This window comes from Colletotrichum truncatum, assembly GCF_014235925.2.
Source record: "Colletotrichum truncatum strain CMES1059 chromosome Unknown Contig_0011, whole genome shotgun sequence".
NCBI lineage: Eukaryota > Fungi > Ascomycota > Sordariomycetes > Glomerellales > Glomerellaceae > Colletotrichum > Colletotrichum truncatum.
Window position 1 is genome coordinate 1,222,696 of NW_027222408.1, and position 135,813 is coordinate 1,358,508.

The 135,813-nt window shown below is 51.0% G+C and overlaps 36 protein-coding genes across 36 annotated transcripts; 21 read left to right on the plus strand and 15 right to left on the minus strand.

The window, feature by feature from the left end:
- Nucleotides 1-3,482: 3,482 nt before the first annotated feature.
- CTRU02_214702 (uncharacterized protein) lies at nt 3,483-3,788 on the minus strand (the record flags this gene model as incomplete). Its single annotated transcript, XM_036727887.1, has 1 exon — nt 3,483-3,788. The coding sequence occupies one exon, from the start codon at nt 3,786-3,788 to the stop codon at nt 3,483-3,485; it is 306 nt and encodes a 101-aa protein (XP_036580416.1).
- A 2,912-nt stretch (nt 3,789-6,700) lies between these two features.
- On the minus strand, nt 6,701-8,641 carry CTRU02_214703 (glucose-6-phosphate isomerase; the record flags this gene model as incomplete). Its single annotated transcript, XM_036727888.1, has 5 exons — nt 6,701-6,788; nt 6,841-7,273; nt 7,346-7,452; nt 7,512-8,045; nt 8,142-8,641. 5 exons carry the CDS (start codon nt 8,639-8,641, stop codon nt 6,701-6,703), a joined length of 1,662 nt encoding a protein of 553 aa, XP_036580417.1.
- A 2,350-nt stretch (nt 8,642-10,991) lies between these two features.
- Nucleotides 10,992-13,094, minus strand: CTRU02_214704 (serine threonine-protein kinase gad8; the record flags this gene model as incomplete). The annotated part of the gene is made up of 3 exons (XM_036727889.1): nt 10,992-11,195; nt 11,267-12,831; nt 12,935-13,094. 3 exons carry the CDS (start codon nt 13,092-13,094, stop codon nt 10,992-10,994), a joined length of 1,929 nt encoding a protein of 642 aa, XP_036580418.1.
- Nucleotides 13,095-20,405: 7,311 nt separating this feature from the next.
- CTRU02_214705 (Alcohol oxidase 1) lies at nt 20,406-23,005 on the plus strand (the record flags this gene model as incomplete). The annotated part of the gene is made up of 11 exons (XM_036727890.1): nt 20,406-20,482; nt 20,539-20,764; nt 20,819-20,937; nt 21,002-21,049; nt 21,117-21,243; nt 21,305-21,441; nt 21,497-21,615; nt 21,675-21,839; nt 21,893-22,115; nt 22,170-22,662; nt 22,730-23,005. The coding sequence occupies 11 exons, from the start codon at nt 20,406-20,408 to the stop codon at nt 23,003-23,005; spliced, it is 2,010 nt and encodes a 669-aa protein (XP_036580419.1).
- A 630-nt stretch (nt 23,006-23,635) lies between these two features.
- On the plus strand, nt 23,636-25,066 carry CTRU02_214706 (L-lactate dehydrogenase (FMN-dependent dehydrogenase); the record flags this gene model as incomplete). Its single annotated transcript, XM_036727891.1, has 3 exons — nt 23,636-23,750; nt 23,802-23,853; nt 23,911-25,066. The coding sequence occupies 3 exons, from the start codon at nt 23,636-23,638 to the stop codon at nt 25,064-25,066; spliced, it is 1,323 nt and encodes a 440-aa protein (XP_036580420.1).
- Nucleotides 25,067-26,930: 1,864 nt separating this feature from the next.
- Nucleotides 26,931-34,218, minus strand: CTRU02_214707 (non-ribosomal peptide synthetase; the record flags this gene model as incomplete). Its single annotated transcript, XM_070206291.1, has 2 exons — nt 26,931-33,716; nt 33,814-34,218. The coding sequence occupies 2 exons, from the start codon at nt 34,216-34,218 to the stop codon at nt 26,931-26,933; spliced, it is 7,191 nt and encodes a 2,396-aa protein (XP_070060065.1).
- Nucleotides 34,219-36,197: 1,979 nt separating this feature from the next.
- On the plus strand, nt 36,198-37,956 carry CTRU02_214708 (MFS transporter; the record flags this gene model as incomplete). The annotated part of the gene is made up of 2 exons (XM_036727894.1): nt 36,198-36,560; nt 36,616-37,956. The coding sequence occupies 2 exons, from the start codon at nt 36,198-36,200 to the stop codon at nt 37,954-37,956; spliced, it is 1,704 nt and encodes a 567-aa protein (XP_036580423.1).
- Nucleotides 37,957-38,132: 176 nt separating this feature from the next.
- On the minus strand, nt 38,133-39,866 carry CTRU02_214709 (peptidase m61 domain-containing protein; the record flags this gene model as incomplete). The annotated part of the gene is made up of 2 exons (XM_036727895.1): nt 38,133-38,866; nt 38,933-39,866. 2 exons carry the CDS (start codon nt 39,864-39,866, stop codon nt 38,133-38,135), a joined length of 1,668 nt encoding a protein of 555 aa, XP_036580424.1.
- Nucleotides 39,867-41,196: 1,330 nt separating this feature from the next.
- CTRU02_214710 (TPR domain protein (kinesin light chain)) lies at nt 41,197-43,982 on the plus strand (the record flags this gene model as incomplete). Its single annotated transcript, XM_036727896.1, has 2 exons — nt 41,197-41,447; nt 41,495-43,982. 2 exons carry the CDS (start codon nt 41,197-41,199, stop codon nt 43,980-43,982), a joined length of 2,739 nt encoding a protein of 912 aa, XP_036580425.1.
- Nucleotides 43,983-44,159: 177 nt separating this feature from the next.
- On the plus strand, nt 44,160-44,396 carry CTRU02_214711 (TPR domain protein (kinesin light chain); the record flags this gene model as incomplete). Its single annotated transcript, XM_036727897.1, has 1 exon — nt 44,160-44,396. One exon carries the CDS (start codon nt 44,160-44,162, stop codon nt 44,394-44,396), a length of 237 nt encoding a protein of 78 aa, XP_036580426.1.
- A 1,611-nt stretch (nt 44,397-46,007) lies between these two features.
- On the plus strand, nt 46,008-50,785 carry CTRU02_214712 (ABC drug exporter; the record flags this gene model as incomplete). Its single annotated transcript, XM_036727898.1, has 9 exons — nt 46,008-46,435; nt 46,508-47,837; nt 47,906-48,115; nt 48,172-48,775; nt 48,839-49,200; nt 49,251-49,364; nt 49,414-50,198; nt 50,252-50,591; nt 50,648-50,785. 9 exons carry the CDS (start codon nt 46,008-46,010, stop codon nt 50,783-50,785), a joined length of 4,311 nt encoding a protein of 1,436 aa, XP_036580427.1.
- Nucleotides 50,786-52,457: 1,672 nt separating this feature from the next.
- CTRU02_214713 (C6 finger domain-containing protein Acr-2) lies at nt 52,458-53,483 on the plus strand (the record flags this gene model as incomplete). The annotated part of the gene is made up of 3 exons (XM_070206292.1): nt 52,458-52,685; nt 52,745-52,811; nt 52,858-53,483. The coding sequence occupies 3 exons, from the start codon at nt 52,458-52,460 to the stop codon at nt 53,481-53,483; spliced, it is 921 nt and encodes a 306-aa protein (XP_070060066.1).
- A 642-nt stretch (nt 53,484-54,125) lies between these two features.
- CTRU02_214714 (adenylosuccinate lyase) lies at nt 54,126-56,275 on the plus strand (the record flags this gene model as incomplete). The annotated part of the gene is made up of 11 exons (XM_036727900.2): nt 54,126-54,377; nt 54,431-54,442; nt 54,496-54,552; nt 54,650-54,836; nt 54,889-55,006; nt 55,060-55,138; nt 55,193-55,209; nt 55,265-55,412; nt 55,474-55,605; nt 55,768-55,952; nt 56,002-56,275. The coding sequence occupies 11 exons, from the start codon at nt 54,126-54,128 to the stop codon at nt 56,273-56,275; spliced, it is 1,461 nt and encodes a 486-aa protein (XP_036580429.2).
- Nucleotides 56,276-57,318: 1,043 nt separating this feature from the next.
- Nucleotides 57,319-59,450, plus strand: CTRU02_214715 (metallo-beta-lactamase superfamily protein; the record flags this gene model as incomplete). Its single annotated transcript, XM_036727901.1, has 9 exons — nt 57,319-57,503; nt 57,554-57,699; nt 57,754-57,897; nt 57,958-58,019; nt 58,067-58,133; nt 58,201-58,784; nt 58,831-58,961; nt 59,025-59,270; nt 59,336-59,450. The coding sequence occupies 9 exons, from the start codon at nt 57,319-57,321 to the stop codon at nt 59,448-59,450; spliced, it is 1,680 nt and encodes a 559-aa protein (XP_036580430.1).
- A 721-nt stretch (nt 59,451-60,171) lies between these two features.
- CTRU02_214716 (methionine vitamin-b12) lies at nt 60,172-61,368 on the plus strand (the record flags this gene model as incomplete). Its single annotated transcript, XM_036727902.1, has 1 exon — nt 60,172-61,368. One exon carries the CDS (start codon nt 60,172-60,174, stop codon nt 61,366-61,368), a length of 1,197 nt encoding a protein of 398 aa, XP_036580431.1.
- A 1,039-nt stretch (nt 61,369-62,407) lies between these two features.
- Nucleotides 62,408-62,971, plus strand: CTRU02_214717 (CDC25-like phosphatase YCH1; the record flags this gene model as incomplete). Its single annotated transcript, XM_036727903.1, has 2 exons — nt 62,408-62,564; nt 62,625-62,971. 2 exons carry the CDS (start codon nt 62,408-62,410, stop codon nt 62,969-62,971), a joined length of 504 nt encoding a protein of 167 aa, XP_036580432.1.
- A 1,620-nt stretch (nt 62,972-64,591) lies between these two features.
- On the plus strand, nt 64,592-65,383 carry CTRU02_214718 (uncharacterized protein; the record flags this gene model as incomplete). Its single annotated transcript, XM_036727904.1, has 1 exon — nt 64,592-65,383. The coding sequence occupies one exon, from the start codon at nt 64,592-64,594 to the stop codon at nt 65,381-65,383; it is 792 nt and encodes a 263-aa protein (XP_036580433.1).
- Nucleotides 65,384-65,809: 426 nt separating this feature from the next.
- On the minus strand, nt 65,810-68,565 carry CTRU02_214719 (dihydroorotate oxidase; the record flags this gene model as incomplete). Its single annotated transcript, XM_070206293.1, has 3 exons — nt 65,810-67,263; nt 67,708-68,111; nt 68,174-68,565. The coding sequence occupies 3 exons, from the start codon at nt 68,563-68,565 to the stop codon at nt 65,810-65,812; spliced, it is 2,250 nt and encodes a 749-aa protein (XP_070060067.1).
- An 864-nt stretch (nt 68,566-69,429) lies between these two features.
- On the plus strand, nt 69,430-70,860 carry CTRU02_214720 (het domain protein; the record flags this gene model as incomplete). The annotated part of the gene is made up of 1 exon (XM_036727906.1): nt 69,430-70,860. The coding sequence occupies one exon, from the start codon at nt 69,430-69,432 to the stop codon at nt 70,858-70,860; it is 1,431 nt and encodes a 476-aa protein (XP_036580435.1).
- Nucleotides 70,861-72,264: 1,404 nt separating this feature from the next.
- Nucleotides 72,265-74,844, minus strand: CTRU02_214721 (uncharacterized protein; the record flags this gene model as incomplete). The annotated part of the gene is made up of 1 exon (XM_036727907.1): nt 72,265-74,844. One exon carries the CDS (start codon nt 74,842-74,844, stop codon nt 72,265-72,267), a length of 2,580 nt encoding a protein of 859 aa, XP_036580436.1.
- Nucleotides 74,845-77,051: 2,207 nt separating this feature from the next.
- CTRU02_214722 (uncharacterized protein) lies at nt 77,052-77,366 on the minus strand (the record flags this gene model as incomplete). The annotated part of the gene is made up of 1 exon (XM_036727908.1): nt 77,052-77,366. One exon carries the CDS (start codon nt 77,364-77,366, stop codon nt 77,052-77,054), a length of 315 nt encoding a protein of 104 aa, XP_036580437.1.
- Nucleotides 77,367-81,703: 4,337 nt separating this feature from the next.
- Nucleotides 81,704-83,146, plus strand: CTRU02_214723 (kinetochore protein nuf2; the record flags this gene model as incomplete). Its single annotated transcript, XM_036727909.1, has 2 exons — nt 81,704-82,978; nt 83,033-83,146. 2 exons carry the CDS (start codon nt 81,704-81,706, stop codon nt 83,144-83,146), a joined length of 1,389 nt encoding a protein of 462 aa, XP_036580438.1.
- Nucleotides 83,147-83,407: 261 nt separating this feature from the next.
- Nucleotides 83,408-84,094, minus strand: CTRU02_214724 (uncharacterized protein; the record flags this gene model as incomplete). The annotated part of the gene is made up of 1 exon (XM_036727910.1): nt 83,408-84,094. One exon carries the CDS (start codon nt 84,092-84,094, stop codon nt 83,408-83,410), a length of 687 nt encoding a protein of 228 aa, XP_036580439.1.
- A 554-nt stretch (nt 84,095-84,648) lies between these two features.
- CTRU02_214725 (ap-3 adaptor complex subunit beta) lies at nt 84,649-87,086 on the plus strand (the record flags this gene model as incomplete). The annotated part of the gene is made up of 3 exons (XM_036727911.1): nt 84,649-84,688; nt 84,751-84,893; nt 84,954-87,086. 3 exons carry the CDS (start codon nt 84,649-84,651, stop codon nt 87,084-87,086), a joined length of 2,316 nt encoding a protein of 771 aa, XP_036580440.1.
- A 1,907-nt stretch (nt 87,087-88,993) lies between these two features.
- On the plus strand, nt 88,994-90,972 carry CTRU02_214726 (RTA1 like protein; the record flags this gene model as incomplete). The annotated part of the gene is made up of 4 exons (XM_036727912.2): nt 88,994-89,150; nt 89,265-89,763; nt 89,837-90,064; nt 90,552-90,972. 4 exons carry the CDS (start codon nt 88,994-88,996, stop codon nt 90,970-90,972), a joined length of 1,305 nt encoding a protein of 434 aa, XP_036580441.2.
- Nucleotides 90,973-91,056: 84 nt separating this feature from the next.
- Nucleotides 91,057-92,315, minus strand: CTRU02_214727 (3-hydroxyisobutyrate dehydrogenase; the record flags this gene model as incomplete). The annotated part of the gene is made up of 3 exons (XM_036727914.1): nt 91,057-91,788; nt 91,958-92,131; nt 92,208-92,315. 3 exons carry the CDS (start codon nt 92,313-92,315, stop codon nt 91,057-91,059), a joined length of 1,014 nt encoding a protein of 337 aa, XP_036580443.1.
- A 1,223-nt stretch (nt 92,316-93,538) lies between these two features.
- On the minus strand, nt 93,539-94,863 carry CTRU02_214728 (apses transcription; the record flags this gene model as incomplete). The annotated part of the gene is made up of 2 exons (XM_036727915.1): nt 93,539-94,722; nt 94,782-94,863. The coding sequence occupies 2 exons, from the start codon at nt 94,861-94,863 to the stop codon at nt 93,539-93,541; spliced, it is 1,266 nt and encodes a 421-aa protein (XP_036580444.1).
- Nucleotides 94,864-98,211: 3,348 nt separating this feature from the next.
- Nucleotides 98,212-99,774, plus strand: CTRU02_214729 (rho protein gdp dissociation inhibitor containing protein; the record flags this gene model as incomplete). The annotated part of the gene is made up of 4 exons (XM_070206294.1): nt 98,212-98,308; nt 98,790-99,475; nt 99,536-99,584; nt 99,644-99,774. 4 exons carry the CDS (start codon nt 98,212-98,214, stop codon nt 99,772-99,774), a joined length of 963 nt encoding a protein of 320 aa, XP_070060068.1.
- A 914-nt stretch (nt 99,775-100,688) lies between these two features.
- Nucleotides 100,689-101,898, minus strand: CTRU02_214730 (serine threonine-protein phosphatase 4 catalytic subunit; the record flags this gene model as incomplete). Its single annotated transcript, XM_036727918.1, has 4 exons — nt 100,689-101,146; nt 101,237-101,491; nt 101,578-101,811; nt 101,883-101,898. 4 exons carry the CDS (start codon nt 101,896-101,898, stop codon nt 100,689-100,691), a joined length of 963 nt encoding a protein of 320 aa, XP_036580447.1.
- Nucleotides 101,899-104,857: 2,959 nt separating this feature from the next.
- Nucleotides 104,858-107,179, plus strand: CTRU02_214731 (zinc knuckle like protein; the record flags this gene model as incomplete). Its single annotated transcript, XM_036727919.1, has 3 exons — nt 104,858-104,973; nt 105,049-107,109; nt 107,167-107,179. 3 exons carry the CDS (start codon nt 104,858-104,860, stop codon nt 107,177-107,179), a joined length of 2,190 nt encoding a protein of 729 aa, XP_036580448.1.
- Nucleotides 107,180-108,365: 1,186 nt separating this feature from the next.
- Nucleotides 108,366-109,411, minus strand: CTRU02_214732 (cell surface protein; the record flags this gene model as incomplete). The annotated part of the gene is made up of 2 exons (XM_036727920.1): nt 108,366-109,144; nt 109,303-109,411. The coding sequence occupies 2 exons, from the start codon at nt 109,409-109,411 to the stop codon at nt 108,366-108,368; spliced, it is 888 nt and encodes a 295-aa protein (XP_036580449.1).
- Nucleotides 109,412-116,098: 6,687 nt separating this feature from the next.
- CTRU02_214733 (MFS multidrug transporter) lies at nt 116,099-117,907 on the minus strand (the record flags this gene model as incomplete). Its single annotated transcript, XM_036727921.1, has 1 exon — nt 116,099-117,907. One exon carries the CDS (start codon nt 117,905-117,907, stop codon nt 116,099-116,101), a length of 1,809 nt encoding a protein of 602 aa, XP_036580450.1.
- A 1,448-nt stretch (nt 117,908-119,355) lies between these two features.
- Nucleotides 119,356-121,016, plus strand: CTRU02_214734 (zn 2cys6 transcription factor; the record flags this gene model as incomplete). Its single annotated transcript, XM_036727922.2, has 4 exons — nt 119,356-119,663; nt 119,715-119,963; nt 120,019-120,305; nt 120,364-121,016. 4 exons carry the CDS (start codon nt 119,356-119,358, stop codon nt 121,014-121,016), a joined length of 1,497 nt encoding a protein of 498 aa, XP_036580451.2.
- Nucleotides 121,017-122,972: 1,956 nt separating this feature from the next.
- CTRU02_214735 (uncharacterized protein) lies at nt 122,973-123,299 on the minus strand (the record flags this gene model as incomplete). Its single annotated transcript, XM_036727923.1, has 1 exon — nt 122,973-123,299. The coding sequence occupies one exon, from the start codon at nt 123,297-123,299 to the stop codon at nt 122,973-122,975; it is 327 nt and encodes a 108-aa protein (XP_036580452.1).
- Nucleotides 123,300-127,339: 4,040 nt separating this feature from the next.
- Nucleotides 127,340-130,720, plus strand: CTRU02_214736 (reverse transcriptase domain protein; the record flags this gene model as incomplete). Its single annotated transcript, XM_036727924.1, has 1 exon — nt 127,340-130,720. The coding sequence occupies one exon, from the start codon at nt 127,340-127,342 to the stop codon at nt 130,718-130,720; it is 3,381 nt and encodes a 1,126-aa protein (XP_036580453.1).
- A 1,820-nt stretch (nt 130,721-132,540) lies between these two features.
- CTRU02_214737 (uncharacterized protein) lies at nt 132,541-132,910 on the plus strand (the record flags this gene model as incomplete). Its single annotated transcript, XM_036727925.1, has 3 exons — nt 132,541-132,652; nt 132,716-132,817; nt 132,873-132,910. The coding sequence occupies 3 exons, from the start codon at nt 132,541-132,543 to the stop codon at nt 132,908-132,910; spliced, it is 252 nt and encodes an 83-aa protein (XP_036580454.1).
- Nucleotides 132,911-135,813: the final 2,903 nt, after the last annotated feature.

Here is a 135,813-nt window from a genome sequence, read left to right on the forward strand (position 1 = left end):
CGGCTGCCACCCCGCCAATGTCGTTTCCACCCCCCGGGCCCCGTCATTAAACCATCACCATTGGGACGACAAATGCAAGTTTGAATAAACAAACATTTTGAGGCATAGAAGCACATCATCGTCATCCAACAAAGAGTTCAGGCCTACTTCGGGGTGTGGTCCGCCAATCAACGAGACCCCAACCACCACATAGCCAACATCACCGAGACGACTGGTCATAGAGTTCAGACTTCTGTCACAGATTGCGCCGGCCCCTGGCCTCTCCCGTCCGCTGGCCGTCGATGACATCGCTGCCGATCAGCGCCGTCATGCCCACGACAGGCAGGCCCCGCGCCGATCACTAGTCGGGGTCATTGCCTCAACTCGTACGAGATAGTCTAATCGGCCGCGGACACCATGGCATGCTTGACCGCTTGAAAAAGCATTCTGCGCTTTGGGCTGCATTCTGCATTACATCCTGTGCTGCATGGTTACTCGAGTCAAGACCTGAGAGTGCAGCAATATGCACCTTGCGCAACTATACCAACGGACGAAATGACGTCGACATAAATGCAGACAACAGTGCCGCTATACCCTAACTACACACGAGGGAGCTGATACGCTTTCTAGTTACGCCTGCCGGCCGTTAAGCGTGACACCCGTGGGCCCTCACGGCACACACCAACGAGATGCTCGATCCCGTCATTGTGTCCTACCTTAGCGGTGGAATAAGGCACGAGTCTGTACTTTTCCAACGAGACAAGGGCGTCCAATTTTGACTAACAACTGGTTCGACCGCCTACGTCTCCCAAGGTAATCAGATAGTGGCATAGTAGTCAACATTGCCCCTTCGGGCGCTTCGGGCGCCTCAACCCTGAATTACACTAGTACACGAACTAAAGCATTTCGACGCCAGTGGCTCATCGAGCGGCGAAAAGGACACATCCTGGCAATCTCACAATCTCATACAAAAGAGCTTCGTCCATGGACAGCCAATCGACGGCTGTTCCTGGCTCCGCAACGGGGTTCCCAAGAAGTGAGTCTCCACGAGAAAACGACACTCGCAGTTCTCACGCACTCTGAATGGCTACAGATCTAGGACGAGGACCCCGACGTACTCATACAGCACAGGCTTCAGCCTTTGTCCTCCGGTTATGGCTTGGCATGCGTCATCGCTGGCTCTTGTTATGCACCTACACCCACCGGACCCTGTCATGCCCCACGAACCCTTCCCGCAGAGGAAGAAACCATGCAATCTAACTGGTTGATCTAAATTCCTTCTGCGAGTACCAGGTGGTCCCAGGCACTAAGGGTCCTCTTCGTTGACCTCAGCCTCCACCAGTGTCACAGTACTTGCGGCATCCCACTCCTTGGGTGTGATTCTAGGAGAAGACCCTGGTCGTGGCTCCGCAAATGCGACTTGGTTTTCCCAAGCATGGTTCACAAGTTGAAGTTTGTTAGAAACCAAATGGATCCGTCTTGCCTCGATATCGCTCGGCTAAGGCAGATGGACCTTAACGATTTAGTCAAATCAATATTCGTACGAGGAGCACGTCATTAGCAACAAGCAAAGCGCTTAGCCATTGTGTGAATCTTGGGTTTCGAACGGCGCATCGGACCGGTTCAGAAGACTGACGACATCTCCCTGCAACGACTATCGAGAACCTGACCTGGTTGTAGTTGTTTACTGGCTTGTTTGCGTATAACACTTCTTACGGCTTTTCAGTCGTCTGATGGCTCCTGATAGCTGGTAGATCTTTCGAGCCCTAGAGAGATATTCAGGAGATACTGCCTCTCTTGAATCAGCCATCCATTGTTGGATCTACCCTTCACCAAGTCATGCTGTTCATCCACAAGATAGACTGTGGTCAAAGCATTGCTTGGTTGCTAATAACCCACCAGTGGGTAACCCCAGATGATCCCAAAGACGGTGATAGATCAACAGAAGGTCCTTGTGTGTTGTGGATTTCACCGCAGAGTCCGACTAAAAGATGCGGCACTTGTCATGACCCGTGAGCTGGCCCTTGTGTGGAATACGCGTTTACCGCGGTCATGGTGGCTGCCTCCATTGGCCGGCACATGCCTATCACCACACAAAGCTTTTCGTGTCATGTCCCCGTCATGGGCCAATAACATATTGTGCAACGACGGAACTATTTGTTGTTCGAAGGGAACCGGTTGCTTGGGTGCGTGATATTCAATCTGAGGCCTTCTCTCCATCCTGTTGGCATAATGCTTTCTCCGAGTTTTCCCAGCTCTATGGCGGACATGCCATAAGGTGAAAAAATTTCGGGCTTTTTGTTTTGCATTGCTTTGCCAAGAGACAAAAAAGTCCCAAGTCTGAAAGCCGCAGTGGCCTTGACGCGATGCTACCTACAAGAACAGGTTATTTGAACCAAGTGGCATTAAATTCAACTAGAACGGCCCGATATCATAAATATCTCTCTTCAGGTAGCGGAACGCTATCCGGCAAAGGGATTTCGATCTGCAAAGCACTAACCTCTCTCTATCGCGAATTGTTGGCGGCCTCACACTTGTCACTGTCACCAACAGAGGTCATGCTTATGGCTTACCGTCCAAGTACCCAAGACTGTCTCGATGATTCCTCATTACTACCTTGTGTACCTATGGACAGGGACCAGAAATATGTCGGTCGTTGCAGGTTGTTTGGCCCCTTACGGAGGAATATGTAGGCTCTCCATGGGGTGAGAATGCACAAGGACCAAAAGAGTCGCAATGGTTTGCCCTGTGCGTGCCATTCTGCGTCCTTCAAAGTGGGGCCGATTCCATCCGACTCACACAGTTGGAGAAGGGTGGCCATCCTCACTTGATCTCAGCAGCTGCCACCTAATTACAGCACGAGCGAGCCAGTCGACAATCAACAGTGACACGAGGATTTCCGTATGGCTGAGATCCCGTGAATGCGAAACAGCACCGCGTCGGGCCGAGGTTGAGGATCGACAAAGCCCGTGAGCGCCGAGTGATGTTCACAGCACAGCCTGACGACGAGAAAACATGAGCCAGAGAAGCGCTTTCTTCCGCGTCGAGATGTGAAATCCTCTACGAAATCTCCCGGAGATGCACAGAATTTCGCTGAGCCGTGTGTGTGCCTCCTCTTCCTCCTCCTTCAAAGCCCGAACCCTCGGCGGTGACTTGGCATTCGTAATGCCGCATAACGGAGGGGGACGAGACCGGCTCAAATGTCGGCCGTCGGCGTCGGGTACACGGCACAGTAAGATCCCCCTTGGCGATCACTGGCGGCAAACGGCTACCGCAGGCCAAAGTTGTGTGGGCATGATCACGGAGAGTGGCAGTCCGGGGCGTGCCCTTGCACGTGTATGTCAGCTGCAGATGCATTCTGAACATGCTGAGCTGTCTTCTTTGGCTCGCATATTGTGATAATTGACTGTTTCGTATTTTGCGGTACGGGCGGCGGTGTTTTGCGAGCGGGCACTTGTTATTTTCCCCCCCAATGTCGATCACCTTTGGCTGGCTAAAACTGATCAGAGACCCGTTGTGCTAAGCACTGTGTTAGCATATGCGGGCTTTTTGACTGTTGCGCGAGTCGTTTTGCTGAGCCGTTCCGATGTGCGCCGAGCTGCATGTTCGTACGCGCCGTGTTCGACCGGATCAGAGATACGAGGCACGTTGAGGTTGTAGCGGAAGACATTCTCCACCGGCGGCCGGCAACGGCGCTGCTCCCCCAGACCAACCAGCGGAGCAACAGTATTGGGGATCACAAACGTATCCACGAAGAACGTGCGCGGGAGAGTTGAATTCGCCGTGGGGAATAAGATGTGATGATCCATTTGAATCGTGTGAAGATATGCGGCTTCATGGAGTACTGATCAAGGAGTACTGAAACGTGGAGGGCTATCCTCTTGGATGCTTTTAGTCACATCCACCTCCGCATCAAAAAATGGGCCTTCTCGAAACCATCTGACTAAACCACAGATAGGAAAACCCCAGTGCTCGTAGGATCACGCCTTTTTGTGGAGGTTCAACATATTTCTAAAGGCTCCATGCCGTCTGTGTAAAAAAAAATGTCACGGCGGGGACCCGGCTGACCCGTTCTCCACGAAAGAGGACCCATGAACGGGGACCCATGAGAGGGAGAAACATCGATCTTTGGTCGATGAGCGTTCTAGAGTTTACGCAAAGGTTCGAGGTCATGCTCGTGGGGAAAAGAACGTGGGTTCTCATAACATCACCGCCGTGTCATTTGGAGATGGCTGTGCTCCTGGCTGTGCCCCTGACGATGGCCCCTGGCGATCGATCCGGGAGAATCGCACGAGGATGGTCTTTGCTCGTGACACGTTCTTGGGATAGCGTGTGAATATGGATTTGTGATGTTTTTCGCCATTTTTTGAAGACCTGGATTTTGTGATCGGTTTCGAGGGGGGGTTAGCGGACCGTTGCCGGTGCGGTGATTCAAGTTGATGTCAATATCTGGGTCGCCTACCAGGGCGCTGGGTTTCGTTCCGAGAGTCCGGCGTCCCCGCGATTTTTGCCCTGGAGTTCTTCGTCTGTTTTGGTTCGGGCCGGGGTGTCAAGTTGATTATTAGAGGTCGCTGGTGAGTATGTCGAGGTCTTGGTTGGCCTAGATGTTTTTCATTGCTGGTGGTTCTGAGCTTGCAATAATTTCCTGCCAGAGGGCCTGCTTGACTAGTTGACTGGGTACTGAAGACAGTTGAGCAGGTCGGAATGAAATTACTGCAGTTCTACGACCGCGCAGTATCCAAGTGGGGGTTCCAGAACCATAAACACCCCTCTGTCGTCCTTCATTTCTCGAGGCGGTATTCCCGGTCTCGCCCCAGTTCGTCTACCAAAGGTTACGAATTGCAATACGGTTAGGCGAGGCCTTTCAAAGATAACCGCCCGTCACAGCAAATCTGAAGTCTCCATGTTGGGAATACAATCTTATTCCCTCGAGATTGGTGCGATCGCAAGACTGGCATTAGGTTCGGACTGCATCATCAGGGCAGCACAGTGGGAACGACCACAGCACGTCTTCTCGACGTAGACGTATTGTATGTCGTTGTTCGTCACAGTGATCTTTGAACAGACGTGATTCGGATGTAAACGGCTCGCCTACGTTGGAAGTTCAATGTGAGGTGTATCGAATATCTGTCCCGGGCAGTCAACGGAGCCGACACCCCAGCGTACTTATCCTGATGTTCGATGTAGCGACGATGGTGATTCTAGCCCTTTGCCAAATGGCGATGCCCGCGTTGTACCCCCATGACATCGTTGTCGAGGATATAGCAAGCTGCCTCATGAGCATGTTCGATCAGAAAGCTGGGCCGTTTCTGGTGCGTGTACTTATGATTCGCCTTTGTCATTGACGCCGTCCGCAAGTTTCGTCACCTCCATATAGACCTTGAGGCCGTAATGCTCAAGAAGAACTTACTGCGGATGAGACTAAATACAAACTACGTATTGTATCTTCAGCAGTCGCCAGTTGACAGAGGACGTCACGGCAGGTACCTTTCTTGGGAACTTGGGTTGTAGAAACTGTCGTTGACTGTAGAACGCGATCACAATGTCTGACACAACACTTGCAAGTAGAGGAGCCAAGGGGAGCTTCTTTCTGGGAGTTCCTTGGTCTGATTATCGGCATCGTGTGATTTTGATTAATACACTCATGTTCGTGTAATTACCACCCCCTTGGATCTCACTCGCCTGTCTAAGCTTTATCCCGACTAATCATCCGACTCCAACCTCTTCGTCTTCACAAAAGAAAGGGGGACTCACGAATAAGACGCGGGGACCAACCTCCTCAACCCATGGTTTCGACTTGACGACTGCTAACACCAAACCAATCCCCAGACAAAGGAATGAAGTGTTTTGACAACAATAACTAACTCAAGCTACTCTAGCCTCCTGGTATAATGATGGCTTGTAGGAGAACACGTAAATACATGACAAAGTGCGCATTGGCTTCCCAGTAGAACTCGCAAGACCTCCTTGGCCACGTATCAACGATTCACCATGCTAGGTACTAGAGCGAGCCCCCGCCGCTGGCATATACTCTATTCACCTCGCACCAACACAATCCCCAACGAATACTCAAACTTGCTGATCCATTACGAAACAGATCACAGGCATTTCCAAATCGGATCTATAACGGGGGATGACAAACCACACCAAACATGGGCCACCACCCCTTGGTTCTTCTACATACAAGCCAGAATCTACAGATAAACCTCGACTTTCTAGTTACATCGCTCACATTTTTAGGATCTTCAAATCCCCACTTCACATGCCGAACTTCGGCATCGGCCATTTACGTACCAGGCACCAAAGGACCGCTGAAGACGAACCGCTTTCCATTCACTTTCCACCCAGGGATCAAGTCTCAATTCACGGTGGCTTTCCAAGGCAGGTGACTACTTGGACTGCTACGAGTATACATCAACTCACGACAGATTCGGGTGTTAGTTTGATGGACAGGCTGTCAGCTAATCAACTCCGCCGAGGCCTACAACTCAAGATACGGTGGCTTGAACCCGGCACCTACCATCGTATGATCTCACGTCCATTTCATTTCGGAGCACACGGATATGGCATGATCCACGTGCCGCGTCCTAATCGAGACAGACATCACAACATTCACGGATCCAGGCCGACATGTCTTCATTTGGCTTTATTGAAATATGAATTTGGCTCTACACCCTTTCCAATTTTTGAACTACCAAAACAACACCGCGGACATTAGTCATTACAGGTTAGAGTACTTCTTGAAGGCGCCAATCAGGCCACCGGTGGAAGCATCGTGGCCGTCGCCGTTGCCGGGCTCGTCGAGCTCCCTGCGAGGTGGTTAGCATGGATTCCAAAATACCAGGACGCAATGGTACGTACTTGAGAATCTTCTTGGCCAGGACCTTGCCCAGCTCGACACCCCACTGGTCGAAGGCGTTGATGTCCCAGACGGCGGCCTCGGTGAAGGTGAGGTGCTCGTAGTAGACGATAAGGGCACCCAGCTCGGCGGGGCCGATGTGGCCACCGACGAGAATGCTGGTGGTAGGGCGGTTGCCCAGGAAGATCTTGTGGGGAACGAGCTCCTCGGGGGCACCCTCAGCGCGGACCTGCTCGGCGGTCTTGCCAACCATCAGGGCCTCGGCCTGAGCGAAGTAGTTGGAGGCGAGCATCTTCTGGTGGACGTTGTCGCCGATGGGGTTGTGGCTCTTGGCGGCCAGGATGAAGTCGGCGGGGATCAGCTTAGTTCCCTGGTGAACGAGCTGGAAGAAAGAGTGCTGGGCGTTTGTGCAGGGCTCGCCGAAGAGGATAGGGCCTGCGATCAACCGAATTGTCAGCTCTGCTCTGAAAGGCTTCAAAGCGCGTGCGGATCAACGGGCCTGCTTACCAGTGGTGTACTTGGCGGGGGTGCCGTCAGAGGTGATGGTCTTGCCGTTGGACTCCATGGAGAGCTGCTGCAGGTAGGCGGGGAAGCGGTGCAGGTACTGGTCGAAGCTGTTTTTGTCGAATTAGCATTGATTTCTGTTTACCCGTCCATGTCGGTAGGCACTTACGGAGCAACCAGGTGAGTCTGGGCCTGGAAGAAGTCAGAGTACCACACGCTGAGAAGACCTCCCAGGACGGGAATGTTGTCCTTCAGGGGAGTCTCGCGGAAGTGCTTGTCCATGGCGTGGGCACCGGCGAGGAACTTGTGGAAGTTGTCGTAACCGACGTAGATGGCGACGCTAAGGCCGATGGCGCTCCAGACAGAGTAGCGGCCGCCGACCCAGCTCTCGAAGCCGAACATGTTCTTGGCGTCAATGCCGAACTTGGTGACCTCCTCCTCGTTGGTGGAGAGGGCAACGAAGTGCTTGGCAATCTCGCCCTTGTTGTCCGTCTTCTCGAGGAACCAGGTCTTGGCGGTGTTGGCGTTGGTGGTGGTCTCGGCGGTGGTGAAGGTCTTGGAGGCGATGAGGAAGAGGGTGGTCTCGGGGTCCGAGTCGGCAAGGGCCTCGGCCATGTGGGTGCCGTCAATGTTGGAGACAAAGTGGAGGGTCATGTCCCTGGCACCGTAGTGCTTGAGGGCCTCGGTGACCATGACGGGACCGCTTTACGGTGTAGTGTGGTTAGCGCGGGGAGCAGATCCAGACCGGGGCCGGGCGGGGGAGAGAGAGCCGCCGGAAGTATAGCAGGGGGGAACTTACAGATCGGAACCTCCGATACCGACGTTGATGATGGTGGTGAGCTTCTTGCCGGTGAAACCCTTCCACTCGCCGCTGCGGACCTGCTCGGAGAACTCCTTCATGTGGTTGAGAACGGAGTTGACACCACCCTCGTTGTTCATGACGTCGACACCGTCGACCTTCATGTCCCAGCCGCCAACGTTGCGGAGAGCGGCGTGGTAGACGGCACGCTTCTCGGTGAAGTTGATCTTCTCGCCGGCGAACATGGCGTCACGCTTCTTCTCGAGGCCGGCCTGCTCGGCCAACTTGACGAGGAGGTCGAGGGTCTCATCGGTCAGGAAGTTCTTGGAGAAGTCGAAGAGGATGTCGGTGCCGGAGGCGTTGTTCTGGAAGGTACGGCTGTACTTGGCGAAACGATCCGGGTCAGAAGCGAAGGCCTCCTTGAGGACGAAGTTCTTGCCGACATTGTCGCGGTGAGCCTGGAGCTCGGCCCAAGCAGGGAGGCTGGAAGCTTGAGGCATTTTGGCGGAAGGGGTATCAACAACAAGAAGGCGAACTGAACTGGTCAAGGGTCTTTTGGAGGGGGAAGAGGAAAGACGAGAACGTTAGTTAGGACGTCTCGTGAGGGGGGGGGGAGGGAGCAAGAGTGAAGGATGAGGTCAGGAGGGATATTGATAATGAATTGATAGAGCAGTTGACCCGGGGACGGTGGTGTAGAAGAGAGAAGAGACAAAAAGAAAGGTCGGCGTGTTGTCATGGACTGACTATGACAGTGGGTAGACGTGGGCATGAAATGCTGGGAGTGGTGCTAGAGAAGGTGGGAGGAGCTGGTGGTGGGAAGTGCGGCATGCAGAAGGCCCCTCACCAGCCAATAGTATGGACCCGTGGGTGGTGGCATGTCTGGCGTGGAGGGGTAATTGCGTAGGAAAAAACAGAGCTGCAACGCGGGGCACTGGGCACTGGGCACTGGAACGCTTGAAAGGTGGGAAAGTACTGACCTGGAACGGGCGCAGGATGACGCTGCGGGAGCTTAGCTGTGGTGCCCCTGGGGCCTAATAGTCCACAAGGTAGGTAGGTAGCGTGGTAGCTTAGGGGGGGAGAAAGGGTGGGTGCTCAGTAATGGCAGAGCTGTAGTGGGGATAAGATAGTGACGATGATGATGATGATGATGATGTGCTGGTGATGGGGGAGGACCAGTCAAAACCAATTGACAGGATGTATAACCAGAAGAGGAAAGAAAAGTCGAGCAGCAGAAATCACGGAAATTGATGAGGTGGGAGACGGCGCATCTTTAGAAAAACAAAAAAGAAGAGACCAACACAATTTACTGGGAGACACACACACCACACACCCTTTCTCCCAGCCCAAAGTTTCTCCGTCATTCTCGACCGCGACTCCCGTCGCCCCGGGTCAGGAACACCGAGAACCACCGGGGGGGTGGTGGTGGAGGTGGGCTTACCTAATACCATTTCATGGCGATAACGCAGTCCCGCACCTGACACCTCGCAAAATTAGCACCAGTTTCGACAATGACATCTCCTTCTTTCCCAGTCTCCCCTCCGCGGCCCCGCTCCGTGCATCGCTATATTTGTATCTTACCGCCGATTTTCCCAATCACGGAAACAATGGGAACATGAACCCACCCGCCCAAAAAAAACCACGTCCCAAATTGCCGTACAGGTGCCACTTGGCGCCCACGCCTCGCATGGATGCGCTTGTAAAGGCGGCTGTTTGTCTCTGGGTCTTTGGGGACACACAATCACTCAATGGGCTGGCTAATCGCCTATCGCCATACCATACTTAGCCGCCCACACAGCCGTGCCAATGTGATGCGCCCAGAGTCTATCTGCTATGTCCGAAAGACGGCAATGGACTGATGGAGCAAGACCCGATGGATGTTGAAGCTAACCCCCACCTAAGCATCGCGAGGACAGCTCGAGTTTTCATCCAGGTGGCTCCCCCTCCTAATCCCCCCGGCGCCGCTATCGCGAGCTTTTTGGTCGGGGTAATACTTTCCCGGGAACGCAGGGGGGGGAAGCAAACCTTCAAATGCCTCAAATACAATTCGTTCCGTCTTCTTTTTCCCCGTTGCATAAAGAATGGCCGGGGGTGGAACATTTTGTCGACTTCAGCCACTCGGTGAGTCAAACACCACTTGGTATCGTGGCCCCAACAGATTCAATGCCGAGCATCGTGAATCCGAGACCGGATAAAAAATTGGGGTTGGAGGGGTTGGAGAGAGGGAACCATGGGCGGACAGTCCGATGACTACGGATACTTTAGTTTTACGGATAATAAGCTGTTGGACACTTCGCTTACTAAAATCCCGCTTCAACCCGCCCCCGGTAGATCCGGCCTCCGACGTTTGACGCGTCCCGGCCCGAATCCGTTCCAATGCCATAGAGCGGGATCCAGTCATGCCTTGCATGTCTTGCATGCTGTACTAGTACACAGCAGCAACAATAAGCAGCACAAGCAGCGAAGCAGCCGCAGAATCCATAACCCGGGATGGATCCATCCATAGGTCGGTCATCACACCTTTCTTCATCACTTGGGTCGGTTGCCGTTCGTGTCACCGGACTGCCGTCAATGTTGCTGAGCGATTCATCTTTCTGTTCTGCTCATTGGTCTGTGCCTATCTACATTCCGTTTTCCCCTAGGCGTCATCATGCCCGTTCCAGAACGCCGTACAAAGACGAAGACGCAAGCTGTTGCGCGCGCGCGAATCGAGTCGTCGTGTCGAGTCGAGTCGCTTTGCCGTAAGCTGAGGTAACCCTAAACTGAATCACCAAGTCCACACCACACATCAATGCTATCTCTAATCGATCCTTTCTTTCCACCCTGGCTTTGGAAGAAAACAAAAAAAGACGCTTATCGGTCCTGGATGCTGCCCACAAATGACGGGTCCTTGACACTGCCACCCGCATCGCCCAGTCCTGCAATCGGTCGGTTGTAGCTGAAGCCCTGGAACTGGTTCTGCATCGTCTGCGAGAGCATCGGGCCCTCCACGTACGAGTCTTGAGGCGCTTCTGATGTGAATTCGGGATCAAAGTTGGCCGTGTCGAGAGCGTCCACCTGGAGGAAAGGTTGTTAGCATAGTTCTTCATCCATGACCGTAATCTCGCCGCCATGATGTCGCTACTTACCACATTCGGCTTGAAAGCCGGCTCGTACTTGCGCTGCAGTAGCTTGCGCCAGTCGATGGCGTGGAAGAAGGGGTGTGCCTTGATCTCGGCTGATCCGTTGGCACCGAGACGCTCCTTAGGGTCGCGGTTGAGCAGCTTGGTCAAGAGATCCTTGGCGGCGGGCGGTACCACGTCGTGGCCGGGGAAGTGGAGGGGCTCGGAGAGAATCTTGCGGTACATCTCGTTCGTGTTCTCGTCGTAGAAGGGTGGCAGACCCGTAAGCATCTCGTAGAGCAGGACACCCAGCGTCCACCAGTCCACCGTCTTGTTGTAGCCCTGTCCCATGAGCAGCTCGGGCGCCAGGTACTCGGGAGTACCGCAGAAAGTGTTAGTCCGGTCCTCGTCCTTCATGTCTAGCTTGCAGAGACCGAAATCGCAAAGGGCGATGTGGCCTTGGTAATCGAGCAGAATATTCTCGGGCTTGAGATCGCGGTAGATGACGTTGAAGCCGTGAAGACACTCAAGAGCACACAGCAGCTCGGCCGTGTAGAACCGCGAGCGGTTGACATCAAATCTTTGCTCCTTTTGCAAGTGGTGGAAAAGCTCGCCACCGTTGACAAATGCCAACACGAAGTAGAGCTTCTCAGGGGACTGGAAGGTGAACTTGAGGGGGACGATGAAGGGATTGTTGATCTGTGCCAACACTGAACGCTCGGCGAGGGTATGGGCGACCTCCGAACGGGAGATGATGTGTGCTTTACGAATCGTCTTGAGGGCGTAGATACGGTTCGTGTCCTTCTTGCGCACCTGCATGACCTTGCCGAAGCTGCCCTTGCCCACCACCTTCAGCAGCTCAAAGTCCTCAATCTTGAGCTTACCTGCGCGGTTCTCCACGTACTCGACGCCAATCTTGAGCTTTCCGGTTCCATACTGCACATCCACCCACTCGACGCCGCTATGGCCGAGGGAGCGTTCGCGGCTGGCAAACTCGGCAGCGGCCTTTTCACGGTCCTTCTTGTTCGCCTTGGGGTCCTCGACGAAAGTGTGCTTCTCCTCAAAGCGGGGGTTGATGCGGACAACACCGAGGAAGATGTCCTGACTACGGCCGGCACCGGGAGGGGCCATGGGGTTGCGCATGTAAAGGTGGATGACGAGCTCGGTGACACGGGACACATCGAACTTGTACTGGGTGTTTCCTCCAGCCCACAGAGGGCTCTCTGGTGTGCCCTCGACAGAGTTGACGAAGACCTGCATCTTGTCGAAATCGAGCAGGGCGTAAGGCATGTACTTGCCCGAGATTCTGCCATGGTTGGTGGGAATTCCGCTGAAGCCACCGCCAGATGTTTGTGGACGGCCAGAGCCGTTGATGAAGGAGCCAGCAACTCGCTGAGATGAGGACGGACGCACCGACCCAGCGACGCTGAGGGCACCGCCGGTCGATAGTGACCCTTGGGCATGTGAGGAAGCGAAGGCTTGTCTGTGTTGTTCGGGTAAGGAGAAACCCTGGCCCTCGTGCAGCGTCACGACAAGAATACCGGGCTTCGGGGGGTTAACGACTGGTGCTTGCGCCATAGCCTCGGAGGCAGCTAGAAAAGAGTCAGTCAGTAAGGAACGAAACAGCATCAGGCCGACACATGGGAGGAGGGTTTTTTATGAGCGAGGAGCGGACAAGTTGGCGGAAGAACGTACCGATAGTTCCTTCATTTGATGGCGTCGTGGCACCTGGTACTCCAGGCTGGGCCTTTTCGCTATTGTCGGTGATGGTGGATGTGGAAGGCGAACGGGAAAAGGTGTTGGCCAAAGGACCCAAATGGGTCTCTTTGAGCTTCTTCGTCAACTTCCACGACATTGTGAAATGGGGGGGATCGGCCGAATGCGCGGCGGGCGAATTGGCGGTTGTCTAAGGTCGGGGAGGATCAGGAGTTGGCGATGTGTATTTTTTTTGGTCGGATTTTTACTTTTTTTTTTTTTTTTTCTCTCTCTCCTCCTTCCAGCGAGGCAAGTTAGCGATGGCTGGCGTAGGTGAGGCGAGGCGAGGTGAGGTGAGGTAGATAATGCAAGAGAAGGAGTCGCTAGGGTCGTGATTTGTTGGTGGAGGTTCGAGGTTGCGTATGGAGACGCTCGTTCGCTCACTCGCTGGAGGAACCCCGCAAAAGACGCCCCCTCTCTTTGGTCTTGGGCTGAGTTGGTAGTGGACGGACTGGGGGGGTAGGGGGGGACGTGTGTGGTGAGACAAACTGGCGCCAACCTGTTTTTTGCTTGGCTATCGATAAAAGCAAGGTTACGACAACAGGATGGGATGAGAGAGAAGAGAAGATAACTGGGAGGCGAGGGTAAGAGGAAGGACAGGAGACACGAGTCTCGAAGGAATTGAATAAAACAAAAAAGATCGAAAAAGGAGGATGATTGAATATTGGGAGGAGGTGAAGGGATTCAGAAGAGTATCCGTATCTGGGAGGCCAACACCAGACAAGGACTCTGGGATTTGGGCTGGATTGGAGCCAACGGGAGACGGGATTCAGGGGGTTGAGGATCTTGACTTGATCCGTGGGCCGCCTCGCTTGCTGGGCCTGAAAGGAGTGTAAAAGAAGGTGGGCAACTACTAGTGGCGCCTCAATTAGGTACCTCCTTCCCCTATAGCGCAGTGTTAGTACTAGTAGTGCTATGTAGTACCAAAGGTCTTTACGGATACAGGGACGAGAGCCGGGGAGGCGGTGCACTCTGGCTGGTGCCGGTGGTCACTTTTACTGGCTGGTGGTGGCTAAGGGAGGGAGCGGAAAGGGGGGAAGAAGGGGGCCGCAGCACAGGATGGATTACAGAGCATAGCAGCAACATACAGTAATACTAGTACATTGGGAGAGGCAAGGGGAAGAAGGGGAGGGGGGGCAGAGAAGAAGGGGGCAATGATGAAATCACGCTGTCGGTGTCAGGTTTGTGTCCAGGTTCGCCTGGTATCAGACAATCGCACTGTACGGACAGAGCGAAACAAAGTATCTCTTGAACTCGTCTCTCCCGACAAGCCGGCGGGGGCGGCACAGCTGAGGAGTAGATCCTGGGACAATTACACAGCATTTAGGGTGCTGATAGGGAGACTTGGGGGCCTAGGGGGGCAAATAGTTGAGGGGGCAGTGGACACGAGCTGGCATAGGTACAAGCGGCCTACAGTGCTTTTCACGAGGTTAACACATGGAGAATGATCCAATATGTGCGCTTACGAAAGCAATCAAGTAACCCCCAGAACCCCTCATTTGCTCCCAAAATTGCCTCTCCCCTCCTATTCTCTCATTGTAGCCAGCCCGTCTCTCCTAGTTAGGGGTCAATCAACGCTACGGATATTTTCCCTTAGCTGAAAAGGTTGAACAATCATCTATCAATCCAGGTCAATATCATTAATAAGGCCTGCCAACTTGAAATTGGCACTTTCAATTGCAGGACCGGGGGCTGATATCCGATCTGCATGCACTATGTACGGATACTGTCATCCATCTGTTGCCGGTGACACTGCATGTCGTTGCCCCGTAGCCTTGTTGTTGTTCTTTGTCAACATTTGCTGGCTGATTACCTACACATTAGCAGCATCTGACCGATGTCACTACTGCTGCATCTGTCTGCCGTAATTACCAAACGTAGTACAGAGTATGCATTGGCTCCATCCAATTGGGCAATCTTCAGCAACTAGGCTGGACAAATTGTTTCCTCCTCAAACACCCAGGATCGAGTGAAGGAGGGAGGAAAAGGGGGAAAAATGAGGAAGTAAAAAAAAGAAAAGAAAAGAAAAGAAAGCCGCCTGCTTCATAATGCTGACAATGGGCGAAAGCACTTCCATTTGTGAATAAGACTCGGCGAATCTAGGTATCAAACCCCAATCCAGGCCTCCCCCGTCAGCCGGGCGGCTGATATTCAAGCGGTCCTGATCTGCCCCCTTCGGCAGCCCCGTAACAGCTACCCAGCAAAAACAATGCAATGAGGTGTTGGGTCGCTCCAGCTGCCCACCTCAGAGACGAGAGCCCTGTGCCGATCGCGTTACAGCGCGGCACGTGAGCAAGGGACCCCTATACTCAATGGAAGACCTGCTACAATGTGTCTGGGACGGCCATACATGAGAAAAAGGAGAATTCCCTCACGGGGCGCGATGGCCGGGGGGCAGCTGTCGTGAGTAGAGTGACTTGCTTATTCAACGAAGCTGCTGCACAGCCTAATGCACATTGCTTTTGCACTACTTGCACCTCTTCATTGAATGTCGGGATAGCCATCCTGATACACGTATACGATATGTGTGCACTGCTGTGCCGGCATCGTCTTAACACATTGCTCCAGCCAGCGCTAAGTAGGTCTTCTTTCAGCCCGCCAGGATAAGGTGGACGGGAACGAACGGGTCTGCTTTTCAGCCCAAAGACGGCGCACCTCGAGTCTGAGAAGACGGGGAAGCTAGCCGTTTCTCGCAAGCAGGGCCTTGCTTTCTCACGTGACATAAATATTATATAAGCAATTCTCACCCATCCCCAGTCACGTGCCTTCTCCCTATGACATAAGCAGCACTTTCCCGGAAACCGGAGTGGGTCTATCGGTCTCTCCTTCCGAGACCGCAGTGGCCGCCGGATTAGTTCGTAAGTCCTCTGGAAATAGCGCATCGTCCCGGGACTACTTTCCATCATGATCCCACATGGGCCAACGGACATCAGGTGAAGCTCGCCAAACATGAAGGCGAGAGATATTGACGCCTTCGGGTGTCGGATTAGAGGAATTCACCCATTTCGCCTCCAAATGAGCAACAAAGATATCGGCCGTGTCAAAACGAACCAACAGCAGGGGACCTTCCTACCCATCAAGCATTTTTTGCTTTTTGCCAATCAAGTATGTCACTGACAGCGGTGACGAACAAGATGGCCGTGACATAAATACGGCTTTAACCTTGCGCAAACGGGTACTGTTGCGTTCAACCACCAATGGCAACTCTTAAGGACGCGGCTAGTGCCTTCACTGGCACGTTAACAGAGTCTTCGACTGACATCTCGATATCCTATCTTGGTGCTCAAAGCCCGACTCAAAGGCCGTCCAGAGACCGTCCCAGAGACCGTCCCAGAGCCCGATGGATATATCTAATGCCACCTTGGTCGGTTTAGGTTGCTGGGGATTCCGAGCTCGCGCCCATGGCATGGAAACAACTTCGCAGACGGCTTTTAAACATTTGGCTTCTTATTTTCCCCCGTTTCCTTCATAAATCTATGAGTGACGGTTGCACACCACATCATATGGGCTCGACGCCTCAACTGAAATCGAATAACGTGTCCAACCGCACTTTACCCAGCTCGCTCTGTTTGTACCTGCGATGTTGGGTATTAGCAGAGTTTGCAAGGAGAAGACATCCATCGCCATTGACTTGACTTGTATAGCTTTGAGCACCAAGCAGACTTTCAAGTCTCACCTTTTGATTCCAGTGAACGATCAATGCTGCGCCTGCAAGAACCCAGTTTGAACCTTCCTTTCATATCTTTGACTGACATCAACATAGACATCTCGTCGTCATCATTTCAAGTCCAACGGTATCCTCGGTCGCAGGTCCATGGTGTTCCTAGCACAGCCCTACACACCACCTGTCTTCATCGTTCGCCGCGTGGTTACGGTCAGACTTCAGCCGATGACTCGAGCCGTCATCCATTCTTCGATTTAAGTCTTGTGGCAGCATTTTTTCGGGCGGCATTTCACTGAGATGCCAGCATGATCAACCAAAACTGCTCCATATCGAGAATTATAAGCAAAATAGTGCTCTCGTCTCATTTCAGTATCTGCCGGTGTCAGAATTGAAACCAATGCGCGAGGGAAGCAGCAATGACTTGCAAAGCGGAGATTAGCTTTCTTACTTTGTCACTTTTCCGTCTCGTTGCGCTTGGTCATTATGTTGCTGCATCAATCCAACTGACGTGTTTAAGCAACTGCTTTTCTCGCACTTTTCGTACCGACATGCTTTCCATCCAAGTGCATGGGGTACGGCAGCCAAGCATGCAGGATATCTTGTCCGAGGGTCTCCGGGCTCCAATGGAGCTAACCATCTCCCCTCTCGAGCTCCACGTCTTTCGCCTTCAGAACCGGGGAATCCGGGTCACGATATCCGTAGGTCAGCCTCGTCATCGGTCAACCGTCGTCACCAGCGGCTGTCCATTTTTGGCCTCCGCTGCATGTTGGTACGTCTTGCAGAAGTCGTCGTACCCACAAAGCCCGTATTCCGTCACAACCGATGATGGATTGGCAGTTTGTCTAGCTAATACAGGGATTCTCTCTTTCTCCAACTATGCTGCAGCTCCGAGGCGCAGCCTACGCGATGCCAAAGTCGTATTTGCCTTTTCACCGGGTTGCCGTTTACGACGCGCTTGGGCTTGGTTTATCGCCCCCAGCAGTTCCAACCTGTTGAACAATAGTCAATGGACCAAGCCCCTGTTAATGCGGGCGTTCACTTATTTCCTTGCCACATGAGCTCTCCACATGCAACTGCCCGCTCTGGTCATCTGGCGCTCAAGTGGGACGTCCCGCCTTTCTATTTCTTGCCATTTGGAGTTTCGACGCGAATTCTCCGTCGTGTTTCTCCTGTATGCTCCATTGCTCCGGATAGAACGACAGGCGTCCTAGACTCCGGGGTAAACTAATATGCTCACGCTGGACTATAGTACTGGGTCACTCATCGCTTAGAATGTCCCTCCTCGTTGACCGGGCGGACCTGGGTAAGCATTGCCTCATAGCTGCTATGCATCTAATGGACGAATGAACAAGGCTGTTTCAATGGATGCTGTGATACAGTCTGAGCATTGGGGTTTCCATTGGCTTGGCTGTGGGGGTCTAGGCATTGTTTCTCCGTCAAACAAATCGTCTCACCTTGGACTCAATAACTGATTCGTTCGCAGTGCAACCATTCAACATCAGTCTCGTTGCCTCGCTGCTGCATAGTAGCAATGCATGATACTTCTTGACATGCTACTAGCTTCTATTTCGAGCCAATTAGTCGAGACTTTGCCTCCTGCGTCGAACGCTGCCGTTTGATCCATCATCAGCGAAGGGTCACTAAAACATGCCTGCAGCTTTCGTTCAATGCTCTGCTACCGTCGTACTTCTCTCAATTGAATTGTGTGAAAACCAAAAACCTTAACAGGACTCGTGACTTGCCTACGTATCAATCGGATTCGACATTGTAAAGGATCAATCTCACTGCTTTCCAGAAAAAACGACATGAACCTCGGCCAAGCTATGGGACGGAGTAACCCATGGGAAGCTTCATTTGCCGTGAACACCCTCAAAATGGAAGGATTTGGGGAACGAAGTTTGGAACTCTCCGATAGCAGGGGACGAGACCAGATGCTTGGTGACCACCCACCATCATAGGAAGGGTCTTTAGACCATGCAGAGAATATGAACGGATGCCTGGGGGATCGATGCTACAATGGTCGGACCTTCGAAACACCCAGCCGTCACAAGCTCCTCCGGGGACCGCGCTCCGAGTGGTGGGACCCCCACCATCAACAGAATCCTACTTTGTTAACCTCGAGAAGCCACCATCACGCAGAGGGCGGTGGAGATTGTATGCAGCATCCTGCACCATGATGGGAAGTTGGCGACACAACTGCAGCGACGATTCGTTGTCCTGCAACACTCCGGCGCGTGAAGCTACTTTGATTGCTTCAAACTGTCTGACATGAAAACAAAAATAATGCCCGGAACGTGGAAGGGAGGTGGAGAAGCAACTGGGCATGTTGTAAAAGCCTCCAATCGAGAGCCGCGATCTAGCCAAGAGGCTGGCACAGCAAGCTTAGACTTCAACTCTGCGACCAACATCTCGGTGATAATTCGGTGAGTGAACTTGACGTCACTATCTCCTGACTCGCTATTCCCTTTCTGAACATACCCTTTTCTCCTCATTTACTGAAGCTGAGTGTAGGGACTTGGCTTGCAGGAAAGCGGCTGGAGGATTGGAGGAGATGCCATCTGGCTGCAACTGTAGTCCTTCTCCCCATGCTTCCCCAGACTTTGAATTGCGGGGTGCAGAACGCGGGGTGCGGCAGTCAGCTCATACCCGGATAATGTCCATGCGGCAACATCGGGTCCAGTTTGAGGCCGGCGCCTAGCCTGGTGAGGGGAAAAGGGACGGAGAAAAAGAGAGACTGGAAGACAAGCGGATTCGCATGGAGCGAGTGGAATGAACTCCGACTCGACTCGGGGCTAACCTATCGTTACCGAAGGTTCCTCTAAGCTTGGAGCTCGCAGCATGAGACAAAGCTGGAGCTTCCAAATATGGTCACACGGCGCCTTTTGGAGACAAGGTTTGCTGTGCGGCTCAACTTCCTAGGGGACTTTGGCTCACTCGGTTTTATCAGATTCTTGGCGACCGAGGAGCAACGTATCCGTATCTGCGAAGGCCTTGCATCTCCGATTTAATTGTTGTCAGCGGCAAGCATATCACATTGGTTCATCGAGGCAGTGTTGGACTAGAGCCACTCTCGGGCTTGCGGAAGTACCTGCACGTATGCAAGCTGGAAACACCGGCAGCTGGCCTTCTCCCTCTGTTGCTCGCCTCTCTCCCTCTCTCATTGCTGGTTAATATTTGCCAACAACGTATCGACATGCCGCATGAAAGCTGGTCGCCGTGCCGCTCAATTTCGTGCGGGGAAGCTAAGAAGCATGTTGATCGGGGGATATGGACATGCTGCCATGCATTGGCTTTGGGGGTGATACACTTCACAGACGCGCGTCGGTGATAGGTCACAGCCCAGCAACACCGGATGACACGGACTCTGCATACTCAGGATCAAATCAAACTGCAGGACCTTGCGACTAATGGAGGGATGCTCCATGGCTTCCCCTCACCTGCTCCCTTCCTGCCGGGTCTTGGTTTGAGATCCTGAAGGGTCTGGAGTAATGTCGGGGTCGGGAACGATGCTACCCAAGACAAACAGCGGGGTTGAAGAGAGCACAGATGATCCTATGTGCAAGCCTTCTCATCTATTTAACGACCGTCCCGACCATCAGGTTCGAAATCATCTAGAACTTTCAACTCCTGCAAGTGCTTTATCAGTGTTGCAGTTGACCTGGCACGGTGTTCATGCCGCTTTGACATTGCTCGATTTGAATCTCTTAAAAACCAAACAATTGCTTTGATATCGGGTCTATTGGCACCATGAGCGGAGCAATTCCCGACGAGTTTGATATTATTGTGTGTGGTGGTGGTAGTACAGGATGTGTTGTCGCAGGACGGTTAGTCTCTATATTCCAGACTTTGTGATGAATGAGAAAACGCTAACACTCGACAGTTTGGCCAATTTGGACCACAACCTCTCCGTCCTTCTCATCGAGGGCGGTGAGAACAACCTCAACAACCCATGGGTGTTCCGACCTGGCATCTACCCCCGGAATATGAAGCTGGACTCCAAGACTGCCACATTTTACGAGTCCAGGCCTTCAAAATGGCTTTCCGGCCGAAAGGCCATTGTGCCCTGCGCCAATATTCTGGGCGGAGGATCCTCAATCAACTTTATGGTACGTGAACTTTCCTACAAGATAATTTGAAAGTGGGCTAATATCGTGCAACAGATGTACACTCGTGCCTCAGCTTCCGACTACGATGACTTCCAGGCCAAGGGCTGGTCCACCAAGGAATTGCTGCCTCTTATGAAGAAGCACGAGACATATCAGCGCGCCTCCCACAACCGGTGAGCAAGCTTACGCGCCGAGTTGAAGAATCTCGGGAACTTTGCTTAACTAACCATGTGACAGGGACGTTCACGGATTCGAGGGGCCGATCAAAGTTTCGTTTGGAAACTAGTAAGTTTCCCGAATTAATGGATGCGGTTCTAGACACCTGAAGACCGAACCTAACCTCACTTGACAGTACCTACCCAATCAAGGACGACTTCCTCCGAGCTGCCGAATCTCAGGGTATCCCTGTCGTCGATGATCTGCAGGATCTGTCAACTGGCCACGGCGCTGAGCATTGGCTGAAGTGGATCAACCGAGACGTGAGCATAATCCCGAGGCCACCATGTTACAGAGGCGGGTGACTGACTCAATATACTACAGACGGGCCGTCGCAGTGACAGTGCACACGCCTACATTCATGCGACCCGTGCTGTGCACTCCAACTTGTACCTTGCCTGCAACACCAAGGTCGACAAGGTCATTATTGAGAATGGACGCGCTGTCGGAGTCCGTACGGTGTAAGTGAAGTTCTCTTATCAGTACAACCGACACAACTAACAAATCACTGCCTAGTCCGAGCAAGCCTCTTCACCCCAACCAGCTTAAGGGACGCACATTCAGAGCCCGCAAGCAGATCGTAGTCTCTGGCGGAACTCTGTCTTCGCCTCTCATCCTCCAGCGATCCGGTGTCGGTGAGCAAAGCCCGCCTTACTCACCCCTCACTCACTCTTACTGACCATGCCGTCCGCAGGTGACCCCGAGAAGCTCCGCAGAGCCGGTGTTGAGCCCATTGTCGACCTCCCCGGTGTCGGCTTGAACTTCCAGGACCACTACCTCACCTTCTCCGTCTTCCGCGCCAAGCCCGGCGTCGAGAGCTTCGATGACTTCGTCCGCGGTGACCCCGAGGTTCAGAAGCGTGAGTATAACCGCTGGTATTGAACATGATATTTGACGTTGACTTTTTTGTAGGCGTCTTTGATGAGTGGAACATCAAGGGCACCGGCCCGCTTGCCACCAACGGCATCGACGCCGGCGTCAAGATCCGCCCGACTGCCGAGGAGCTCAAGGAGTTTGAGAGGTGGCCTACTCCTCACTTCAAGGATGGCTGGAAGTCGTACTTTGAGAACAAGCCCGACAAGCCGGTGATGCACTACTCAGTCATTTCCGGTTGGTTCGGTGACCACATGGTCATGTAAGTCCCATTTCCGCTGCGGTCCAAGACTTTCCGACGCTGACAATATCTCAGGCCCCCCGGCAAGTTCTTCACCATGTTCCACTTCCTTGAGTACCCATTCTCTCGTGGATCTACCCACATCACCTCTCCCGACCCATACGATGTGCCCGACTTCGATGCCGGCTTCATGAACGATGAGCGCGACATGGTCCCCATGGTTTGGGGCTACATCAAGTCTCGCGAGACGGCCCGCCGCATGGACGCATACGCTGGAGAGGTCGCAAACATGCACCCCACCTTCGCCTACGACTCCGACGCCCGCGCCAGAGATCTGGACCTCCCAACCACGAATCAATACGCCCTGCCCGGCAACCTGACCGCCGGTATCCAGCACGGTAGCTGGACGCAGCCGCTTAACGAAGCGGAGAAGAAGTGCGACATCAAGAAGACCGTTTCTAGCAACCGTGTCGACGTCCGCGACGAGCTCAAGTACAGCTCAGAGGACATCAAGGCCGTTGAGGAATGGGTCAAGCGCCACGTGGAGACCACCTGGCACTCTCTCGGAGTAAGTAGAACTCTGTGCATTCACTAACGTCTGTGGGTTGAAGCGAAGCTAACCAACCGACTAATAGACCTGCTCCATGGCTCCCAAGGAGGGCAACAGCATCGTCAAGCACGGTGTCTTGGACGAGCGCCTGAACGTCCACGGCGTCAAGGGACTCAAGGTTGCCGACCTGAGTATCTGCCCCGACAACGTTGGATGCAACACGTACTCGACCGCCCTTCTCATCGGCGAGAAGGCCGCCATGCTCGTCGCCGAGGACCTCGGATACTCCGGCGCCGCTCTGGAGATGAAGGTACCCAACTACCACGCGCCCGGAGAGTTCGTGCTCAACTCTCGTCTCTAATCTGGATGCGGCATTGTCTTTTTTATTTCCTGTCACTATATGTACCTCCGAGTCCCATTGGATGGATGTATGTTAAGAGATCAGAATGCCCCTGAGTCAGGTGTATTGTTGGATGAAATATCTTTCTGTTATTAGCCGATATCGATTCATATGAATGATGATGCAATTATTGAAATTAAAAGATGAGAATTGTAGTGAGCGAAACTGCCGTGTGAATGCTTCGGTTACATTGGGCGATCATCTCCCTCGTCACCACAGCCCGGAGGGTTGGTTCACTTGAGCATGGGTTAGGTCACCACTTGCCAACAGGCCACCGAGGTATTGTAAGCTAAGTCATCAACTTATGGAAATGTCGTGAAAAATGATATTCCCCAGAGCCCGCGAAGCTTTAGACGCCCCGGCACAGACGGCCGGGTTCTGTGGAAACTATGGCGTAGTTCCCGTTCATGAGCTATCGGTTACGTCATGAGCTTGTTGATCTGTGACCACTGAGTTTGCCCACGGACGCGATCATATCAAAAGCGAGCTTCGAGTACACGGAGTTCTGGATTTCTTGGAAGAGGAAACACACTTGACTGCACTCACCAGGTCTCATCAAGATATACAGAAAGACATTGTGATCCTACGAAAATGGCAGACCCCAAATCCCCACACATCAAGAACCGCGACACCCCACCATGGGGCCTCTATCAGCGGGAGAACTTTTGGAAATTGAACGATGGCGAGGTTCCATTGTTCAATACTCGTAGGTTCAATAGTTATAGTATCCAATCTTCCAATGACTGACGAGAGTTAGATCCGGACGAACTTGAGAAGCTCGCAAAGAAGAAACTTACACAAAACGGCTGGTATAGCATCATCTACTCCAGGATTTACATGTAAGAAATACTCTAAACAAGCCCCAGGTACTACGCATCTTCAAACGCAGGACTTTCCCACACGCACCAGGCAAACCGCCAGGCCTTCTTCCGCCACAAGATCGTGCCCCGTCAGCTGGTAGACACCAACGAGCGCTCTACCCGCACCACCATCTTCGGCCACGAGGTCTCTGCACCGTTCGGCATCGCCCCGATCGGTATCAACAAGATCTACCACCCGCAAGGCGAGCTTCCCGTCGCAAAAGTGGCCGGAGAGCTGGGTATCCCTTACAGTCTGTCGACGGCAGGGTCGTACCCCATCGAGGACGTCGGCCGTGCCAACGACGCGGGTCGTGAGTCTACGAAGATCGACGCTCAGTCGGCGGACAAATCCAAGATCCCGCCCGGGCCGCGTTTCTTCCAGCTTTACATGCCCCACGACGACGAGCTTACGATCTCGCTGCTGAAGAGGGCCCACGACAGCGGGTTCACGGCGTGCATGCTCACCACGGACACGTGGCAGCTGGGCTGGCGACACGACGACGTCGCGACGTCGAATTACGCTTTTTACCGCGGCATCGGCGCGGACCTGGGGCTCACCGACCCCGTGTTCCAGAAACGTCTCGCCGAAAACGGGATCGACCCGCAGAGGCAGCCCGAGCAGGCCGCCGCGATGTGGATCGATAGCGTCTGGCATGGGCGCGCGTGGGACTGGGAGAAGGCTGCGTGGGCGCGGGAGAGGTGGCAGGAGATCAGCGGGGGCAAGCCGTTCCTGATCAAGGGTATCCAGCGGGTTGACGACGCGGAAAAGGCGGCGGATCTGGGGTTCGAGGGCATCGTTGTCAGCAACCATGCGGGACGGCAGGTGGACGGGGCCATCGGCAGTCTCGATGCGTTGGAGAAGATTGCGGAGAAGGTGGGCGACCGGATAGTGGTGACGTTCGACAGTGGAGTGAGGGGCGCGGCGGACATTGTCAAGGCGCTTGCTTTGGGGGCCAAGTTTGTCTTTGTTGGACGGCTTTGGATCTGGGGGCTGAGTATCATGGGCGAACATGGGGTCCGGCATGTGCTCCGGGGCTTGTTGGCTGACTTGGACATTCTTATGAATGTGGCGGGTATCCAAAAGGTTGGGGATATCAACAAGGACTTGTTAGAATCATTGCCCAAATCCTACACGCTCATCTCTGAGAAGAGTAAGCTGTAAAAGGGGCATGTTGTTGCATATGTATCAGGCACGAGAGATTTGTTTTTTAGAGTATGGAGACAGCATGTATATGGGATCAGAGTAAGAGCACAAGTAAAGTTTAGCCCATTGTTATGTACATTTACGTTAACGAAAATCTATGATACAACATGCCGTTGGATATTGTACAGAGAATGTAACTACATGCTTGACGAAATGAAGAACGGCCAGCGTGATCGCAGGCGACAGGCCGCTTAGGGGCAGAAGCAGGTGTTGTTGAAGCAGTCATAGGAACCGCCACCGCACTATCAACCCAAGAGTCAGTAAATGTTTACTGCTACATATCAAAGTGTAGTGGAGTTACGGCAAAGAAGCTATGGGCTTGACATACCTGCTTAATGCACTCGTTGACCTTTGCAATGCTGCAAGAGGTCTGAGGAACGGGGTTGGGGGCGGCCATAACAGCCGAGACGGCAGCAAGGACGACGAAGAAGTTGAGCTGCATGGTTGATGATTGATGTAGTGGCCGTGAATGGGATAATGAATGTTTAGATGCGTGTTAAGTGATGAATGTGTCAGTTTCTCGCCCTCTTGCGTGCTGTCGGACACCTTTTATACCCGCAGCCCAACGGACAACTGTTCTCAACCGGCAAGAGTCCCATTGATCACTATTCATCAAAGCCCCCTCGACGCATGTAGTCGTGGATTAAAACTCGGTACACGCTCTCAAGCGACTATACATCGTATGGGTTCCATGGTTCACCCGAGTAGCATCGACTCATCTTAATTATTAGACTCAACACTGAGGAGCTTCAACATCAAAAAGTATAATAAATTGTAGAGATTAGAGTGGGATCTTGACGGGCGATGTGGGTTTTATCATGTGGGGTGCGGTCTTTGGCACCACATGGTTTCACCTAAATTCTGCCCATCATAAGGATGTGCGTTAGGAACGACCATGCTTGGACGATCTCTGTAGCATGCTGACATCTCAACTTTTGGAAACCAGCGCCATGGTGCCGGTGTCAGCCTGTCAGCCTGATCAATACCTCTTTAGTCTTCTGGGTCTGGAGTCATGGCTATGAGGCTGACTGGTGGATCCAGATTGATATATATGACTCGGGGATCAGAGTGACCCCGTGGCCGAGAAGCGAAATAGGTTCGCTACAGAAAGAGATGGTTAATAATCAGGATCTCGAGCGGACAACAGTATCGACCGTTATTGTTCTATGCCAAGACACCGCTTCAAATTTGGATTACATATCAGATAATCCACTCCGCCAATGGAACCCAGGCTTGTTCCGCCACTGTTCAACGGGATGTGTCGGGATGCCGAAGCCAGCCAATTGCTCCACCCTTTCTCACCAGTAAACCAGAACATGGGCCCCTGGGCTAAGTCGCCCGAAAGTTAAATAGATTGCGAACTCGGCGAGACTTGGTAAGTTTGGCAACGTGCGCTTGTCTCAACCTCCAACTTAGGCAACTTCCAAACTTGGGTTGTAGGTGGTAGTATCTGGTCATATTGAGGCCCCAGCAATCTATGGCAGTACGATGTCTCCAGAACAAATCACACTCCATTGGAACTTAACTAAACACCAAGATTAATTTTTTTTTTGTACTGAAACACCAGATACCGCTGGGGGTTATAGTCTGTCTGATTTATGTATCACACAGCGGCGCGATTAGTCTCCCCAAGAGGAAGCACTTTCCACACAAATGAAGTACTGATCCACAACTCTAATTCCATCAATCGTCACTCAATTATATTCCCTAAAACGAAGATTATAAAACTGGAACTGAAGAAATGTGCCAAGATGGAAAATCGCGAGTCAAAGCTAGCCTTCAAGCGCTTCGCTCCTGCCATCATCCCACCAACAATTAAACCTCAATGCGCTCTCCTAGTTTCCGCCAAGGGACTCGGAGACCGCAGCGGTGTGATTGAGATTGACACAGCCGGTTTTAGGCCATCGCTGTCTCCTCCATATCCCAGACGCTTGGAGTCCGCTGCTTGGTCCCATACCGGTGTCGTCGGTGTTCGAGAAAAGACAACCGAACCAGGAACTAGAAGAGTGGGCTCACTTGTGCTGTCGCCGTCTTCGCTGCTCGCCCGACTCGAGTTTATGTATCCGATGGCGACTAAATACTGCAGACTTCTTCGCAGTGCCTTCTCTACCGCATCTTTGTGCTCAAGCTGGTCGTCCGAAGTCATTTGCCCGATGGGCTGACCGAGCTTACCACCCTTGTCCTCGAGGAAATGCATAACTGGCCACAAATAGTGACCAGATCCTTTACTCTCCACATCACCCCTCAATGTGCGTAACCAATCCTCGGTATTGGTAGGCCTAGTCATCTGTCTAGTCTCTTGGGCAACAATGTCCCAGTATTCTTCCATGGTTATACCATTTAATATCTTCTTGACGACCTGGTGCTTCCCATCCGCTGTTTTTCGGAAACAGTCGTCAAGAGTAATTTGGGCAACAAGATCAACTCCGGCTGCGGCAATCCATAGATCTTGTTGGTCGTTAGGACACACTCCAATATCCAACGCGCTGGCAGTCACGCGCCAAAGAAAGTCATCCGTGTTGGAAATGCCATCGGACGAGCTTCCCATGATCAAGCCAGGCTTCACAATCGTGACAAGAAACTCGCAGCCTGCTTGAGCAAGCCGGTTGGCATAGCGTTCCACAAGAACCTCGGCGACGAATTTTGTCTGGCTGTACGCAGGGTATGTTTTGAGCTCCTGAGCAATCTCATGGACGTTATCCGGTAAAGTCGAGAGATGGCCTCCTGATACATACGTGAAACGTATCGGTCGAGTTGCAGTAGCTTGCGAGACAGCTGTTAAGAGATTTACAGTTGAGAGGATGTTAGCCGACGTCAGGGCCGAATAATCCGCCATCCAGTTCACAACTGCCCCGTTGTGAACCACAGCCTCAACCAAGTCACCATCGGCGCTTGAACCATCAAGTCGTGACCATTGTGACCCCTTTAGGCCAAGCTTTGGCAGCGAAAGGTCACCGTGCCAAACTTCTAGCCGGCTTGCATAGGCCTCATTCCACCAACTGCTTCCACGAACGGAAGAAAAGAGTCTCTCGTTAGCGTGTGCGACATTCGTACCTCTGACCAGAGCGATGACCTTTCGTGTTTCTGGCCGCTTTAGGAGTTGAGCCAGGAGCGCATTTCCGAGAAATCCAGTCGCGCCTGTCAAAAAGATGATCTGTGGTGTTTTTGTGATCGGCGGATGAGTTAAGCTTTGTGGGTGGAGGGATGCGAGGCTCTCGTCGTAAATGTCAATCTCGCGAAGGAGATCTACTCCATCTTCATGTTGGGTGACATGACGATCCTCGGCGATCCACTTCGCAATATCTCTTATCGTCGCTGCACTGTTCATGTACTTTTGAACTGGCAGACTGACGTTGTAGGTTTTTCGAACAAATGTTGATAGAGAAATGACTTGGATGGAGTCCATGCCAGCATAAAAGGGGTTGAAATTGCGCCCACGCAATTTCTCCATTCGCCGAGCATCGCCTGGCCCGGATAGCAAATCAGTCAACTTGCTGCTGATAGCCAAGGCGATTTCTTCATCAGCTCTCAAGACGTTGGCGTCTTCAACGTCATTTTGTCTTTCATCTGCAGAGGCAGTCGTTGGTTCTTCCGAGGCATTCAGTGTCGAAGCATATGCTTCTAGTCGTCGTCGGTCAAGCTTCCCGGTTGGGCCAAACGGGATAGTATCAACAAAGAGAAAATGAGAAGGAACCATATAAGCCGGAAGCACAGATGAAAGCTGCAGTTTGAGGCGACTCGCCAAGCCATCTGTAGCCTCTTGACCCTGAAGCTGAATGAAAGCAACCAAAGACTTGGTATGGGATCCGGGAAGCAATAAAGCGTCAACAGCGGCGCTAGAGCCGTTAGGAAGACTGTTGATGATCTGATACTCAATTTCTCCAGGCTCAATTCTTTGTCCACGGAGTTTGATCTGGGTGTCCTTGCGTCCGAGGTAAGATATCGAGCCGTCAGAATTGAACCTCCCAAGGTCTCCGGTCTTGTACATCCTTCTATCGGTACCGTTGGTTTCGAAGTTAGCCATCCATGCTGGATTGGTGATGAATGCTTTGTTCGTTTTCTCCGCGTCACCAAGATAGCCACGTGCTATGTTCGGACCTTCAATCAGAATCTCGCCGATGCTGCCGATTGGGAGGAGCTTATCATGATTGTTGGGGTCGACAATCCAAACAAGACAGTTCAACCCTTGTCCAATGCTGTCCGCACTGAACTGCCCCTTGCTTAAATTAGCCACCGTACATACGCTGCCTTCGCAAGGGCCGTAGCTGTTGATCAGTTGTACATTGCCAGCCCATGTCTGGATATTATCCAAGGTCATGGCTTCGCCGCCCATACAGACGGTCTTTAAGCTAGGCAGCGTCGTGGGATCAAGTGTCCGTGCGAAAGAAGGAGTCAAGAAAGCCCAGTTGGCCTCCGACCTTGAGACGAAACCAGCAAGATCACTGGTCCGGTCTTCTTCTGAAGGTATGCAGATACAAGCTCCTAGAATGAGGGCATTGACGATCTCGATTACACTGACATCGAAAACATGAGCCGAAAATTGGAGGATTCTAGACCCCTTGAACATTTGCATGCCTTCGGAATGAGCTTTCGCTGCAGAACAAAGCGTCTTGTGTTCTTGAACAACGCCTTTAGGTGCTCCAGTACTTCCCGACGTAAAGAGCACTGTTGCTGCATTATGCGGCTGAACTCTTGTGCTTGAAAACAACATAGCTTGAGTTTCGTCAAGCTTAGAGAAAAGCGCTGAATTAACGACAACCACTGGAACATCCATGTTGTGAAAAAAGGCCGCGCTGGTAGTTGAAGCCAAAACAACGTCGGCATTGATGCTTCGAATGATAAAAGACTTACGCTCTGGTGGATGAGCGGGATCAAGTGGAACCATCGTGCCTCCGGCTTTGAGAATAGCGAGCATCGAAATGACAGTGTACATGGACTTTTCGAAGCAGTACGCCACCTTCTTTTCCAGGTCAACGCCCGACTCCACAAGAACTTGAGCTAGCTGTGAAGCCCTTCTATCCAGTTCTGAAAAGCTGAGGCAGCCGTCCCAAGCAAAAACGGCTTGTGCAGTGGGCCGAGTTGTGGCGTGTTCTTCGAACTGGTGGTGAACGCATGCCTCAACTGTTTCAGGAAGCAAATTGTTCCACTCTCGAAGCTGGATCAAGTCTTGAATAGTTGGCTGCCTTGTGAGCTCCTCGATGCAGTGAGCTTCGCTGGAAACTAAAAACGCTAGCGCATTTTCGAAGTAGTCCAAGAGTCGCTCCATCTGCAGAGAGTCCAGATACTCGATGTCATAGTTCACATTCAGGAGGACGGCATCCTTTTGAAGAGTGCACTCTACCATGATCGCGTACGAGTTGAACTTGTCAAGATCTTGTGGTCTGTCGAAAGCAGTGAATGGAGCGCCGTCTGTTGCCATATCCACTTCTGGCTGAACGATTATCATGCTCTGGAATTCGCAAGCTGCCTGACAGGTAGGACTTATGCGAGCAATGTTCTGCACTCCGATCTGCTCAAAGGGAATCATGTTGACCGAGTTCATCTGAAGGCTCTCAAGCAAGTCCTGGGCGAATTTTTTCTCGTCACAGTTGACTCTCAGGGGCACTGTCGCAATGGTTGGACCAGGAACAGCTTCAATGCCATCAAACGAGGCATTTCGCCCAGATGAAGTAACACCAAAAACTGCGTACTTTGACCCGCTGAAACGACTGACTACTAACGCCCAGGCAGCACGAAGAATGGTTGTTGTAGTTGCCCCCGTTTCAGATGATGGAACAGGAACCTTTCGGCGGACAAATGCTGACCCTTGATTCGAAGATGTGCGAGTAGTAGTGGGTGGTCTTTTTGGGAATGGTTCGCAGTCCACATCTTGAAAGATAGACTCCCAATACTTAGTGGCTGCTTCCATATCCATACTCTTGCAATATTGGATAAATGATGAAAAGGACGTTTCTGATGGCCTCAAAGCCCCTTGGAAGGCATCGCGGACTGCTCGAAGAGTGACGCCAACTGAATGACCGTCCGTTATGGCATGATGGACCGTCCAAACCATCCGCGAGGCATTACCACTTGCGTCGTAGACGATACCGAATCGATTGAGTGGAGCCCCGAAACTTGATGGCTGCTTTAGGTCCATCTCAAGATATTCGTCAAGGTTGAAGCTTTCATTCCAAGCCAGACGTTCTTGGACAACCACTTGCTGAATGCCGGCTGCTGACGTATCGACCAACCGAGTGCGTAGGATACCATACGCCTTTGCGACCGTCTCCCATGCCATTTTCAGCCTCGCCACGTCAGTGTTGACGGGAAGGTGAAGAATGTATTGGGCTAAAAAGGAATTTTCTGTGGTGGAAGACAGAGCCATGAGACCTTCTTGTAGTGAGGTGCAAGGGAATACATCCTCGATATCTTCAATAGAGATGGAACAATCTTCTGCTACCTCATTGAGAATCCTTGCGTTTTCGCCGAGGAGCGTCAATGGCCTCACAGAGGCAGCCTTTCTCTTGGCCTCCACTAGGGGAAGCTGGCAAAGGTCGTTGAGGATGGGATTGTTAAAGATTTGCGCATAGTCCAGGTGCAAGCCTTTTCTTCTCGCTGTTGCGGCTAAACCTATAGCAGCCAATGAGTCCCCTCCAAGGCGAAAAAAGTTGCTGTTTGTTGAAATTGTGTCTTTAGGGACTCCGAGGATTTCACCCCAAAGCCCTCTCATTAAACTCTGTCGTTCTGTCTCTACATTTTCTTGTCTTTGATTTCCGTCCACTGCAGGAGTTGTTATTTGAGTGTATGAGTAGAACTGCTCGGGAGTTAAGCCGCTGGCTTCTTGGCGTAGCCTCTTGACGTCCGCTTTGCCGTTTGGACTCAGGGGCAGACTGATCAAAGGGATATAGACCGAAGGCCACATCCAAGATGGAAGTCTCTTTGAAATTTCATTTTCCACCGTAGGGATCCTTTCTTGAAGCGCCGGAAGTTGGCGGGGCATTATGTAGTTTTCCCTGCTTTGGCAGTCTGAGATAGGCTTCTCCAAGCACACGAAAGCAACAAGAACTTTGGATTGCTGTTCCGATCCATGGTTTGGTCGCTTCAACACATCCACCACAATGTCGTTCGTACCAAAAGCCGCACGAAGGTGGTGTTCGACTTCAGCCGCTTCCAATCGCTGGCCAGATATCTTCAGTTGTGTATCTTTTCGGCCCTCGAAGTGGATGACACCATTTTCGTCGAAGCGGCACAAATCTCCGGTGCGGTAAAGCCTTGCCCGTCGACCATTCTTGGTAAGCCACGGAGGATCTCGAATGAAGGCTTTGTTAGGTCCTTCATTTTCCGCAAAGTTCAAGTAGCCCCTTGCCAGTTGGGGGCTTTCTAACAACAACTCTCCAATGGAGCCAAGCGGGGAGAGACGAGTGGGATCATCCGGATCGGCAATCCAGCATAAAGTTCCGAGACCACGTCCAATGATATTAGCCTTCTCAGTTGGAGAAGCTCTATACATGGTTGAGAATACGGTGTTCTCAGTAGGACCATATGCGATGACGAGGTTACGCCGTGGTGCCCACTTCTCGATGTTGTCCTGGCCGACGGCTTCTCCGCCAAGAACGACGGTTCTCAGCCCAGGTAACTCATATGGATCCAATAGTCGAATCAGTGAAGGCGTGAAGAATGCCCAGTTGACTTGTTTTCTTTGAATGATGGCGCTGATGTTGTTCATCCGTTCGTCTTCCGAAGGCACCACCACACAACCACCAAAGGCTAAAGTAGTAAGAATTTCGGCGATTGACGCGTCAAAAGTGTGGCGTGCATATTGAACAGCTCTCGTGTTCTTGTTGAAACCAGTTGCACGACCATGAGCGACAATGCTAGCCGAGCAGGCTGAATGCTCGATCATCACGCCTTTAGGCTCCCCTGTACTTCCGGATGTAAAGATAATGTAAGCCAGGTTCCAGGGTCTCACTGACGTGAGACTCCAGCCTAAAGGACTGGGCGTAGATTCGAGCCATGATTTGTCTAAACAGAGAACAACGTCTGAAAGTGCGATTAGCCTTTCCCTGTGAGTTTCTGAACTCAGAATGACATTTGCTTGAACTTGCTTCAAGATGTGTGAGATCCGGCTGTCAGGCTGTGAAGGATCAAGGGGCACAAATGCGCCACCAGCCTTCAAAACGCCAACAGTAGCTACAATGTTCCATATGCTCTTATCGAAGAACAGAGGGACTGTAGACTCGGGACCAACGCCCATTTGGACGAGGTGATGAGCAACCTTCGTTGAGGCATCGTCCAGCTCGGCGTACGAAAGCTTCCCGTCCCACGCATCAACGGCGGGGTTCAAAGGTGCTGCGTGAACATGCTCTGCAATCAATTCCTGAACAGGCTTTTCTACGTTCTGAGGAACGATTCGGTTCCAAGCATTGCATTCTTGGTAGTCTCTTTCGTTCATAAGCTCCAAGTCACTCAGGCGCGTGTGTGGTTGTGAGACGATGCATTCGAGGACTTGAAGAATTGTAGCCAGGATGCGTTTCACGTGCCAATTTGAATGTTTCGCTTCAGAGTATTCACATCGCAAAAGAATTCCCTGGGCAAAAGGATCCCACTTTGCTGTGAAAAGCAATTCCATCTATAAACTGGTTAGTCGACCATGACCATAGGAAAGATATAGCGGCACAAGTATTTAGAGAGTGACGTCACAAAATGTTGACATCATGTGAGCTCACCTCGGGAAAGACATCGTTCAAAATATGGAGGGAAGGAATATCTTCAAAGATGTGTAGGTCTTCTTCTAGTGCTAATGTTGATAGGGCGAATTGCTGGCATGATTCTGATTGCGGTTCGTTGGCTTTTGGGTTAACAGCCTCGGAATCCCGAAGAACGGATAAAACCCTGTCGCTTCGAAGCAACTGGGTATTGCAGCAGGACCATGTTCTATCTCGGCCTTGGCATGACAGAGTAAATAGATCGGTGGATGAGTATGCCCCTAAAGCTATGATGCAGGAGAGTCGAATAATCGAAGCGCCAGAGCATTGGGCTTGTTGCCGAAGGGCTTGAAACTGCTGATAATGGAAGAATAGGGTTTCAGCAGTTTTGGTACTACGGGCGAGGGTCTGATTGTAGTTTGACATGGCTCTTCCTGTGTTGCGTTTATTCGTCAAGCTGCTGGGAAACGTATAGATCTAACTCCAGCTGCAAGATTTGTTCCCAGGGACAAATTAAATACAGAGATTTGACTTATGTAGGCAATGCCCGTAGCTTGCGACATATTGGAGGCATCTTTGCAGCACAATCCTAAGCTTCGTAAGGTTAAGTTCGTTCTCGGCAAAGACCATGCTGGAATTTGGAGGCCGCGATTTTGCACCATGGTTTTGCCCCATGGGACGATTCCACTCACCCTCGTAGGATTCTGCCCTAGTTGAAGAAAACTTTTCATTCGATGATTGATGTGATCAAATCACTTCGCCACATCCCGGAGTGATGTGATTCTCGTAATGGTGGTGGTGATGAGCAAGGCATTTTCCCTGGTTCAAGGCCCAGGCACATGAAGACCGCCAAGGCTACAAGCTACTCTTGTGGTTATGTTCAAGGATTTGGCAGAACCAGGCAGCCATCATCAATCCGTGAGAAGGTTAGAGACAAGATACTTTGTCACGGCAATGTGCTAGTCTCGGGTCATCGTCAGCATCGGGGAAGCCCCGGGCGCATCGGCCTGGTATCAAGTGACCAGACTTTACCAAACGAAGGCGATACAAGACAAGAAAACCGACCGAAGGAATTCACGAATACAGGCACTACGTACAAGAGTTGCCAAAGGGGTAAAGCTATTACAATTCGTCAGGGGGAAGGTAAGGATAGCGATCCCTTTGAACAAACAAAGTTACAAATGTCAGGTGAGGCGACAAAATCAAGGTTAGCAGAATGATATTATGATAGCACTACTGATTATGTTTCAATTTTTCGCGATTATTCTTCAGGACGAGTAAGAAATTAATGATGTACTACTCCACGAGCTAGCCTACCGATGTCTCAAACGGGGCACATGTGCACGTTTTGGGATGATGTCAATGTCAAAATTGATGGGTTTGGAGAATATGCTAGAATAATGTACCACTGCCGCTAGTTCTGATGTGTATATGGGTTCAATGTCTTTGATTCCTAGATAAGCCCGCCCAGTCTTCTTCCTGCTTTCGAGGAGCCATAAGAAAACTGTAGTTAACCCTGTCCAATGATCCCAGATGACAAGAATGGAAGGATTGAGTGATTGTGTGACCTATAATTTACGCCTTTCCTTTCTCTGGAAGGTCCTAAGAATGTCACCCTCGCCTACCCCAGCGGTCCGATCCTACCAATCGCCTGGATGATGAACAAAGGTTCTGGCCGCTACAGAGTGAACTCGTAATCGCAAAGCTTGGCAAAAGATATGGGGCCGTCGAATTCCAGCTTCCTCTTTCGGCATCTTTCTTCCTGGGGTTGTGACTACTTTCAACAGGGCTATGGGGGATTCGCAGGGTTGATCCAGAGTTCTGGGCAGAAGGATCGCTGCCAAGAGCCTCATTGTCTCATGGCATTGGATCAGTCACATCAAGTGATATTTCTTCAAGGCTGCTGATGGTTCGTTCATGAGTTACACAAAGTGATGCGACGTTCTCGTTCTCGAAATGACCCCTGGAACAGATCCGCCCGGGCGTTACTCTTACTAGACTTGACCTTTCCGATTTCTGACTAGAGCGATGAACCAAATGCAGGGGCAATAGAGAATCTTGGGATTCTTGCCTTACGGTTCGCCTTGGCCGCATTTCCGACTTGGTTCATCATGCCGGTACACCAACTCGAAAAGGGCCGAGGTGCAAAATCCTATTTTCACCTGGTTGTTACCCCTTGCAATGATTTATCGCCACTTAGATAACAAGCTTACACTCTTCCCCGTCTAAATTCTTACAATACGGGAAGCTGACATCGCTTATGAATCTCAGGCACTCGGAAAATATGACGAGTTTGGTTACTTGGGGCTTACTGATATCACTTCGCGATCCGTATACATTTCTGCACAGAAATTCCGGTTGCCTTCGAAGAGCAGCACTTCGGAGACAATCTGGTAAATCTTATCATGGCTTCTTCTGAATTCTCAGCGGCGCCATCAGCCGACGATGGGAAGAACGTTCTCCGGTCATCCCCCAGAAGCTCTGATAGCACTCCTACAAGCGGTGAAGTGGTAGCTGACGAGAAAGCCGAGATCATTCTCAATAACGTCAAAGAGGTCAAAGAGGCCGAAGAAGCTGGAGATGCAGATGACCATAATGTTGAGTATCCGAAAGGAGTCCGGCTGGCTCTCATTATTCTGGGACTGGCCATGGCTGTGTTTCTGGTGTTTCTCGACATGACTCTTATTGCAACCGCCATTCCAGCAATCACGAATCAATTCAACTCATTGCAACATGTCGGTTGGTACGGTTCCGCATACATGTTGAGCGTAAGTCACTCTAGGTTCTTTGGATTTTGTGGAGCTGTCACTAATTTGGCCTCAGCTTTGCTCCTTTCAACTGGTGTATGGAAAATGCTATGAGCTCTTCTCCCTAAAGTGGACATTCATGGTAGCCATTACCTTCAGAGAAATTGGCCTCGCAGTTTGTGGAAGCGCTCCGAACTCCATTGCTTTTATCATCGGACGTGCCATCACCGGAATTGGCTGCAGCGGCATCATCATCGGTGCCTGGGTTGTCCTCGCTCATTCTGTGCCGATCCGTCAACGTGCAGTCTACACGGGATTTTTAGGCGCATTCTCTGGCGTCGGTGGCATCATCGGACCATTAATCTCAGGAGCTCTAACTGATAGTCATCTCTCATGGCGTTGGGCTTTCTACATCAGTATTCCAATCGGAATTGCAACTCTAGCTCTGATTCTCTTCTCCTTTAGGCCGCCGAATCAGTCAGACCAGGATGCCAATAAGACCTTGAAACAGAAGCTGAAAGAGTTCGATGTTCTTGGTCTGACCATCTTCTTTGCCTGCATGATTTGCCTACTCCTAGCATTGCAATGGGGTGGCTCAGAGTATGCATGGGGTAGCGGCCCTATGATTGCTCTCCTGGTGCTTTTCGCTGCTCTGTTGATCGCATTCATTGTCGTGCAGATATGGAAGGGTGACAAAGCCGCCCTTCCTCCTCGTCTGATGAAAATGCGAAATGTCGCATTTGCCTGTTTTTACGCTGCCTGCATCGATGCCGCCTACTACACGGCCGACATTTGGTTGCCAATTTGGTTTCAGGCGATCAAGAACAACTCGGCAAGGGAGTCTGGTGTCAAGCTTGTGCCCTATGTTGGCGGAGAGGTTGTCGCCGCCTTCTGTGCCGGTTACCTCGTAACATTCACCGGCTGGTACAACCCTTTCATGGTCATTGCTACAGTCGTGGCATCTATTGGTCTTGGACTTATGACAACATTCGAAATAAACACAGGCCCATCCAAATGGATCACTTATCCTATCATCGCTGGCATCGGGCTTGGTACCGGAACTCAGCAGCCAATGATGGGCGTCCAGTCAACACTCGCACTTCCAGACATACCTGCAGGTACCGCAGCTGTCACGTTGTTTCAAAATCTGGGGCCAGCCATACTTATGTCGGTTGCCAATTCAGTTTTTGCCAACGGCCTCACGAAACATCTACACGGCACAGGAGGTCTTGATGGGAAGACAGTTGCGGATATGGGTGCTACAAATCTGAAAGAGATGATTCCAGCAGATCTGCTTGATGCTGTTGTTGAGGCTTATAACAAAGCTCTCCAAGAAACGTTCCGCGTACCCATGGCAGTGGCGGTAATCTCGATCATCGGGGCAATAGGTATGAAATGGGAAAAGTTACCGGGCTAAGAACGATGATCTGGTTTTTCCCTTTGCCCCCAGCTCCAGTCCAAGCAAGAATTATCGGAGTATTTATAAACGTGTTCAATGGAATTCCTTAAATTAAATTTTGATTGAATAATTACACTTGATTAGATAACATCTATATCGGCATTCGTCTCTCAAACTTGCCCTGCCTTGTGCGGTTATTCCTCCAGCTGCCAAGCCCCAGCTGTCTGCTTCAGACGCGGGATATACTCTATAGTCCGCTCCTGGTCACCGTCTTGAACGACTAATTTGTACTTGTTACTCATGTCGTCCATACAAAGACTCGCTCTTGACGTGGAGATAATGTGTGCGCCATCCCATAAGCCAGCAGCAGCCGCTGGCGAGTTTTCTATTACACCTGTTACGATGCGCGTGGAAACGCTTCTTCGATCGAAGCCGTATTGAATGATTGGAAGCTGGCAGGCTTTGAGTGGTTTTGACGCTTGCTCGAGGAACAGCCCGCTGAAGTCCATGATAAGACGACCGCGAAGCATGTCCTCGTATTGCTTAGCGAGTTGAAATCCGTTTTCCCCGAAGTATTTTCGCAGGCTTTCAAGCCATTGCGCAGAGCGTACAGTCTCGCCCTGTCTGTATCTTTTCGACAAGTCGACTACTATTTCGTCGAGTGGTCCACTTTTTGAGATGTCGTGACGGCCGCAATGTTTCCGCAAGGAGAGATCGATGAAGAGTAGGTAGGCGAACCCGCGCTTGTACGATATCCATTCCGCGTACCAGTCAGTGAACATGATCTTTGCTGCATCCTGCACGTCGATAGTAATCCGCGGGCTAGTGTAGTATCCCTGAAGGTGGACATTGAGACTGTGGATGAGAAAGTCCTTTCCTCGGAATCCGAAGCGATATGGGAGAAAGGAGCTATAGTACTCTGCAATACCTATTCAAGTCATTGTGTCAGTCAAATTAGGTGAAACGTTTAGTATAAAATATGGGCAAGACAAACCTTCAATGAACCACTCATTCTCGTAACCGTCCTCTTCGGGACTTATGTTAGCAAAGCTGTGGACCATTTCATGGGTGAAGAGTAGGACGAGAGAATCTTCCGTCTCATTCTTGGTGGCGTTGTCATATTCCAAGACATAACTTGCATCAAAACCACTGCCGCCGAATCCCACTGGCGACTTGCGGATGAAGATGCGATATGATTCTCCCGGGGACTCGAAAAAGGTAGCGAGTTTTGGAAACAAGGCGGTGTTGTAACCTTTCAGTTGGTCGAGATTTTCCGGCAATTCCCCAAACCAGTAACAGGCTGCGAATCCCTCATCACTATCTGGAGGAACCTCGGGGTAGCATTGAACCGGCCCAACCATGTAGACAGTATTCCAGAGAGTCTCGGATGAGCCGATACGAACGATAGCTTTGGTGCCTTCTCCATAACTCCAAACACATCGTGTTGTCTCAGGCGCATCAACCGGTAACTTCCACCTGACCACGTTGGTGAAAACTTTGTCGGATATCAACAAAGGCAAAAACCACTGACCAACCCCGTGAACTCCGCCCTGATCTCGTCGTAGATCGATACGAGCGCCCAAAGGGGTCGTTACATCGACGTGGCGGGGAAACACTTCATAATGCAGAATAACATCGCCTTGTGTTTTTCTGTCGAAATACCAATGTTGCTGGGTATTGCGACCTTCGGAGGGCACCTCACGGAAGTGAATGGATAGAGACCCCGCATCGTCGGTAGCAGTGATGTCGCTCTCCCGGAACGGATGAGCTGGGACGTTGTCTTTGAAAGGGTAGAATGAGAAGATAGGCTGATCAGCTTCGGCAACAGGGTTCTGCACGCGAAATGATACGGCAAGACTCTTGACCTCTTCTGAATCGAAGCTGGGTGTGAGTTGGAGTGAAAGTATTGGATGTGGAGGAAGTTGCATTTTGGAGGAAAGTCTTCGGTGTTCTTTTCGTAAGACTGGTTTTAATGAAAGCCTTCAAAACCTGTCCTCTGTAAGTGAGGCACTCGAAGCTCAAGTAGTTGGAGTTTAGTCTGTTGTTGTCGTTAGCATTGACGTGGCCTACCCGAAAGAGGAAGTTGCAACGACAGCTAGTGGACCTTCAGGATAAATCGGCAAAATAGAGTTATTTGGGAGTGTGCTAGTGCCCTAATATCACCACTGGTAGCAAGCATCTCGGCCACTTGGTTTGTGCTTGAAGTGTGTCACAAAGGACCTGTCTCTGCTAAGCCCTTAGTCAGCTTGATACCCATGTCGTTACGAGAGATGAGTTATTTCTCTGTCCTGTGTTCTTTCACTTATCCTGGCCCGGATTACTAGTTGTAAAAATTATCCTCTCTAGCCTCTAAAGTCGCCCTCTTCTTACACTATTGCATAATTAACCGCTGTAATGCTCGTTGTTTTCTGGGCCTTATCGGAGATTCTATCTAGAACATGACGCAAGCTTTTGCTTGTGAATCCGAATAACGCATTATCGGACTATCGTGAGATCAGCTTAGAGCTTTCACAGCATTTGCAATATTAATACGACACTGAGAAGCCTTGCTACTTGAATTTTCTCTTCACAGATTCCCAAATAGTAGACGAGCTTGATCGCCAAGACTTATCAGCCATTACTTCATAGCAACTCTACCTGCTGATTGAGAATGCGACGGCACTGGGTCTATCGTCGCCATCGCCAGCCGAGTCAAGAACCTCTTCTCATTCAACGGTTTGGGTGTTGTGGCCAGCCTCGTAACCTCTCCAGAACCCGCCGGGCGAAATCAACCTTCTTAAAAACTCAGCTACGAGCCCATAGCCGGCTATCACAGGCGCAGAAGCTCTGTTTTTTTTTTTTTTTTTTTTCAGTCTCAGCATAGTTTAAAGACTTCACATCAATGACAATACGAATTTTGGTCTTTCTTGAAATCATCTCACACCTTCTGCAGATATGTATGTTCAAATAGTGAGTGAGAATACTACGTCACGCCAGTATCTCGCCAATGCAAAAATCGTCGGGCGGCAGGCCTGTCAAAAGGACGCATAGCCGCCGCCAAGTCCCGACGATGAGGCGGCGCGACACACACGAACCAACCACACGTGATTCAACGAAATGCAAGGGCACAGCCTGATGCAAGTAAGCCTCGCGTAGGTCTTAAGACCTCCCTTCCTGAATTGTTTTTCTTGGGACATCTGCGGAAATACTTATCGTTGACAACGCCTCCTACTGATTGACGCCATTCGCAACGATTACGACCGACCCTGCACTAGTGTCATGGCCGAAGCCACCTTCAATGCCGGGATCAGTGGCCGGAATGTTGTCGCTGCCCCGCATGCGTCGCACGGCGGGACGAACAACTTCTACTTTGCCAACGATGGCGCGTCGAAACCCTGCAAGCCGTTTTCTACCGTACCCTTCCGGCCGGACCCTGATTTTGTTGAACGGCCTAGCATCATGGCATGGCTACGTGATAAGTGCAGTCAACCAGCCAGCCGAGCTGCCCTCGTCGGACTGGGCGGCATTGGGTAGGCACCCCTCCTTACGTCCACGTCCTCTTTTCTGATAATCACAGGAAATCGCAGCTAGCTGTTCACTTCGCGCATGAGATCCGGCAAAGCTCACCGAACACGTACATCTTCTGGGTGCATACAAGCAACCAGGTGCGATTCGAAGAGGCATATCGGAGCATCGCAGAGAGGCTGCAGCTGCCGCGCCTCTCTGATCCCAATGTCAATGTGCTGCAGCTGGTATATGACTGGCTGTGCACTGAAGAGAACGGAAAATGGCTAATGGTTCTCGACAATGCCGATGATGCTGATGTCTTCTACCCGACACCCAACTCCGTCACCTCCACAGCACAACGGCCACTCGCGTCCTTTCTACCGCAGAGCAGCAACGGGATGATCCTCGTCACTTCGAGGAACCAGGATGTGGCTGAGAGACTAACTGGCAGTGGTCGGAGCGTCTTGTCAATAAAAGGAATGGACGAGCATCAGGCACAGCAGCTGCTCAGAAACAAACTCCAAGAGAGCTATGATGAAGCTGCCGCGCCCGACTTGCTTGAGGCTCTCGAGTATATGCCTCTAGCCATCACACAGGCGGCTGCTTATATTCTACAAAGAGGGCCTCGAATGTCAACGGCTGTATACCTAGACGAGTTTCGAAGGAGCGAGAAGAGAAAGGCGAGCCTTCTCAGTAGGAACATGGGCGACCTCCGACGCGACCCAAGTGCTTCTAACTCAATCGTTATAACATGGCAGATGACGTTTGACAAAATTCGTCAGGAGAGACAATCTGCAGCCGATTTGCTGGTATTCATGAGTTTCTTTGATCCGCAAGGAATTCCAGAATGGGTACTCAGAAGTTACCAGCACGAAAAAAAAAGTGAATGCAACGCAAACATTCAGAATAGCATCCAAGAAAACCAGGACGACAGCAGCGATGACAGCGAGAATGATAGCGAATATGACAACGAGGATGACGATTTTGATGACGATCTCGACATGCTCCGTCTGTCCTCATTAGTGGCAGTAACCACGCAGGAAGGCGTGCTTAAAATGCACGCGCTCGTACAGTTCTGTACGAGACTCTGGCTTTCCTCGTTTGACAAAACGCGTACATGGAAGCGGAAGTTCCTAAGGGTTTTGTCGAAAAATTATCCAATGGCTACGCCTGAAAACTGGGCGAAATGCCGGCAGCTAGACCCTCATGTCGAGATGGTCTGTGATAACAAGTCCAAGAATAAGGAAAATGCCGAGGATCTAGCACAACTACTCACAAATGCAGGAGTTTATCAATATCATACGGGGTCTTATGAAGTTGCAAGAAGAAGATTAACTTGGGCGGTTGAGATAAGGCAAAAGGCTCTAGGTGCTGCGCATTATGACACACTTACCAGTATCAACGATCTTGCCATGATACTGCAACAACAGGGAAAATACAAAGAGGCAGAAAAAATGCACCGACATGTACTAAACAGCAGGAAAAAGTTACTAGGAGAAAAGAATTCCGCTACGCTAATAAGCCTTACAAACCTAGCAATAACATTGAACTACCAGGCAAAGTATAAAGAAGCAGAACAACTGAGTCGACAGTCAGTTGATGGCTCTGAGACGGTCCTGGGCAAAGACCATCCTCTTACCCTCAAGTTGGGAAATAATCTTACTGTTGTACTTTGCGCCCAGAAAAAGTATAAAGAGGCAGAACAGCTAGATCGTCGGTTAACAATTAGCGGAGAAAGGCTACTAGGGGAAGAGCATCCCGATATGCTTTTCTTTATGGGTAATCTTACCGTCATATTACAATACCAGGGAAAGTATGAAGAAGCAGAGCGGATGGAGCGACAGGTGTTAGACAGCAAAAAGAAGGTATTCGGCGAAGAGCATCCAGAAACGCTTACAAGCATGGGTAATCTTGCTTTAGGCTTACAGATGCAGAGGAGGTACGACGAGGCAGAACAGATGCAGCGACAGACACTAGACATCAGGAAGAAGTCCTTAGGCGAAGAGCATCCGAGCACGCTTACCAGCATGGGTAATCTCGCCTTAGTCTTACAGATGCAGGGGAGATACGACGAGGCAGAACAGATGCAGCGACAGACACTAGACATCAGGAAGAAGTCCTTGGGCGAAGAGCATCCAGACACGCTCGCCAGCATGAGCAATCTTGCTGTAGTACTACGGAGCCGGGGAAGGTATGAAGATGCAGAGCAGATGGACCGACATACTCTAGACATCAGAAAGAAGGTGTTAGGCGAAGAGCACCCAGACACGCATATAGGCATGGGTAATCTCGCCGTAGTCTTACAGATGCAGGGAAGGTATGAGGAAGCAGAGCAGATGCAGCGACATACTCTAGATATCAGAAAGAAGGTATTAGGCGAAGAGCACCTAGACACGCTTTTAAGCATGGGTAATCTTGCCGTGGTATTACAAGACCAGGAAAAATTTGAAGAAGCAGAGCAGATGCAGCGACATACTCTAGATATCAGAAAGAAGGTATTAGGCGAAGAGCACCTAGACACGCTTTTAAGCATGGGTAATCTTGCCGTGGTATTATAAGACTAGGAAAAATTTGAAGAAGCAGAGTAGATAGAGCGAAAGACTCTAGACATCAGAAAGAAGGTGTTAGGCGAAGAGCACCTAGACACGCTTTTAAGCATGGGTAATCTTGCCGTGGTATTACAAGACTAGGAAAAATTTGAAGAAGCAGAGCAGATGGAGCGAAAGACTCTAGACATGAAAAAGAAGGCATTGGGCGAAGAGCACCCAGACACGCTTGTAAGCGTTTATAACCTGGCTTACCTCCTGCAGCAGCAAAGGCAGCTTGAAGAAGCTAATGAGCTATATGATTGGGCTTGGAGGGGCTATATAAAAGCCCTTGGGCCGGATCATCCAGACACGATATTATGCCGGGATGCCCGTTCTTTCTTAAGGAAAGAGTTGGGGTTGGAGGAACAGAGCGAGATTCTATAAAAGATCATTGACGTCCTTTCATCTGGGCCTCCAGATGCCGGCAGCCATTGTTCTAAGAGTCCAGTCTTTCCCGTCAACTTTCAAAAGTCCCATCAACCAGATGGGAAGCCTCTCAACAGCCGATCAATCACCCGGAAGCTTGTCACGAAGTCTCTGCTGAAGGTTCTCCAACAGTATATACAGCAATCACCCAGCCTCAATTAAGTACCAGGCCAGGAAAGTTGTGGTCAATGTCGCAAGTGACCTGATCAGAGGCCTATGCAACAGCCTGCTGCTGCCTGTTTGATAGCACATTTGGCAATCAATCAACCGATCATCAATCAGTAAATCAACTGAAACTCAACACGGCGTTTGTTCATTCCGGTCCAGTACCTTGCGTCTATAACTACCACGGACAGCGTTTCCCTGCATTACTATCATCGCGCGTCTCGCTCATAGATTATGACGCCAACTTTCCATGATGGCCGTTATGATGCCAAATTCCTCGGACGACACTACGGGCTAGCAGAGCAACCTGAAGAGCAACAGGCTAGCAAGGTCGTTGATGAATCAACTTGTATGCTTTTCTGCCGCCAGAAAATGCCGAGTGTTGGTGTGGGCTAGCAGTTGTACTATTGGCTGCGTGGGATCCACGAGAATATCGAGGGAGTTCACCGGCCTTTGTGACATCGTTTTTATTATGGCGTCAATCGCCCGGTCTACCTAGGTGGAGGAGCGGCTCTGGGATGAGATCGGACATTATAAGCATCTTCATGTGCTCTTTTCAACTGAATTTCTGATTGGGAAGATATCTGGGACGAAGGATTGATGAATTTCGAGCCAAGTAGTCCAAGAACAAGGGTATATTCAAAACATGACTCTGGCATATGATTGCATTTAACACCGTTTATTGTTACCACTTCCTTTCTATCATGACCTACGTAAGGGATTGCGGTCAGCGTGGGCAAGCTATTTCTCGCATCAGAATACCATTGTCCGTCAATATGCATGCAAGGATGACTTGGCAGACGATTATATAAGAGGATTGATTAGAGTCTGCAGGTCGCTTTTTCCAATGGACCAAGAATACATTACCTATTCAACGCTCAGAGAAACCAGCGCATGTCATGCTGCCTTGTGTCTCCATTAGGTTTAGCTGCGCAGCTTAGGCGAGGTCTTCTGAACGGTCCTTCTGTGGTCTCCGCATCATCTCGCTGTCCGCAGAATCCGTGAAATCGGATTTCTCAGCAGCAAGTTTAGTGCGGGTCTTGGGAGGTTCATGGGAACCCGAAAATCTTCTTGGCACCATCTCCAGCCAAAACATACTTTTACCAATTGCCAACCCTTACAATTACTCATGAGGCACTATGAGGCAAGGCAACTTTGCGGGGCTTGTGGGCGAAAGATTTTTACGGGTCCTTCATGACCACTAAACCATATTCCAATGCACCGGACCCACTTGCCAAAAATGGATAATAAACTACATCGGCCATCTTTAACCTCTGACTGTTAAATAGATCTCGTTCTGAACATGAAGCGCATTCGTTTTTGGTCCTTTTTCAGCTTCTTTTCAATGAACATTGTCACAAAAAAAGGGAATCTGGGTATTAAAACCAGTGTATAACAATCAACATGCCCCCTTTTCCACCCTTGCGGCCAACGAAATCCAATCATGATCACGGACGCCCACACGACACTGATTACGGCTCACACGTCGTTATCGACCAGGAGACAGAGGATATAATTGCCGGGCTGCACGGCACAATAACAAATGAGCCTGAAACGGAATTCCCTGAGCTAGGGAGGTATTTGAGGGATGACCAGCAGGCCAGAACCCAAGCCTTCCCACTCAGCGTTTGCCTCAAGTCGGTGTCAACATACGGCCGGCCTGGAGGCCTGGAGCCAGTACGGACTCTCAAAGATGCCATTTGGAGAACCTTAACTTTCCAAGACGTGTATGAGTGGACTTTGAAGAGGATGCTATCCTCCGACAAGATGGAAAACGGCCAAGCTCTGATCCGTGATTTCTCAGGCGTCGTTCGCAGCGGAGAGATGCTGTTGTAAGTTGTCATGTTATTTGCACACGATCCCTGAAGCCATCTTCAACCATGGCCACTAATCATAACATTTAGGGTACTGGGGAACCCCGGATCTGGATGCAGCACCTTCTTGCGTACTATCGGCAACGATCACTCCTCCTTCCTCGGCATCAAGGGGTCTATCGATTACTCGGGTCTTTCTCCTACCGATATTTTGAAACATTTCAGAGGCGCAGTCTCTTATGTTCCAGAAGACGATATCCATTTGCCCACTCTTACAGGCCGTCAGACGTTGGAGTTTGCCCTCCGCAACAAGACACCCAGGAAATGGTGTGATCAGATCCCAAGGTTTCTGGAAGAATTCGGGCGAGCGTTTGGCATGACTCAGGCTCTGGACACTCTTGTGGGCGATGAATACATAAGAGGCATGTCAGGCGGCGAGAGGAAGCGCATTTCCATCCTGGAATCGCTGGCATCGGACGCCTCCATTCAAGCATGGGATGGATCGACTCGTGGTCTTGATGCATCTTCTGCCCTGGACTACATCAAATCACTTCGTCTTATGACCGACTCATGCCAACGTGCAACTATCGTTTCGCTGTACCAGGCCTCGGACGTCATTTTCAACCTCATGGACAAGGTTGTTCTTATTGACCAAGGGAGAATGCTTTACCAAGGCCCTGCGAAGAGTGCGGAGGCTTACTTCAATGCTATGGGCTACCAGCGCCTCCCCCGGCAAACCATGAGCGACTTCCTCACAAGCATTACCTCGGCCAATGCCGACAACAACATCCGCGATAAGTCCGATTCTACCGTACCTCGGAATGCTGTGGATCTCGAACAAGCCTTTAAGGCCAGCCAAGCTTTCAAAGATGTTCAAGCTGAGATTGACCAATACGAAGCTGAGTTCAGTGTTCATGGGACCGATTCCCAGAACGGTGAGGGACGTTCTTTGCCAATGACAAAAGCTTTGAAGCAACATTCCGAAAAGCATAAATCAAAGTATGTTGCTTCTCGCTCTTCATACAACATATCGTTCTTTCGACAAGTGCTCCTATGCGTCAAGAGGGAGTTTTGGCAACTGAACGGACACCGCGCACCCCTGATTTCAAAGTTCCTTTGTGTCTTGGTTTGCGCATTCATTCTCTCATCAATGTTCTACAACATGCCAGTTGACACGGATGGCGTTTACTCCCGAGGAGGCTTTTGCTTCTACGCAGCCGGATTAGTCGCATGGTTCCAGCTAGGAGAACTTGATTCAGCTTTTTCAGGCAGATCGGTTATCAGCAGGCAGAAACGATACGCGATGGTGAGGCCCAGTGCTGTGGTTATTGGGAAAACAGTCATGGATATCCCCATCATTTTCTTCCAGAGTACCGTCTTTTCGCTGATAGCGTACTTCATCAGCGGGTTAAGGTCCGATGTGAGTGGTATTTCCAAGCTTCTGTTGCATTTCCACTTTGGAAATAATCCCACTGACCGTCGATTCAGGCCGGCGCTTTCTTTACATTTCTAAGTGCCATCTTCTTGTGCACTATGGCTTACACGGCATCTTACCGTGTCTTTGGTGCAGCTTCACCGCATCTGGAAGTAGCCTTAAGATACTGCGGAATCTTGTCACTTATCACTATGGCATGTGGTGGATACTTGAGACCGGTTTCGAGCTTGATGTCCGATGTGCCATGGGTAGGATGGCTCGGCGTGAGTGACCCAAAGTCTGCCAAAGTTATGGCGCTAAAAGAGTCTAACTTCAACAGTATTTGACACCGGTTCTCTACACATTCGAAATTCTAATGGCAGTCGAGTTCCGCAATCGCGAGTTTCCATGTGGCAGGGGTTCCATCATCCCATCTGGCACAGAATACAACGACGAGATGTTCCAAGCCTGTGCATCCAGGGGCGTACCTCCGAATCAACTAAGTTTGAATGGAGATAGCTACATCAACAGCGAATTCGGCTTCTCATTTAGTAACATTGGACGAAACTACGGCATCCTCCTGCTATTCTTAGTAGCACTGTGCCTTCTTAATGTCTGGTTAGTTGAGAAGGTGGACTGGGCTACTGGACAGAACAAAGGCCTCGAGAGCATCCGTAGCTTCAAGCATCAGGCTGCGTCGAGTAAATGCGATGAAGAGAGTACAGACGAAGTCAGAGTCGTCGAGAGGCCTAACGGAGAGGCGGATTCACGCAAAGTTAACAGCAATCTTGAGAGGTCCGGTGCGACTTTCTCCTGGCGGGATATTAACTATAGCGTCCAAGAGCATGGTCAGAAGAAGCAGCTTCTTCATGGTGTTTCTGGGTTCTGCACACCTGGAAGCCTCACAGCTCTCGTCGGCACCTCAGGAGCCGGTAAAAGCACATGTGAGTCGACACTAGAATCGCCCGTTTTTTATGAATGAGCAAATGCTGATGGTCATTTGAAAGTGATGACGGTTTTGTCGCAGCAGGGCACGGGAATAGTGACAGGCGAAATGAAGATTGGCAACCAGAATATCGGACCCTCTTTCAGCCGTCGGATTGGTTTCTGCCAGCAAATGGATATCCACGTCGAGACGAGTACAGTCCGAGAGGCTTTCGAGTTCTCTGCTCTCTTGAGGCAAAGTTCAGAAAAGAGCAAAGAAGATAAAATCGCAGACGTGGACAAAATCCTCGACATTCTAGAAATGTCCGACTTGCAAGACATGGTAATCAGGTCACTCTCATTAGAGCAAAAAAAGCGCACAACGATTGGTGTAGAGCTCTGCGCCAATCCAGACCTCCTACTGTTTCTTGACGAGCCTACAAGCGTAAGTATACGTAGACATGACCCAGATATTACCTGGCTAATAGAATGTAGGGACTGGATAGTCAGGGAGCGATGAGCATCATCAGGTTGCTTCGACGGCTAGCGGACGCTGGTCAGGCCATCCTGTGTACCATTCATCAGGCGAGCCAAGAACAATTTGAGCTCGTAAGTTGTGGCAATCCCTCCTTAGACACATTGATCACTAACAACGTAGTTCGACCGTGCTCTTGCGCTTCAACGAGGCGGCAGAGTTTATTACTTCGGAGATATCGGAGTCGAAGGGAGAACGATCATCGATTATTTCGCAAAATACGGCGTGCCTGCGGAGTCGGACAAGAATGTCGCAGACCTCTTGATAGAGGTCACTACCCAAGAACCAAAGAACTCTATGGGCAGCTGGTCAGATATTTGGGCACAGTCTGATGAGGCAGCTGCTATCCTGGAAAAGATCACAGCCATAACCACCAGCAGTACAGCAGCGGCAAACGAACACGACCCATCTTTTTCGAAACAGTACGCCTCTTCAACTTATCAACAAATCCTTCACTTGACAAAAAGAACTTCCCTACAGTACTGGAGGACTCCTGATTATATATACTCTCGACTTTATTGCTCTTTTTTTCATTCGGCTCTGAACGGCCTGATGTTCTTGCAGCTCGGCAATACCGAAGCAGACATGCAATATCGCATCTTCTCAAGCTTTCTGGTACTGATGATTATCCCCGAGTTCATCAACGCGTGTGCTATGATGTTCAACGACAACAGGAATGTGTGGCTCGGAAGGGAGTATCCGAGCCGCATATACGGCTGGACCGCCTTCAGCACAGCAAACGTCATCTCGGAGATACCCTACGCTATGGCTGGAGCTGTGCTTTTCTACGTCTTATTTTACTTCCTGGTCGGCTACCCACTTGGAACACCGGCAGGTTATACATTCCTCATGATACTGATGTTCCATCTTTTTTCAACGTCTTGGGGACAATGGATCGTGGCCCTCAGGTAAGCCCTTTTATCATTCAAAAACAACAGTTACATATGCTGACTATTATCAGCACCGATGCAAGCATGGCTGCGAACCTGATGCCCTTTTTTGTCGTCATGTGTGAATTCTTCAATGGCGTGCTACAGCCGAAAGAGCTCATGCCTGTTGTGTGGCGCTACACAATGTACTACATCGGACCTTTTACATACTGGATTTCAGGGATCGTGTCGATGGTCCTCAATGGAGTCTCCGTCAGATGTACTGATTCGGAGTTGATCCGCTTTAAAGCGCCTTCGAATACTACCTGTGGCGAATACGCCATGGACTGGCTGTCCGGCAGCAGAGGATATCTGGAAAACCCAGCCGCTTCCAGCGAATGCGGCTACTGTCAATATTCTTCCGGCGAAGATGTAAGGATACCCTTATTCCATGATCTGGCCCAATGCCAATACTAACGGCCTGGCAGTACTTGTCTTCCATCGGTTTAACTAGCGGCGATGCCTGGCCTTATCTGGGAATATTTGTGCTCTTCACATTCACCAACTACGCCATGGTCTACATCTTTGTCTATGTTAAATCGGTTAAAAATTGGTTGCCCTGGTGAATAGGAAGGACATGCAAGGCTGGCAATAGTAGTCTATGAGATAGGTGCTCATGACGGCGACACACTAATTGGCTTGACAAACGATCTGTCTACTTGCCAGTTAAACTGGGTAATTTACAATGTAAACTATGTGTTTTTTAATAAAAAAGATGTAAAAGTGCGCCAAGATATATTTTATGGAAGCCCATTTTGTGGTATTTCTTCCTCCAAATGCCAAGCTGAAGCCTGGCAGGCCAAGATAAAAAGGATATGAAAGTCATGTCGTTGTTACCACAACAGCAGGCCAGGGAAAAGAGTCCAAAGAGGAATCCTTGCGGACTGACAGCGATAAACTAATAACCAAGTTTGAAGATGATGAGAAGGCAAGCAACAGGGTCAACATTGTAAATAAGTGGATTGCTTGCACGAGCCCACAAAGTCTAGAGCTGCAAACCCCCCATGCAATAGTCAGAACCTAGGCAACAAAGGCCATAGCAGGATCGGAACAGATTGTGAAGGCACCGCCAGCCTGGTTGCCCTAGTCTTCCTGATTATCGCCCATACAGTTACCATTTAGTCAGTCACTATAGTTATAGTTACTTTGGCAATAGTGTCGCAACTACTTTTCATACTGACACTGTTGCTGGCAGTAGAACCAATGAAAGAATTCATCCTTACCAAAAAGCGGCCCGCCTAAAACTTTAAGAAAGCCCAACTAAGTTATGACTAGGCGAAAAGGGAAAACATTGACCAGTGGGTACTTCTTGGCCAATGCTCTCATGCATGACATGTATTTCAATCGCCCATTTTAGCTAGACTTGGTTTTCCTTTCTCCATAGTCCTTGGCGCGACCATCGGCCAGCCCCTCCGGAACTTTCTGGGTCGGCATTAACATTGGACCCGACAAGCAACGAAACAGTCAACTATCCAGCTACTTCCCACGCATCCCAGTAAACAGTAGTATCCCCAATATACTATCGCCGCATTCGCCAATGAATGCATGCTGGACCTGTCGCTGTCGACGTCACAAATGTGATGGAACCAGGCCTCACTGTAACAAATGTCAAGCCAACAAGGTGGAGTGCCTCGGCTATGGAAAAACCAAACCCTTGACTTGGGTCCGCGGTGTCGCCAACAGAGGTCCTCGGAAGAACTGTGAATTTCCCGACACAGGTCCGTCGCCTTTGGCTGAGAAAAAGTACTCTCGATCCGGAATTATCATCACTCGCTTCACTCCACCGCAAGATAAGCCGCCTTCAACTGATGATTTGAGTTTGACGTCGACATATCCACAATGCCACCGAGAGAATGTTTCTCCACAGGCAGGAAGCTTGCGTCTGGGACTGACAGACCCGACGTGCCAAAATCTTCTTCGTGACGTACGGTTCTTCATTGACCACTGTGGGTTTTGGTTGATCTGACATTATCCATCTACAACGGGCTAACCGCAAAACATTCAGTCGAGCGGCACGTCTGTCCGCTCTTAATTTTCAGCGAAAATGTATTCAACCCATACCAAGAGATAATTTCTCGCTCAAAATCATCGCCAGTAATCGAAAACGCCATCATTGCGCTGGCTGCTTGCCACTTTGCCAACAGTATTACAGGCATGCCGCTCTTCTCTGACACAGAATCCAAACACATGATTAACTCCTCCCACTCTGGTGTAAAACAAAACTATATCCGCCTCAAGATGGTCGCGTTGAGGTCCTTGTCAGAGGAGGTGGCAAACGCAAAAAGGCGCACGAACTTGAACATCTTTTACGCAGCATTTCTGTTCGTGTTGTTGGATCTCACCGAGAGTGGGGCCAACTGCTGGAAAGTCCATGTTGAAGGCGCAAAGAAAATGTTGGATTTTGAAGATCGCGAGGTGTCATCAAGCTGGTCAAGCGTTTTCGAACAAATCGCGGATGAAATATTTGTGTATTCCAGCTCTAATCCCCTTCTCTAAGAGAATAGTGCTGACTTGATCTTGGTCAGATTCGATACGATCGGATCGACCCTATTTCGGCCTGGTGGTGCGGTGTCCCAAGCACAAGACCATGGAGTGGGACGGGATGAGATAAATATTAAGGGAGATCTGACATGCTTAGGTTGCCCCTCCGAAATAATAACAGCGCTGCAGTCCATAGCTTCCCAAAGATGGGCAGGCTATGTTGCTGACACTCCCACCTCGAAGCCAATGCATACGCACAAGGAGCTTTCAGGAATACTAACCAGCTTACACCGAATCAGGGACTTTGATCCACACGTATGGGCCACATACATGAACGGTGTTGGTCATGTTGCCTCTTCGAGGTTTCATGACCTGCTCCTTCACAGCAGCAAGATTTGGAAACTGACCGCGGACATTTATGCAACACGAGTTTATCGCAGCCTCACAAAGGATATCAGTATCGCTGTTCCCTCAGTAGATGAGCTCATACAGGAATTCGCGTTCCTAGGCGCTCACGATAGGGTGGAAAAGGATTTGATATGGCCAACCTTCATCATTGGTGCCGAGTGCACCCGCGAAAATCAGAGAAATTGGGTTATAGCAATGATGGAGAAAATCTGGCAAATTACTTTCTCTGCCAATTGTAAGAATGCAGCGCATGTGTTGAAAGGGTTGTGGAAGAAACAGGATTTGTTTAGGAGCACGCAGGGAACTAGGGACCCCGATGGCTGGGATTGGATAACGGAGATTTCTTTACTGGACGACCATTGGATCTTATACTGATGTTTTAAGCTCTGTAACTATTGGCTGCAAGATGGCCCATCTTCCAGGGGCGTGGCTAGACACCGCTTGTTCGATAGGGAGAAGGATATGTCATCCTTTCTACAAAGCTAACCTGCTGGCCGTAGTGTATAAATACCCTTCATTGATTTATCAATGCCGAAGTCTCAGTTTTGTAACCAATCACCATCTCTTTTCAAGAATATTTCCAGTCGAGCTGCCGTCGTTTATGCTATGCATGTAGCTCATAAATGGAGGCGTTACAGTTACTTGGCTCCGACTGCTTCGTCGCAGGTCCCTGCCCTCGAATCACTTCAGTGTCATTGAAGTGCGTAAGTCTTCTTCTAATCATCTGCGACTGAATCGCAATGCAGGAGAAGTAAAGCTAGTTGCTTCGACTGAAGAAGAGGCTTTGATTTGATGAAGCTGTGACAACCTGAAAGTTAAACGTACGTTGTGTCTGCCTTATGTAATCCAATCGCCGGCCTCGGACAGGACGCAGAACTCAATTCAGCCACTTGTGGCTAGAAGCACGTGAATTAAGTGGACCTTCTTGACTCATCAGCACACACATTGCTGCATGGAAATTTTGCATTACTCAACTCATCAATATTGGATCTTCAATCGCATCACGATATTGTCAAAATGGCCTCGCAGTTCGATACCTACCAAACGCCCTTGACGGGCCGCTACTGCAGCCCGGAGATGTCCCATCTCTTCAGCCAGCGGTCTCGCCACTCGACCTGGCGGAAGCTGTGGCTGTATCTCGCCCAGAGCGAGAAGGAGCTGGGAATTAACACCATCACTGATGAGGCCCTGGAGCAGATGAAGGCAAACCTCACCGTTACGGACGCAGACTTTGAGACTGCCCGTGTCGAGGAGAAGATTCGCCGTCATGTAAGTGTCACTTAAAAGGTTCATTTAACACCGAAAGACTAACACATGTATAGGATGTCATGGCTGTAAGAAGTATCAGTTATAAGCTAAACTGCTTCGTATACTGATATAATTCCAGCACGTCCATGCTTTCGGCCAAGTTGCCCCCGCGGCGGCCGGCATTATCCACTATGGCGTAAGTTACAATTACTAAATCTCCCCACCCTGGTTCTTGCTAGTTTAGACATGTTTGACAAGAGAAGTGGTACTGACTGAATCCGACTTTGTAATAGGCAACCAGCTGCTACGTTACTGACAACACGGAACTCATTCTCATGAGAGATGCCCTTGACATCTTGATCCCCAAGCTTGCCAAGGTGCTCCACAACCTCCAGGGGTTCGCACTTGAGTGGAAGTCTGAGCCAACCCTGTCCTTCACCCATCTTCAGCCTGCCCAGATCAGCACTGTCGGCAAGCGAGGTTAGTTTTATCAATTACGTGTACTGTACGCATCATGCTAATTCAACTTCAGCGGCGGGATGGGCCCAGGACCTGATGCTGGATCTCGCCGAGCTTGAGCGTGTGCGAGCTGAGCTCCGCTTCCGCGGCGCGCAGGGTACTACCGGCACGCAAGCAAGCTTCCTCGAGATGTGAGTCTATCGTATCAAGAGAGCGGGTAAACGAACAATTCTAACTTTTGCAGCTTTGGCGGTGACCACGCCAAGTGTGATCAGCTCAATGAGCTCATCTGCCAGAAGGCTGGCTTTGAAGAGTGCTATGATGTGAGTATACATTGATCTTTATAACTGTTGTTACGCCATCTAACATTTCAATAGATCTCTACGCAGACCTAGTAAGTCTACAAGACGCATGTTTAATGTATGTGGCAAAGACTGACGCCATTGCAGCACGAGAAAGATTGACTGTCTCGTGGCCAACGCTGTTACTGGTCTGGGATCTACTGTCACCAAGATTGCCTCTGATTTGAGACATCTTGCCTACATGAAGGAAGTTGGAGAGCCTAGAGAGAAGGGTCAGATTGGAAGCAGTGCTATGGTTCGTCTTCTGTTTGAACTCCCACACTGTGCCCTATGTCAGAAGCACTAACACATTGTAGGCCTACAAGCAGAACCCTATGAGATCTGAGCGCATTGCCAGTCTCGCAAGGGTGCTTCAAGGCAAGGCAGCCAACTTCAACAACACCCATGCGGCCCAGTGGATGGAGAGATCTTTGGACGACTCCGCCAGCGTATGTACTTTTCTTCTTCTCCACGTGTTGTTTCATCCCGGAGCGGGAGCTCTATGCTCCATGCTCCCAATTTGCAGATACTGCGTCGCTTTTTCTTGCGGTCCCTTTACACCTTGAACACTTTCATTATCTCCTATGTTCAGGGGCTAATTTTCTGTGTAGCGAAGAGTTGATATCCCCGAGATGTTCCTTCTCGCGGACGCTATCACTATTACCCTGTCAAACGTGACTGGAGGCCTTGTGGTCTTCCCCCGTAAGATTCACTCCAACCTCTTGGCAGAGCTGCCCTTCATGATTACGGAAAACATCATCATGAGACTGGTCGCCCAGGGCGTTTCCAGACAGGAGTAAGTGATTTTTGTCCCAAAAAGACACAGACAATGCTAACTATTTCAGGGCCCATGAGCAGATTCGCGTCCTTTCGTTCCAGGCCTCGAACGAGGTGCAAAACGAGGGCCGTCCCAACGATCTCGTGGAGAGAATCAAGAAGACGGAGTTCTTCAAGCCCATTTGGGCTGATCTCGACGGCATGATGAAGCCGGAGCTCTACGTTGGCCGCAGTGCCCAGATTGTTGACAAGTTCTGCGGACCCGGTGGCAAGCTTGCCAAGAAGCTTGAGCCTTACCAGGCGGCCATCAAGGACGCCAAGGCGGCTGAGTTGAACGTTTGAGGAGCCAACATCTGTTGTCTTTATATCTTCCGTTAGATTCAGAAGTCTACGAGTCTCACAAGAATAAAAAAAAAAAAAGTTTACCGAGGAATTGATTCGCCTTATGCACCGTGTTGCACTGGTATGGCCTATTTGACAAGTTCACCATGAGCTGCATAAGTTTAGCACGTAAAAGGGCCGCTCTATGGTAAGTAGTTGGTCAGGGCCATGGCACGTGAAGAATGGGGTGTTGCACCACTTCGAAGCTGTTGTACTGTGGTGTTCTAACCTGACCACGAGTAGATGGAGAAAGACCCAAAACCAAAAGGTTACTAGAGAGCTAGCTATTAAAGCACGATGGTCACTCACCCGCTTCAGTCTCTCGCTGGAGAAAATGGGAAATCAACTTCAGGAATAGTTATACCTTCATATCAGACGGACAACCGAAATGAGCATTGACCAATTGATCAATTACCTGGAATAAAGAAAGTTTACACTATATGTTGACTTGAAGATTCCGTGTCCGCGTCATATCCCTGGTTCACGACTCTGGGTTCCACTTGACCCTTCACCGATCACTTCAGCATCGCGGACCTGACACCTAAGGACGAATGTGCCGGCTTTGCGGATATAATCAGTCCTCAAAATCCGAAGTGCCAAGTCCTTAATAGATTAAGGTTTGCGGTGCCGCGCGCATTGTACTGGTCTGGGGTAAGATACATGGTCTTGAGACCACACACGGAGCTATCCGTGCAAATATCCCAGTCTCTGGTTTACAAGCCTTACGACTTTCAATTACTGACCTGAGAATTCAACAAGCACAGCCTCGTCAGAGTTGTAGCTTGAGCCATTTCAAGTTAGAATGACACTTTAATTCAGGGGTTTACGCGTTGGGCAATGAATGATTAGGAATACAGCTCAACCTGGGTCAAATCACATCATTGAGGGGCGGTGATAGTTTCTAGAGATTACTGCTTTAAATACGTTTCCCCCTGAGTTTTCAGTAAATTTCTCATATGAAAATAACATACATGCTTCGTCTCTTCTTTTCGTTATATAACAAAATGCTTATTCGAAGTTTGAATCACTGTGTTATCACCGTTGCTGGCTTGGCTGAGGGCCATGGCTTACATCACCGCGAGAACGACGCAGTTCAAGATCCCACCACTCTACTGAGTCAAGGTATCAATGCCCTCGGCGGAGATGCGAGTATTTCTTCGATTCGCACCCTGTCTTATACAGGATCAACGTGGGTAAAAAGCTTGAGTACAATCGGATGTGTAAACTGACCGGAACCAGGATCCTTCGCGGAAAGACGTTGATGTTAGGAATCTCTGTTAAAGGTGTAGACAATGCTGCTGTGACTTCGGGTCAACAAACCATCACCTACTCCTTCGATGAGCAACATGTCAAGCAACGAATTGACAAAGTGGCGGCTCTTGGGCGTATGATGATTCTTACATGTTCTCGCAAAAGGCTTCTACTGACAGCTGACGTAGCCGGATGGACTTTCGGAAGGGCTAATCTTGCTCCCATGGACTTCTCGCTACTGGTTGAAGGAGGAGACGACGGCTTTGCAGCTGTTGTTAGAGGAAGCTATGATTTGTACAGTCCGGGTGGGCAACCTCAAGGTTATCTTGACGGTAAGTTTGTTTATGGGCAAATCAAGTTTCTTCGAATCTGAATCACTAATCATTGTTCAGGTCTACTATCCTCCTACTTGATTAGCGAAGCGAACAAGTGGCATCCTTTGCTTTTGACTAGTGTAAGTCCATTTCAGGTAATTCTTCTATCAACTAACAGACTACAAAGATTCTTGCCAACGGCAACTTCACTTATCGATCAGGTGTAACCGGGGCGGGCATTGAGCTGCCAGGTGGTATGAATCCCCATTACAAATCTTTTCGGCATTATTAAACACACCTGACATCTTCATGCATCTTCAGTGCACGATAATGAGCTAGGACTTACGGTACTTTTCGATCCAAACAGCAACCGGCCATACATTATCCGCTCTTATGAAAACCATCCGTTTTTCGGTGCTTCTACCCATGATCTCCTGGTCTATGATTATATCGAAGTCTCTGGGGTGCAATTCCCTCAGCGCTTCAAGACCATCTACAACGGCAAGCATCTTATCGGAGACTACCGGGCTGATGAGGTGGTCGCCAACGCCGAACTTGCCAGCGACTTCTTCACAGTTCATGGTAATGTAACGATCCCTGTGGCGAGTGTACCTGTCCGCGATGCAGAGTACGATTTCTCGGAAATAGGAGAGACATCCGCCATCTTCCTCTGGCCAGGTGCGTACACTGGAACATCAGAGAGCATAGCAGCAGCCGCATCCCGGCCATTTGAGGACTTGCCCGGACTGTGGGTCATCAGCCCCGAGGGTCCTTTGGCTTTGCGACAGGCCGTGGTTGAGCTTGAAGATGGGTCTGTGATTGTCTTGGATGCGCCGCCTCACCAAAGCAAGCTTGTTATGGAATGGGCTCAGACAACTCTTGGGAAGAACATCACTCACGTTTGGGTAAGTACCTATGTTAAGGACGTTACTATATGCTTACATGGAGTAGCCCACACATCATCACCACGACCACGCTTTCGGCGCTGTGGACTATGTCGCCAACGGTGCGAAGCTCATTGTCCCAGAACACGCTGCTCAGTACTACGCAACGGTACCAAAAGACCAAATTGTCACGTATAAGTAAGTCCTATAAGCAGCTAATGAAAGGACAAACAAAAAGCCGGTAGCTGACATTTACCGAAGACGCGGTCAATCTATGGTGCTCGAGGACAGCAAGACGTTGCTTGCCCTTGTGGACATGGACGCAACAATCCACGCTGAGGACCACGGCTATGCGCTCATTCAACCTGCATGCCCAACGAACACGAGCTCCGTGGCTGTCTTCGATGCGGATCACGGTAACTTAGCATTCCTTGAGACGTTTGAACACGCCGCAGTGCACGAGCTGCTTGATGCCTTGGCTCGAGATAAGGTCGCCACCACCGCTGCGTAAGTACCATCCAGTCTGCCTCTTTTGTTCTAGTCTCAGGCGTCACAATACTAACTCAGTCCAGCTTTCTTCCTGCTCATGGCCCAGCAGGCAATATCACTGATTTAACGCGTATTGCTGGCTACCTCTATCCCTCAGTCTCTCCAAAGGAGTTTGTGCACGGTCAACCGGCGTGTTAGTTGTGCGTAGCCAAGAAGGGCTTCGGACTCATGGGGCACGTAAGGTCTTGATCGGTTGATGGCATCGCAGTCCGTGAAGGGAACGACCACGGTTGCGGAGCAGTACTCTTGCGCGTTAGGGAAGCTTCTGTAATCAATTCGCGGCCTCGTGAGAACTTTCAGGAGTAGACCAGAAAGTGGGGTTTGGCAGCGAAGTTTGGTGATTTGGAAATTAAAATATTGTTAAAGAAATGTTAGAACTGTTGGAGCGCTGGTTGCCATAAAACAAATGAAATGCTTTGGTGGCGAATAATTGCTTTGATTGGATCAACCTCGACTTGGACAGCTTGACGTTCTACTTGTCTTTGTAAACACGTCAGTAACAGCAGATCACCCAACGACGTTGCAAGCGGGCTCGGAGAGACCTAAAGCACCTCGCCAAGAGAAGAACGAAAGCAATCGAGATAACCCCACCAACACTACTCCACACGCCAGTAGATTTCATACATACACCACAGAGTTCAGGCGTACCCGTAAACCCCTGTCAAGCATATTGGCTAGTGTAAAGAAGAAGATAAAACAGAGTGGGTAGTTGACAAGGGCTTGTTCAGGGCAACAAGTTGCACGAATGAGGGACGTACTCAGAGAGATCCCCTGGACCTATATAAGTACCAGAGGGCAGCCGCGTAGAGAAGATGGCGTTTTCCCAGTCTAGCAAATTACTAGTACCCTATTCCCCAATATGTCTCCCCCTTTCCGTGCTGAACAAGTCGGGTCTCTCATCCGGCCCGCTTCCCTCTTAGAGAAGCGTGCCTCCCTAGGCTTCTACTCGGACGAGTTATCACAAGAGCAAGCCGCAGCAACATCTGCTGCCATCGCCCATGCAGCGAAGAAGCAGCTGGACCTCTCGATTCGGCCCATCACCTCTGGTGAATATGAACGCACCATCTTCTTTGACGGGTTTTTCGAAAACCTCAAAGGCATGGAAGTGCGCCCAGACCTTAGAATTCCTCAAGACTTTCGCCCCGGTCTACCCAACATCACCGGCCTCGCCAAGATGGGGCTGAATCACTTTGCCGCCGTTATCGCCACTGGCAAGATCCAGCATGTCGCTTCGGCTTACCTGCCAGCTTGGGAAATGATAAAGAAGGCCGTGCCTCAGGAACACTGGAAAGACTGTAAAATGGCTATTCCATCCATCTCCTGGCAACACATGTACCTTGCCAAAGGCCGGGCATTCGCGCCCGGGGTGTACGCTTCGGACCGAGAGTACTTTCTCGATTTGGCTTCGGCCTACCGTGCTGAGCTCAGGGTATTATATGATTCGGGCCTGAGATCGGTTCAGATCGATGACCCTAACCTGGCTTTCTTCATTGTGGAGGAGTTTCGGGAAGGTCTACGAGCCGATGGCATCGGCCCTGAGTCCTTGCTTGATCTCTACATCTGGGCACACAACGAGTGCCTAAGGGATCTTCAGTCAGACCTGCACGTTGGCATCCACCTTTGCCGTGGAAACATGCCCAACAGTCCTTCATTTGCTCAAGGATCGTATGAAAAGATTGCAAGTCAGGTGTTTCCCAAGCTAAACTACGCCACGTTCTATCTGGAGTTTGATGACCCTCGTATCTCTGGTTCTTTTGAACCTCTAAGATTCATTCCTCAGGGGAAAAACGTGGTGCTGGGTCTTGTCTCAACAAAGACCGCCGAGCTTGAGGACAAGGAGGCTCTTATAAAACGAGTCCATGAGGCCGCTGAGATCATGGCTCAGGGGCAAAAAAGGAGTGCAGCAGAAGTTCTTGAAGACTCGCTTGCGGTGAGCCCTCAGTGTGGTTTTGCCAGTCACAACATCAACAAGGGTGTGGCGACTGAGGAGAGAATGTGGGAGAAGTTGGTTCTTGTGCGAGATGTAGCGAGAGCTCTATGGAGTGATGCGGCGTGATACACAGACTACAATCCGTAGAGTTGAAACATAGCGGCTATCAAAGTATTCTGCATTGAAAATTAGTTTTTTAGTTCATAGGCTTTAGTGAATGTGTAAATGTCGTTTAATTAGACGTTCCCATTGCAAATAGAGTTTCCAGCTAAAGCCAAATCCTACGATGATGAGAGCTACACAGTTTATCGCAATATTTTGGAGTGTGACACGTTGAATTACGACTGGAGACAGGGAAAGTAGACTTGAAAGTGAAAAGGGGAGTGAAGGACCATGGGGATAGCCTTGACCATAATGATTCTGGCTCGGAGGCGGAGGTCCATATAAGCGCCGAGGCCGAGATCGCTGTGGAGCAGAACTAGCCATCAACCCCAGTCGCCAAGAGGGGCAAAAGCGAGGCACTCTGGTGTCTTGAATATGATTTGTTAGTTGTAAGTTCGATTTATTGCTTGAAGAAGGATGGGTAGCGTCAAGTGGAATTCTAAGCTGTCTCGTTGACTTGAGTATTGGATACCTTGGAAGGCCTAGTCTTGTTTCCACTCTCTGACCCTAGAATTTCAGCCGATGTTGAGATAGACACACAAGTCCAGTACACCAATCACTTCAATGTGCCAAAATCGCGTCAATGTGCCCTGGTTCATGGAATATCAATTGCGGAGGAGAACCCAATGCCTCGTTGAGAGAGACAGAAGGGTTAACAGAGACTCAGTTGTGATGCAAGCTAGTTGAGCTGGCTGTATATATTAGAACTCAGAACAGTACTAACAAGGTATTCAAAGAAATAGAAAGAAAAAGATATCAGGATAGTATTAGTTGGATAGCTCTCAAGGCCTCCGTTATTGACATTAAGTCTAATATGGTACTCGTTGGATGCGTTAAAGCGTCTGATTACATAACCCTAGTTCATTTGTTGCAAGGTTCCCCACGTGGCAGGCACTGGCAGGGGTTGAGTGCCCCGCGTCAAAGCTCCCCGCCAAACGGTAGCTGCAATCTTTCGCCTCAGACCCCAACTCAGCTTCGACGGCAGCTCAGAACCCCCCCGCCGATGAACGTCATCTCGACACGAGTCCTGCCCTTCAAACGCACCATGACGACCATCGCAACATTACAGCGTATTACCGCTGACAAGCTCTCCACCATCCTCTTGGCGGAGCAGGCGGCCGCGAACCCCTCGGTCGCCGTAGTCGACGTCCGCGACAATGGTGTGTCCGCCCTCAAGCTTTCAGCATTAATTCCATGCTAACAGTTCATTTCCTTAACAGATTATATCGGCGGCCACATCAAGGGCTGCATCAACATGCCCGCAAACACCCTCGACGTCATGATGCCGACCCTCGTCCGCCGCCTCGAAGGCAAGAAGACTGTCGTGTTCCATTGCGCCTTGTCGCAGCAGCGAGGACCCAGCGCCGCCCTTCGCTACCTTCGGGAACGCGACCAGATCCTCGCCTCTAAGCCTGCAGACCCATCAAAGGGGACTGCTGCAGCGGAACCACAGACTGTCTACGTTCTTGACCGTGGCTTCGTCGGCTGGCAGGAAGTCTATGGCGAGGACGAGCGACTGACCGAAGGATACAGCAAGGAGCTCTGGAAGGACGGATACTGGGCTTGAAAGTCCATCGCTCAGGTAACTTTTCCTAATTCGAATCCAATTGGGTTTGAAGAGGCCCAGGCGAGCCACTGAATGACTGTTTAACGCATTCACGTGTATGTCCACCATACATGGTATACGCATCGATCCATCATGGCTTATTCAGTTACAACCGACAGTGGATACAACTTTAGTCTGAACGGTTCTTGATACTCCGCAGTTCTTGCATCAGCCATACTATTCGTAGACTACACGAAATAAGATTCCATATCACGCGGAATAGTATCGGCCAAGTACATCAGACAAATAGGCTAGTCTAGCTAATCCTCCATGGATGCCACGGCCTCTTTAGCGTCGGGAACTTTCCTGTCGCCGCTGATTAGTTTATTGGTGGCCAAGACTTCTAATCACAATCTACCTTGCGTGGCCAAAAGACTACTTGTTGTTTACAAGTCTTGGCTGTCTGGGGTAGATTACTGGCCTGGCAATGAGGAAGGGTCATTCTGACTGTTATACACGGTGTTGCCAACCTTACTTTTAGTCATCTCTGTCTAGTCAGGTCCTTCTTCAGCTGCCATGCAGTAATTATCGCAATGTCAGTGGCCATGCCCAACCCTTATTTTAAAGTTTGCCCGTATCAACATGTCGAGTGCATAGTGATCAGAACAAGACACTTGAACCACTTACTACACAGCCTCCTGCGCACACGCCAACAGGCTACAGGACAACTTGGATGCGATGGTGATCATAGCCTGAGTCGCCCTTCCCCGATAGCGGAGAATGACATGTCTGCAGAAGGGGCCTGATTAGTCCTCTGTTGAGTCAGGAGATTCAATATCTTAGGCGTCGATCAACTTGCAAATGTCGGTCTTGGGCCAAGATGAAGATGTAGCAGCCCTCGGCCTGATGAATGGAATTCATGCTGCTCTTCTATGATGCGTGTACCTCAGTAGTAAGGGTAACTACTCTGCTTCCAACAATTTTGTAACGTATCTCTAGGCACTGTCTACAGTCTAAGCCTCCACTGCATCTAATAGATTACGGAAGAACGCAAGAACCTGAGTAGCGGCCACCTAAGACTGGTGCAAAGCAACTAACGCTTCGAAACACAATCCACGAAACGCTCCGAACCTGCATATCCCAAAGTGTCGTGTTCTCATGATTCAGCGACCAGTGTCATCGCCACATTGAGCACCAGATCCCACTTATTAGGAAAGAAAACGACTCCCGCTAGATGAACTATTAGCCAGACATGTGAATCCCGCTCGTCGATATAAGTCTGACACAACTAGAGCAACAACACCATTCTCTCCATGATATTCTCGGCGGTCCCCCCAAATCCAAGGTCCCTCCCTGCTCGGCTTCAAACTCTCGAAGTTTCCAGTCCATTCAGCGGGCGATCCCACAAAACTCTCCTGAACCGTCAACGTCAGCCATGGTTCGTTCCCTCCGGAGGCCGGGTGATGACCCCCCAACAAAAAACCCGCCGACACAAAGGTGAGCGCGAGAGACATCACCATCCCGCGGCAAAACTACGCCACTTCTTTTTCTTTCGCTCTGCCTGTATTTCGTATGGAATGCGGTCGCCTTGAGAAGAGAGAAGAAAAGAAAGAAAAGAAGCAAAGCAAGAAACGGCCACACATGAATGCGGAGACGCGCTCACAGCATGAAGACTGCAAAAGTATTAGTATCCTGGCGCGGCGCGCGGAAGCCGTACCCAGCGTAGTACTCGGCGTCGCGGAGAAGCTTCGCGTCGAGATCGAACGGGTCGTCGTCGTCAGCGGTCCCGAGAGGCAGCATCATCATCATCATCATCACGGCGGCGGCGGCGGCGGCGGCGGGCAGCGGTGGTTGAGGTACTTCGTCATCGCGCTCGTGGTGTGGTCTTGCTCGCACGCGACGCGCACGCTGAGGAGGATCGTCGCGCACCCGCACAGTCGATACCCGGCCAGGCTCATCCCGAAGGCGCGGTGTTGGGTTCTGCTTTCCGTCGGCTTCTTCTTCATCGGGCTCTTCTGTCTGTGTATGGAGTTCCTGTCCAAGACCATGTCTGGTCTCCACGAGGCGAGGTTGTGTGTCGGACGACTGTTCGGGGGCGGCGGCTTGCCGGAGAACTGTGACGAGAAGGCGGCGGGATACAGGCTCAGAATATTAAAGTGCGACAGTCAACGGGTCCTGGACCGGTGCATGGAGTTCTGGGAGCACGAGGCGCTGAGGATCCTCGTCGGTCCGCAAAGGGCCGATGCGTCTGTCATACCGCTCATCCTGGTCATCATCAACTCGATTCCGAGGGCTATACGGGATTGCCTCTGGGTGCCGTTTCTCTCCGAGGGGGAGTTTGAAAAGTTCCTCTATAGCTCGTTGGACTTTTGGGAGTTTAAGCTGACCAGGATCCTGAGGGGTTCCGACGGACTCAAGGCGAAGCCGGACTAATGTCGCACTTTAGATTATTTTAGAGATAGATGTTGCCTGTCTTGGCGATTAATGGGATTGAATGCTATCGATGAAGCGGTTTTGGACTCTGCCATCAAGTGTGCTGTTATATATACCTTGATAATGGTATGTGAGTTAAGGTAGGTGTTGACAAAGTCTGTCCATGTTTAATTGATTCTAGTCGTCTACTACACATCACTTGATGTGTTGGCCTATCCCCATGTAATCGATGACGCCGGCACTCACAACCTTCGCCATTTGACTATCACTAATTGCCAATGCTTATGGCCCTTGCTTCTCCAATTCAAGCACGGTCACTGAATGATATTGGTCTTATAAACGGTCGCATTACATGCCCATCGAGCAATTGTGAATTGAAAAATATAAGAAATCGCGTCGAGCAGTCAAGTTCTATGTTTTGGTATTCTACGCCTGTTCCACCATCTGCTTTTTTATCCTGGTGATCGTTCCCGGTCCGCCATAAGTCAGGCCCGTGTACACCATGGCCACGCTCGCGCCAGCGTTCAGAATTTTCAACGCCTGCTCTCCGTTCGTGATACCTCCCGTCGCGAAAATGACCTTTCTCGCGGTGTCCTTGCCCTCGACGAAGTCGTGGACCTTGCCCGACAGGGTGCCGTCGACTGAGGGGATGGCGGCGGCCTCCTCCGCCGAACCGGACTGGAGGGTCTGGGCGTCCAACTTCTTGCGATACCTCTTGACCAACTCCAGCGTCCTGCCGTACATGGCGGGACCAGAGTAGCCTCCCGTCTCCATCAGGGCCTTCTGCTCCTTCGCGGAGAGCTTGACGCCCTCGGGAACGACGCCCGTTCTGCGCTTGGTGGTGTTGCCGACGATGACGCCGTCGACGCCGCTGTTGCAGACGGCCTGGACAATGCCCTCAACCTGCGTATCCTCCTCCTCATCGGGGGACACCTTAACCATAACCTTGGGGCGAACCTTGCGGTCGGCCTTGGCGGCCTCGTCCACGACAGCACTCAGCAACCTCGTCAGAGGCTCGGTGGCCTGGAGATCGCGGAGACCAGGGGTGTTGGGGCTGCTGACGTTGACAACCAGGATATCGGCGTACTTGGCGAGTGCCTGCACGCAGTAGACGTAGTCCTGGGTGACGGCCTTGACGTCCCGCTCGTCCGTCTCCTTGTTCTTGGCAATCTGCACCGCCAGCAGCCGGCCGGGAAGCAGACTGCCCGCAGGCACACCAGCCTCACCGTCCAGGACCTCCTGCTCAGTAGCATTGACCTTGCGGGCAAACTTGCGCACACGCTCCCTCAGGGTAGCGGCCATGCTGTCAGCGCCGCGGGAGTTGAGACCGTAGCGGTTGACCATGCCGTCGATGCTCGGGACGCGGAAGACACGCGGCTTGGGGTTACCCTCCTGGGGGCGGGGCGTGCAGCCGCCGACCTCGACGACGCCGGCACCGAGAGCGAAGAGGGCATCGGGGATGTCGGCGTGCTTGTCGAGACCGGCGCTGATGCCGATGGGGTTCGACAGCTTCACACCGTAGACGTCGGTTGCGAGGGCGGGGTGCTCGGCGAGAGTCCTGTCGCGCTCGCGAACGTGCAGACCGAGATCGTACGTGGTCTTCATCAGGGTCGTACCGGCATGATGAGCTTCCTCGGCGTCGCTGTAGATAAAGCGGATGGCGGCGGGGACGAGCCATTGGTGAATGGAGGCGCGGGTGTCGGTGACGTAGAGGTAGGACACATAGAGGGAGCCAGCGAGGGCGGTACCGTAGAGGGCAAGCTTCAGGTTCGAGCCGGTTGAGGAGTCGGCGGAAGAGCTAGAGCTAGAGCCGGTCGAGGCATGACGTCGGGTGAGGTTGTTGCCAGGGAGTCTCGGGCGGATGACGACGGGATTTCTGGCCGACCGGAGGGCGTTTTGCACACGGGCGGATCGCATGCAGATGGACGCCATTGCTGAGAAGAGTTGCTGGTCCTGACCAGCACTCAATGGCTCGGCGGTGGTGTGGATTTGGAGGTTGAAGTTTTGCAGATGTCACTGCCGAGGACGGAACTTGACGCGAAGTTTGGGTGCTTGGGTTCGGCAGGCGTTTGGCAGCTGGCATCGGTGGGAGCAGCACAGTGCATTACAGTGCCGGATCGAACTGTCTTATTTTTCGGCATTTTCTTTTAGCTTGTAAAACGAATACGAAAATGCCATCAGATCATGACATGTTTATGACTTTCTATCCTTCTAATAAAACGCCATCCCAATGCAATACAAATGAAACCGAATTCTGTCTAGAATGTCTGGGATATCTTTTCTTTCCGGCCCCTCTTCTCATCATGCCTCCATCTTTACCGACCCTTTATGAACCGCAATGTCCTGCACCGCATGGGCTTTCTCTCCAATATGCGCCGCTTCCTCGGCCTCTTCGACGGCCTCGGCTTGTCGGTTCAGGAAGCTGAGATAAGTCTGCCAGCCGACGGCGATGACTCCCGAAAACACGCTGCGGTATTCCATCGGGATGAACGAGAAGCTGAAAGCCGTCACGGCGGGCCACAGCTTGCACGAGTTGACGATGCTCACGGGAACCGTCCGGCGGATTCGCTCGATGATTTGTTCAAAATTGTCGCCGGCCAGGAACGCTTGCATGCCGAAGAAATATGAGTTGAAGATGGGCGTGAAGCACACCTGATTAACGACGACCTTGGTGCCGAGGGAGAGGAGGCGCGAGGTGTAGTTGAAGTTTTGGGAGAGGAAGATGAACCTGTCAAAACACACAGTCAGCACCACGACACATAGTCGCCGCGTTCGAGCCAAGTCACCCACCATTTGTAACTGGGAATCGACGATATTGCGCCGATAATCAGCGATCGCATCGTGCGCTCCGGGTTGTAGTCCTTGCCGCTCATGCGCTGAGCTGAGAGATCGGCACAAAAGTAGATTACCAGCGAACTGATGAACTGCGTCGTCAAAGGCCTCTTGCGCTGCGCCCGCGCATAACCCTCGGCAGCTCGAGTCAGCGGACCGAGGCGCTGCCATAGAGGAATCGTGGCGACCGTGTTGGGCACGGGAATAGGGTCATCTTGTCGCTTCGGCTTTGGGGGCTCGGTGCCCGAGTTGGAGGAGTTCGTGCGACGCTGCTGCTGTTGGGAGAAACGAGTGCGCAAGCCGAGTGTCTGACGGCGCAGAAACACTCGGAACAGTGTCGCCGTCGTCATATTCTTTGAATGTTCGAACTGGTCTATGGGGGTATCATGCTCGAATTCGCAACATTAAAGAGGGAGTGTTGTTGTTGGCGTTGTTGAGGAGGGATGTGACATTGCGAAGTCATATGGCGAAATGTCATAATCCGCCCTACGCCCTGTTCCCCCCAATGCCAATGCCAATGCCAACACAAATCCACAGCGGGAAAGTGCGGTACTGGGCTTGCCGATGCCGATGGCGGACTTGCCGCCGGGGTCCGGGCACTTGTCAGAGGTGGGGCGCCCCCTGCCTTGTTCGCTAGTTTTTGTTGGTTCGTTCCTGCTTTGAGTGCTTTTCGTCTCTTTCCAGACCCTGAGTGACAAAGGCGCCATTTACGCTGCCAGCTGGAAGACCACGTGCCACCCCTCAAAATGTCTGGCTGACAGCTGTCAGGCACACTTAGTTGCCCCTCCCCCTCCTTCTGTGCAACCACTTGACTATTGTCTTAGTCTTGTCGTGTGACTGACTAACAAATACTCCGTCTTCTGTCATCGCCAGTTAATGTATCGGCACCATTTGGTCTTATTCACCGGATGGCTCAAGACCTAAACTTCTTGTTTGGTGATAACTCGAGAAAAGAAGAGGGACCACATCACCATATCAGAGTGAAAGAAGAAAAGATCCACGCCCGTTCTGGAATAATACATAAGGCGTTCTCCGACATCAAATGGAAGCCTGCACAGCGCCTAGCTGCGCCCCATGTGAGGCTCTTCTCTCATATTCCCCCTTCTCGCCTCCAACACGTCCATATGTAGTCCGACTGGCAAGGGTTTACTCCTAGAGAAGGAGTAGAAGAACATAAATCACACGATACATACTCAACTACTTTCTCCGTCAACATGTGGCTCCTCAACACCACCACCTACGAGCTCCATATGTTTGGCGCCAATGTCCCCCCATACGCCATCCTCTCCCACACTTGGGGCGCCGACGAGGTGACATTTCAAGACATCCAAAAGGAAAACCTCCCCCAGGCGCGGACTAAGGCCGGCTTCTTCAAGATCCAGGGCACCTGCATCCAGGCCCTCCGTCACAACATCAGCTGGGCATGGATCGACTCGTGCTGCATCGATAAGACCTCGTCCGCTGAGCTCTCAGAGGCCATCAACTCAATGTACTCGTATTACCTCCTTTCCCGCGTCTGCTTCGTCTACCTCTCCGACGTCCCCTCGCCGTCCGCCTCCACGCCCATGGGCGAGATGCCCGCCCTTGCCCAGTCTAAATGGTTCACCCGCGGTTGGACCCTGCAAGAGCTCATCGCGCCACGTCGCGCCATCTTCTACGCCTCTGACTGGACTCGCATCGGTACCAAGGGCCTCCACCGCGGCGAGCAGCCCTTCATCGGCGCCATCGCAGCCATCACCGGCGTGTTTGAGTCCGTTCTCTCCAAAGCCCGCCACCCGCGGGACTACTCCATTGCAGAGCGCATGTCGTGGGCTGCAGCCCGTCAGACCACCCGCCCAGAGGATTTGGCATATTGTCTCATGGGCCTGTTTGGCGTACACATACCCGTTTTATACGGTGAAGGCCTAACCCATGCCTTCCAGCGACTTCAGCACGAGATCATCCGCACCTCTCCAGATGAAACAATCTTCGCGTGGAGGGTCGATCCTACACAGGAGGAAGTCGACCCCCACACGGGCGAGCGCCGCCGGAGAGCCACCCAATCCTCCGGTCTCCTGGCCGATTCCCCCGCGGACTTTGCCCGGTCCCGCGATGTCCACCAGCGCGCCTTGCACAAAGCTTCTCCGTTCCGTCTCTTTAGCATGACCAACATGGGATTATCCATCGTTGCGGAGCTCATCCCAATGGTGCAAGGTAGTCAGCGTGGCAGTCCCCCATTGTTACAGACGGAGTCGCCGAGGTCCCCCCCTCCGCTGATCATTATACCCATCGGAGCGAGCGACCGGCCCCACGATACTGCGCCGCGATCTCGAGTCGGGCTCTACCTTGAACCTGTCCTGCACGCCTCGTCATCGGTGGCATCGCCCACAATGTCGTCGCCGCTGCCGCCGTCGTCGTCGTATTCCCAAGTTTTCTACCGCCGGGTGAAATGTGACGATTTCTGCTTCGCCCCGTTGTCGATGGGTGGTGAGTTCCCCGCGGGCGAGCCGACGGATATTTTCGTCCTGGAGGATGAGCAGTTTGCCGAGATGCGATGGGCGGATCGGGCGGGTGGTCCCGAGGCCGGGAACTGGTCGCCTTCTATCGGTGGACGGTTATCATTATCGCCGAGTGCGTCGCCGAGGGCGTCACCCAGGTTGGGATGAGCCGAAGCGAACTAAGTAGGATTTCACGATTGACGCAAGATACCCTTGTCCTCAATGGACTGCTATGTAAAATTACACGTGAATTTACCAGTTCAACATCAAACATTGCAATAAAATGCTTACCATGATCACCATCATGGTCTACCTACTGCTACATGTATATGAATCGGGTATCAACCAATGACACATCCGAAAAGAACATCACAACAACACAAAAAAATAAGTTTGAATCTTTTTCATTCAAAAAACACGACACAAAAAGTGCGTGTCTTCGTCTCCAGAACATAACTAGGCTTCCCCCACCCCCCTCCTTTCGTAAGGGGTGAAGTTACTAGGGTATCTCTCATCCAGGAAAAAACCGTTCCTGTAGCTACTACATACATTTCTCTCCCCTCTCAAAACAAACCCCCTCAAAAATGGCAGCACAATAATACCATGAATGCCCATCCATTTTCCCCGGATTTTCCTACCCATGCTGGGATTTGTAAAATTTCCCCCCTGTCCAGTCTAAGTCTTTCCGCACACATCCCACCTTGTCCCAGGAGATACACCCCCCCCCCCCCCCCCCGGCCCAAACTCCCATTCGCCTCGACAAGGCTAAAGGAGGAAACGGGGAACTCGCACCGCAAGGGTCGTGAAACAGGCCGTTCACATGGGGGGGAAAAAAAAGCCATTCCTCAAAGAGTGCCGCGTGCTGTACTGCCGCTAGGTACCAAAAGGAGGGGGGGGAGGGGGGACTGACTAACCCCCGTCCTCCTCTGTCTCTTTTGCACAAGTAGTAAAAATAAAAAATAAAAAATGATTCTTAATAAATTGCCTCGGAACTCTCCTGTCGCCCCCCCTTTTGAGGGAGGGAGCACGAGAGAGCGAGAGAGGCGTGGTATCAAACGGTTATATGCCAAGAAACACGAAATGAAGTTAAAAAAGAAGCACATGTATCGCGCGTACGCCGGTGTGCATCAGAATTTGTAGAAAAGGCGGTAAAGGGTCGTTAAGGTCGTATCATACACATCAGATGAATTCAAGAAAGCCGATTTACGGTGTGATGGAACCGCATCTCGAGGGTGTTGGAGAATGTGTGTGTGTGTGTGTGTGTGTCTGCAGTGGAGAAGTCCAGAAGAAAGATGATGGTCGATAGCCAGCCAGCGTCGAGATTCGTCATTTGCTTTTTGTAGTTTTTGCAAGTGTTTTTTTGTCGTTTTGTTTCGTCAGTGGTAAGGAAATATAGTGTTAATGAGCGAATATGGTCGGTAGTTAGACAGGTGGTAAGGAAATGGTAAAAGAGCGTCGGGTGTCGACTTTTCATCGTCGGCGAAGAGTGAATTATAGAAATGCAAATGATTGTCGTCTCGGCGGGCTGGGCTGGCACATCTTCCCTGTCATCTTTAGTATAAACTTCACACTTTAGTAAACAGCATCACTGGTCCTCCTCTGGTCAACGCTCGTGCGGGGCGAGACCTCGAGCATCTTGGTGCTTCCCGAGCTCACATGCCTGACGGGGCCCTTGCTGAGGCTCACGCTCGTGGCGCGCTGGAGCTTGGGCGCCTCGCCGTCCGAGTTGTCGCCCGAAGATTGGCTGTCGTCCACAAACACGTTGAGCTGGCCCTGGTGGCTCATGATTCTCTGACGCTGCACAACGGGTGTCGTGCGCTGCCTTTCGACCGAACCCCACTTCACATCGCCGTCGTCCATCAGTTCTTCCTCGTCGCTGCTGGGGAATGCGTCACCCGTCGACTTGCGAGGGGTGCGCTCATCAGCGAGCATCTCGCGCGAAGGCGTGGCCAGGTTAGAGAGGTACTCGTCGTCGGCGAGCTCCTCCTCCGTGTCGTTGCCGGACACCGAGTTGCTTCGGTTCCGCTGCTGGAAGCGCTGCATGCTGGCCCGGGCCCGCATGCCGGATGATCGGCGGTTGCTCATGCGACCCGAGAGCCACGAGGCCTCCGAGTCGATGGACGCCAGCGAGACGGGCTCGGGCGAGGGCTGGATGCTGTGACGCAGGGAAGTAGGTGTCTGCCTCATCTTCTCGAGTCTCTCCATCTTTTCGTCGACGCGGCGGATTTCAGAGGTGGGAGTGTCGTGCCTCACGACAGCGGGAGAGTCGTCGAGGGCGTTTTCTACCGTTCTGGCCTCTGAGACGGCGGGTAAGGGCTCTTCCGCTTCCGGCGACCCCATGCGTGAGTCCGGGGGACTGAGGGGAAGCTCGGGAGCGTTGACGGGGAGCTCTGGCAGATCTTCTCTGAAGCGAGACCTGGTACGCTTGGGCACCCCGGAGCTGACCTTCCGGGGAATGTAGTTAGTCGTTGGCGGTACCGTTTGCGATACCGTTTGTGCTTCCTCCGCCGGCGGCGCCCGAGACAGTGTCTGTGCATGGGCTGCGGCGGCTTGCATCTCCTCGCGCGAAGTATTTGAGAATGACGAAGGTCCCGAGTTTCTCCTCTTCCTGTTGCCCCATCGGAAAAGGGCTGAAAATGAGAGACGAGCACGGCTGCTGGACTCGGAGGCCTTGGGGTTCATGTCGTCCTGTCTCGACGACAGCGGCGAGACGGTGTGCTCGTCATCCGGTGCGTTCGGCGACCGCGACCGTGATTTCTTATACCGCAGGAAACTCCGTCTCAGTCTCATGCTTCCCTTGGGCGTCAATTTCGTGCTTGGCTTACGTTCCATAACGGGTTCGGGCGATGGCCCCGACAGAGGAACATCGGGCTGGATACTGGACGTTCGGTGCAAGTCGAGGTGGTGGTGGTGGTGGTGGTCAATCTCCATAGGCTCTGCTTGAGGCGCCACTACCGCCGGCGGCTCCTCGATCGATATCCTGGCCGGTCGATGTGATGATGATGACGAGCTGGACGCCCGTCTCTTCGAGTATGTTACCACTGCGGACGTTGTGTCGTCAATTCCCAGGCCCACCATTTCACGGCCCAGTACTCCTCTCTCCAAGTTCATGGGCGGTGGCGAGCCGCTATGCCTCGCCTCCGCTTCCATTTCACGCTGCTTCTCTGCCCTTCTTGTTAACCGCTTCTCCATCTTCTCCTGGTCTCGTAACCTCTTTCTTTCTCTCCTTCTATTGTCTCTCTCCATCAGCTCTCTGAGGTCGGCGGCGTCGAGGTCGTCGGCGAAGCTGTTCACCCTCTTGTGTGCCCTCACCACCGACTCGGGCACTCTCTCGGAAACCTTTCTCTTCTGGTGATGCGGGCGGGGTTGCCCTGAGCTGCTCTGCCCAGGAGCCCATTTCGGAGAGACGGCGTAGTGTAATGTTGGTCGCGGTGCCAGTGCCGCGAGGGCAGACACCCGGAATGAGTGCATCTCGGACTCGGATGACATGCTCGAGTGAATCGATATCGGTAATGAGACGTCGGATGCTGGATTTTCGAAGCTCCTGCGGAAGCCGAGGCCCGTCTTGATTCTTTTGCTTTGCTTTCTTATCGGCCGACCGGAGGTCCAGTCCTCTGCCGCCGGCCGTACCGGCGCGAAGTTCGTCATGGCCTTGATTTCCGCCTCGCGATCCGTCTCTGCTCTCCTCCTCTTACTTGACTTCCTGCGGGAGGAGGCCTTCTTCTGGCCGTGGCGTGCATTATGTAGGGTTGGCGCCCGCTGCCAGGCGGGATCCCCTTTTTCTTCTCCGTCATTTCGGTCGGCTGGGAAGGGCCCTGTTAGCCGGCCAGGTACCGGTGGACCCGAGCTTTTTTGCCCCGCGAGACGGATGGAGTCGTGGCGACCGGGGGAGAAGCTGTAGGTACGGGGCCCTCTGTGCAGCTTCTTGGAGGGGTGCTGGTACTGGTACTGGTACTGGTACTGCTGGCGCTGCTCGAGCCGCTGTTTCTTCGGCGTTGCCGCCCTGTCCGTAGTGTCATGTGAGGCATCCTTAGGGGTGAGATTTCTTGGTGGTGGTGGTGCTGCTGCTGCTACTGCTTCGACATCGGACAGGTTTGCGCCGCTTCGCGAGCGTTTGCGACCGCTCCTCCGGCGGAAGGGCCAAATGGCCATTTTCCCATGCGCAGCGTCGTCTTCGCTGGCAGGGGTTTATGTATGTATTAACGTTGAATGCTAGGTTGTTCGTCGCAAGACCGATTTCTGTATGGGCGCATGATCGGTGCTTATTACTCGAGATCGGGGGGCATGTGCGTGTTGTACGGGCGCCCTCGTTTAGATGTTAATGCTGATTATTCCTTGATGTCTTTCTCCCAAACTCGGCCAAACTCGGTGTCGCAGTGGCAGCTGACTTTGTAATCGCCACCAGTTTCGCAATGTGTAAGCAAAACGAGAGTAAAGCCAGGTAGTTTTCCGGGCGAGAGGAATACGGAGAGCTTGTCTGCTTGAGGAAGAAGTTCAGGGTTTGTGCAGCAGTTAATATGGGTTTGGGCTTATAGGAGGTCGGGTCCGTCAGAAAAAGCGAGTTAGTGGAGGAAAACGAGAAAGGGTATGGGACACAGCAGGGAAGTACGGAGTAGCCACAGAACGTGTAAAGGAAAAAGAGGGACGAGAAGTCATATGCAATGTAGAGTGGCAATGGCCAGAGATGATGAAATAATGGATGGGGGGTCCCAAAAGAATCAAAATCCAGTCCAGTCAAGACCCCCAGATTGGACAAGAAGGGGGCAGCAGACCTTTTCCTTCTTTTCCTTGGTGCTGCTGGACTGACTGAATAGAGACTACGTACACATACACACACACACACACCGGAGGCAGACCGTAGGAGACCGAAGTGTACTTGGACTGGGACGTGGAAGAGCTTGGAGCTTGGCTAGCATAGTTTGGCTGGTGCTGGTGGTATAGTGTGTATGCTGGTGCCGATGTACCTGGCAGTACGTATCTATTCTCCGTAAGGTACAGTGCTGACCAAATAGGAAGAGAGCTGCTTGACATGGTGGCAGGGCAAGGGAGCATGAGCCGGGACCTTTGGGGCCACACCAAGAGAGGACGGATGGCCAGGGCTTGCTGAGTTTGGGTTAGGAAGGGCTCCAGGGTTAGTCAAGGGTCAGGGGTGTGAACATGGGTCATAGTGTGTACCCGCTGCCGGGGGTGTGTTTCTTGCTGTTTCTCCTTCTCCTCCTGCTACATTCTGCCGCATATCGAGAGGGCCATTTGGTGTGCATAGGAAATATGTGTGTGTGTGTGTGTGTGTGTGTGTATGCCCGTTCGAGGGCATTGAGGTGTGCTATGCAGATTTTCATAAATCTCACACACTTGAGAAGCAGACTGTACTGGTAGAGAACTCAGATGCCAAAGTCGCCAGGGAATGCCGTGATTGCTACAGCATAGTATTATGCAGTATGCTCCGGCTCCTGTATCCGCCCCTGTTTGGCCGTTCCCAAGTACAGTAGAAACGGCCTCCAAAAAGAGGAGAGGGAGGGATGGCCAACAGCCTCCGGCCAGCAGGGGGAATGCCAATGTCGTCGATTGGACATGGGCTGGCCTTGATCGGCGCAGGATTTTTCTCCTCCAGTATCAACGGGGTGGAACCCGCCAGCTTTCCCAGCATACCACATGCTGCCTGACTGCCCTGGTCTCTGCCCTGGTCTGCCCCGGTTGGAGCGGACTGAACAGCAAGAGATGGCCGGCCGAATGATGCGATGCGATGCGATGCACTGTATGCGTGTTGCGGCTGCCGGTGCGCTGGTTCCTGGCCTGGCCTGACTGATGTGCGAGATGGTCAACGGGGGACAGCGGCCGGCTGTTGAAGTGTCTCTCCTCTCCCCTCTGTAGAGGAGGACTCTGCTTGGCTTGCTGCCATGGTCAGCCTGTCCCGCCGCCCTGGCGTTTTGATGTCTCAGTGTCCTGGTCTGTTCCATCGCTTGTCCTGATGTCTTGCTTCGCCTGTTGGAGGCTTGTCTTGACTATTATTTTTTTTTGTGTCAAAATAACTATTTTCTTCTTTCGACCAGCTTCTGTGGGTACCCAAAGTACACTTTACTGAAAGTCCATGCTTGGAGCATTCACAACCCCAAAAGCCCAAGGCAAAGCTTTGATAAAGTTTCCTTTCCATCCTGATTTTCAACGGTCGCAGTCGAGGGTTTCCCCTGGCGGTACCCGTACTTGTACCCTGCTGTGTGCTCAGGGAACTGAGAGGGCAGAAGAAGAAAGCATGCGCAGGTGCCAGAAAAGCAAAAATAAAATAAAAAGAGAAGGGATGTGGGAGGGATTAAGGCAAGGTACCCGTGCCTTGCGGTATCGTATCCGTGCCTTCGTCCCGGCTACAACTCGTACTGCGCAGGCGTGGCAACGTTGGCTGGCTTGTTGTTCGTCCGTTTTACACTTCTCGCTCCACTGTTGGCTACCAAACAGCTCAATGGGAGCTTGCGGATAACAGGAACAGGAATAGGAACAGGAACAGCAGCCTGCCGGTGGATGTAATGCTCAACGCTGCGCCTCACCATTGGCCCGTTTGCTTTTGCTTGCAGTACAGCCCGCAGGATGTTGCAGCAGAAAGGCCAGCGCTTCTTTGCCGAGGCGGTCTGCCGGAAGTTCTGCGAGCCTGAGTCTGAGTTCGGGTCCTCAACGGAAAACATTCCAAGGTTTTTCGAAGGCTATGCTTCTTATTCCTGAGTCATAGCCATTTACGCACTTGGGTGGAGGTGTACTATGGCAGAAACCAGGAGACGAGTCCGACTCGAGCACTCCCAGCCTCCATGAGAAATCGTCATCAATGGCCGCATCGAATTGGGGCAGTTGTCCTATTTGGGGATGTCCATATTGCCCCCATAGTGCTATTCCTTGCTGCGTCGCATACTGGACCCCGAGAAAACCAAGAACATTCATGTGCGACGGTTTGAATCCAATTGTGATCCACTCGTCCGCCAGATGGGGAAGAGAATCTCAATGGCCCTTGTTCATGAACCAAATAATTGATGCTGGGCACAACGGCCTGACCGGGAAAATAAGCCCATGGATTATATCCCGCTGCAACTCTTTGCCGTATTAGCGACAGTTGAGATATGCGGCCGCGAAAACACCCCCAGCAGGTTCGTCCAACCTCCCCGGGGCACTCTGCACCACTCCCGGCCACTACACTGCTGATCTGCTGGAGCTGCTCCGTCTGGGTCTGAAGAGCGTCGGTTCCATAGCATCATCATCAGCTTTTACGCTCGCCTCCCAAAGATGGTAACCAGGCAGCATCAGCAAGCTATCGTTGTTTTATCATGTGACTTCGGCCGAAAGCTTGGTGGCTCGTGTGTCTTTCCATCAACCCCGCCCTGACCTTCAGGTAGTGCGCCTCATCTGCTCCCCAAGCTCGACTCACAGACAGCTGCACGGGACGAGGTATGCGCTGGGCTTTGACTCTATCACTTCCCTAAGGCTGCATTGGCGATGATTTGGCGCCAGCCAACTACCGACCGTCCCGCCGTCAGTTTGTGGGCGGGGGGATCGACTGAGGAGAGCAGCCCATCAAGAAAGCTAGAACTAGCGCAACTAGCAGTTCTGCCCTTTCTCCTCCTGCCAGGGACTCCTATCTCAAACCCCTCATGGTCCCATCCCTCGAGAGACTGCTGGCAAAGTGACAAAGCACGACAAAGGAGGCGAGACCTGAGCCGTAAATGGGTTAGCTGTCAAGGGGAGACACCATCTGACCACTCTAGCTCCAAGAATAGCTCGTCTCTTCATTGCCTCTGCATACCGCCTTGTTAGACACGACTGTTGGAGTGGATGCTGCTTAGTTGTCTTTTGGCCACACAAGATTTCTATTCCGAGCCGTTGAAAGTATGGTATGCTAACGCACTAGAGGCACTGAGAAATACCTCAAAGCGCTGTTAGACGCATTCGTAATGAGGCTGCCATGGTGGACAGCGCAGTGGTACATGTGTGCGTGGACTGGAGGGATTGTACTTGTAAAAATCCTGAACCGCCCAACGTGCTGTTTGCCAGGCACAGGGGGCCATGCGCCATTGAGGCAGGGGTCACCTTTTTTTTCCCCCTCCCTACGCAAGTACCGTTACTTTGGCGACAGGACACCAATACTTTTGTCATCTCGTGTCCGCAGGCAGTGGGGGCCGTATCGGCAACACGTCAGTGGGCGAACCAGTACGACCATCTAGTCTGTACGAAGTGCGGTCTTGGCTCCAGTGGAAACCTGCAGGACTATTTGGTCTCTTTGGTGGAATGCCTTCAACTTTTCTTCGTATTCGTCCGCAATACCCTGAACAGGGCGGTTCAAGGACGCTGCAGCCCGTATTTTTGCGGGCTATCCAAGGCTTCGGGGCCCGGTACTCACCGGCGATAGCATGGACCTTGGGGTCTGGAATCGTACCCGTTACGCAAGATTTCTCAGTTCTCCCTCCTGACGAGATCGGCATCGTGGAGTGGACGGGTAGCCGTACCGTGACCCCATGGCTGCTGTTACAGTAGGGCAGCAATCTACGACGCTGAAACTTCGGCGACCCTCCTGTTGATGTTGCATGTTCATTGTCAGATTTATAAGCTTGCTCATGGCTCGTGAACAGATGGGGCTTACTGTTGCCATTGCTTGAACGACTTCTTCATTAACTCAAATCTCCCATGTTTGGGGGCGATGTTACCAAATGTTTCAAGCCATTACGTCATTCGCTGCGTGGCTGGCATGGCTACATACCGTCAAAGGAAGCGCTCTGCTAGACGTCGCAATGACACTCTTAGCTGCAGCTCTTTTGGCGTGTGGCTGCAAGTGAGCCAGCTTCAACTGATGTGGCTTCACTCACCCAACCTGTTCGCCCAGGGTCCTTATTCCTAGCCCTGCTGGGGGCGATCAGTTTAAGATTGGCGTCCCATTACAACGTCATGGCGGCGGGGGCCGTTCCTCTTGTTGACCATGCAGCTTACACGGCGTAGTTTCGTCATGCCTCATTTGCGGCTTCATTTTGCTTCTATTGGGGGCTGGAAGTCACTCCATGGCTTCCAGCTGCATGTCTTGGTGATACTCTGCGGCGACGGGCGGTTTTTGAACAACCTTCTAACGGTTGTTGGGAGATGTTGTCAAACGCACCGTGCTCCGACATCATTTCTCCTGCATGGCCTCATGCATGCTGTAGGTGTTAGACGCATTATTACTCTCGTGCCTGTCAGACTCGAAACGTAGTGTAAGCTCCCCGGATATTGCTCCTGGTACTGTGCAATGTTGCAGAGTGCGACACGGCGAGTATGTTTGTGAATGACTGCAGGCTGATCTGTTTTTTTTTTTTTTTTAATCACCCCTTTCTTCGTTGCTCCGTAACGTTGGAGTCAATGCCAGTCATTGCTCATCAAAGCAATAAGCTCTCATTCCTATCAAGACCGGCCCTGCGACAAGGAGGCTGATCAAGCGGGGAGCCGTCAGATAAGCTTGCTACGGCGCTTACTATTGCAGTAGCCGGTTATTTGAGGGGTAAATGAGGTATCTTTCGTCAATAGTTGACACATGGATCGTCATGACTGACTAGCAATACCTTTCGTGCTTCTTCCCCAAAAGCCCGCCGTGGACGACGGATTCTGCACGTCACCCACGGACAGTCGAATAATTTGCTCTCCTTGACCTCTTGACCTGTCAACCAATCTGGAGGGGAGTGACAGCTGAGGTATTTCGACGTCTGTTTTATGGCTGCAATCCGAACCGTCATAGAAAGGTCAGAGCAGATTTGACGGACTTTGGTTCTATGGGCCAATAGTAGTCAAGCATAACTCCTTTCATCTGATGAAATGCTCATTGGCGGCCACGCTAGACTAGGACATGCCAAAAGCAAATATATTATGTTTCACGCTCGGGGCTTCTGTCATTAGAAATCGGTTAGAGTTCGACCAATCATAGCCCAAGTTGACGGCGTTTCAGAGAGGAAGCTGTCGAGTGCCAACCAGTAGCAGATCGTTGAAGGTATGAGATGGCTTTGTGCCCAAATAGACGGGTTTCTGGATTGGGAGATGAAAAGTCGAAGCCGGAGTCAATCGAGACAAACAAGACACGACAGGTTCGGAGATGCCTGAATGCCATGTGGGCAGAAGACGGGAAGGGGCTAGGGTTCGGCGCCGATCGCTGTTGGCGAGAGGGTGTGTTCATCTGCTCATCTTTTGTTCCCCTTCAGCTTGGCTCCAGAATATCAACCTGTTGTCGTCCAATTGGCCTCTAGAGAACCAAGTATGAAGCCGTGGCGATGGAACCAGGTCATCTGCCGCCGAGAGCAAGGGCTTGCCAATGAGTTCTGAGCATGGACCATTTGGTCCGCTTCCAACACCCTAGTAACACGGAGATTTGATTTGTGGGAAGAGAGGGAAAATTCTGGGCGAGACTCGTCGATGCTCCAGCGGCAATCTTTGCATGAGGGCAAAAGGTGGGTGCGTCGTCATAGCACTATATTCAACTTCAAGTTTACCTTAAGCAAACAAGTATCTTGCGGTTGTGAATTCCGCGGTCATGAGAAGAGCTTTCGTAGGCGCAGTTTCGCAAATTGATCTCGAGTCAGTGTCGCATGATGTGCTTCGCGGTAAAGTTTCCTGGCGTTCCGGACAAACAGGTCGATTCGGGACGAGTGGTGTTGGCAAATCGGCAGTGCAACGGTTTCCATTCGGACTCTTGGGGGGCCTGCTTATGGAGCCTGCCCAATTGTGAATGTCACTCCTTCGTCCCTTCTCTAATTGGCGCACGGAGCACATGGAAACAATCCAGTCTGGTTTTGGTCATGTGATGACCCACGTGCAATGCTTATCTCTTATCGATAAGCATCGAGGTTGTCAGAGCAACAACGCCGCTTGATTGCTGTTTCTGTTTATGGACGTGAATCTTGAATTTTGGTCGCCCAAAAATCGCGACAACAGCCCGATCAACACCCAACAGCACCGCGACTGAACAACTGCATAAACCAAACCCAAGTGCACGCTCCCAAGAAGGAGCCCAGGTTCGCCCAAGATGTCGTACAATCCTCGAATGAGCATCATTCCCACCTCTCAAACCCAGTCACGAACAACGCGCAAAAAGGAAGATGAAGCCGACGCATTTATGCGTCTTCCTGACAAGGAGATTGTCGGCTGCATAACGGACATCGGCATTCCTTTCACTGTCGCTGACCTCCAGAAACCGAACCCTCTCCAGGTTCAGATGATCTTCGAGTGGTTCGCCGAACTCCTGCTGAATGCGACACGCGAGACCGTCGAACCAGCCATGCGTGCCGCCACCGAGGATATCTGCGGCGAATACTCGGACATCGTGCCCCCCGACACCCGCAACCTGATGGGCTTCTACGTGTCGTTGCGACGTCTTCTCTCTGAATGCGGAATTAACGATTTCAGCTTCAACGACCTGTACAAGCCGTCGCATGACCGCCTCGTCAAGATCTTCAGTTACCTTATCAACTTTGTGCGGTTCCGCGAGTCGCAGACACCCGTCATCGACGAGCACTTCAACAAGGCCGAGACCACCAAAGCGCGCATCGAGAGTTTGTACTCCGAGAACCAAGAAATGGAGTCACGTCTTGTCGAGATGAAGCGTAACCGCAAGCACATGGAGGCCCAGGTACGGGAGAAGACAACACGCAACGAAGAGCTGAAGCAGAGACTGTTGGAGCTGCGACGAAACCAGGAGCGTGTGGCTGCGCGCCTTGAGGATGCCAAGGTCAAGAAAACGGAGCTTACAGTGGCGCTGGAGGACAAGACGGCGCAGAAGCTGGCATTGAAACAAGAAAGCCAGAAGCTGCGGCCATATGTCATGCAGAGCCCCTCAGCTTTGCAGGCTAGCCTGACGGAACTGAGCAACACACTCAACAGCGAGAAGGCGCATATCGACGCTCTTGACCGCCGCTCACGCGCACTACAAACATCGGCCGACTCCTTTACGGTGGTTTGTACTGATGTGGCATCCTGCATTAAGATCCTCGACGAGATTGGTGTCGAGCTGGCCAAGGAGGAGGAAGAGAACCTCAAGAACGCCAAGCAGCGTGACGCCCTCTCGGAGCGCGGTAACAACGTGCGAGAAGTGGAGCGGACCGAGGCCCTGTTGCAACGTCAACTGCTCAAGTGGAACGAGCGAACGGAAAAGCTTCGCGAGCAAAGTTCTACCAAGGCTCATGAGGCCAAGGAGAAGATGGAGGAGCTCCGTGCCGTGCACCGCAAACTCACCGAGGAGCGGACAGAGAAGGGCAAGGATATCGAGAGGCGGAGAGTTCGTATTGAACAGACAGAGAAGAAGGTACGTATTCAGTCAGCCCTCTTTGCTCAAGGCCGCTTGCTAACAATTTGATAGATGCTTGATCTCAAGGAGAACATTGAGAACGAGATCCACAGCGCTTACGACGAATTCCTGAAGATGGACTCACACATCAAGCTGTACATCACTGAGATGGAACAGTCTATCTAAGATTGCTTGCACATTCTTGTTCCATTTTTCTGTCTTTTTGGTTTTGTCTATTCCCTTTGCTACGAAGACACGAGGTAAGGATACCATGGGCTCGGCGTTTGGGGTTGCGATGGAGTATGTTCGAAGATACGGGGGAGGCAATTGTGAAAAGCTCGTTTAACGGGTATCAATATGAACAATATGCAGACCAATCTGCGTCTGCTTCTCTCTCTCTCTCTCTCTCTCTCTCTCTCTCTCTCTCTCTCTCTCTCTCTCTCTCTCTCAAGACGCCTCGTGCTCTTCCCACTGAATATCCCACTGTCCTGTTTGGAAGTGAAACCATCTGCCCAAGACCCTTCTTATTTCAACCGTCCTACCGGTCCACCCACCCTCGGTCCTCCGCGAGCTACCACTCAGGATGGGTGCATCGTCGTGAAGCAAGGCTTCAAATTCATTATGCCCTTCCAGGTGTTTGGGCTCGACGATGACTGGTTTGAATGCAGTGCGTCTTGCGGCTTCTACTAGTAAGGCTGCCGAACAGCTAATACCCTGGGCGCTCCACTCGCTGCTATCTCTGTGAAGATGTAGAAACCCGTAGACGAGGAGTAGAGGCGGGTGATGTTTCCCCGATGACGGGGAAATATTCGGCGGAGGCGGTACTAGCGAGTCTTCTGGGGAGAAGACTGATAAGTTGGCGCGAAGATGGATGACTGTCGGGATGAAGAGCAGACGGATGTGACGTGCAATTGCTTCCTGGAACAGTGGCGCTGCGAGGAGAGGATGTGGAGGATGTTCCTCAGAGTGGTGTGAGTCCTCTTGAGTACTTCTTTTCCTAACGTCTGCTACCAATGAAGAGATGAACTCTTCTTGAGAGCAGCAGATGATAAGTGTGGTTGGGTATGTTTGGTATGTAACAATATAATGGAGTAGCTCAGATGGCGAAGCTGGAGAGAGCACCGTCGGAGCCATTGCGGATCTCTCGAAGATCAGTTTCGTACTACCGATGAATTTTTATTAAGTGGATTTCAGCCATGTGCTTTTCACGATTTAGGTTGAAGTCGGAGATTTAGTGAATCTGTGGACGAGGTGTTGTAAGTCTGTATCTGTATAGTGTGTTCAGCCTTGAAGTACGGGAGTATTTCCCGAAACTGAGTAGTTGTCGATTTTGGCGCCAATTGGGCGGTTGGTGGGGCAGAAGCCGCTGAAAGTACAGATTTGGCGGGGCAGACACCCGTTAAGCTCAGCGACCTCGCCCGCTGAAACCAGCTCATTACTGGCGGGAATAGCCAATCTTTTAGTGGATGTACAGTCAGTCATCCGCACCCAGCCGAATTAGCTATGCAATGCCAGCACGTCAGCCAGCCGGCTTCTGCCCCTCGTCGGCCCGGGCTTCAGCCTTCTGAGCTCGAGACGTCATTTCCCTCTCCCTGCTAACCAATACAGCTTCCATCTCTCTCAACACCAACCACGAGGCTCGATAGTTTTCGCCTGCCACTTCAGCCTGGACTCTGCCGTCGCTCGCCATGGAATCCATAGCGCGGATCTCCAGCTTGCTCGAGAGCGGTACGTTTCCCTTTCACCCACCCTCACCGTCTCGTGTCCTTCGCTAACGTCCTCCGCTCCAGCTCGAGAGCTCACCCTCGATGCCGCCTCGGCGACGCGCAGCGCCCGTAGCACCGGCCGCCCTCTCGACCGTACTCAGATCAAGAAGCTGCTGGACAGTCGAAATGAGCGCGAGGCTCTGGACGGCCTGCGTCGCGTTCTCTCGGTAGGGACTTCGACACCGCCAGCTGCTAGTCTTCTTGGAGCTAACTGAAGATCCGTCCAGATGATGTATCGCGGCCAGAAGACGCTGCCTTTCTTTTCTTCGGTTGTCAAGAATGTCGCCTCGCCGAATATCGAAATCAAGAAGCTCGTTTACATCTACCTCATCCATCATGCCGAGCAGGAACCCGATCTCGCCCTCTTATCTATCAACACCATTCAGAAATCCCTCTCCGACACGAACCCCCAAGTCCGCGCCCTCGCCCTCAAGACCATGTCAGGCATTCGCGTACCCGTAATCAGTCAAATTGTTTCCCTTGCAATTAAAAAGGGCGTGGCAGATATGAGCCCTTTTGTACGCCGTGCCGCTGCTCTGTCCATTCCCAAATGCTATCGCCTCGACCCCATCCAGCTGCCACAGCTCCTCGACTACTTGACCACTTTAATCGGCGACAAGCAGTACTTCGTCGCTGGTGCGGCAGTGTCGGCTTTCCTCGAGGTTTGCCCCGACCGGATCGATCTCATCCATCAGCATTATCGGGCATTGGTCAAGAAGATTGTAGACATGGACGAATGGAGCCAGCTGGCGACGCTGAGGCTGATGACATACTACGCGAGAAAGTGTTTCCCTAGGCGGATGCGAAGTATCAAGAGTCAGGAAAAGACGGCGGACTTGGGAGACTTTTACGGCGAGACCACGGAAGAGGGAGGAGACGAGCAGCAGGTCATCGTTTTGGATCCCGACCTGGCTCTACTACTCAACGGCATTAAGCCTCTGCTTCAAAGTCGAAACTCGGCTGTTGTCATAGCCGTTACGAGGTGCTACATGGACATTGGTACGCCAGACTACGTCAAGATTTCCATCGGCCCATTGGTGGCGCTTCTCAGGGGCCCACAGGATATCCAGCAGGTGGCACTCTACAACATTGTTTCAGTCTGCTTGACGAGACCGACCGACTTTGTCAGGTATGCTAGTCACTTCCTGGTCAGAGCGACAGACCCAGCACAGGTGTGGGAGTTGAAGTTGGAGATTCTGACGCTCATCTTCCCCCACGCACCGCCTCATGTCAAGAGCCTTATCTTGAACGAGCTCGAACATTTTTCAGGGTCTACGAACAAGGCACTGGTGCGGGAGGCTGTGCGCGCCATCGGACGATGTGCCCAGACGGACTCATCCACAGCGCCTCGGTGTCTACGACTGTTGCTGGGACAAATCACAAGTCTAGATGGAACACTCGCAGCAGAGTCGCTGACGGTTATTCGGCATTTGATCCAACAAGACCCTCAAGGGCACGTCGGCACGGTTATGCGCCTGGCCAAGAATCTCGATTCGGCAACAGACCCCCAGGCGCGGGCGACTATCATCTGGCTGGTGGGCGAGTTTTCAGGTCTCGAGGGCGAGGACAACATCGCGGCTGATGTGCTGCGGATCCTTCTCAAGGACTTTGCCAGCGAATCGGAGGCTGCCAAGGGCCAGATCCTTCTCCTCGCGGCCAAGGTCTACCTCCATCACCTGAACCGGCTGAACGAGAACAAGAGCGAGGAAGAGACGGTCGTCCCAAGTCAAGATGATCATCCCGTCGCCAAACTCTGGGACTACGCGCTACTACTGGTTCGCTATGACACCTCATACGACCTTCGTGATCGGGCACGCATGTACCGGGCCCTCCTATCGGTACCGCAGCTGGCTACGTTGATGCTGCTGGCACCGAAGCCGGCACCCCAAGCTCCCAGTCCGTCGGAGACACGAAAAGGGTTCATGCTCGGCTCTTCAACACTGGTGCTGGCGGGTGGCAGTGGCATTCACGGGCTCCGGGGTTACGATCCTCTTCCCGAATGGGTTGCCGAGGGCTCAGAGCCTGACCGACGACTGCGCGACACGGAGGCGGCACCGTCGGCCTACGGCGAGGAGAAGGTTGTGCCAGCAAGTCAAATGCTTGACAGCGCTGTTAAGGCGGCACCAGCGAAGCCCAACGGTCTCGGTGGGGTTGTTGGAGGTGTGGGAGGAAAGACGCTGGACGACTGGCTGGCGGAAGGCGACGAAGAAGAGGAAGAAGAGTCCGAGAGCGAAGAAGAGGAAGATGACGAGGAGGAGGAAGAAGATTCGGATGATGAAGAGGAAGAGGATGACGACGACGAGGAAGAAGAGAGCGAAAGTGACGACGACGGCGAAAGTGGACGGCTAGTCAAGTCATGACAATAATACAACAGCACTAAAACTAGATAACGGTCCTCAATTGGGGAGAACACAAACACATCAATATCAGTTTTTACAAGGATGAAATATCCGCAGAGTGGTGTCAAGTTCACATCCGAGTCATGCTCAACCAAACCAACTGGACGACTTTTGAATCTGCCATTAGATATTGTACGAGGGGCGATAAATACAGATCTCACATCAGCCTCAGCGCAGACAGACACTGACGAGGACAGGGGAAAACAAACGACCACGGGTGAAATGGAAGTGATTGGCGGAATTAGGACAGGAAGCACACGCGTATACCGCACACACTTACTCCAACTTCTCACGATAGAATCTAGCAGACGACTCCAATCAATCGGCGTGATTGATGGCGCCGACAGTCTGGGCGCCGAGTGGGAAATCCCACGGGGTTTGCTCCGGGCAGCGGCCCAACAAGCAACTTCTATACTATCCATGTATACATATGTTTAGTCAATACGTACGGATATACACTCACTGACAAAAGCCACGCGAGTAGCAGGCATCGTGCACAGGTCGTTGTTCGCAGAGTGGCCCGAGAGACCCGACGACCCGCTTCGCTTGCGCAGCCGAGATATCTCGGTTAGGGGTAAGGCCACTCGGAGGGCCGCCAACAAGGGACATCGCTTAACTCGTACACCTCGTTTAGCCTCCGTGAGGCTCGGGTAGGTGGGTAAGATGCGGGCTCGGCCAAGGCGCTAGGCGAGAGCTAAGATTCGGGGTATTGGCGTATAGAAAAACATGGGAACTTTTCTCCACCTGATAATGCCGTGGCGATGTCTTAAAACATTGACGCCGAGGGGGGGCGCTGTCATGTTTATTGTTGTCTCTCTTTTTGTTCGAGAAGAGCCGCAAACGGGTACCATATTATCGAGAGCGTCCTCTCTTTCAAAAAAGTGAAAAGGGGGGGTAAAAAAAGAAAAAAACCAGCGAGAGGATGTATGGAAGCATCGTCTTCTTATTCCTGTTCTTGGGGGTGGGTGTCATCTCCCCTCTCCCCCGGCTCTCGAGCCCTACGAGATGTGACATTCGGGAGGCGCCTCACTGGCCAAACAACAGAGGCACGACATCGACTTGGCCCTTACAAATCCCCTTTTACGGGCGCATTACTTTCCCTTTCGAGAAGATAAGGCGGGTCCTCGGGTGCAAAACCGACATCTTGGCTCCAGTATTAGCGCCTCCCTCCGTTTGCCGCACCTCTATTCTTTTCTGTACTGCTACTACGAATGTGTAGTGGTCCATTCAACGGGGAGAGGACGGGGTAGCTCTCACTCGGTTTTCTCGTTTTGCTCGTTTACCAATGTTGGATCCCTAGCCACCGGGCGGCGCAGTGTTTGCTTTGTAAAGCCGTCAAGGACCCTTTTAACTCCACTGCCCCTGGTCGACGGACAGGTGGGAGGCGACGCTCAAAGGTCAATGATTCCCGTGCATACATATGTAAGAATGCCGGCGCGCCGGATATAGCTCTCGTACCCGCGCCGTCCTGTCTGTTCCATCTGTGCATTCTTTTCGTTTCGTCTTCGAGCCGCTTCTTTCCTTGCGGTTGTTGGGCTTTCGTAGATATTTCGACGAGTCCCCTTCTAGTTTGGTCGACATCTCCGGCTCGACGACTTTGTTTGTTCACCTTTTTGGACCAAGGATTTGATATTGGGAGGAACCGAATAAGCACGCTGTTTCCGGACCCATTGCTCCGCGCCGTATATACCTCGAGCCCCGACCTCGACCACCGATCTCGACCGCCAAAGGAAGCTGACGACCGCGAAAGCAACATTCTCCCCTCGATTCCACGAACTCACGAATCCATCATGGCGACAAACGGGACCGCTGGGACTCGCCGTCCCTTTAAGGAATGCACTGAAGTCTCGGATTTCTGCCCCGTCGAGATGACGGTGCTGTCGTACTACCCCAACTTTGGCGCCAACATCTTCTTCGCCGTCGCCTTCGGCATCATCGTGCTGGCGTCGGGCTTCATCGGCACCAAGAAGCGCACCTGGTCTTTCATGGGTTTTGTAACTGGTGGTTGCGTCTTGGAGACAGTCGGTATGGAAACCCCCACACTCATGTTCATCCCAACTATCTATCACCGGACGAACACTCTACCCGAGCTCCTCGCCTCTTGTTCTGAAAGCCTGACTAACATGGAACTCACCCCAGGCTACGTCGGCCGCACCCTTCTCCATGCGAACCCGTGGAACAAGGACGCCTTCCAGATGCAAATCTGCACAATCATCCTCGGCCCGACATTCATCTGCGCCGGCATCTACCTCACCCTCAAGCACGTCTCGGCGAACATCAACCCTGCGCTCTCCCGCATCCGCCCGCGGTGGTACCCGCTCATCTTCCTCCCCGCCGACCTGACGTGTCTCATTATCCAGGCCATCGGAGGCGGTCTCGCCGCCGCGGCGGGCCAGACGAACAAGAAGCTCCTCGACGGCGGAAACCAGGCCATCATCGCCGGGATCGTGCTGCAGGTCGTCGTGCTGGTGCTCTTTGGCGTCGCGGGCGCGGATTACTGGATTCGTCTGTCCAAGTGGGCAAAGACCCCCGATGCGGACCCGGAGTCGTTGGCCATTTGGCACGACAAGAAGTTCAAGACGTTCATCTACAGCATGACTGGCGCTTACGCCTGCGTCATGATTCGTTGTATCTACCGGTGAGTTTGGGCACTTCCCCCCTTTTTTTTGTGTAGTCGTTTTGCTGCAGAGATACTGACGCGGTGCGCGTAGTGTTGCTGAGATGGCTGGCGGATGGGGCAACCACATCATGCAGGACGAGGTCTCGTTCATGATTCTCGACGGCGGGCTTGTCCTCATCTGCGTGTCTCTGCTGACTGTCTTCCACCCCGGGTTTTACCTCCCCCAGATGGCTAACTCCCGGAAGGCGGATGCGGGTGAGAAAACCGGATCGACGACGACAACGACGCCCGAGGGCACAAAGGTCGAGTCTGGTCCCGAGTCAGCATAGAATGACAGACTGTGACGGGTTTTGAGAGTTAGAAGGATCGGGCTAGAAGGATTTCATCCGCTTGGACGAGGGTTAGTCTTTTGAAACGGCGTTTGGGTAGGGCCTGTTACGGTCCTCAAGGGCAAACAGGATGTTAGAGCCCACTCCCTCGACTGGGGAATTCTGAGTTGTGCTTGGCACTTTTTAGAGTCAATGACATTGTTCACTTTTCTCATGTTTGTCTCTTTGACTCAAAACGGGGCATGGTGGGTGTGCTCTCGGCCAGCTCGGTTGTCCTACAGTGATCTGTATTCATTTCATTGTTCGACTCACTGCGTACTAGTCAATTCCTGTGACGCAGCCACTCCCTCTCATGTTCGCTATCTGATGAATGTTCACAACTGAAGATACTAATGGCCACTCCGCCAGTTCTCCCTCATACCCTTCGCCTACCCTACATTTATTCATGTAGAAAATACCATCCCCTCTAAACTAAACATCACTAACAATGTGCCTCGCAGACGTAACCCACTACATCTGCACCCTTTGCAACACCCGCGCCGGTAAACCCCGATGCCGCGTTCTCGAAAAATGCCCCGCCGCTCCCGCCTCCGAGCCCCACTGCGGCCTCCTCCGCGACCCGGCCCCGGACCCCGACCCCTCCGACCCAGCGCTCAACCCTTCCGGGCTGGAATTCGAAGCGTTAAAAGTCGCGCCGGGATACACGCTCATCGACGCCAGCCATCGACGTCCGAAACCCAAGTTATATACCTGCGAACTGTGTCTCCATCACCTCGGCCCGGAAGAAGCCAAGGCTAGAGCGAAGTGGTGGCGTGACGAACAGAGATCCGTCCTGAGGGAGAAGAGAGTAATGCCGGGTCCGTCTACGGCGGGGTGGGTTGACATTTTGAGGAAATGAGTTCTTATTTTTTGTTTCTTCAGTCTTCTTTCTAATTACGTGCTTGATCTATGTAAAACCCTCCCCTTCCAACGACTTTCGAGCTTAGGCGGACTCCTCACCCCCGAGATACCTATACACCACGGAGAAATCCCGTCCCTTGCACCGCTCCTCTCCCTCCGCGGCAGCATACACTTCCGTCGCGGGCCCCGCGAGTTCCAACCTCGCGCCGGCCTCCTTGGCCGCGACAACAGCCAGCCCCAGATCCTTCCGCATCAGCCCTATGCCGAACCCCCCCTTATAATCCCTCCCCGCGGGGCTTCCCTCCACGACGCCCTTGACGGGGTTATTCACCTCGCTGGGCCAGCACTTTCCCGTGCTGACGTTGATCACACCCGCGAGGACCTTGGGGTCGAGACCCCACTTGATGCCGAGGTTCATCGCCTCCGCCGTGGCGATGTTGTTGATGGCCAGCAGGTAATTGTTCGCCAGCTTCGCCGAGAGACCCGTGCCCTGCGGTCCGCAGTGCAACACGCGGCGGCCCATGCGGAGTAGTACGGGCTCGATGCGCGGCAGGTGGGACTCGTCGCAGCCGAGCATGAAGGTGAGCGTGCCGGCCGTCGCGCCGACGACGCCGCCCGACATTGGCGCATCTACAAAGATGCCCTGGCCCGAGGGCTGCGCCGCGGCGACGGAGGCGGCGACTTCGCGGGACGAGGAGGGGTCGATTGTCGAGCAATCGATAAAGATTCGCGGGCGGGAGGGGAGGTCTGTCAAGATCGACTTGTAGACTGCTTTTACGTGCGATGGCTCGGGGAGCACTGTGATGACGGTGTCCTGTTGTTGTTAGCATGCCATTCTCCCGTAGAGTAGTCGGTTAAAAGGAATGGAAGGCTGTGCTAGGTCACAGATGCAAGATGCAATCATGCACAGATATGCTGATCATGAATGGGATAATATAAAAGACCATGAAGCCACAACAAGAAATGCAAGATGGTAAACGTACAGCTTCTGTCGAGGCGTCTCTGGCGCTGTCTACGATGGCGACCTTTGCGCCACCAGTTTGAGACTGTTCCATCTCCTTTGCCAGATTCGCGACGGCATCCTTGTTGATGTCGAAGATGCGGATCTCATCCTTTGGACTCAGCTTCGACTGGAGGTTCTTGGCCATTTGGTAGCCCTGTAAACAGTTAACATCATCGCTCCTTCAGAATCTCCCCATCTAAATCACAGTCGGTTAAACTGGGATCGCGTACCATCTGCCCCAACCCGATGAAGCCATAATTATCCAGCCGCCGCGGCGTGGTTGCGAAGCCGCGTCGTTGGACGAGTCTCAAAGTACGTAATGTCGAATTGGCTCGCATGTTGCAGAATTTACACCCAAAAAAAAAACCCCAAGCTTCGCTGAAGACGGCAGAGGAAAAATAGAATGAAGAAAAGAAAGGGCAGCCTTCAATGAGATCGAGAGGTTGGGGGGGGGGGGGCGCATTCCAGTCGAGGAGCTACCCCCCCAGCTTCCCCCAGATGCGGGGAGCGTGTTGCACCTATCCGGGGAGCCGGCCATTGCCGGTGTTAGCCATAAGTGGGCAATGTGAAGCACGGGCGGACAACCTTGGCCCGACCCGAGCGAGACCGTTTTCTCCCCCCATGCATGGCGTCAGCGGCCCCGGATTGGAGAAAAAGAGGGACCCTTAAGGGCGCCAAGGGCGTGCGTGCAGGTGTGGCTCAAGGGGAGTATGCCAGGGCGGCCAGAGGACTCCAGATCTTTTGTCTTTGTCTTCCAGGAACGCCCGTTGAATATAGAATAGAATTCAAGAATACCAAGATTGAATCACAAGTTCTTACTTACAGAGTCCGTCGTTGAGAAGCTGTTTTGGCCATGTTTGTGAACCAGCCACCAGCTGAGATGACATAAGACGACGGGCAACATGCCTGTTTGTCTGGAACGTAATTCTGACGCACGGCACTTCGGCTAGAGGCGGGACTGAAGCTCTTCTCTGCGGCCCGATATTAAAGAACAATGGATTCGATTCATCTGTAAGCTGGTGCTTGTTGCTAAGTGAGCGAGGACATCCAACTAGACAACGCCAAACATGACAAAAAAATCAGACACTACTTGACATCTGTACACTCCCCACCATGCCCGCACGCAGAAACAAGCACCAGAACGATGCATCGATTACAATACCCTTCAATCCCGAACCGTGACTGTTCCCTCCCGTATCGCCTTCGCCAAAAAGGCGCTTCCAATATACACATAGTTTGTTTCCACATCAACAATTCCCAAGAAACACAGAAGAGTGAAAGAAAGCCGGCCCCGGGTCTGCTCCAAGGCTCTATTTGGGTATGAGTGTGAAAGAAAGGCAATAAGCGATGTAAAAAGTGTGCCGCCAGGTCTGCCATCCCAGCAATTTCCAAAGAGCAACCGGAGACTCCGTTGCTCCCTAGGCCTGACCACTCGACTAGAATGTCACTCGATTCCGAGAGACGATCAGATATCTTCTTGACACTTGTACAGGCGTCTTAGAACGATCCGGTGAAGTAAGAAAATGCGCTACAACCAAATATTAGCATCACTTCGTCACCCCTACTGCAAGATTGCAACATACCCAACGGCTACTGATAGTGCACTCAAGCCGAACAGGGCGCGCTTGCGCATGCCCTGCTTCTTGATCTGGACCTGAGTCTCTTGGGTCTTGGCCTTCTTTGAGCGAGGCTCCTCCGCCGCGTCGGCGTCACCTTCCTTCTTCTCGTCCTCGTCGTCTCCTGTTGAGATTTGCTCGGCCGTCCTCTTGCCCTTGGGCTTGGGGCTGGCGGTTTCTGTCTGGTTTGAGGCTGCCTCGACCATCTGCTTGGCCTCCGCAATCATGCGCGCTGTCTCCTCTGCTGTCGGGGGTTGAGAGCTCATCAGAGGAAGCTCAAGGGATACGGCAGTGTGCTTGATCTCGTTTCCATCCTCGTCAGTCTTGACGTCTTGGTCAACAATGACCTTGGCCTTGGGCTCTTCTTCCCTCGGCTCAAGCACAACGGCAGGTTCTGTCTCGACAGTCTTGACAGCGGTGTCGACCTCCTTCTCAGCATCCTTCTCCTCGCTGATGATACCGTTGATCTCGACCTTGGTGGCAGTGAGGGTAGGCGTAGCCTCCCGAGGCTCGACAGAGTCAGCCTTGGTCCTGCGCTTCCTAGGAGATCTAACAGGCCTGGGGATAATCGTCTTCGTGGGGCTGGCAGAACGGCGGGATCTGCGCAACTGAGTGGGGGTGGCAGGAGGTGCCAGTTGAGGGGTCGCCTTGACAAACTCGAACTTGGGCGGCGCGGTAATCTTCTTTGGCGGGCTGTCGGGGTTGTTGGATACTGAGATGTTGGCAGGATCGAGCAGCGCGCGAATCCAAGGGGAGATTTTGTATTCCTCGGCGAGGGCCAGGGCATGGTCAGGAGGAATCCAGACGTTTCCAGCCGTCTCCTCGGGGCTGGTGGTCGGAAGGGACTTGATGTACTTGCGCTCCATCTCCTCCTCGGAAGCCTCGGCGTAGGGGAAGGTGGCCTTGAACATGCCGGTGGCAGAAACGAAGCCGTCATGGCTGCGGCGCATAAGGAAATAGCTGTTGGGGCTCGACTTGAAGATACCAGAAACGATACCCTTGGGCAGGGGCGCGCGGAGATGGGCATAGTCGAAGACACCAAGGGTGGCGCCGTCGTTATCGGGAAGGTTGACCATCTTGGCCGTCAACTGAGTCTGGCCGAGGCGGCGACGGGAGACCAGGTCGTTGTCTATGAGTGAGTGTGTGAGCAAGGCAGTCCAGACGCAAGTGATCAATGAGGTGTCCTACAAGAAGGCACATTCTCGAGCAAGAGAGGATTGTGCTTCGCAGGCAGATGCCTCTCGATCGAGTTAATAGTCGCGGAAGGCATTTTGATGGCGATTGGGTTGCGCCGGCAAGGTTGGTGATTAAAAGTGAGTATGTGAGTTGACGGCGATACGCGCGTTAGAACAATCGAGGGGTGATTGCACGAATCGCGATTGTCACTGGAGGGCTACGACTCGGTCGGAGGAGTAAGGACTAAAAGTCGCGTCAGTCTGAACACCTCGCATCTACCAAGTTGGGCGCGAAAAAGACGAAGGTGTCGCTTACGAGACGGGGTGGGAGCTGGCGGACGTGACGAGTGGGTAGTCCTGTCGCGTAAAACGGTGCAGGGGGTGGAGATGATGTCAATGAAAAGGATTAGAATTGGCTGTAATGCAAGCAAAACGGGAACGGAGTCCCGGTAAAAGGGTTTGAGAGAACTCAAGAGGGCGACGGGAATGTGTCCCAAAAGGATGGATGATGGAAGATCGAGGGAAGGGGGAAAGAAAAAAAAAAAAAAAGAAGAAAGACGGAACGGGATGGGCGCGAAGAGAGGGTAAGGAAAGTGTGGAAGAGGCACGCGCGCCGCAGAGAAGGAGCAGACTGGAGCAGCAATGACGGGCGATGGCAGCGGCAGTGGCAGTAGCACCCGCAGCAGCACCAGCAGCACCTGCAGCACCGACTCTCAATAGCTTACTCTTTCCCTTCAAGCAAGAGAATTTGGGGCAGTGGGAGGGTCCAGCAGTCCTCTGTTTATTGGATTAAATTGGGAAGGACGGGCCATTTGGGCGGGGGTTACATGGGGGGGCTCTTTCGGAAAGCAAATGGGCTGAAGCGTGACCAGTTAAAGAGAAAGACGCGACATATAAGTGTACCTCTTTCTTAGTGACGAAAAGTGTGTTGAGATATGTATCCCACTATTGAAGACTTGCCTAGCCGCATTTGGCGACCATCTACCTGGTACCTTCCCCAGAATGCAATAGGGTAAGGTGTGCTGCAGGAAAGAATCAAGAAGGAAGAAAAATAAAAAGGTCCCCTGGGCAAGCCGGAGAAGGTGGAAAATTATCTGATGCGACGGTCCCTTTTTCCCTTTTTCCCGTTGGGTGACCCTGGTCCATTGTTGAAGCGACTCTCATCTCCTTTGGTTGGCTTTACCTTGACCTGTCCTATCGTACTCAGCTCAGCAACACGTTGCCTTTCCGTGTCGGACCCAGGAGCTCCCAGAGTCCTCCTGGTCTCAGCACCACCCAGTACCACCACCAGCAACCACTCCTCACCCTACCTCCCCCCGGCTCCCAAAATCCCAACATTCTCGTCGCGAACGCGAAAAGCTCAGAGCACCCTCGGAGCCGTTCGCAGCTATGGGCGGGGACAGGGCCACTGCGCAAGGGGCCGTCGGTGGCTTCTTCGAGGGTCTTTCATATACATGGGTCTTCCCTTTTCGTGCCGCACATTCTTCGTTGCACCAAGGATGAGCAAGCACCCAGCTCTAACCCTGGGCTCTGAAGCCTGAGGGTGTGTGTGTGACCAGAGCAGAAGTATAGTAGGAGCAGGAGTTAGAGCAGCATGCGGGGCGGTACTGTGCTGTATGATGAACCAACCATAACCCTACAAGTCATCGTCGTACGACCACGTTTCTCTTTGAGATGTTCGGGCTATCGATAAGGTGGCAGGCGGGACGGCGGTCACGGCCCGACCTAAAGAAGATGATTTTGTTTCTAGATAGTCCATCTGTCAGGCACACTCTTTGCGACAAAGGACGAACCTAGTGATGTAAATGAATACTAGAGGTCCTCACCATACCCAGACTGGCGCCATAAAAAAAAGGGCCGGACCCAGGTACCAGATGGAGACAGCGACACTGGCCGGGCAACGACAACAGATCCAAGACGCCAGAAGATGCCATCATCTCCTCAGAAGCCACACGTTACTGTGATGGACTTATTATTCTTACTGCTCACGTGTGCGACATTTCGCACACTGGTCAGTTGAACAGTTATGTCGCAAATGGCTCCGTATCCGTACCCAACCTCAATGCGTGATTGATTGCGGAATCGGCTGGCTAACATATTCAATTGTGCATTAAAATTGCATAAACATGTCGCATGCAGAGACACAATTTGCACGGATACATTTATGGAAGGTGGGTAGGGACTACATACTGAGGACACTCAGTGCCGATAGATGCCTGACTCTGGGGATTGTTCGGCACTCCCCATCCGCCTTCAGAGATAAGATATGAAAGAGCCTCCCAGGCAACGGCAACTGCTGTGTAAATCATTTAGTGCTGCAGCTTCCTTTTTTGCATTTCACCCGCACGCCCCGCATCCTGGAGGCCGAATTGACTTCCACATGGCACATGCTCATCTGCACCCTGGAATCTCGAGTATACACAACTGCTGCAGGTGAAGATACCTCACCATGACCCAAGCAACGTCAGTCAGCATCATCAGCACTAGAAGCACCCACATTATGGTTGTAGCTGGCCGGAAACCGAATTCAGGGCCGTACCAGTAGTGGCAGTTAGAGTAAATTGTTGTTTGCTGTTGCCCCGGAACGCCCCCCTTGAGAACTGCAGTCTTCCAGACCGCTCCTCCAAACTCACACTGGCCACTATTGACGGACGCTCCCCCCTCCTAGCCCCTCCACGCTGTATCGAGATTGGCTATCAATGACACACTCCCAGGAGGGGCAGAGTGCTACGCAGAAGGGTACATTTACAAGGTCGTCATTGAGGGGCATGGCTCGACTCGGCTACAAAATGAGCCCTTTTAAAAAAACCCTCGTCCTCTTCAGGGCACTAGGTGGTAGCCTGCAGTAGGTAAGACGCAAACCAAAGGTTATTCGCCTATCAGTCAGCCAACTCTTTAGCAATTTGCTGCCATTGCTGCCAGATGCACACGAGGGCTTTGTTGGATTGTGCCTGGTTTCGTGTGTGAAGTTCCATCTTGTTCCAGATGCCGGCCAATCAATGCAAACAGAACCCCACCATGGATTATAGCCAATCAGGACCCCCATACCCTTCTAGTGTCGGCGGCCCTGAATCCACAATCCACAGCTCAGAGCCCACAATCCAATGCCCACAGCCCGTCAGCTGGCCTGTCCGCGGCCAGTCCTTCAGGTTCCTGCTGGGCCCCCGCGGCCGGGAGGTGTGAGGGGCAGGAAGCGGTGACCTACCTGCCTTACTGTACCTGACCCTGCCTTCCCGTACCAGCCTACCTGAACCCATCGACCAAACCTAAATCTGAACTTCTCCTCCAGAGTAAACATCGTCGCAGAACCTCACCTCTGCTTACTCACTGTCTTCCTCACTGCTGCTATTACTGCTCGATATCCAGAGCTCCAACGCATCGCCCTCACCTACATCTCTCCTCCCAGTATCCATCTAGACCTCACTCCTGATACTACCCCCACAATGGCTTCCCACGAGCAAGATGACACCATGCCTGAGGAGACTCAGGGCTACAAGCTCTCCCAGCCCAAGCAGAGTCTTGCTGAGTACCAGAAGATGGGTGAGTTTTGATTCTCTTTCATGTTCATCTTTGTTGTCTGTATATGCATTCCTGTACCTCTCTGCATTCTTGTCCTGGGTAGACTGCAACAGCTCAGGACTGGGTCCTCTGTGCCCCTCACTCCTCTCACCTTGGTTGGAGGTCGGTGTGCCAAAATAGGAGCTCCCTGAGGCTTTGCATTCACCTCGGTGAAAACCAATATTCGTGAGATATTCAACACCGAATACTTGGGAGACACCATGGAGAACCAAAGCCGGAAAGAGCGCCCAAGGCAGGTGAGGTGCACCTGCTCTTTCCAAGCAGTTCACAAAACACCATACCGCCGTCTCTCATCATCGCTATTACCATTATCATCACCATCACTACTGTAATCTCACTATCACCATTTTCACCTTTTGTCTTTGGTGTCTGCAGTATTAGAAAATTACATACGGACTCATCCTTCACAAAATGGAGAGACTGTATGAAGGCATGCGTCAAGTCATGCGGCGTCAGAACCGCAATAACGCACTTCGTCACCGCAACTCTATCGAGGTGCCTCCCGCGCCTCTCAACACCCCTTCAGAGTCTCGTTCTCAAACCCCAACACCAAGTGGTATATCAGAGGCTACCTTGGAAGGCCAGATTCACCGAGCCCGAGCCCTTTCACATCCTGTTCCTCCCAATCCTCCCAACTCCCCCAAGTCCCCAAGCCTTCTGCAACAGCGAGACTCAAACCTCATCCGCGACTTTTACACTTCACCCAACGCTGTACGGGCAGCTCATGGCCTTGACATATATGAGCTGCAAGACAATGAAGAACACATAGAAGATGAGAACCAGGCGCCAACTAACCCTACGACAGACGAGAACGATGAGTCTCTCCAGCGCTACAAGGAGTCCCTCGGCCTCGGCGGCGGCAAGGACCTCTCCGACGCCTCTGACCCTCGTGTCTGCATTATTCTCTCTCTCACCATGGAGTCCCCCGGCCGTGACCCTGTCACTATCGACCTGTCTGCTCCTGGCTCCGAGGCCAGCCTGAAGGACAAGCCCTTCAAGATCAAGGAGGGCGCCAAGTTCACCATGGTTGCCACCTTCAAGGTCCAGCACGAGATTCTCAGCGGTCTGCAGTACGTCCAGGTCGTCAAGCGCAAGGGTATCAAGGTCAGCAAGGACTCTGAGATGCTGGTAAGTTTCCCTCGTCACCGAAAGACGCTTCCGAGAAGTAGGTACTGACTCTTAATGCAGGGCAGCTACGCCCCCAACACCGACAAGCAGCCCATTTACACCAAGCGCTGTAAGTCCTTCCTCGTACCTTACATCTCTCGCTCCTGGTTTCTTACTGACTTTTCGTAGTCCAAGAGGAGGATGCTCCTTCCGGCATGCTTGCCCGTGGCCACTACAACGCCATCTCCAGTTTCGTTGACGACGACAAGAAGACCCACTTGACCTTTGAGTGGTCTTTCGACATCGCCAAGGACTGGTAAAGCACAAGACGTCATTAATAATCGACTCACCCCTCTTGTCATCGTTGCCAGCACTTCAAAAGCGTGGTTTCTTCTCCCCGAGGTTAGGCCAAGATCAGAAACAGCAAGGTCACCGGTTCTCAAGATTGTCCCCGTCGACTCGTCACTGAAGCGAGGGCATCAGCGTGGAGGAAAACGGGAATGAAAGCTTGGAAAATCGAGCTGGCCAAGTCAATTCTGGTGGGATTATTTGGTCGCTCTGGGGTAGGCATGGAAACCATCACTCACTTACTCACACTTAAAAACGGTTACACACAACACAAACACCAAAAGGTTCTGACGTGGGAAAAAAGGCCAAATGGGCAGTTGTCCAGGTAGAAGAACTGCCTATTTAGTTTCTTTCTTTTTTCCCCTTTTTGCTATACATCCTTTCGCTCCAACCTTTATAAAAAGGTCTGGCATATGAAGTCACGAAACAAAAAATTTGGACGGTAGATGGCAGATAGTTCACCTCATGCTCGGTCTTGCTCCCGAGCTGGATACAAAAAAAAAAAAGAAGAGTCCATTGGATCATCAAAGGTGTCTTTTGTGTGATGTGCTGTCTCACTATCTATGGGTGGGACAGGGCAAGTGGAGTGATGGTAAAGTGTATATGATGGGTGATTGTTCCATCTCACCATCTCTCCAACTAGCAAAGTTAAATCAACCCGGTCTATTTTGGCAGGGGGTCAGTGGTGATATTTCCGCACCAAGCCATTATGCTATCATTCGTGATTTCTTTTGAGAACAATTCTTCTTCCTTTCCCAACAAAGCCACCCCCCACCAGATTGGGTTGTATGTATGTATGTATGTGTGCATGTGTGTGTGTGTGTGTGTGTTTGTTGTGTGTGACAATCCAAACATGACCTGCTTTTGCGCTTCTATCCCATTGCGGCTACAGGAAGTAATCGGGGAGTGCATTCCCGTCCGCCGTCTTTTCTGAACCAGGCTGCATGTCCTTGTGCAGGTCGTTCTCCGGAGCCGCAGCGAAGACATTGAAGAACCTCTCGCCCGTGTCGCTGACCTCCAGCACGCTGGCCATGTTGCCGCACCGGTAGCAGTAGTTGGGCGCACTCCAGACCGTGCTGAGGCGGTCGTCGTAGAGAACCTGGAAGCCCTCCTGGCAGAGCTGGTGAGCTCTCAGGATGTGGTCCATGTTGTTGACCGCCAGGAACTTCTTCACCACCTGAGCTCCAAATGTGTAGCCGGCTCCGCGGGGGCTTAGGGAGAATTCATCTCGTTCGGGGTCTGGGTCGGACCAGACTAAATCGGCCATGGGGCCTTCGTGGGGGATTTCGCGGAAGCGGTCGATGATGACGATTTGGTCGATCGAGTGGATGGAGGGGGAGAGACCTGGACGGAATGATGTTTAGTCGGAGGTGCCTCTAATTAAGGTGTTGGATATTCTAGGAGAGGGGGGGGAAAGGGGAAGGAGGGGCATACCGCCGTGCACGCAAAAGATCTTGTCGTTGATCACGACGCTCAGGGTCAAAAAGTCAAACATGTCGGTAAAGTAATGCCACACATTGGCATTGCCGTATTTCCTCGAGCATTCCGTATAGAAGCCGTAGGACTGGGTGACGCCGCGAGACTCATGGTTGCCTCGAATCAAATGAACGCGGTTGGGGTATCGAAGTTTCAAGCACACAAGCAAAGAAATGGTCTCGACGCTGAACATGCCTCTGTCGACGTAGTCTCCTGTAATTCGGGTGTCAATCGGTCAGTTTGTCCGGCATCCCTTTCCTACTCGGGGCAAAGGCCCGGCCCGCTCAGAGGCGCCTTACCTAGGAACAGATAGTTGGTGTCTGGGCACCATCCGCCAATCTTGAAGATCTCAATAAGGTCGTAGAATTGCCCGTGGATATCGCCGACGACGGTGACGGGGGCGCGAACGTGGACAACGTTGCTCTCGCGCATGAGAAGCTCCTTCGTTTTGGCACAGATGGCCTCGATGACGGATTCGGCGAGGAGCTCTCTCTTGTACAAGCGCGAAATGCACTCGTCGAGATCGACGGAAGCTGTTGCGACACGTTCACGTCAGACAGGGAATCTCAACCCCTCTCGGTCGCGCTGAAGGGATAGAGCATACCTGGAAGTCCGGGCATCGTAACGTTAGTTGTATGCGACAGCAAGCGCTATGCTGCTGGCGTCTTTCTGATCGAAAAAAGGAAGTTGAGGAATCAGGACACGGAGGATCAAATAAGTATCGACTGTAGGGACGACGAGGCTGCTGCTGCTCAAGAGGCAGGTCGGCGATGGCCACTTCTACTCCAGGCGCAAGCGATGTGTGGTGTGAAGCTTCGTGGTTGTGTAAACATGATCGAGAACGACAAGCCTTTACATGGAAGCTCGAGGTGCGCGGCGGCAATAGGCGGCGGGTGGATAGATGGGCGGTTGAGGTGGACGGGCGACGTGGGGTGAAATGGACGCGGGGAAATATATACGACGTACTCTTTTAGTCGAGTATCGCACGTCGTCGGGCAGTTCAGAGAGCAATAAAGAGGAAGAGAGGAGGAGAAAGTAAAAAAAAAGAATGACCAAAAAAACGAGGAGGGCGATTGTGGGAATGCCCTCAACAGAGAAAAGAGTTCTGTCGTGGTTGGTGAACTTTTTTTTTTTTAGACAATAGTAGGCAGGTGACAGCAGTGGCATCTACAGATGAAGGGACGTCATGCTGCAAAAAAGGTAAGAGTTGGGCCAACTCAATCAATCCACCGTCTCAAAATGGTACAGCTGGGAGCTCGGACCTTTGGCTGAGAAATGCAAATCCAGATGAAAAAGATGCTGGTGGGAGACATACCAATTAGTACTACTAAGCAGAGACACTCACACAAACTGAAGCCAAAAAGGGACTGGTTCATAGTGTTCTCGCTTACGTACGCAATGGGCGTTTTAGGGGCAACGGTCGCTGCAAGCCCCTGACAGAAGCGCTGACGAAACCCTTGGCCAGGAAAGCCCGGTCTTGGGGTGGTGTTTGGGGTGGTGCCAACTTTTGGCCAACTTCAACTAGCAGGTCTCCCCCCGGGCCATATAAAGACCCGGCCCCTCCTCACACCGTCTTGGTACTAAGGTGGATGGCGTTCTCTCTCTCTCCTCCATCTCTTCTTACCGCTACACCAGGTCCGTATCTGGTGTGCATCTGGACTTTTCCCATGTTGAATCCACCATAGTCATCTTCAAAACACCGCCAGTGGTAGGACGACGAGGTCTCTCGCTTCATCTTTCATCGACTGGTCTTGGCTTGTATTTCTGAAGAGTGCTTGCTTGCATCTGCTCCAAACAGGTGGATTCGCAGTCTCAATTTCCTTGGTTTTACATCCCCCCATTACGAAGAGCATTGCACGCAGCCGCCAAATGTTCTTGGCCGCCTAGGGAGAAAACAGCACCTGGCATCTGCTTAATTTCTGGTCGGGATTCGATCGCTCAGCACTGTCTCTTTCCTTATTCCTTGCTCTCATCTTCCCTAGATTCCTTCAACGTGTCTCAGTCCGTCTTCTTTCACAGCTACGAGCCCTCGTAACATAACCATGCTCGCCTTCTCTTGTCAGGATTCGTCTCGGTCTAGAAATTTCATTCGACCGTTTTCATTTTTACACTACATGAGCGCATCTAAACGCTGCCTTTTCCAGTCATGATACAATATATACATCCGTATCTGGGCAAGAATCTTTTTGAGATAGCCTCACTTTCCATCTTTCTAGTCCACGGAAAACTGCCTTTTGCTGCCTCAACATTGATGAGGTTTCCGAAATTACCCTGCCAGTCCTGCCCAATAACTCACAGCTGCAATACTTTCCCCTTTCTCTGCTCCCGGGCTCTGGGCTCATAGACCTTGAATACAGCCCTTCTTTTTTAGTCCTATTTTTGACCCCATGTCTCTGACTGAAGGCAATGGTTTGTCTACCATAGACCAACTACTTGAGCAAGATAAGACAAAACTGCTTTATCGGCTGAGAACTTTGGTACCGCCCAGCTTTCAACCCTGCAGATTCGTGTCTGGTAGGGTTACAGGAACAGACAGGCTTGCAAGGCATAGGCATAGGCGAAATGCACAGGCACATAAGCACTGGAGATTACATTACCCAACTACCCTCACCCTGCTTCCTCGCCTTCTTGCTGCTGCCTCTTGCCCCCGCCTTGCTGAATCGGGTCGGCATGGTCTTTCTGCATACAACAAAGGGAACCAAAAAAAAGAAAGAATTGTTCCCGGGCCGATGTATTTCCGATACCTTCCTTATTTTTTTTCCAGCCAAGCCTTCCCCCCTCGGAAGCTGTTGCCGCTGGTGCTACTGCATGGTGCCTCACCGGGGTAGGTGCCCAGCCCCACTTTCCGCCTGAGTCTGGGCGCGCAACCTTCAACTTTTGGTCAACTTCGTCGCGCTCACCTACGCCCTCATCCTTGTATCATTTTGACATGCGCCAACGTTCATCATAGTCGCCTTTCGCCATCCTGCTGTCTCTACTGCTTGGGTGACAGCCTGGATGGGACTTTAACGTCTGATCTTCATCACGACTCGTCGAGGAAGGAGCTCACGCATGACGCGATGCGCCGCTACGACCCTCATCAGCTCATCAGCTTGACATCCCTGAATGGCCTCATTTTCTTTTCAGAGACCTCTTGACTATTTGCGCATTTTGCCAAAGTATAACTGACAGCTGGCTGCTTTCGGACTCGGGACTAGGCTCTCCTCAACTTCCGCTCATCGTCTGAAGTCATTGGTCGGTCCATCCTGTTTCGATCATTGAGAGTAGCCTCTCTTCCGAACCCCGGACCGAGTTCTTGTTGCTCCGAGAGTACCACTCTATCTGCTAAGGGCCGAAGAGTTTGGTTCGGAGCAGACCTTATTGTCCTCTCTGATCTGTTCAGATTAGTAGCATCTAGGACTGGGTTCTGGCCCACCTGGCCCAAGACTTGTGGAATTCTGCAAATCTTGCGTTTTGCTAAATTTTCTTCACAACCTCTTCGGACTCGAGTCCTCTTCGGTTGTTTGACTCTCTTCCCTTTCAGGCGTGAGTACTCATTCAACACCGATACCACTCTCCATCCATCAAATCGCTTGAGCCATGGCGGATCACGCGCCAGGGATGGGGCCAGCTACGAAAGAGCCCAGCTGCATTAACTGTGGCGGTTTGGGACACTGGGCCGTAGCATGCCCTGAGCCTGTGAGGGCAAAGCCAGCGTAAGTTGTCTTATTCACCCAGTGCCTCCACTGGATGCCAATCTCTGAGCCGCAGAGCAACTAACTGGACAAAAGCGGATTATCCCGGAAGAACACCTCCAACGGCTCTGACTATGGGCGAGGTGGCGATAACCAACACGGCGGTCGAAGATCCGGTCCGGTTGTGACAAAGTATCCCGCTCCGCCCGGCGGCAACCCGATCGTCACTCGATACGCCCCGCCGCCGAGCCAGGCCCATGCCCCTCCGTATCCCGGCCCCCCGCAACCCTACCCGGCTTATCCACCACCTCCGAGTGGCTATGCCCCTCCCCCACCCCCGAGCAACTACCCCAGCTACCCTCATTTTTCATCGCCGCCGCCGCCGCCACCACCGAGCTCCTACCCACCACCACCGGGCCCTCCCGGACCCCCGGGACCCCCAGGCCCTCCTCCCCCTTATCATTATCCACCCCCTGGGCAGTATGCTGGCCCTCCGCCAGGCCCGCCAGGTCCTCCAGGACCACCGCCCCCTACCTACCCACCTCACTATCCTCCTGCCCCCTCGTACCCCCCTTCGTACTCTCCTCCCGGATACCAGTCCAGCCCTCCTCCTCCACCCCCTGGCGGCCCCTATCCTCCACCCGGTGTAAGCTACCCTCCGTCGACCTATGCCCCCCCGCCATCACAGCCGCCATATGGATCTCAGCCACCCCCACCTCCTCCCTCTTACCCTCAACCGTACGGGCACTCTGGTCCAAGACATGGGCCATCGCCACCGCTACCGACTCCTCCTCGTCCACTACCACCACCGATCCATGGATTGCCTCCCATACCCCCTCAACCCCAATCAAACCAACACTCCCGAGACCGGAACAATCGCCATCGTCAAGGGCAAAACAACCGTCATGATCGTAATCGTCGGCAAAAGCATGGCAAGCAGCAAAAACGAGACTCGTCGCAACCTCGACCGAAGCCCGGTAGCAAAGAGAACTCCAGCACCCCTGCAAAACCAGACTCTACGCCGAAAGTTGTAGAAGCGGCGCCGGTCACGAGTGGCACGCCTGAGAGTCGGCATGCCCCTACTGTTTCGGAGCATGGCGTCGACGAGGAAGACGACTTGAAGTGGGAAGAGGAAATGATATTCCAAGATCCGCCCAAAACCCACCAGCCAGATCCGATCGCCAAACCCCTGCCAAGCCCTGAGGACTACCATGATAATATTATGCTGCCTCCGGCATGGGACGCCGCATGTATTCTATCCGAGTTCGTGAACATGGATAATTTCGAAGAGTACTCCCGCCCCATACGCGAGACTGAGTACTTTACCGCCTTGAAACACGACCCAGCCTTCTGGACACCCGCACAGGATTCAGTAACCGCTAAACAACAGCCTGAGATTAGGGAAAAGCCTAGCACTTTCAAGTCTCTGCGCCTTCCTGGATTCCCCTCTCTGCCGCCTCGGCCGCCGACTCCGGAGAACCGCAATTATCAACCCATCACCAGCCGCAAACGCGCATGGGATGATTCTTCACACAAGCAGCCCCGAGACCGTGGCAATCAGGAGGGCGAGTGGAAAGAAAATCGACACAAAAGACAGAAAGGAGAGCTGCACAAGGGTTACGATAGCTCATCTCCTCACAACCGACGAGGCAAAGAAGAAGCTAGGCCGATTGATCGGCATCGGACGCAAAAGTCAGACCGCGCTGATTACGATCCATCCGACACACTTCTCAAGTCATTGGATGACAGCCGGGAGAGCGGCTCTTCCATGCGTGAAAGGGAGGGATATGTTGATCGCCAAGACTCTGGGTACTACAGCTCACGTCAAGTACGACGACAAGATTCCTCAAACAGCATCCACGACAGGGGGCGAGCGTCTCCTCCACCTACGGGAACGCCGCCTACTGATCGGCACCAGAGCAGACGAGGCTCTCATCATTCATGGCGCCGCGGGTCTCACAGTAGTCATCCCGACTCGCGCCCAGCCTCAAGACAGTCCATGGCTTCATACGCCTCACACGGCAGCGAAGGCTCAGAGTTGTCAGACTTGGAGGCCGAGCTCCTGGGGATATCCACGAAATCAAAAGGTGGTAAAGAGAGTAACACTGGTGCCGCGAAATTCCGCAAGCGTGCACCCAAGGTCGACTCGGCATACAGGTTAGTTGGGTCAAGTTTCCGTCCATGACCACATGCATTGCTAACTGGAGAATACAGTCGTCGGTGGTAAATCCCTGCCGAGTTACTTTTCCTCGGCTTCTTTATTTTCATCGTAGCCACAGACATGGTTGCCAGACCATGTAAATCGACAGTACCACAAAGGTGGGCAAGCAGGCAGTTCCTGCAGCGATATCACATTTGTTCAGTGCCGTGAATGGCGGCAAATAGACCTTAATGTTTGGTAATGCGACGGCGTTGCATCAAGCCCGGCGTTGGGATGGCCTCTTGTCGGTGGCCGAAGCATCTCGGTTGGGAATGGCGTCGTAAGTGTAGAGAGAATCTTTTTCTTTTTTTTTCTTGTTCTTTTTTTTCTCTTTTTTTGGATATAGACGAGAAACACGTGCGTGAGGCCCGAAGTAAGCGTGCAAAATGACGAGTTCCCAAAACCATGAAAGATTTGAAATGTTTCCCCGTCGTTGATTTGCCAGCGTTGTTTTGTTTCGCCCTGCCTGACACAAGTCCGGTGTCATGTCGGTGTGGTCCCGGGGGAAGAAGGGATGTGCCCTGAGCGGGAATTCTGTTTGGACTTTGGACGAAGTGAGGGCGGCGCCAGCGCAGTGAATCCCGGAGTAATCCAGGTAAGGAAGGGGTCGAATTCGAATTTCAACTACACGAATCATTTTATTGCGTTTCCGAGGCTGGATTGCAGCCTGGCCCAGTTCATCTCTTTCTAAAAACAGCTTTAGACTGTTTGTCCTGGTTTCGCTTTTCTAAAAGGGGTGAAGGTTAGGTGTTTTTATATTTTTATATTTTTATTTTTTTAACAATGACGGTGAATTAGGCGTTACTGATTCAGTCATGTTTTGCTCCAGGTGAATATGATAATAAAGCCATATCACTAAAATTTGTCAAAAAGTTCATGTCACATATGCTAACAAGCATCAAAAGGAACCTTCAAGTTTTTTCAAACTCCGACCGGCGTCAATTGCCTATGAAAAATGAGACGACCTAATGGGGAAAAAAGTATGTAGTAGGATACAAATAAAGGAATGGTCGTTTTCAAAGAGCTTCTATACCCAAGTTTTCCACGTGAATCCCATCCAAAGGCTCCGGAGGGTCCCTGACCCCCATCGGACCCGGATCAAATCCACCAAACTCCAAGGTTCTGACACCGTCCCTCTCTCTCTCTCTCTCTCTCTCTCCCACACCACACGGAAAGGGGGCGCGTCGAGTTAAAAAAAGAGGGGGGAAACCGTTTATGCGCGGTTGTTGAGCTCCATGCGCTTCTTGAGGCGGTAGGCGATGGCACGCTTGCGGCCGGCGGCGGTCTGGGTGAAGGCGACGGAGCCACCAAAGGGGCCGGCGGCGGCGCCGTTGCGGACACGGGCGACGCAGACGTTGGTGGCCATGCCGACGGTGGCGTCGCAGGTCATGCCGGCGGGCATCTGGACCTTCATCTGGAAGTCGGTGTTGGTGGCCAGGGACAGGCCCTGGACGCCGAGACCCGGGACGTCCTGCATGACCTTTGCGCTCTGGAAGGCCTCCTCCTTGGTGCCGCCGGAGGTGCCGTCGACGTCGGCGGTCATGGGACCGGCGCCGTCCTGGTTGATCTGGCGGAAGGTCATGGTGATGGTGCCGTCATCGGCGCAGGTGGGCATGCCCTGGGAGGCTCCCATGCCGGCGGTGGCGGCGACGCGGGCCTCGGGGGGGCCGTTCTGCTTGTTGCCCTTGTTCTTGCCACCGCCGCCGAAGAGGCCGGCGAGGCCCTGGCGGACGTGGAGCTCGGCGCGCTTGGCGGCGTTGTTGGGGATGTTGTCCTCGACGCCGGCGGAGGAGGCGGCGCCGTTGTTCTTGGGAGCGGCGGCACCGCCCATGAAGTTGTTGATCATGGCCTCGGCGCTGACGGGGCCGTTGCCCTGAGTGCGGCCCAGAGGGCCGACCTCGCCGGAGGCAATCTCGCGGTCACGGATGATGGCAGTGTCGGCCTGAGAGCCGCAGCCGTTGGAGGAGCAGTCACGGGGAGTGCCGTCGGCGACTGGTTTGTGGTGTTAGCCTTGTTGCTGATCATAGTGCTACTGCTACCGCTGCTGCCACCACCACTACTGCCGTCGACAGCGTAGCATGTTTCTTCGGGGAAGAGACGAAGGAGAACAAGGGCGGCTGCTGGTGCTGGCTGCGACTGGTGTTGCTTACTGGTAAGACCGGGCATGGTGACACCGTTGGCACCATCAACAGACATGACAACGCCGTGGGCGGAGACGGAGGCAGCCAGAGCGGCGACGAGGATGGACTGGGAACGCATCTTGGTAGATTGAGAGAGTGTTGTGAAGAAAAAAGAGGTCGGAATTTGGTTTTTTTAGATTAGTAAAAGAATGCCTATTATAAAAGCCACCGGGGCTGATTTGTGAAGAAGGAGAGTAGAAGAGAAGGCTTGCTTTCTTAAGATGCTGTGTGTGATGATGAGAGAGAAGAAAAAGGTTAGATTTGATGGTGTGGAAGGGAATGTTATATAGCAAGAGATCTGGATGGTAGTCCTTGGCATTCCATTTTTTCTTCACCCTTGGTCAGGGGGCGTGGATGAGATTTGACAAATTCCTCTAGAGAGATGGGATGGAAATTTCGATGTTCGGAATCGGATCGTTCCATGCTGTTTGGTAGCAGAGCAGGCGAGTAACAGCTCGTCGAAGCTCGTGGTCTGTTCTCAGCTGAACCGCCCCTCGCCTCCTCCTCCTCCTCTCTCCACAGCTACTACGTATACCACGCACCTTGGGCCGCTCACACACTTAGAGACAATCACGTACATATCACGACCCTGGCCGGCCTACCTTGCGTCCCCGATAGTGCCTTGAACCTTGTCCACATAATCAGGGTCTGTGTCCCCATTGTGGCTAGGACCTTGGGAATTGGGGAGGGGACGGCTAGCCGTCAGTCAAAGTCGGCCTCAAGCGGAGCTCGGTATCGCGTCAATTCATGTGGCACGGGCATGAAGGGGGCAATGTGAGGGGCGTGGCTAAGAGAGAAAGAAAAGACAACTCAGGGGAGGGGTGAGCCTGAGAAGATGGTCTTGCTTGAACTTGCCAGAAGAACTGAAATCATTGTCGCGAGTGGACGACTGGTCGCAAATGAGATGACAAGACAGACGACACAGTCCGGACAGCCTCGGAGATGGAGTCGACTCCATAGCAAGATTGATCCCTCGTGGCGGGATGATGTTGAAGCTGCCAAGATGCGGCTCACAGCAAATCGCATCTAAGCTGCTGGAGAAAAGGCGGCTACAGCAACGGAGACATGGGAGCGCCCGCGAATCCACCCGCCCACCATCGACCCCGTCCTACTAGGTACTGCGCCTCCCTGGGCAGGGCGGGCACTCCAGACACCAGGAGTAGTAGTACGCTTACCGTGTAGGTACAGAATGATTTGAGTGATTTGCAGGCTGTAGTCATGAGAATACGAAGGAGTCGCCATGTAAGACGATATGTTGCCGGGGTTGAAGCTCGAGAGCGCGGTTAGGTTCCAAGATGCATGAAGCTTGGCGACTCTTTGCTCGTGAATCCGTTTCAGTGGAGGTCTTGGCGGCAAATGGCCGTGCTGTGGGCCCTGATGATTTGAGTGAGGGTTAAAGGTTGCAGTAGTCAGGAACAAGGTGTGAGTAGTCAGGTACGTCGAGCTTAAAGTTGCGTAGTCAGCAAGTCGACGTGGACTCGTACGCAGTAGGGGAGTTGAGTGAAGGATGGTTTAGCGAAATCCGATTGGACCATCAGCCAGGAACATGATGCACCCATCTTACGGAGGCCAAGAAGTTTACGGTTTCGACGATCAGACTGTGATTCCCAGTAGATCTTGAGGGGGCCTTCTTAGCACGCTTATTGCTTGTAATAGTGATGCTCACAGGGGTTGTTGAGGGTTGGAATGCCGTAATGGGAGAGGCTAAGCCTTTCGCGGCCCCGTATTTCGAAGATCGAGAAGGTCTTGGCCGTCGGGCTTGTGTCTCCTCGTCTAAGTGATCTCCAGGGCTGGAAACGCTGGTAGCACTCCGTACACGTTTGGGAGTCAGGAAACGCCGCCCCCGCCCCGTATTCGAGCGGTTGGTAGCGGGAGGCGAAGCGCCGTTTGTGGTGGCGCTGGTGGTTTTACGCGTGTTTAGTCGGTGGATCATGATTCACTGCCGTCCTAGAGCTGTCGACATACTACCCAGCAACGAGGTCGGGGTGCTGGAGCATCATCGATTGGGGGTACCTGGAGGTAGATCTCGGAGGATTGCCCCCTCTTCCCGTGATTGATCACCCGACGCGCTGAGATTCGGTTCGGGGAGGGGGTTCCCTTCGGCACGATGATGTGCTCTATGGTTCAGGGAAAAGGAAAGTCAAACCTTGCAATGTGCCTTATTCTACTACGTAGCGCAGCATCGTGGCCGATGGCGAGAAGAGAGTTTGGTGTGGTTGCCGACCGACTAGTAGGTACTGCTATGTAGAGTTCATTCAGATCACCGCCATAGGCGCCCCTCGGTAGTGAACAGAACATCGTAGACGCGGTATCGAAGGCTTCTAGCGGGCTTGGAGGGTGTGCATGTGAAGGAAGTGTGGGGTGTCCCGAATCAAGGTCCAGGGTGGATAAGAAGCCTGTTGAGACTGTCACCTTTCTCCGAATGCGAAGAGTGGTGACGGGCGGTGACCATAGTCTGAGGACTGGATGTGTGACTGAAAGACTGTGCAAAGTCGGTGCTCAGAAAGCTGACGGCGAAGAGGCTTCAGGGTAGGACAAAGTGTCGAGCCGAGGCAGCAAACCAGTCTGTGTTGAACCGGCATAGGTGGATTCCACCTATGCTGTGGCAGGTGAAGACATTGATGGAGTGACTGTGAAGCAGCAAGGTTCGGAGAATTACTCCCTGTTCATACACAGTAGTACCACTACTAGTATGTAAGGTCCCGGTGCCTTAGTCAACCAGGGGCTTCAGGTACGTACCGACAAACTCCCCCTTCTAACATGGTTACAGGTAGCATGAAACGGGAACCAAAATAGTGTCAAAGCTTTTTAGGGGGGGCAGTTTTAACCTTGTGTGGGTGTGTGGCTTCAGATGCAGTGGATAAGCAGCAAAAAAAAAAACCAGTTGATTATTAGTATTGTCAAAATGTCACCGAGTACCGCCTACTGAAGGCTGTCATTCGTCGTCATCCCTCCGTTATGCTTAATTATGCAGTGGATGAACTAGACTAGAAAGGCTCTACGCAGGTGACATGACATTAGCGGGTGTCTAGTTTACCACTCTCATTCTCCCCTTACTTCATCTCTCATACATTCACATAACTCATCTCACCCTACCTCCGCAAACTCTTCTTAGTCTCTCACTTTATCTTCCCGCTTCTTGGCTAACCTTCTAATCGTCTTAGTCCACGCACCATGGGCCGCCTCACCCACGGCTAATGTAGGCAAAGCGCTGCCAGAATATCATCCCGCAACTTTAATAGCCCCTTCCAAATAGGCTTTCTTGTCCTCCTATGTTTACTGTTTCTTTTCAACTCTTTCACTCGCATATTTCATGCACTGCCAAAAAGAACTCGATGCTTGAATTCTCATCTTAATCAGGACGGTTATATTGCCCGTTGCAGTATCTCATTTTCGTCCCGTTGCCTCGGAACGGTTCGCACACCTTATGCCACCCCCCGTTCTTTTTCACAAATCCCCCATCCTAAATACAAATCACAATCCTCCCTTTTCTATCGCCCTGTCGTACCTGTCAGTACATCCTCGACGGCCTTGCCCTGTAACGTGTGTGACTGACATGACATGTGGCTCATGTGCGCCCGGGCATGCCACTTGTGAGAGCCACTCACTCTCGGGCCTCTCCTGTGACAACCTTGGTGCACCTAGGCAGATTTACTGCCGGCTGGAACCATATTCAGAGATGGGACGTCTGTTTCGACCAGTCACTTGTCGCGACAGTTGGATTGTTTCTACGCCCGCAAAACAGCTTCCAACGCGTTTGCAGTTGATCACCTCAGACTGCGTCTCCAACGCCATACAGATGGTTGATACTCATTCAACCTAGATGTAAACATCTTCCGGCCCACTGGATATCGGCTTCTCATAACGCATCTTGCTTTTCGAAACTAAATCATTCTATTTCATTCCGGATCGCCATCCCTCCGCCGCCTTCCGCCCCTCCAGGGTTCAAGGGGGCTTTAGAAGTCAATCCTCCCACCCTAAACGACGGTAATGGGACGGGATACCGCGGTAAGCTTATCCATGGGCCAGTGCTGTCCCCTTACTCCTTGACACTCCAAAGTTATCACCATCATCTTGGGATGCCCTTGGAAAAAAAGGCCTAGCGTTACGGCCTGCCATGCCTGTCATCGGCTCTCCTGGCCAGTCGCAGGCTTGGCCCAGGCTCTCCCAGTAAACCTGGCCAAGAGGGCTGTGCAGCATCGGATCAAATAATTCCAATTTTCTCTCTGCTGCTGCCAAATAACCTACACAGTGATCACTGGCCGACCCTTGCCCTTCGTCTCCTACTACCCTATTCGCCCCAAACGCTCCCATGTCTGACATTCATCCTATGCCTACTAGTACGCCAGCCTCCCAGCGGTGGAAACCTGTCGACGAATGCCAGCTCTTTCAAGACGAGATGCTCCGAGTTCCCAACCTCTCGCCTGGCACGACGAACACATCGAATCCCTACCGATCCCATGTTTGATGTTTTTCTTGTCTTCCTATGCAACCATTCAAGGTGTTTACTCGCAGTCGTTAGTGGGTACCTTCTTTTCTCCTCTTGCATGAGAATTCTTTTTGCTTTTTGTCATTCGTCAAACCGGCGTTTAGACAGCCAAACAAATAGCAGCATGGCACAGGCTGTCGGATTCAGGCCGAATACTTCAAAGACGTCATAGCCTCTTCGTCAGAAGAAAATGCTCGGTCTGAGTCCTCGAGGACGGACCGAATCGGCGGGGCGCTTTCCTCGCTATCGCTACCGCCTCATCGCAGCTCTTTGCTCGGTTATGCTTAACCTGCCCCTTGACGTGAGAAACAAAACGGGGGCAACGGGGGGCTGGGCGTTCAACAACATGGTGGGACAATTTGTCAACTGTGAATTTCAGGCAGCGCCGTTCAGATGAGTCACTTGGAGATAGGGCGGAGCTCAGGCAATGTTCGTGGACCCGCCATTTCTCAGATGAGCTGGCTTGCGGTATGAGCCTTGCTCCTCCGTTACGTCTGAGACGACCATGTTGTGGCTGCTCGGGGGCAAATGGTGCTATTTCTGGCTTCCATGCCCGATCTGGTCACTGTGACCGATCAGGTTTAAACTACCGCCTGTGAATGTGTGGCTAGAGTTGGAGTGGCTCAGCTGTGCTCTAGAGCTTGTCCTCTAGCTTTTACTGCCTACCTATCCACAGTCATCCGTACTCATAATTCCCCTTTGCCACCTCTCAACATGAAGCTGTGGTCCAACAATGAGGTCGAAAGATTTGTCTGACTTGGCACTTTTGAAGGCCAGAACACATTTCAAACCAGTATTCGTCACCATTAGCCCGTTCGCGCTGCGGCCTCCGAGGGCATTCGTTTAACGAAATGTGCATTTTCTACCGCTTAAACAAGCGCCTAGCGACCGAATACGAACACGTAATACCCAAAGACTCTTCCAAGTAGGAGTCCAGGGACAGCTTTCATGACGGATTAGGACTGCAGACATGCCCTCCTGAGGTGAGTCTCCCGTTATCTCCGGGACCCTCTGCCCTCTGGAGCCAACTTTATCGAATCCCTTCTTAGACCCAACCGAGCCCTTTCTGAACAACAGCATGGCCAACAATTGCTGCGTAACCACCTGCCAAGACGTTCATGAGTGGCATCCTAGCTGACGGGTGCAAAGTTTGCTCAAGTTGAAGGAAACAACCCTTGCCCCGTCGACCGGAGGAAATGTCGTGAATTCCCCAGGCGGTCCTCCGACACTCAAAACAAACTTCCGGATGAATCCTGCTCGGCCAGCTCCGAGATCAAACGGGCTGCCTCTGCAGAGTTAAGCTCGTATGGCGCCCGCTGGCGAGATGGTGACCGCTACTGCCCTTGGATGCAATCTGAATTCCCCGCCTCAATATCCGATTCAGTCTGTTGGATGTACAGACTGGATATAAGGCTGTTTGGAAGACGATTCAGTCGAAACAGTTACGATACCCATCTCACTCTGGGCTGATCATCTTTGGGATTAGAGAAGACGTTGAGTATGTTGTTCAACCGTTTCTTGCCATCTCGTCTGGTGTGGTTTTTATTATGCGTAGTTTCGGCTACATTGACTCCGTTCCAGCCGTAGACCTCCGTAGTCCTGGGCACCGTGACTAAGCACTACTTGTGACCTATTTGCCTTCAAAGTTTTTGACTTTGTGATATCGCTGTTGCAGCATGTAAATAACTTCAACTTGGCGCCACAGATGGGTTTATTAACGAAAGCTCCGGAAGGTACCGACCTATTCAAGTATGTGACAGTTTCAAGACGTTATGCTCAGCATGTAATTCATTACGGCTACCATTAGGGACATGTGAACAATGATACATATAAAACATCATTAGTCTATGAATTTGATGTAAAACGTAACAACCAGTCTACATAACTCCAGTTTTCCAATTTCGGTTAAGTAAGGTGCCAGGTGACGCATGTCAGCCTTGTTGATGCCATCTCTATCGTCTTTTTTCTAGTGGTTCTGTTGATTCCACAGAGATATCACCGTACGGGTATAGGGACAAAATGATGAAATCTGACAGCAACAGCGTAGTTGTAAAGTACAATAAAAGTGAGGTTTCGAAGTGAATAACAGGGAGTCTCCGGGTTGGCCGTCACGTGTGGAAAGGAGGCTGCCGGATCTCTGATCCACGTGACGGGTACCGGCCGGTGGTTGGCCGGGCGGTCATAGGTCCTGATTTTATAGCACCAGGTGCAAGCAATCTTTTTTTTTCTTTCTGGTCTCTAATCTTGCAGCGAAGGTGACCGCCAACAGGAACACTCTCATTTTGCTACAAATGACTCCCTAGTGTTGACTCTGTCAATGTCGTATGGGTTGCCGTCGTAAGAATTGCGATGTGTAGATACCATCGTGCCACCACTCATAGTACGAGGCCGTTGCCCATGAGGACTTGCATAGGCAGATTCATCTGGTACTCTTTCGGAATCGGTAGTGTCGTTTGCAGCTTCGGTTGGTCCAGTTTCCTTGACCTCCTTGTCCTCAGTGGCTGAAGATCCACCTTCGCGAAGTCGGGCCATGAATGCTTCGGACTGTGCGGCAAACTTGCACCGAGAGCGGATCGCATGCCCATACTTGTAGAAGAGGAAAGGAAAGGGCACGCATGCAAGCGCCAGGAAAGCCGGGACCGAGGACGCCCAGTTGTTGCCAAGATTCTGGTACATGTATGACGTGAACAAAGGAAATGCAGCTCCGAATAAACTGCGAATGACTGAGTTGGCAGCGAGAACAGACGCTGCAAAGATGGTATAGGCATCAATCAAGTAGTTCATGATGCTCAAGAACAAGAGGACCATTCCGAAACCAAAAGGAACGCCAGCCGCGATACTGACCATCCAGTGGATTGACGTTTGATTTGTCCAGGCGAACCAGAAAAGACCAATAGGCACTGCAATGCACCCAACCGTTGCTGGGGGAAGTCGGGCTTCCGGGGGTGCATAGCCATTGTTGTTTGCTTGTACTCGCTGATACCGTCCGTTTTCAGGTATCGTATAAATGATGGCAAAGATCATTCCTACCATGATTCCTAGAAACGCCAAGCCTCCAATACCTTGAGACCAGCCTCGCTCCTGCTGGTAAACAATGGGAAAGGCTGCAAAAAGCATGTAGAGCGTTCCATATATGATGGCCATGTAGATCGATAGAAGTAGGACGATGGGCTCACGGAACAGCAAAATCCAAGGTCGTAGCAACGCCGTCTTGAACGACTCCGCCAGGCTTACTCGGCCCTGTTCATGTTCCATCTTGCTTACGTAGCACTTGCCCGTCATCTTGGAAAGTTTAGCTGCTCGCTTTCGTAGCAAATACGGAGCGTAGGTTTCAGGAACAAGTGCCGCTCCGAGAAGCCAGAGAGTTCCGGAAAAGGCCGCCAGAAACCCCATAACCCAGCGCCATCCGGCTGCCGCTCCCAGAAATCCGCCGATGATGGGTCCTAAGACAGGGCCGAGGAAGGGCGCGGCTGCAAACAATGCCATGGCCAGTCCTCTCTCAGCTGCTGGGAACATATCTGCGATGACACCACCCGAGTTGGCGAGGGGAGATGAACCGAAAGCGCCCGCAAAGAAGCGAAGGATGATCAGGGTATGGGCATTGTTTGCCCCGGCACAGCCTGCATTGAACGCGGTCAACACTGCGTATGTGCCAAAGAAAAGCGACTGGCGCCCAAAAAGCTCGCTCAGAGGAGCCCATAGGAGTGGTCCTATCGCAAATCCGAGCACAAAAAGCGATACGCCAAGGGTAGCCACTATTTGAGATATCCCAAACTCCTGAATTATTTCTCGGATGCCTCCAGTGTAGGCAGAAGAGAGAAGGGCGACTGCCAATGTTGTAAGCGATACCATCATCGTGATGAACCATTTTTTCCGCCGGCTGAAAAGCATAGGATTCCGAGGGTCGTTATCAATCCATTGCACCAAGAATGGATCTTCTTCAGTGCCAGAGCCAGTATATGCGTAGTTGGCTACCTCTGGAGTGATACCCGCTTGGTCGGTAACTAATCGCCAGTAGGGGAGTTTGGTCGGAGCAACGTTCTCGCCGCCGTCGTTGGCTGCCACGCTTGGTTTTTCTCGCGTCATCGTTACGATCAGAGAGGAAAGGCGTGGCAAATAATCGCAGTCGTACGCCTTGATATCGCTAAGATTTTGCAAATGGGAGGTAAAGCATGAGAAGACAGATGCTGATGTATGAAGTTAATGGGGAAGAAGCCGTTCTTGAGCATATGAGAATGTGACTAATGGAAGAATGTGATCACGGTAATCATACTGGCAGCGGCATTACGGGTACAAAAGATGCCTGAATCCCGGGCTGTGTGTATGAATCTTCACTCAGCACTATGCCTTGGTGTATCCTATTCATTAATACCTTTAAGCAGGCGGATCTAGTTTAGTACCTAGGTATCACCGGGTAGCATTAGCCTCAACCCCGACTACTATGGGTAACCATCACCAGATAGATCATCCACGTAGCAAGGATTCCAGGCTTCTTTCGGAGAACCCTGCGGTGACGGCATCATTTCCTGACGTTGTTCTACCTGACTTTGCCAATCATACAGCTCGGGGTGGAGCCCCGCGGACGATGATTAAACCCCGTCGTGCTTAAGTCCGGCCATTAGCGTGGTGCTATATTGTTAGGTGGTCCGGTACGAGATCTCCCGCTTGCCATGCATAACTCGTTCATAAGCACTCCAAATCCGTGCATATCTCAATATCCTTCTCAGCTTTCAGTCACCACCAAGTTTGTGGGTTATGAGACCATAAGAAACCTGCATGTACGCTCCTTGTGATAATGTGTTGCCGCCATTTTGTTAACTTTATGTCTGTTGCTGTTTTCAACGCCCATCATTCTGTTGCAGATTCAAAGCGGCTTAATGGGACGATCCTAAGTTGAAGTTTAGTATCAAAGGTGAGATTTCTAGTATTGCTAAGTTGGGTCCTTTTTCAATCCACTGTAAAAAGCATCCCCTTCCATCAATCGGTGATCCGTGCGTGGACGATTCTCCTATCGGCCTATTCTTTCCAGCTCAACTTTGATTTGTTAACCTGTAAAAAATTTTGAGGCGCAGCAATTCCGAATGCAGGAAAACGCAACACAAGACTTGGAGTTTCATCCGGCCAGCAGAGGCGCTCGCACTCTCTATGGCCAGGCGTGCGTCAACTGCTCCAGATCGAAATGTAAATGTGTCTCCCGACCCGCCGGCGGCGCATGTGAGCGGTGTCACCGCTTGCAAAAGTCATGTCAGCCGAGCTTCTATGCAAGAAAGCGCCCCAAGAAACGACTCTACAGCCAGACGGCACGTTTGGAAGAGAAGCTTGACGGGCTCATGACTATGCTGCAACAGTCCAGGCAGCACAGCATTCACACCAATGCCAGCTCAGATATGAAGGTTCCAAGGACCCCTGACCCCTCAACCTCAGCAGGAGGCGAGCCATCAGAACTCGGAGACACTTGCAGCGTAGGGTCCGGTTTGTTGCCTCAAATCGATAACTGCGAGGCTGGGGGCACGTCACTGTTCATGAAAACGCAGATGTGTGACGTTAAGACTGTAGCTGATGAGCTACCTTCGGAAGATGAGGCGCAAGCCCTGTTTGAGTCGTTTCGGGATCAAAATTTGAAATACTTTCCGTTCTTGCACTTTAAGAAAACGGTTACATCGAAGGAACTGCGGGAAGAGCGGCCATTTCTATGGCTTTGTATTATTACGGTGACTACGCGGCTCCCAAAACAACAAATCGCGTGGGGACAGCGAGTGCGACAAGCAGTTGCACAAAAGTTAATTAATGAGAACGAGAAGAATATTGAGTATTTTCTTGGACTCTTGATCATACTTAGTTGGTAAGCCTGCTGTGTTCTAGATGCCAAATAAGAAACTTACAGCATTGACAGGCCGAGTCATTATCTAGGAGATAGGTCTTTCACAAGCTTAATGTGTCAGATTGCTAAAGCACTTTACTTTGACTTGGGGCTATACACGGAACCACTTGCATCCTCTAGTCCTTTGTTCCGCTGGAAGACAGCTCAAGAAAACGGGGGTAAAGTGAAGACCTTATTTCAGGATCCTTTCCCGAAGTCTCAGCTGCCGCGTACGATGGAGCAACGGAGAGCCATCGTCGCTTGCTACGTAATCACATCAATGTGAGTAAAGTGTTTTTATCTGCTTGCGCCTTGAAAATTGTTTGACATCACCTAGAATCTCCGATGTTATTGAGAAGAATGACGCGTTGCGCTGGAGCCCCCATATGAATGAGTGTCTTACTATCCTCGATGAGCAGTCTGAGGTCCCTTCAGATCGAATTTTAGCCGCATTGACCAGGATACAACTGCTCAGCGAGGAAGCCAGAAGCCACACATTACAGCTTAACGTTTCCTTCGACGAGTTTAACAACCTTAGAACGCCAGCATCCACGTATGCTAGGCTTCTGCAAGACCGACTTCAATGTATCATTCGAAATTTGCCACCAGAGTTGCAATCCGCAGGTACATGGTCCATTCTTTGTCACTTACTCATGAATACTTCATTTAACATAGTCTCTAGATATTATCATCTCCCAAATTCACTATACCGAGCTTGTGATCCAGGAAATTGCTCTGCCAACTAGAAACAAAGTTGACAGCTCCGCCAGCCTTCCTGACATAGCCCGCCTCAACAGCCTTTATATGTGTTTGCACTACATTAAAGCTTGGTTCGGACACTTCTACACAATACCCCCAGCAGCATACTATGCCATCTCTTATCCTTTCTTCGCAAGACTCCGTCTCTGTTTTACCTCGCTCTATCGACTCTCCATACTTGAAGATCCGGTATGGGATCGCATGAGCGCTCGCAACACAATAGACCTCATCACCACATTAGATGAGGTCGGAGACCGATTCATGAGGGCAGGTAACGGAGCAGGTTCAAAATCCGAGGTCGGGGTGGGAAACGGATTCGCCAAGGCTGCTGAAAGCATTAGCGTGCTCAAGGAATTATGTGAGATTGCCCTCGCCCCTTTAGATACGAGTATGGACCCTGCGGCTGCGCTGTCTTGTGTTGCCAGTACAGATATGCTTGATACTGTAGCACTGCCGCCGCCGCCGCCGCCGCCACCGCTAGCAGGCGGTGCCGGAGAAGTAAAAGGGTATCAGCTTGGGATGAACCCGACGGACTGGCGATGGTCTACAGACCCTTTTACTTCATTCGATTTTTGATTGTATCAAGAATATGGTTGTTTGTTGCTTGGGTCAAGCTGCCGTGTGTTACATCGGAAGTGATCTGGCATGTGCCCACGGGTATTTACATAGTAACTTTGCATGGCTATTGAAACTTTAGACTAGTTTAAGTATAGGAGCATGTATTTGAAATAATTATATTGAAGAAAAATCCTAGCTAAAGTTGCTGGGACGTGTGTGAATTGCATCAATTCGATGTCGAGCTTGATTGGCGAAGTTGGATGGAAGTATAAAAGGTGTACCGCGGAAATAGTCACAAGTTGTAGATACAAAAGACATGGCTTCGAACACATTAAGTGGTGGCTCATGAAACTCTAAAAAGCTAAGCGTTGGAGTCAAAATTATGGCCACCGTCATCATCGATCACAGGACTATAACATTCCTTATGTCCGTATTCAAAGGGACTGAAGATAGGGATTGCCCAGCATCGGGTTTGGTGTGCCCAGTGCAAGTTACTAATTGCAAAGTATGTAGAACTGAAAGTACGTAACAGGGAGCACAAGCGGATTTCGGTATACAATATCGAAGCCGAAGCCCTCACAACACAGCTGAGTTGATTGCCCTGTGGATGTGGCTCATCCGGTGGTAGCCCGGTAGGGCTGTTCCGGACTGCCCGAGCTTGCACAACTTCTGTATAAACCTTCCGGCTTGGTCCACATCCGATGAACTCGCCCCACTTTTACGGGACTTCCATCCGCAGCATGACCCGAACGTGTCAGTTTTGGAGGTCAGGGGGCAACAAGCACAATTAACGCCTGAAGGCATTTTGCCCCAATGAAGAAAGCGTTAACTCCTTTATTATTATTATTTTTGTATTACGTCACTTCTTTTGTTAAACGCTGCTGGTAAATGCGCCGCATGCTAGTAGGTGTAAGATTCACACGTCTGCCCACGATCCATGACACAGACAATCAGGCACGATCCAAGTGTTGCCGATCTATTTCGACTCACCGCTGCAGAATTTTCAACTACCCGTCCGCCAAGGTGGCCTATTTCACATGCGTAAGCGAGTTACTTGGTCTGATTATGCACGATGGGAAAGAAACTACCTCAAGAGAATTGCTTTCTTCTTGAAATTTATGTAGGAGTATTACAAAGACCTTCGTAGGTTGCCTTTGTACCAACCTAGTAGTTGACATATTCAAGGCATATATTTGCAGCTATTTTATCCAAACTGGGTGACTGTTAAACAACTTTTTCTACTTGAGGCAGACCATGGTTGTGGTGTGTCTCAGCATAGGAATGATCCATGAGAATTGACCTCGAATTGGCGAAATTGATTTTAGGTCTATTGTTGGGGCAAGATGCAGAAAAACATGAAATGACTTCTAAGAGCTGAGCATGGCGAGCATCCGTTCAAACTTGCGACTTCTATTTCGAGCGGTGTATCATGTGGTAGCTTGTGTCCAAGTCTAACATCGTTGATCAGTTTCGCGGTTTGCCAGCAAGATACATAAAGAGAATGCTGTCAAAACGAAGACGCGCCTTGGCTCTGCACTAAGTCAATTTCCTCCGCGCCACGCTAAAGTCCTGTATAAGAGTTGGTAGTGGAAACCACTTTTGTGCGGTTCACCGTTCATGATCTCTCCGGATTCTTGGACTGAAGGGCAAAGTTGTTTTGGAATGGAATGTCATGAGAAATAAAAGGCGAAAAGAAGTGGTAATTTACATATCCATGCCTAGAAATATCAAATCATGCTGTTTCCAGGGCTTAGCTATTCTGTAGAAGACCAAAAAAACATCGCTATCCTCAGCGAATCCCTTCGCGGTAAGTACCCGTTGCACAAGAGGTTAGATGCTTGTGTTTCGCACAACCGAATATAACCTCTATCGCGTGGTTCTCACTTCCTTAGCTCCGAACGAGATAGTTTCTGCCCTTGCCAGTTTGGCAACTATCCCACTACCTAGGTTTCTTCAGCCCATTATATCTCTCCCTTACTTAATGTAGCACTTGTAAGAGTAAAGCCAACCGATTGGACTGTTGTTGCATTCCGAGTTCTCAGTGTAGCTGGAAAAGGCTACGATTTTGCCCTGGCAGTTGGAACTGGTGTAGGCATTGCACACCCATGAGTAGGGTTGTCCGACCTCGGTGAATTGGATCGCAGCCGCACCATCCATGTTGTAGCAAGAGTTCAAATTTCCGCCCCACTTTGTGACTTCGACGCGAGGGGATTCACCGCAGTACTGCTTGCTGTGGATGGTTATATAACCCGAGATAAGGCTGGCGGGGGCCAAAGCCGCAATGATCGTAGAAAGATGCATTTTTTTTGTTTATAGTGTTTGCGAGGAAACTTGAAGTATCGTCTAGGAAGCTGACCAGACGAAGTATTTGTTTAGAAACGTGAAAATCAGGGTGTTGAGTCTCCCCAGAAATAAGTGGATGTGACCGAGTTGTGAGAGATTGTAAGTTTTTTTTTAAAAAAGTAGCGAGATGGAGGAAGCTATTCTACTTTTAAGGCTTAAAATCAAACCTCCAACTGATATCAATCGAGCAATAACATAGGACTGACCACAACTGTCATTTCTCGCCTTCGGTCCCCGACGGGCCCACACAGATTGCTGCTAAAGTTTTTTCAATGTGATTGGGCGATATGTATAAAAGTGGTAACTCTCCTCGTGTCCGTCAGAAGCCGAGGCACTTTGAGTTGGGTAGCAACGCAGGAATTGACAATCTAGGCAATGCAAGAACTACCTAAAAAAAACATCCACATGTTGTATATCTTGACTTATAAAGCTTAAATCTTCTCCGTAGTTCCTAGTACTGTTCCGCTGCAGAAGAACTTTGCTCAGTCCCTTTTTTATTTTTTGCCTTTTTCTCCATTATCTCATGACATCTCTTGCTAATCATTTTGTCGATAACGTCCCACACCCACTTCTGGGCACCCCCCACATTTGGGCACCCCATTTACACCAAAAACGCCGTTTTTCGAAATTCTATATTAAACTAAATACTTTACTTATTAAAGAGAATAAATATATATTAAATAGATTAAGACTTAATTATAATACTTAAGTAGCTATATACTAGTATTATTAATAATAAGTATTATAAATTCAAGGTTTAACATTTATAATACTAATTTACCTAGCCTATATCTTAATATATAAAATAGGTAGAGATATTTAACTAATATGATTAGAATTTTTAAGTAAGATATAGTAGATTTATATATTTTTATACTTAGTAAAAAATTCTTTAAGCTTAGAATAATATTTTAAAATTTCCCTTAAGAAAAGTTTCTATTATAGAATTTTAACCCTTAATTATACTATATTTACTAAAGTAATACTTTTAAATCTCTTTTAGATATAATTATATACTTTTAATAAGTATAAATATTAATTTCCTAGATTTTTTAAGTAAGTATATATAAGCGAAAATATATTTTTCTAATGTTAAGGAATACTAGTAAGTTACTAGTATCTACTAACATTTTAAAGCTTTTAGTTTTAAACTTCTATATTATAACTATTATTATATTTAAACCTTTATAAAAATTAGATGGCTATAATTATACTTAACATAGTTTATATATATTTTCTTTTCTTAGTAAGTATAGTAGTTAGTTTAATATAGAATTTCGAAAAACGGCGTTTTTGGTGTAAATGGGGTGCCCAAATGTGGGGGGTGCCCAGAAGTGGGTGTGGGACGTTAGAGCTAAATAACCCTCCCTTCGCATACTTAGTCTTCCTTACCGTAACACTTACAGCAGTTTTGGTGCAAGCCGCCCTTATAAAGGTTTCAACGGCAGGTTTCACCATGACCATCCCCAGTATCGAATAGATCGAGCCACATATTGGCCCTATTATTCCGCCACACCTATTCCTCAAGAAAGTAGGCACGTTTGCCACAGGAATATCAGCTCAGACAAAGTTGCTTAATATTTGCATTCTTGTATTGTTTATAAAACCACCTTACTTTTGCATGTCAAGTTGACACAACTGATACATTTCTTGATTGAGTTAAGAGAAACAGAAAAGCAGACATGCAAAGGATCAGAGAGTTCCAGGAAAGCGTTAACTATTTGATTGTGCATCTGGGAATAAGGCGGGGATCAATTTTTGTAGGAAGCAGCCACTGCTATCAAGGCTCCTGACTGTGAAGGCTGAAATGGCTTGTTCAATGCTTTCCATCAATACTGGTTGCTGTACAGGCAAAAAGTGTTGATAATTTTTTCTGTTCGTTTGTGAGGAGTCAAACTTTTTTGCAAGTAAAGGGATCTGTACAACTGTCAATTCCGTCAGTAGATCTCTTTCACAGCTTCCTCCCCATCATGCGTATTTGTTGCAAATTGTGATCATTCTCGCCCTCTACTGGAACTTGGGGACAATTTCACACAACAAATATGCTCCAAGAAAAACAGAAGACAACACTTATATATGTAGGGCTACCATTAAGCTCCAGCAAAAAGGTGTAGTTTCACGGCTTCACCACCACCAGAGCCCATAGCAAATCCAATTGCACTGATGTGAAGATATCTCGGTAGGGCTTGATCAGTTTTATCCATTCAGCTGGGACAGCGGCCTCTGGAAACTTTCAACCACTTGTTTTCATTAATGTGTTATAAAAATGATAGAGGCACTAGCAACTCTTTGAGTTACGGTATCAATGGCAAATGCCGTGGCGAAAACATAGGAGTCGATGAACAGATGCTGTGTGTCATTGTTAAGAGAGGGGCAAAGCGCGGATATAAAACCGCTTATAGAGCGCCTCTTAGCGCGTATAGTATATATACCCACCAAGTAGCAGTCCTTGGGTTGGATAGGCGATTCACCATATGCAAAACGTTCTTCTCTTCTCATTCGTGACAGGATGCTTTGGTCATCCGGATAATCCAATCTTCCGAGGTCATTAAGGGGTTGGCGCTGTGATCCTGGTTCCATGGCCAATCTTTTTGCTAGCTATAGTATTGCCAAAATGTAACCCAGGTACTCAAGCGAAAGTAGAGTTCTAGTTATTGTATCGCTTCACAGTAATTAAACCGGAAGGACATTCGTATGAGTAAACAAAGGACTCATTTTGAACTGTGATCAAAGTCTTTAGCTTGTGAAGAAGAAGAAGTAGAAGGAAAGGTCAAAATAGGTCGATGATATATATCTTTCAGTCGCCTATCCATGTGAGGCCTGGAGGCCATAGAGCTACTGCAGTCTAGAATTCCGGCCAGTGCAACATCGGGATCGATTTGACTGATAAACCCTCGAGCTCTTAAGACGTAGTGTAAGGGTGGAGGCCATGAGAAACAAGCATTTTGTCACACGGACCACTGCATATATCGGGGCATGCATTCAACCCATGCACCCGGCTATTGTTTCCCATATAAAACTAACGGGGATGTCATTTTGTGCATGAAAACCTTCAAATCGGTAATTACCGAATAGACGGTTATATAATCAACCCAATAACCCCTAGACAGTCTCTAATGAATGGAAGCATCTTTTTTTACCCCATAAGTGGTGGGCAAATTGACTGCGTGACAGTTATGAGCCCAGTACCTCATGGTGACAATTACCAATTGAAAAACCGACTTCCAGAAGGGAGCAGTTCAGACTTATGCCATAGACAAGGGCACTCAATTGACGAAGTTACCGACCCATGAGACTTTGGCAGTCAAGTCCACCAAACAAAACATCAATTCCAATCACACAAGGCTGAACGTTGAAGTGTTGAAACATTCAATCACAAAAGAACTTCTGGTCATCAATTCATATCATCAACACTTATCAAAAAAATCACAAAAAGTTCATCTCAACTCAGGGGGACTTACCACATCTGAGGAGTTGAACCCAGGACTCTTAACTTGAACCTTATATAAGTTCATGCTCGACCATACCACGGATACGCAGCCAGGAGGGTTGGAATTACGAAACGGAAGAGACACCTAGTTGCTCATTTTATGTCTCTGAAAGCTTCGGGCAGATAAGACGAACAGGTGGTTCACTTTATAGTCTTCGTGTAACGGAACCGATAAGACTTTTTACAAATTGCGAAAACTCCACAACCCTGAATTGAACCCACGAAGGGGAGCTTGCCAGTCTTACGGTCCTTGCGAATAGCTACAAGTTGGGTGGCTAGACCAACTACACTAAACGGCAGGTTCATTAGACAAGGGGGGCGTCTTGCGTTTTGTTGAGAATTGAGGCGTTGAGATTGGCTATATACCCTCAAACCTCTAGGCAACAATCGACAAAATCACCAACTTGAAACAAGAAGTGTCTAGTCACGAACTCAATCTTGGCCACGGCGAAAAATCAACTGCACAACGATCAGAAGAGAGAGACCAGTTCTCTTTTCAAGAGAGATCATGAATTCAACTACGGAAACTGCAAAATACACACAGCGGCTACAGACTGACAGCGACTGGAACCACTGGTTCAACAACTTACAGATGCTGGCAAACGTTCATGAAGTCTGGGACTATGTGAATCCAAAAGGAACCAAGATTAATACTAAGCCAAGATTGGAATTCCCAGACCCAAAAGACCTCAGACAAGAAGAACGAGCAAACTATAGCAACGTTATCAGCTATGGAAAAGCTATCTATCAAGAAGAAAAAGACCAATACAACCAGGTTCGGCGAAGTCTTCTAGAAATTCACAGTTGGATCATGAACACTGTAGCAGCCACTTATATCAGCCAAGTCAGCAAGGAGCAAACAGTCAGGGATATCATAAAAGCTCTTGAAAAACAGCTAGCGCCAGACAACTTTGGGAGACAACAAATGGTATTGGAAAGATATAACAAGCATATGCTATCAATCAAAAGAGCAAAACTTGGAGGATGGCTCATAATCTATCGAGAAATCATGGATGAAGCCCAAACAATCGGAATCCCTGCTCTCAGCGATCCAGTTACTCAAGTCTCTGAGTTCTTGAAAGCAGTCAAGCAAATTGCACCAGATTACTACACATCTGCCTCTTACGACTTCACAAAGCGATACAAGGATGACCCAACCTACAGTTCGATCAGCAAGACTGCTGGAATTGAGCAAGCTAACGATTTCCGCAGTTGGGTGAGAACTTTCCACCCAGACTGGCTGAATGCTGCTCCATTAAAAGACACGAGTTTCGCTACTTGGCAAGGAGAAAACGAACAAGGAATAAAACAGGGGGCAAAACGAGAGCAAAAGTGTGCAGCTTGCCCAAACGAAAGTCACCGATTTGTTGATTGCAAACATGCCAACCCTAAGAAGCGAGGCCCAAACTATCATGAAGATAATCCAGAAAATAAGAAAGCACTGGAAAGATTGAATGAGTATCTCCAGAAGAAACCACACTTAAAGAGAATAGTTGAAAAACTACGAAAAGGGGCAAGCGATCAGCAGTCTCAAAAGTCCCCAGATCGAGCAACATCTTCCTCAAACTGGAGAAACACTACACAATCATCATCCCACTATACTCAAGAAGTGTCTGATGGAGAAGGATCACTCTCATCTTTCGTCACTATCGTCAATCAAGGAGAAGCAAGTCTCTATTCAGGATTCCCACTGTCAGACAGTGTGATAGTAGACTCAGGAACAGGATTCCACATCTGCAACGACTCCTCAAGACTTCATGATCTCGACTACACAGTCACAAAAGACTTCATCACTGGAGGAGGAGATGTACATGCAATTGCGAAAGGCACAATGATCATCAAACCAAACCAAGGCGGCAAATCCAACAACAAGGAGATCAAAGTCAGAAATGTATGGCTTGTGCCTGGATACCCAACATCGCTCCTTGGGACAGAACCGCTGAAGCAAAAAGGGATCAACTTTACAACAGGAATACCGGGTCTTATCGACTCAAAAGGCAGACTTCTATTCAAAACACCAAACCGATATGGTCAATACATTATTGAAGCTGGCCCAGCTCTGCTGAACAATACCTCGTTCAGCAATACCGAGAAGACTGTGAGATTCAGCCCAACCGTAGAAAGGAAACCAACCAAAGGTTTTCAGTCAACAAGACAACCACTCCCAACATCATCAGCAGAAGCCAAGTTGTGGCATGAGAGACTTGGTCATCCAGGCGCTGAGGGACTGGAACAGCTACTTAAAACAGCTCTTGGGATACAGATAAAAGGAATCACAAAAGTGGAATGTGATGCCTGTGCTGTTGGGAAGGCAACTCGCCAAATTTCCCGCAGAAACCCAGACCATTGGCCAACTGCTGTAGGAGATTATCTATCTCTCGACTTCTTTACACTTAGCAAAGCATACAATGGGGAGAAGGTGATCCTGCTGGTCAGCGATGGCTGGTCAGGGTTCTTCTGGATAAGAACTCTTCGTACTCGAAAGGAGGGACTACAAGCTATGACAGAATTAGCAGCATACCTCGAGAGACAGTGCTTTATCAAAATCTCTATTCTACGCCTAGATTGGGAGGTTGCTTTACGCAATGCGTTTGAACTATGGGCAGCTGTGAATGGATATATGATTGAAAGATCAGCTGAGTACACTGGTGCTCAAAACCCAGCAGAAAGAGCTGGAGGTGCTGTGTTTATGATCATGAGAGCACTTCGATTTCAATCTCGCTTTCCTGAATTGATGGCACCAGAGCTGGCAAAAGCAGCAGTTTATCTGTCAAACAGATTGCCTCGAAGACGCCACAAGTGGCAGACACCATTGGGGTTGGTCAACACTTGGCTGAACTCTCATCAACAGTCTACCCACAAGAGGGCTGAAAAGCCACAACTAGCACACTTGAGGCGATATGGCTGCAGAGCTTACCCCTTGACACAAAACTACAAGAGAGGAATAGAAAAGTCAAACAAAACTGCGCCAAGAGCTCATATTGGCTATCTATGTGGTTATGACAGCACAAATATCTACAGAATCTGGATCCCAGCAATAGGAAAAGTCATGAGAACTAGAGACGTTACTTTCGACGAAAACACGCTGTATGATCCAAGGATTGAGGATACCAGCAAGTTAAGCCAAATGGAACTTGAATTCCAGTTCACAGAAATGGATATCCCATTCACAAATCCAATTGAACAAGACCTAGACACAGCTGGCTGGGATGGAGAAGATTTCAGCGATAATATTACCAGGCCACTACCCGCCTCGAATCCAGCCGCTCAAGAAACAACACCGGCAACACCGATGCAGGAGAAAGAATCAGGGGATTTTCAATTACCTACACCCACTTCTCTATCACCAACAGTACAGCTGTCAGATTCTCAAACAACTGAGGGGGTGAGGGAGACTCCAGAAACTCCAGAAGTATCGCCAACTCCAGAACAATCGGATCAAAGTGAGACCATAGAGGAAACCTCAACAGACCGACTCGAACTACAACAGACACCAGTCATAGAATTGGAACCAGAAGAAATCATACCACAAGATTCCTCCACAGTAATCCCAAACATAGCGAGAAGGGGAAGACCTCGTGGCAGCAGAAATCACAACATCTACAATCGATCAGCCCCTCTTGGTCAAACAAATCAACAGCCACCAGAAGCAACAAGATCATCACAAAGACTGAGAAGAGCAAGAGAATCCCACTTCACACTGCAATCTACGGATACAGTAAAAGGAAGAGATCAATGGGATGCATCAGCAGATGATTTAGGCAATCCACACCAAAAGACACTTCCACCAGTTCCAAAGAATTACAGTGAAGCGATCAAACACCAATACAGTCACAAATGGATTGCTGCAATGAATATTGAACATTTGATCGAGAAGAACGCAGTATGAATCTGGAATTTGGTAGTAAGTATACGGAGTTCTGAATAGTATCATTTCTGTATTTGAATGAGAATACAGAGAATCAACCTACAACAGGTTGCCTCTCTGAGGGGGTGTGTCACACGGACCACTGCATATATCGGGGCATGCATTCAACCCATGCACCCGGCTATTGTTTCCCATATAAAACTAACGGGGATGTCATTTTGTGCATGAAAACCTTCAAATCGGTAATTACCGAATAGACGGTTATATAATCAACCCAATAACCCCTAGACAGTCTCTAATGAATGGAAGCATCTTTTTTTACCCCATAAGTGGTGGGCAAATTGACTGCGTGACACATTTCCCCTTGTCCAATAGTCACTAGATCGGTTATAACCCCGGAACAAACGGTGCTAGCGCCAAATTTAACTTGCTGCCTAATGTGGACATAGTGTGAGCAAGGATAGGCTAAAGTCAGGTGGCCAAAGAAAATACATCAGTGAGTGCAAAACAGGCAAGTCCAATTTTTGCTATGATAATTCTTGAGAAACGATGTAAAGCAATAATGGAATGACAATCCAACAAAATCGGATTCTCCAAACAAAGACCCTTACAATCTATCGTCATGGCAGGAAATCTGCTGCCCATTTCCACAATGCATTGACATTTAACCTTGATGGTCCTAAGCACTTAAAAGTATGACGCTAGGTTGAAAAAAAAAAAAAATGATAATAAGAGCACAAGCGAGGGGCAAAGATAGTAGCCGAACAGGAATATGGGCCGGAATACGAAGGCGATCCATGGCACCGTCTTAAAATCGACAAAGGAATGCCGTTGAAGATTTCCATTTTAGACTAAGACGGGATAGGGTGCGCTTCTGCAATTCAGTCCGAACATGCCAATTATGATAGGCATTTAGTCCACGAGGATGGGGCGGGTTGTGGGGCTCGGGAAGGGTAGGCCGATCTAGAGCGGCCCGAGAAGGGTACAACTCCGCTCCAATCCGATCATACCAATCTGATGTTTAGACAATAAGGAACTGGCATCAACTATGGGTTCGAATGAGGGCTAGGTTAAGCACTATATCATTCGGACATTCGATTCCCCCAGGCCCACTTGTAACACCACTTTTCGGTGGCGAAGCGTACTGGGGAAGAAACATGAAGAAGGTGATCTAGAATATCGAGTGTCTATAACCGATATTTAAGACCTTGACTGCTGTCACATCGTTTGAGACATGTCACAAAAGCTACGGCAGATCTAGTCAAATCATTGTAAAACAAATGATCTCTTTGACAAGTCTCACGTCATAAAAGTGCATTACAACCTATCAGTCTAAACCAGATTACAATCAAATTTGACCAATTCTCGATAGAAAAGCGCAGCGTAGCCTTAGATGGACAAGATCAGCTCCGTAAATCTGGTGCCCTTTAGTTACAATTGAACCGAGGATCTAATTGGGACACATACTGCGCATAGTAGTACAGTTGCTCTGGGGTAGGATAAGTTACTAACGCGATTTGTCAAGGAGACTAAAGCGAACTTATGGACAACCCACTTTTGGTCATTTGGCACCTCGCCTATACAATTGATTTGCCTCCTTATGGGCCCATGGGCAAGTCTCCTGCCTTTCAAAGGTTAGCCCTCAGATCCACAGGAATAGGACACTTACCGACGTTGACAACTCGGCTTAGCAGTTGTGCCTGCTCGTCTAGATAGCGGGCCATGAGGGATTGTTTGAAACTATAAGTAGACAGCATAGTCACTTATGGTCACATCATTATTCCTCTTCATCATCGCATCATTTCTCGAGTTTTCATCTCATCTATTCTCAAATCATCACCATGCGTTTCTCCATCTTCGCCACTGTCACCTACGCCGTCGGCACCTACGCCTGGGCTCAGGCTGCTGATGGCCGCTGGATTGCCAACAACCAGGTTTACAACATCCGCGGCAGTAGGTTAATCCATCATCCCGAGTAAAGAATAAGAATGAGGTACGATTGAATGAAATTTGCAGGCCAGGTCCACGAAGCTTGCACCAGAAGAAACACTGATGAAATTCTGGCCGCTGTCCCCTGCGAGTACTGGACTGATGGCCGTGGCCACACCACCACAGGAAGTAAGTGTCAGCCTTAGCCACAGCAGAATTCCGAGATGTTAACAGTATACCTTAGCTTGCCGCGTCAACATCAACCAGGTTGCCTGCATTTAATTTGCGACAGTGGACTAGCGACACCGCACCGTGGTTATGCTTTTGAGGCATCACACCAACTGTACACGACTGAGACCCATCTTCTCAAGTATTGATTCTATGACTGTGGACTCGGCTTTTATAGGAGTGTACAGCTAGTCGATAATTTAATGAATAATACCTGAGATGTCAACTACCCTTTTGTGATTTTTGCCACTAAAGGTTTAAAGAAGCATAAAAGATACCACGCTATTTTGGCATTAAGCTTTGTTGATCTCTCGTTGAGTTCGATAACATAAGATGACATGTGACATTAATCATTTTTGGTTGCTCAAAGTTCAAGGTGACAGCCTTTATAGAAACCAGGTCAGACTTCACTTTTAATTACGAGAGAGTGTTGAATGCCACTTAGTTTATTGGTGAGCACCCTGATGTTAGATTGGATGCAGTCTGTAAGTTTTGGATTGACCACCAAAGTGGCACCCAAAGGCCAAGCCCAAGCTGCCCTTGTGTGCTAAGCCGCGTGGTTGAATGCCGTTGTGCACTTCCACTTAGCAGCCTCCCCTTGAATCCCCAGGACACAAGATACAGCAGCTATAAGTCTTTCCATCAAACTCTGCTGGGACCCGTCTAGGTACAAAGAGACCTGGTGCATCGCAGACCACCTCATCGCTGAAAAGTCCTTGAGGAGATCCGCCAATACGCGTACAGAGCTCGCGCGAATGTTGGATCCAAGCGTCCATTGAGATCTGGCCGCCATTGGGGCTGCAGGACTTGCGAGTCCATTTGCAGATCTTAGCCTCAGTGAAAACAACGGAGGCGATAACGACAAGAGTAGAGAGCTTCATTGTGACTGGTGTGCTGATTAGCAGTTGTTTCTAGGATTATGATCCGGGGTGGTATCTTGCAGGAACAAATATTACCTGTGGTAAGACAAAGTAAGTATCGAGCTGCGGCGGTGAGACTGGGCAGGCAGAAGGGAGAGGCAGTGATGAAGAATTGCTAACTTGTAGGATTCCCTCGATCATGGGAATTGTTCAAGGTCTTAAATACCTTACCCTTAGTTAAACGAGGTAGCAACTGCTGTGATAACTATCGGTAGGACCGGAAGCTGTTTAAGTGGTAATAGCCAATCGCAGTCCAAGATCAACCTAACGAAATGAGAAAAGATGTAGCCTTTGGCGTAACGATACTAAGTCCATGACTCGAAACCTCGGCAGGATCGAAAACTCGGCAGGGTCAAAAGCTGTTCAACTGATTTTGGCCCACCATAACTGAAATCTTCCTCGGCAGCGGAGGCGCATCACTCTCCCACCTCATCCAGCACCGCTAAGCCTCGTTTGCGCCAAGGCTCAAAACCCCGTCTAATGGTCACTCCTTCCCAGCAGCTTAATGATAACATAAGTAGTACGCCAAAAGTGTAACGTAGTGTAATTTATCATTAAAGAATACTGAGTCCGACTTAAAAGAACCTACGAAGAGTAAGCATTTAATAACACTCCAAGTACGTGATTGAATCAGACTCAATAAATGCAAAAGCCCTGATTGGTTTTTACCTCGCCATTTGGCATACTTGTATGCAAGATGTAGAGTGGATCTGCATTTACGCTGGTATGAATTTGGGTCACATTTCTGTAGCGCATTTTGGTGTAGAATATGGTCCCTTTTCTTAAAGTTTGGTCATGGTCTTGGCATCTTTAGATCGGAAGCTACGGCATTCCTCATTTCTCAAGGTCCATAGAACTGTGTGGCGAAGCAAAATCTCACCAGCGTAACTGCGAGCTCACTTTTATCGCCATATCATGAGCCGAGGTTCACTTGTTAGTTTCTCCAGTGGCATGGTTGTGCAATTTAGAGCAAACTAGGTAATATAAACTTCCGAGACCTTAGTAGGGGTTTAGAGATTTAGAGTTCGGCCCCATCCCTTAAAGCCAGTTTGAGTACGAGACAAAAAACCCAGACTTTCGCAAGCCATACCATAGAGAGACTGTTAGCTGTTAAAGAGGTCTTGGTAATGTATGCCCTCAATAAATGGTGTCAGATTCGGAGTTCCTCGCAAATGCGAGGGAGTGTGTAACAAAGCATATGACTGCAATTACAAACTTTTGCTGGGCTGGATAAGGTGAGATGGACAGCAAGAACAAAAACAGGTCCATCTTTCCAGACGGCTCGTTTTCGTTTGGCTGTTAAGTTGGCCGAATGATGAACTTTACCGAGCATAATATAAGACACGACAGGTGAAGAGAACAGCAGCATATGAGTACGTAGTAAAGAGAAATACGGGAGGGTCAGTGATGGGAGAATATCCAAGGGTATTGCGGGCTTGTTGTTGCCTCAAACTTTTATCGGCTTGAGCTGCCGGTCACTTTTAGAAGCCATTGTGCTGTTAAAGCAATACAGGTACTTGGCACGTTAAGGTCTCGTTCGTTATCACAATTGAGCAGACAAATCACTCCACCAACTAAGAACGGCCATGCAGCACCACGCACAAAATCAGGAAAGAGCTCTCAATTTGTCAATCCTTATTATGTCTGTACCTGATGACTTTCCCAGTGCTGAATCAGACTAAGCCGCAGGCTCCACCCCTGGTGGTGCCCTTCCGCCAATTTCTTCAAGTGTCAGTTTTGCAAACACACTCCCCTTGAGCCCAAGCACTTTAATTTATCGTAAGGCGCGGAACATCGTAAGGCGCGGAACGAGTCATAAACCAACACGTCCGATCGCTAATCGACATAGTTTATGGGTAAGACTACGACGGCGCCTAGTCGACTTCAGTTCGCTCCTGATTAATGGGAACTTCCTTGGCAAATACTTTCGCAGTAGTAACTTGTCAATAAATACTTAAGGATGTTAAGGAGTTGGTTTGGACTGAGCTGTGGTTAAGCAAGATCGTTCTCGAAGGCAGCAAGATCGGCCTTGAGCTG